Here is a 102,853-nt window from a genome sequence, read left to right as displayed (position 1 = left end):
CCATACATTGGAGTGCTCGGCCTCTGAATCATTAACATTTCAAAACTCTATTGTGAAATCTTTAATGATTTGAAGTCTCATTGCTCATCTCCTATATGCACTTCCTTTGTAGTCTATACTATCATCAAAGCCTTTCATAATGCCTCAGAGAGCACACACTGCGCGGGCTCGTGTGGGGGCGCGCATGGAGGCGGTCTGATTTGTCAAGCTGCCGAAAACAAAAGAGGCAGTCGGAAATGAGCAATCTCTGCCCAAACGTAAAAGATTCACGAAACATAACCAAGGATTTTAAAAAAGCTGTGGGTAAAGATTGTATGAAAATGTGCTTTTTTGTTTGAACAATTTCATACAATCATATCATTTGTAATGGGCACATTTTAGTTAAAAATATAGTAATTGGCAGGTAAAACAAGGAAATGCTAGTCCTACACTAACATGGAATTTTAAGATGTTTGTTTTGAGAGAAAGAAAACAGTAAGCTCCACTATAAAGATAGTAAAAGTATTCTAAAACTGTGATTATCGTTATAACAACTGAGGAGCAATATATTTCTAATGTTGTGGGACAGTAAAGTTAATAAAGTTAATCTTGGTCTCGATCTTGTCAGTTAATGCTGGCCAAATAAGCCTTCCAGTCATGATGCTGGCCTGCATGCAAAATAGACCCACCTCAGATCTTTACTTTAGTGCTAGACCTCTGGCTACCTTTCCCCTTGTCGGGCATAGATGAACTCTGAAGCTAACTGGAAAAATGTATTAATGTTTTTTTGGTTGATGCCCATCTCCTTTTCTTGTCCTGTCTCAGTAAGCACGTGTTTTGTTCAGGTTCTGGCATGGCTGTATAGACTAAAAGCAAATGACCACAGTTAAGTTCATGGCAGTGATATTGAAGATAAAAAGCTCACACCATTTTAAAAAAGAGGGTTTGCAATTTTTAAGACTATATTTTCAGGGCATATAAAAATGAAACATGTATTTTTTTTGCTGTTTTATGAGTAATTTTGACTATTTTTGTTCAAATTAAACTTTATAAACATCCCTTTCACAAAGATGGACCTTTTTTTTTGGATGATTTTCAATAAGATTTCTGTGCTTAGCTCACTGAAGTAAGAAGTCACTAAAATTTGAGTTTAAAAATGTAAATATTGTGGTCATAAATTCTGATTGTTTTCTTTGTGATACCTTGATAAATTTGAATAACTTTGTGATGAATAGCGCCCTGAAAATTGTCCGTATTTGGCATGAATAGAATAAAATAAATAAACAAAAAATGCGGTCCTAAAACTGCCCATTTCTGAAGCGGTGTATTTGACCAATAATTAATCAGTTCTGCCTATTTTATTGTCTTGAAATTTATCTTAAACTATCAAGCAAACTAAGAGAAACTTTGGCTAAAACGTATTTGATTTGCGGTTATTTACGTTTTGGCTTTTATTTTGTCAGCTCTGACCGGAAGCTCTGCATGTATCTTCCGTTAATTTAGCGGTCGGTTTGGCTCATTCTCTCCAGCAGCAGTCAGAGCAGCGGACGTAGCTCAGCGGACAGTCAGTGAGCCGGATTACGGACTAAATTGTGGACATTATATCACATTTTTCCTCCCTCCGAGCTCCCATCCTGCTTTTAAAGGTCAGCTATCTTTATTCTTCTCTAAAAATCAACCCTAGCGTTTTAATAACCCGCTAATTACATTATGTTTAGAGGAAGGGGGCGGCGGTGGTGGTAGGGGAATAGAGGGGGGCATCCATTCTGTCTTTTGTGCTGGAGCAGAATCACCAGTGGTCAGTGTGGAAGCTTGGTACTGGATAGTCTTGTTACCGTGTGAAGAGTTTAGTTAAGCATCACCCCCGTCTATCTGCATCAGGATACCGAGGCTATCTGTATGTTTAACCCCCGCTGAGAGCTGGTAAACTGGGGAATCCAGGGTGGAGAGTGCTCGGGGTGCTCGTGGTACCGAGATAAGAGAACATCTCCTAGAACCACGTCTGAAAACATGACATTTTAAACCCACCTCAACCGTGTGTTAATGCTTAAAACTAATGCAGTTAAAGGGCTTAACCTCTACAGTTTCTTTCCTACACTAACAACACCAACAAAAACTTAAAATTCTAACTTTTCTTGATTATTTGTAACCTTCTCTGAGTTTACCTAGATGAAGTTTTGATACTCAAAACAACCAGCACATACCTGAAAACTTAAATCACATCACATAGACTATGTTACAACAATGAATGATGCATGACACTGGATGTACTAAAAATATAATGAGATAAAGAACACTCATTCTACAAAATAAAAGCCCACCAATGGCACTTAGATATATAGATAGATACTAAACACTGCATTTAAAGTGAAGCTCTGATTTTTTTTCCCCATTCGAATATATTATGTTCCCATTCATATAATGCCACCTTTCTGACCTTTATGAACCACTATTAATCTGGATGGAATATAGAGTTACTGCAATTCATCTGCTCTTTACTACAGCTCACCTTGTGCATATTACCTTGGAGCAAATTTATAGTAATAATCTAAAAGCATTGAGTCTAAGTGTATTGCTAGAAAGCATGGAGTAATATGCCGCCTGGATACTGACACTGAGACACTGCTGGGTTTTTAAGGTGCAACCGAAGTAAAAGGTGTCCCAAAGAATCAATGAGGACGAAACTGAATTTGCTGCAATTAACTGCAGCTTAAAATCCCCTGAGGTTGCCATGGTGCCTGAATTTGAACTTTGGTATGGTATTAGTGAAAATCAGATGATGTCAATACTACAGCAATATGAATAGAAGTCCAAGACGCCAAATATTGGCTATTTTATTGCTTTAAATTGCAAAAAATGCAGGGAAACTCCAGAGCATAAAACCTTTTGTGAAACGTAGACAGTGTGCAGGAGTTTGCCTACAATTTTTAATGAATTCTTTGCTGCCTTAAGTTACAAACCTGTATCAGGCTGGTTACATGCTACACCAGTGGTTCCCAGCTGTTCAAACCTCAGGACCAGTTTGGACTTTACACAGTACAAAACATGTAATGAAACAAAGAGATCCTACAAAATAAGCACATTTTAAAGAGTATCATAGACATTTGGGCACCTCTGGCTTTGTGACCCACTTTTGGGTCTAGACTGACCAGCCTTAGGCTCCCAGCTGGTGTAGCTTCGTGAGCCACACCACCTCTAAATGATAACACACAACCCAAATGAAAATTTTCAGCTACTCTGATTTTTTAATATAAAATTGTGCCATTTGGACCTTAGAATAATCAAAACATCATTATGTCAAGATCATAAAATACTTCAGTAGAAAAGCTGTTTTTATTTTGATGGCTTCATGCTTTCATGCCAGCACTTAGCTGTGTCAGCATTTTAGTTCCCTTCTTGTCCCCAGTGTAAGAAAAACAAATTAAATGTGATCAATTCCTGCTTTTGTTTTTGCCACGTGTAAATAAATAGCCATGCAAAGTTACATTTTACACATCTACCTCTTCTCTTTTTATTGTGTTATAGCTACCGCAACTGACAGTTCAGTCAGCCTTATAAATCCACTGCATCTCACACAATGCGTCTCTCAGCCACAGACAACAGATTATTTACTACAGGTGATAAGACTGTGACTAGAAGCATTAATTCTGATCTACTGATTGCAGATTGTTTTATAATTATCACCCAATAATGTTCAATGGGGCATCTCTATTTCATGCCATTATTTATAGGATCCCCTAAATGATTTCAAATGGTGTTAGGTAACCTGTGTGATGATATCAAACAGGAACAAAATAGATTTAGCACAAAAAGTAAGTAAGTTGGTGTTTGATGATTTGTTTTTGTTGTAACAATGCATCGTGGCAATAAATCTTACGCCTTTGGGAAGCCTGTTTATTTCCCTTTTAAATGGTGCCATATTTGTGAGGGACATGCCTTTAGGGGATGAGCAGCAGAGCTGAGTATGTGAGTTGTACCCATTCACCTTCTCTGCCAATGCCAAACAGCTTGTTCTGCCATTGACTCTTGTTGGTGGATTGGATGATTGAAGTCTGAAGGGATAAAACTTGGCAATTTAACAGTTTATTCATTTAACAAACAGGAGCCTCAGTGGGGTGTGGAAGAACCATACACAGCCACAACAGCCTGGCATCTCCTCCTCACACTGCTGTGGGATGGCATCCCATTCTTCATCCAGAATTTGTGGCAAGTCAGTCAACGTGGTTGTGATGCTCTAATCTCACAAGTGTTCAGTGGGGTTGAGGTCAGGACTGCTGGCCATTCCATCCTCTCCTCTCCCAAATTCTGCAGGTAGTCTCTGATAAACCCTGCTCTGTGGGGTCGAGCATTGTCATCTTACACTGTAAACCCGGATTTTGTTTCTAATTAAACTTTTTCGCAATCATTAATTATTCTTTCATGTTGTGTAAAAAACATTGACATTACTAAATCAAGTCGTCTGTAGTATTCAGCTGAAAGATGCAATGCAATGATCATGTTAAGCTGAGATAACTTAGTATGTTTAGTTCTTTAAGAGGGGGAGGGGCTATTTCAAATTTTCAAAAACCATGGGTGAGACTGTCAGTGCATCTGTTGGCACCGGCAGGCAATGCTTCCACCATGACAGTCCACACGTAGTGAAGCCAGTGCTTTGCCTTACCATGTCTCCACCCCACAGGGGAGGGAGTAATCAGTGAATTAGATTTTGGGAGTGATCCAGATCACCGTCTGGATCCAGGAATGTTTTTAAAGGATTCTTCACTATTGGGAGATAGGGCTAATGGCGGAAGTCTGCACTGTCTGAGTGCTTTTCTAGTTTCATATATTTTTATGTAAGTTAAACTTTGCATTGTTATTTCATACAATTTAGACTTCATTTATGTGAACTAATGATTTTTAGTAAAGACTACTAATATACGCTTAATATACCTACTGCATAAAATTAAGGTTCTATGTTAATACATCTTGACCTCTTTAGTATCAGCTTGTGTAAAAACTAAAGTGGTTTAAGGCAATCAGTTTACTCGTGCTTATTAGTAATGTCAACTAAATCGGGTTTAGAGTATAGAGGATAGAGCTCAGTCCCAGACTTTAGAGATAAAAGATTTCCACTGGTTGGAGAATCTCTAGATATCTCTCTGCATTGAGATTGCCTCCAATGATGACAAGCCTCATTTTTCCAGTGAGGGAGATGCTGCCCCACACCGTCACACTGCCTCCACCAAAAGGTGTTACTCTATTGGTGCAGAAATCATATCTCTGACATCCCTGGTATACAGGACTTGGCCTTCAGTTTGGAAATGGTTATTTGGAGGGCTCACTCCAAATAAAGCTGCAACTTAGTTTGGCGGAACACCGACTTAAAGATGCCCTATCGTTGGCCATATCCAGATCAGTCTAACGTGGCATGCTGATTCTTGGAGCAGACACCTACTGACCACTGTAGCAGGACTCAAACTCCCAGGTGCTCACAATTAGATGCCAATCAGGCACCTGATTGTCAACACCTAGAGATACCAAAACTGAAAACAAGAGTCAATAGCAACAGCGGAATAAGCTGTTTGGCATTAGCAAAGAAGATTTAGAAAATTTTTCATGGGCGCAACCCACATACTCAGCTCTGCTGCTCATCCCACAAATGCATGTTCTTTACAAATGTTGCACCATTTAAAAGGGTAATAGACAGGCTTTCAAATGGTATAAATACTGGCAGATGATACTGGCATAGTCTGAAAAACTACCAGTTTCTGCAATAGCCTAAACTGTTGGTATGGGTATCAGCCCTTATTTCTACAATTGGTGCCTCTCTATGTGATACAAGAGGAGTACAGAGGAAAATATACATTGTCCAATTGTTTATTAATCATAGTAGACAATCTTACTTGGTTAAAGTTAATAAAAAAACTTTAACGGTTGGAAGATATACAGAGTTTGCGTGTTTTCAGGCCTGAGGAGAGGGAGAGAAAAAAAGCTGGTGAGTAAATGATCTAAATGTGGCTCCTTCTGATGTGGTATTTACGACCAGTCCATCCTGTTTTCAGCTGGGCAAAGCCTGAGAGAGCAGCTTAGGCACTTTAAGAAAACACTCATCTTTCAAAGTCTTGATTTTCCACGAGACCATTAAATCGATTTATTGCACTTGAATAAAGTGAAAAGTAAACTAAACTGTGGAGACTTGTTTGGTAATAAAGCATGCCTCATGTTGTCAAACCTGTGATATAAATCTGACACGTTTCAGAGGAAAGGATGTACTGTGACTCTGTATTCTCCCTAGGGTGTGATTTACTGCCGGCTTTCTCAATAACAGACGGTTTGTAAAGACTCGGCTGTGTTGATAGTTCTGGTCGAGCTGTTTTGACAGTTTCACACCTGAAGGGAGGAAAACACATCAGCCCAATCTCCTGGATCTCCTGCTTTGTCTGCAACTTTTACTGTTGGTGTCATTTTCACCATGATAACAGCCTCCCATAAAGACAGCGCAGTGAAGTATGTGCATGTTTGAGTCTTTGAAATGATGCTCTCTTTGTATCATCCTCACCTTTATAATCCCTCACCACTAAATGCAGTTAATCAGATCAGCATCTGATAGTCTGCGTGCATCGAGCTATTTGTCAAATGTCAAGGGCTGAGTCAGTGTGCCAAATCTGCCTCCGTGTTTATTGAACAATCTGTCCGTACTTCTGTCCAATCTGACGCTCGTTGCATCCTGCAGCTAAAAATGCCTGCACATTTACTCAACTGTATCATACATTTTTCATGGAGGAGCTGGGAATGTAAATAGAGGCATTCACCTTGAGCTGCACACACAGACGGAGCAGTAGATGGAGGGATTGGATTTAGTGAACATGACCTTGTGGGTGTCTTTTCATTATTGAGACTGGAGGCTTCAGACCTGCAGACGTTCTACTCTGCTGAGCCTGAGGATGTGAGCTAAAAGATCTGAGCTCTGTTTTAACCCTTTTTTTATCCCTTTGGCTTTAAATAAAGAGAACTGTGGGACAGTATAACTGCTGGTAATTTGAATTTTTAACTGTAGGAAACCAGTAGCTTTTTTGTAGAAATGTGATGTTGAATTGCACATTCTTAAAGCCATTTTTGAAAGGTTTTAAAGGTTTCCCCTTTTAATAGATCATAATTTTACTCTGTCTTTTGTCAATCATAGACATAGAGGACTTCTCAACATTATTACAGTTACTGGCTCTCTAAATTGTCCAATCTTACACTTGTTACTTACAGAAACAGCATATCTGCCACCTTCGAATGGGAGTAAACCATCAGCTCAGGCACTCTCTTATGTGCCCCACTCTGATATCTCTTCATTAGTGCATGTATTCTTGACCTTTATGCTCAAGCATGTCCAGTTAACAGTATCATCTCCTTCCTCTTTTTTTTCTTCAAGATGATTATTATTACAGTGCCATAGTGAGAAATCTTCAGTAGCTAGGTGGTAAAACAAATATAATGGTCACTAAGAATGGTTGAGTTGATTTCCACTAGGGATGCACCGATCATTTGCTGTCGATACTGATCATCTATCAGTGGGATCAGCTGACACTGACACTCGTTGCATTTTGTGTTTTCATATATCAGCTGATTTAGTGGTTGGACTGAAAGTATATTGTTGCCAGCGCGGGTGCAATGTGTGCAGGCTTAGTCACATTGTAGGATGGATGATGTTCTTCAAGTGACCTGAAATATGTCATGCTGTCACTTTTTCGTGTTTTGATGCAAACCAAAACCACAAGTTTTCTTGTTTTATGACTCAATAACAGTATAACTCTGCTAGTCAGAGAATTCAGTACTGTGCAGGGAGTCCATGTGACCCTTGCATGTAAAAAGACTATAAATGACACTGCTATAGTGACAGATATACCAGCATTATGCTCAAGGAAGCCACCCGGCGTGAAGAATCTTAAAGTCAGGCATACACAGTGAGATTACAAGCCGCTTCTACGACAGCAGGGCTGTACAGTGCGACATATATATCGCAAATGCTGCAAGGAAATTGGTCTGTGCTAAGAGGTTGTCACTCCTCATCGCACAGGTGCTATGACAAAGTGAGAGAGGTGTGTGCATGCCAGGCACACAGATAAGACTTTAGGTTTTACTTGTTGCCACAAAAACTTCATTCCACTTTGATATGAGATTTGAAATTCATGCCCAGTCCATTTATTTTATATTTCTGGCACATTTTAAGTTAAAGCCGAATGTTATTTCCTCTTGTTGTGTGTAATCCTATGTGTCTGGGATACGAGCGGCCACGCTCCACAGCTGATACGATGGTGAGAAAGTGACCCGCAGCAGCTCATACAGACGGGGCAGACTCAGGGCCGTGTCTTTACCCTACCAATAAGCATAAAGTTTATTCAGTGTGGGGCTGTATTGATCTACTCCTCCATGCTCCTGTCACTCTCCCTCATCTCTCCATCACACACTGCTGTCTGTCTGCCTGTGTCATATCGGACCTGTATTCTTAATTCAATGTCTTGTTACCAAAACAGCAGCAGCTACGATAGTAGTGAAGAGAAAATGCATTGTTTTATACATTAACCTTTAATCAGATGTCAGCGCAGACCGAGCACTCTGTCCTCTCACTGACAGCCAACTCACTGTGACAGTTCATGCGTGATTGGAGAGGTCGAGGAGAACGGAGATGTAAGCTAGCAGATATTCGTTTTTAACATAGTCTAGCCTACGTGCCTTAAACTTGAATTTAAGCAGCGCTCCTCTTATACATGATGTCCACATTTTGCAGAGTGTTATTTGTTTTAATTTCCAATTAACTCCAATAGTTCTGATGTTATGATTACACTGTGTTAGAGAGAAAAAAATGTCTGTTCATTTACATTAGCTTTATAAAAATCAAACCCAGTGTGATAGTACAATATGGACCAAACTCTAACAGTGTTAAATGAATTTCTAATACACTGGATACAATTTTCACAGCTAAAGAGAGTACATTTCTACTATCAGCAGCACCTCCTCTTAGGATGGAAACTCAAAACCTGAATACATAAAAATCACTGATCTGTATTTTTTCACAACCTGAGAATCAAGAACCTTTAAGCTTATCAACCTTATCTAGGTTTTGTGATCTAACATTATTTAATCTCAGCACTGCTGTAAAACATATATCAGTTCTTACAGGGGCGAACATTACCTCAAAGCCCATCAGCTTTGTGCATTAAAGTTAACTAAGAATTTGGTACCATTATCTTTTGGCTTGGAGAAAAGACTGTGGCTGTGCTGGGAGTTGCATGCAATCATATTACTGGCTTGAGCTGCTAAAGGACAAGATATTAGTCCCTGTTAAAGTCTGTGGTGAGATCAGCAGAATAAAAGTTGATTAGTGGACTTAAGGTGACAGATATTATGATGTGTTTAAGGTTAGCTCAGTAAAAATTACTTTAAGGTGAATGTAGATAAAATGTTTTGATGTGTTCAAATGGAAACACTGACTACAAAGGGTTGCCCACCATGTTGCTTGTTAATGCAGCAGCCACATACACAGTTAATGGCACAGACGAGAGAGTGACTGACCCGAAGCAGACAAACTGACAGTATTTACTCTCTCTCTACTCTCTGTTCTCTCTGGTTTGGGTCAGAACTATCATCGGATCACTGGTCCAACTACTGTCGTAAAATTACACTGATTTGATTCCTTTTATAATGTTGTTTGATGAGAATTGTTGATGCATATGAATAAAGGCAAAGCCGAGACATTCGGTCTCTGAAACAGCTGTCGTCCTTCTGATTTACATAATGCATAGTACGATTATAAATATTCATATTGAGATGGGAACCAGAGGATGAGGTGGATCATGCTCAGCATAGTGAACAATTTAGTATTCTATGACTGCAAAAAAGAAAATGCAGGAAGAGGCACAGAGATCAAAAGACTTTCTATGTGTCTTTTCATTTCGTCCTTACAGTATGTTTAGACAGTTTATTTCATATCATCTTGCACATTTTTAAAAATAAAAGTAGTTCAGTTAGGACCACTTTGTCAAGAAACCCACATGATTTGCAGCTATAAATATTTCTTTATCAGTAGTTATTAATAAGCACTTATGCTGTTACTTATGTTTGGTGGTGTTGCTGTTCTGGGTTTCCACAATGGCAAGCAGAACAGCACACGTTCCAGCTCTTCCTATGCTGATATTGTCCTAAGGCAGGGAAAGCAGCAGCAGCTAAAAACCCAGAGCAGAGCAAGCATCAGTGACAACACAATGACACTGATTAAGTCAGAAGCAGAATGAAGGAGGAGCTGGGGTGGAGGAGGAATGCAAGAGAGCCCATCCACAAGCTGTGAAAGCATTAAGAAGGAACAGCACATGTCCCTGCTCTTCCTGTGCTGATCAGAAAAGCCTATGGCAGGGAGAGAAGCAGCAAACCCAGAGCAGGCATCAATGACGACAGGATTACATTGATTAAGTCAGAAACAGAATGAAGGAGGAGCTGGGGTGGAGGAGGGCTGCAAGAGCAGCTTGTAGGGAGTGCAACAGGGTGTAGCCAGGCATAGCAGTTTAAATAAGGCAGCCTGAGTGCCATTAGCAATAGCATGCTTAGAGCATATCAGCAGGCTGTCAGCTGTAATAGCATACACATCTGATGTTCTGATTGCGTCTTTGTCACACCAAAATGCACACGCACAGACAGCTTCGTTCATACCTTCGCCTTCAGTTGCGATTTTTCAGTGTAAACTTTTTATTTAAGCTTTCCAATATACTTTTAGAAAAGTGTTTAAGTGTCTTAACTGTGTGTAAAAAATATATCATAGCCTGATTCTCCAGAATCTCAAAGGAGTGATTTTTGTACTCTTCCCTCAGCATTATAAATCCAGTCTCTAAAACCCTTCAGACTGCCAGCTCCTTGGTTCACCTTCCCATAGAGTGTATGTGTAGTTTGTACAGTGTATATACATCTGTATTCACTGTGAGCAGAGCAGTTATCCTCCTAAGCCTGCAGAGTCAACGTCTGCACCAATTACACGCTTTATACGTTCAACAATCTTCCTCCAGAATCAGCTTAGCCTCGAGCGCTCCCATAAACAAAGCATAATGTGGCTCCATGCGTTTAACACAACATGTGATGCTTCAATGATTAGCCCTAATGTGAAAACTGCCTGCTCCTTCTCTGAGGTGGATTTAATACCATTGTTGGCCTGACAAACCAAACGCAGGGAGCTTGGGAAAAGGTGAATCAATTTTAGCACTATTTTCTGATTTTATTCACAGAAGAAACACAGAATAGTCCAGAAAATGGGCACCAGTTTGATTCCTTTTTTATCAATGTAGCTATTTAACTTCATTATTTATGAATAGAAAACAAATCAATCCAAGGAACAGAGAGGGATCAGCTGCTATTTTCTGATTGTTTCACAGCAGTTGTGCTCTTAATAACGTGGAAACAACACATCTTCAACTCAACATGAAGATACAGGATGTTTTTGTTGATGCAGTGAGTGTCTCTGCTCTGCCTTCCATCACAGCATCTACTCCTGCTGTCTGTTTTATTAACAGGCTAGCAAATAAGTTTTATTAAGTCCATTTATCATTAAGTTCATATACACGTTAGTGTCTGTTAAAGACAGAGAGAGAGTAGAGGAGAGAGATGGCAATGTCTCCTGGTTATTAGAAGTCCCTGTGTGGATTTTGTTTACTTGTTATTTCAGTAAATATACACTGCATGCTGTCTGGTTTGATCATAAATAACACAGCACCGGCTGGAACAAGCGATCCTGTTACTATTTTTTTTTTATGAAGAAACATTATCTGTAGTTATCATGTAGGCTATTTAATTTTTGATACACATTGATTTGGTGTAATAAATGCAGAGTAAACACCATAGAGGTTTTTCTTTATTGTAGAGGATAACAGAAAAGGTAAAGTTTAAAGTTCTTTCACTTTTAAACAGTTAAATTCAGATCCTCGGAGATCCAAAAAAATGAAGATATTCAATTCATAATACACTTAAAATGTCACCGTCTATCATCTCTCTTGCTATTGCTTTCCATTCTTTTCATAGAATATTCTGTATCATAATCTGACTTGGATTTGTAAGATTGACTTTAGCTTACCTCTGCACAAAACGGCACCACAGTTTCTGTGGTGAACGGATGAGTTAAGATTACACAGCATTAGTTACACTTGGTAAGTAGCTGCCTGAAGCTGTTGTCAACAGCTCATGTATTTACACATAAAGAATAAATTGCTGTTTATGACCTCCTAATCAGAAGTTGTGAGAAACTTTACGTTTACAGCATCATTCAGTAGGGATGGGACCGATCCCATCCGATATCGGTATTGGGTCCAATATGGATGTAATTAAAAGATTGGATATCTGACTAACGGCGCCGATCCAAGTGACTGATCCAAATCCATCCTACAGTTTGCGGTAGACCATGAATGCACCGCAGTCTAACACAAGACAGTCTGTGTGTAACTGAGCTAGTATTAGTTAGGGATGTTCTTAGCCATATAATTACCTACTCGATTAAACGTAAATCTATATTTAGAATAGTCAGAATGAGTCTAAAGATGAGAGAACACAAAGAGTGGGTGTGACGTTAGCCTGATAATACTCTCTACAGCATGGCTAGCACTGAAAGCTAGCGCTGCCTGCCTTTGCTCCTCTTTGCAGATTAGTATCGTGCTTTGATATTTGGCCCCTTTTACTTCGGGTGAGTGGTCATACATGAGCTTAACCCTCGACAGCCCACGTACCACTTTATTTCCATTTACTACTTTGGAAAACTGTTATATCGCGGTCTTCCTACTAGATGCTAACAGCTTAGCCACCGCCGAGCTTCTGATTGTTTACATCCTGTGAAGGGTCAGAGAGGAAGGCTGTGGCCATTAACTGAAGCTACAGCGGTCTCTAGTGGCGGGAGGTTCATTAAAGAGCATTATAGACAGGGATTTCAAGCCTGTGATCATAAAAAATGATATTTATTTTTTAGTAGTAGTTCAAATAAATTTGTTTGGAATACATTTAAATTGAATTCATTTTTGTTTGTTTTTTTTATTGCTTTTTAATAAGAGGAGCTGGGTGGCTTACTACAGCCTGATGTAACCTCACACATTATTAGGGGTGTGACGATTCATCGATGTATATCGATATATCGATTGGTTGATTGATGATCGAGAAATATTGTATCATTGTCCAAAATATCGATATTGTATCATATTGGGATGAAACTGGTGATTTACACCCCTACACATTTGTGTGTGTCTATGAAGATTGGTGTTTCGAAAGTGTTTTACCTTGTTTATTGCAGCTCATGTCCCACTCGAGGCTCTCTGGTGTTTGAAGAAACCAGTATGTTTGCTTTTAGCCCTGTGGCTGTTATAAAAACTACGATCCATGTTAGCCGTCTGAGTAGAAACTTGTTTTGGTTGAGTGAGGCATGCGCTGCATCATGCAGTTTTACAACTGCTGCCATCTGCTGGCTATTTTGTTTACTACACCATGGGGAAGATGTATTTTAAAACTGCCGTCAGAGCATTTATGGCCATGTCAGTTCTGTAAAATCTGTATTGGTATGTGTATTGGTGTATTGTAATGTATGTATTGGCAAGGTGCGTGTGATGATACATTACCATATCAACTTTTATGAGCACAGGTCTATTTTAAACAGTAATTGTACTGCGATCATAGAAATACTGCACATTGAAGCTGCAAGATAAATAACAGGCACATCAGTGTCATGAGTGGACCGTACATTAACAAGCACCGGGAAGAGATGCTGCTTACAGGAGTTATCCACCCACCTAGAATCCCCTTGTGTAACTGAGCATCCACTGGAGAGTCATGCTGGTGACAGCAGCAGCATTGGCTGTAACCCAAACGTACATGCAGGGAACGCATACACTCTGCCTGCACAGTGCTGATGATGATTTCAGATGGACTAAAAAGTGATTTAGTCATAGAAACAAAACAGTTTTGGCTTAAATCCAACAACATGGCAATGGCGGCCTGACATGCTTCAGGTCACGTGACAAACATTGCCATCGCTTTTGAAAAATGATAGCTCTTTCAGCCCTAGCTGTATGTGACATTGATCCCTTCCATGCAAGGCAAATCAGTCAGTTAACCCATGGGAAAAATCTCTTTTTTATAACAATTTATGTAGAATTTTTCTGTAGATAGCTGCAGCATGCAGGTCCACCTATAGCTATAACTTATTAACTTTTCATTGGTTCCTAACTGTTGCTCTTCACTTCCTGCCCCCCATCTGGCATTCTGGCATCGCCAGATTGCGCGACTAAAAACAGCCTATAGAACTGGAAAGACAAATTCACATGCCATCTAATTAATCTTACCCTGTGACCATGGTTTAGATTAAATCTCATTATACTACACTGGGCATTAGTTGTGGAGATTTGAGAAAGCACTCCTTTGTTAAAGTTAATTAGTTAAAGTGGATCTGTCAGTGTGTTACAGTAAGTGTATATAACATCTTGTATGTATATGTGTTTGTGCAGCATCAGCATGTCCAGTGAGGTGCAGCCGAGGCCGGACGACAGCCCCAACACCAGCGGGGGCAGCTCGGATGCCGAGCAGAGGGAGGCGCCTCCACCAGAGCAACCGGGCCCCGAGCAGCGGGATCAGACCCAGCCTAAGAAGAAGGAGGCCAAGATCTCCAGCAAGACGGCGGCCAAGCTCTCCACCAGCGCCAAGAGGTAGATCAGCTTTTACTTTGTGTCCTGATGGAGCTGCTCAAGGACTCATCTATTATTCACTCACTGAGTGGATTTATTTCTCCATCTTTGGTGCTACTCTCTCACTGCTGAGTGGTGTTGTGGATTTTTAGGGGCTCATCAGTCAGTCAAAGCAGAGCAGCCTGAAATGATTAGGTGATAAATGGTTACTTAAGCAGCATAAAAATAACAATTTGGCTCTGATAAATCATTACTGTCATTAATCGTGACAAAACACTGATCATTCTGCTTCACAAATGTGACAACATGCTGCTTTTATCTGTTTTCTCTCAGTGGTATTAAATACTTTTAGGTTTCACACGCTTACTTCCGGGTTTTTGAATTATAGAGTACCTTTTTACTTATGGCAGTTAATCAATTTGATGAAAAATATTAGCAGAAATAATCAATAATGAAAATATTCTTTAATTACTTTGCTAATGAGGTTTGATTTTTCTGTGGGTGGAGCTATTTTCTTTGTTTAATCAGCCACTGACTTGTGTTTACGCCTAAAACTCAAGCACTTTCTGTGCGCTAGGTCTGTTTTCTTCAGACACCTGTGGTATTAAGTCACGACGAGGAGGTGTTCTACTTTGTTAATTGCATGTGTAGGTGTCAAATCTTAGCACTAAATCATCAACAATTTAGGGTTGGAAAAAGCCTAAAGTATGGATTTTGACTGCACAATATGCACTTAAAATGTAATCCCTGACTGCTCTGTCTGAATCACAAAACAAACCATCCTTTATGTTACTGTTGAGTATGCCTATTGAGTTTGAAGGTTGGTGCAATTTGCTTTTTTTTTTAAATCTGATTGTGAAGAGGAGCTTTTATACTCCTCACTCTCTGCTGTGAGACAATATTTAGCAAAGGGAGGCAGTTATTTTTCTTTTTCTATTTTAATGTGGAGCCCAGACTGGAATACACAAATACTTTGGCAACATTTGGTACCAAAACGATGCCAGAGTATTTGTGCTTTTTAGACAGTATGTAGGAGGTTGCCTAAAAATTATATCACGGTATTTTTCTGGCCCTTTACAATGCAAAATTAAAGAGATGACGCATTTAAATGCATATTCATGTGTCCTAAAAATATTACTTTCCCAAATCATTCAGCCCTATTCAGCATTATTTGAGTTAGTGTTAGATGTAAGGCTGGTATGGTAAGGAGAGTGAGGCTAAGTTATCAGCTAGCTTTGCCGGCCTTCATTTCTCTTTGCAGATTAATATAGTGGTTAATGTGATGCTTATCACTCTGATTGAGTAGTTCTATGTAAGTACAACCCTCAACAAGCTACATACATGCTTCATTTCCATTTTGTAGTTCAAATATTGCCACTGGTACAACGACATGCTGACTGATAAGCTTCTTATGTTTAGTTTTGGCAGGAAGCAGCCATTAACTGAAGCTACAGCAGCCGCTAGTGGCAGGAGGCTTCATTACAGAGCCAAAAGAGTATTTTACCAGGATTTTAGGCCTGTGTTTAATAAAAAATGGTAGATAATTAGTTCAACTGACTCATATCTTGCGCCAGCTGATTTGATCTTCAAATTTAAATTTTTAGCCCGCTAATCATGCACATGCCTTGCAAAGGTAATTGTTGGTCTTTGTAACCAACCACAGAAGAGCTTTAAAAGTTTGTACTTTTACTGCTTAATACGTCTTCTGTTTACCTGAAAAAGAACGCACATTTCTGAGAGAAAATATTGAAATCAAAGTGTTTTACACATTAAGAAAGTTTGCTCAAACAGCATTTTCAAGGATGACTCATTAAAAGTTAAGGAAAGTTTCTTCTTTCAAGTGTATTTGTCACCATTTCCATGAAGGGTCAGGCGTCAACTCACTAGGTACTGAGACAATCCCATTCAGCCATGACCTCTCTCATCCAATCATCATCCTGCTGCTGTCAGATTTTAAAAGTAACCTCTGCCACCTCTGTTTCATCTCATTGATGAACCTCGGCAAAGGTTTAGCTCAGGAATTGCCATGTGGGGGCCGGGTGTGATATTGACTCTCTGTGACATCAGATTTTGTGTTTTCAGACAGAGATGGAGTAAAAACAAAGGACTTTGTCTCTTGATTTCATAATTGTGAGACACAAGATACTCCAGATACCCAAATACACCTGTGAAAAACTGACAAAGTCTGGGGTTTTTTCCTAATAAGTACCCTTTAAAGCATCATTTGTCAGGAAAGAACAAGCGCCCTTCTCTTCCTACATTTTGACGGAAGTTAATATTATCACGCAGGACTAAACATCATAGATAGGACTACTTTAGTAAAAAGCCTCTCTGTTTGCTCTTGAAAATAATCTGCTCTGAGTGTTTGTTGAGAAAAAAAAGTCTGAAATGATGCGCTGACACTCTGACTTGAACCACCCAGATAGTTTGATAAAAACACAGCAGTGGCCTCTTATCAGCAAAAATGGGTGCACCATTAAAATAAGGACCTTGAGGGTTATTTCTTTATGGGAAGGTTGACAGGCTCGGCGTTATGTAGCTGCTCTCGGTGCTGGTTCCTGTAATAAATCATCAGTCTCTGCACACACACAAGCCAGAGCTGCTTTCCATCATAAAATCTCGACCGGGATGATATTGACTTATTAGCATTTGTGTAGGCATGCAGAATGTAATAGTTTAGTGTCTCATAGGATTATCAAATGCAACAAGCTGTGGAGCATTACAGAAAGCAAGTGTTTGGTTAAAGAGGCCGTGCACGAGCGAGAGGAACGCAGAGAATAATCAGAGCTGTTTCCCTTTGGATTCCCTTTTCCTTGTGCATCGCTCTGCTCTCTCTAGCTTCAGCAGACAGAAATGTGCCACCTCAGGAAATACTGCAGATAAAATTACACAGCACGCACTCCGGCTGAGGATGACTCCAAAACCGTGGAGATTGTATTACAGGCTCCTTTGCAAATATGTCTGTTTTTTTCCTGCTTCCCCAAGTGAGTCTTGTGCAGTCATTTCCCCACAGAGGAGAGTTAAAAGGAAAATCCTCCTTGGATAATCCTACCGTGTTATGATTCATCAACCTGTGATGTACTCTTCGTTTCAGGAGCTCTTTTATGGCAATGGAGTGTTGTAAAAGGCATCTTTGTGCCTACAGTTTTTTAGCCAGCCTCATATTTAGCTGCTGATTCCTTTTGAATTTCCCAGAGTGCTCACAAAGCTCTCATAAGGGAGGAGAAGCAGTTTATGTTTTAAAGTTTGTTTTTATTTTATATAAAAGGAGGCTGATATCTCAAACACAATGGAACATAATGCACTATCAGTTTTCTGCTCATTCAGTAGAAGCTTAGTGCCAGTGATGTGAGCTAACTTTTACAATTTGGTTGTTAAAAGTAGCAACACAGACAACAAATTCATGGAGAGAAATTTGCATAAATTCTTTGGAATCAAACTGAAGAAGTTGTATTTTCTTGGTTTGGTTTTCTAGAGCAGTAGTTCTCCAGTGATCAAATCCTAGATCCCACCATCTCCTTAACGTGTAGGCACAACCCAAATTAGAGAAAATGCAGCTGGGACACCTAACAAGCTGCAGCCGTGACCGGCCATGAGTGATGGCAGCTGAGCTGGAACTTAAGTGGGTGTGGTAAAAGTTTTACTCCAGCAGAATTTACTCTTGTGTTTTTACTCCAACTCTGGCAGTGGCTGGTAATAAATACACTCAAAAAAGAGTACATTTTATTACTCTTGAGAAAAACATTTTTTACTCTGGAAAAATTACTCCCCAGATTTTCCTGTGTACTCTGTATCACAGCAGAGTGGAGGTAAACAAACATGTTAGTGGTGTAAAGATGAACCAATCTGAATCGGTTAACCAATCTGTTTGTCAGAGATGGGAGTTCAGAGTTTATGTTCAGTGTAACATTAATGGGTCAATGAACCAGCTTTAACATTAAAGATCGGTTTACTGAGGTTCTACTGCTTGTTGTATAAACAACTAAACAATTTCCTGAGAAAAAGGGGTGAAAAGCTGTTAAAGAAGCACTGCTAACCCATTAGCCCATGACTAATTTACCTCCATTTATTTGTATAGCATGCAGGTACACCAAGTCATGAGGTAAAAGGCTAGTGGTGCCTTTTTAACAGGTTTTCTGGCTCATTTTGTCATAAACATGCATTTAAAGGAAAGGGTGATGTACTATTTAGTAAATACACTTTCTAGGGTGCTGGTTAGATTGCTAAAATAAACTCAGTTCTAGACAAAAAGTGACAGGATGTGATAGATGTAAATAGGGTTAAAGGTAGGGGTCAGTCAATTATCGGTCTGGTTGATTATTGAGGTGATATTTGGCAGATTATCGTAATCGGCGTTTTATTTGACAGATTATCGCTAAAAATTAATGAATCAGTCAAAAAGTGTGCAAATTTGGCTCAAATCCATGGTGTGGCTTTATTTGTGTTGTATGAATAACATAACCTGTTTGGCTAGATGTCGCATGAATACCAGCCAATCAGTACGCCTGGGTGCCACCAACACAGTGAGCAAATGGCATCACTTCCTGTCTTCATGCTACTACTGTGTTGCTCTGTACAGTTTCTCATGCTAATGGAGTTATGGTTGATTTGTTGAGTTTCCTTCATTTTGGATCATGCAGGGGTTCTTTTTTTTCCACACTAAGTAATTTTTTTGTGCCATAATAAATACATATTGGTTAAAAAAAACAGTATCAGCCGACCCTTGTTTAAAAGAGACTAAACTATGTTAACCATGAGAGCCATGGAGATGATGGTCGTCACTGAAGACTTAGTTTAGATGCCCATAATGCCCAAAAAGGATATTAATGCAAGATTTAAACATCCCCTAACTGTTCGTGTGATCTGACTTGCTGGAGTAGATTTACTCCCTACTGGCCCCCAGAAAAGATGCAAGTTTGGGTCGCTGATGTGTCTGGCTTCACTGTCAAAACCAGAGGTTATGTGTGAACTAAGCATGACAAATGAAGGTGTTGGAGGATGGAGTGCCAAAAATTTGCTGCATCTTTTTTCTCCGAAACCATCTGTTAATTAATTTTGCCAGTAATATTGTAGCTGGTGAAGCAGGTGTAATATTAGGGATCGTTGAAGAGCTTCAAACCACACAGTTTCTGAACAAATTCATTTAAATTCAGAGGCACATCAAATACTCAGAGATTTCTCTCCAGTGAAGAGAAATCAGCTGTTTGAGCATGTTTGACTCCAGATGCTTCAAATGTTTGATTTCATGCTTCCTTCAAGCATGAAGCGATGAAGTGTAATTTACTGTGGCCTCACATGGCTTTGCACTGTTAGTAGTGCACTTCTATTTATTACCACGTCAATGCTGAAAGAATAAATCATGTCAACATCGACTGCTTGTCATCCTGCTCTCTCTCCTGCAATAGCAGATTATTTTTATGTCCTTGATAACAAACAGCAGAGAGAACAGGCTGCATGATCAATAAGAGTGCCACTTATTGCTTTATCTCTTTTTTCAGTCTGGTATAACCCTGAATATTTTGAGTGTTAGAGCAATGAGTCAGTTTAACAAGACTGAGCAGAACAGCATAAAGACAAATGGATGAAAAAATGGAGAGTATTAATACAGAGAACGGCGTGTTTTTAACTCTTTACCTCAGGGACTATTTAACATCTGTTCTCAGGCTTGTTCTCAGCTCGGCACAGTGTGACAAATGTTCGGTTTTTCCTTATTCTCCTTTACTGACATCAGGACGTGCACAAAATATAGTTTATTTCTAGCTTTGGAGGGTTTCTGATGGAGACAGCTCTGCCTCAGTGATTTAAATCCTTCATTCACTCATGTAGTTGTTACTTGTAGGCCCCGCATAGGTTCTTTCTGTTGGTAAGTAGTGATTGGGTTTCTGTCTGCAGGTTGTAAGATATATAAAAATCCTCACTTATTTAATGCAGATGGTAAAGACTGAGCTCATGTAGACTGAAAACATAAATGCCTCGGTAACCATGGGAAAATATAGTGCACCCTCAATCCCAAAAAGTATGGACAGGGCAGCTAAAGGCTGGAAAAGTAAGTGGTGCTATTGAAAAACAGCTGGAGGAGCATTTTGCTACTAATGAGGTTAATTTGCAACAAGTCAGTAGCATGACTGGGTATTAAAGGAGTATTTAAGAAAGGCGGAGTCTCTCAAGAGCAAAGCTGGGCAGAGGTTCACCAGTCTGTAACAGGGCTTTTTCACTATTACTATTGGCCGTGCCAATCCAAACCAATTGATTTACTCTTCCATCAACAGCTTATTAACCCTGGCAACACTGAGCTTCACCCAGAATGGCCCTGCCCTAGAGTAGGGCCAGAGCGCGAGCGGCCCACCTCCAAATGTGCAGCAGTGACGTCACAGCAACTTGCCATCATTCAGGGACGCCTCGTGTTTAGTAGCAACCACTGCACCAAACTTTGAAATACCTGCTGGACTACCAATAGAAGAAGAAACTTTGAAGAAGACACAATGGCCAACTCTTGAAGAAAACAGTGCCTACTGAAGCCCAGCTATTAAACGGCATCATCTCAAAATGCTGCATTATCATCTGTAGACACACCCTCAAATAGGTAGTTTGTTTGTTATAGAAAAGCAAATCCCATGTGTGCTGCTGTGCAGAGTCAACCCAGTAGAGCCAAGCTGCACAATGTAATTGAAAAGCCCTATAACACAAAAAAATTGTGGAACAATTTCAGAAAAATGTTCCTCAACATAACATTGTGAAGACTTTAAATATCCCACGATCTACAGTTCATAATATCATACAAAGATTAAGAGAATCCAGAGAAATCTCTGTACCCAAGGGACAACAGTTTGCCATGCCATGCATAAGTTCAAGTTAAAGCTGTGTCATGCAAAGAAGAAGCCATATGTAAACATGATCCCGAAAACCGCAGTCTTCTCTGGGCCAAAGCTCATTTAAAATGGACTGAGGCAAAATGAAAACTGTTTGGTGTTTAGATTTACCAAAGTTTTTTTTAGAAACTATGGCCACTGTGTTCTGTGAACTAAAGAGGAGAGGGACCAGCCAGCTTTTCATCAGCGGACAGTTCAAAAAGCCTGCATCTCTGAGGGTATGAGGTTGTAGTAGTGCCTGTGGCATCGGCAGCTCACACATCTGGAAAGTCACTATCAATGTTGTAATGTGTATAAAGGTTTTAGAGCAACATATGCTGCCATCCAGATGTCTCTTTCAGGGAATGACTTGCATATTTCAGCAAGGAAATGCTATAATTGTTTTAATTACATTTTACATAGCGCCCCAGCTTTTTTGGAATTTAGCTTGTAAATTGTTTGACAGCCCTAATATATATAAAACTTCAGATGATGCATCCGTACTGTTTAAATGAATCAGAAAATCATAAGAATATCATCCTGATATTGATAACTGTGGTATTTGAGGTCACTGTAATCATGATCTGAAACTTTAATAGAAATGTATCTCCTATGAAAAGCAAAATGCATGGATGAGTAACAACTGTATTCATAGCTTACTTAGTGAAACATCCTGGTACTGAATCCTCACAGGCATATCTCTGTCACTGTTATGTAATGAATTCTTAACCATGTAGAAATCTGACCTCTCCAGTCTCTTCATTAAGCCCTTTTGAAGTGCTCGGCTTGGACATGCCTCCAACTGCCTCCAGTAAGCATGAGGGGTGAGACAGAGCCGTCATCAGCAGGAAAATTAATTAACCCTCGTAGATCAGATATGATCCCTTTATCCGTCATGCCCTATTGACATCAATAACAATTCATGCTCGTCTACTTTTAAAAAATGGCAAATATTCCGCAGTGCATCATGGTGCTGATCTTGCGTGACAGCAGTGATTCCTGCTTCCAGTCACATCGCTCAGAGGCTCATTAGAAAATCAATGATGCATTCAGTGTGTACTCTTAGATTGATTTCACAGGCTGGATTTATGTAACTGTGTGTGATTGTAACACAGATCTCCGTCTCATTTCAGGATCCAGAAGGAGCTAGCAGAGATAACCTTGGACCCGCCGCCAAATTGCAGGTAGGAGCCTGTTGATTGTGTGTTTTTAAAGGGCAATTCGAGGCTTTTTGTGTCTATGTGAGTGTATTTGAGCCTATTTGAGCAGCATGAACGGCTCAGTGAGTCACATGAATAGCATAGGTGGATTATTGTGTGTATTTTCACCTCTGTTTGCTCATGCTGAGGTGTAATGAATGGACCTTGTAAGCAGTCTGAATCAGGCTCTTAAAGAATAAATAAATAAATATCTGTGCCATTGACCCGATTGGCAGTGTTTTTACATTAGCATCAGTGTAGCAGCAGTGCTGTGTTTGCTCACACTCCCTGAGGCTGGTAAAGGCACTCTGCTGCGGCTCCACTGGCTTGCATGGTTTATTTTCCTACCGATTGAGAGCGCGGGGAAAGACCGAGGTGCTGCATGCTCCTGCCAATCAAGATCTGAGTAAGAGCTTTCATTGTGCGCGGTTTGCATTGAGTCAGCGTTTGCTGTTCTTCTTAAACTGATGTCTTTTGGGATAAGCATCGGAGGGCGAGGGGAAGGCTGTGCAGGCAGCAGGTCACTGCAGTCCAGGCATTTCCTGTAGGCCTGAGAAAGCATGGAAACTCACTGATGTGTGCACGCTCTCGGGCCTGAACGCTGACAAATGTTGGCCGAGGATCGGATTAGTCACTCCAAAGTTTTTTGTCAGAAGGCCTGAAAAATGGGTACACCGATCCATTGGTTTCATTCTGTGCACCAGCGAATCTTTTTCTTTGGGAGGTTTCACATTAAGGGCCAGGCTCGGATCCAAGTACTCTTGAGCCCAAAGTCCAGTTCCATTTGGTTAGTTTGAACTCAAGGGTACCGCACCTTCGGCACAGGGCCTGAATCACTGGTCAGTGGTCTTGGGAACAGTTCATGTGGACTCTGGTAGAATACACATGAGATGTGAACGCAGCTGGGCCAGAGTTCAGGTTACTTGTCTGCAAGTAGAGTTATGAAAGCAGTTTTAAACATCTCCTGTCTCTTCACAAACCATTGTATCCACACAGCAGAGACATATTTTATCCTTCAAGCTGCACAGTAGATGTAGAAGTAGATGAAGTAGCAGGTTGGACTCTATTGTCCACACAGAGCATAAACACATTTCACAATTGAGTGGTTGCCATTGTTGTCTCCACTTCTTTCTTTGTCTTGGCTTTCTTTGTCTTTTCAAACCAACTACGAATATACTGCTACCAACAATATTAAGCTGTGTAACTACACAAGCATGCTCAGGCATGCTGTAATTAGGCATAATAATAGCATGCAAAAACATGCTGATGATAATGATAATAATAAAGATAAATATATATATATATATTATCACTTGAAATAAATTATAAATAATCACAAAATTGTGTCTTCTTCACCTGAAAAAAATATAAGAAGTTGTAATCTGTGTCTTGAGATTCTTTGCAAAGATGCCCTCCTCAGCAGCCCATTTAAGGTAGATGTCACCAGCATGTGCCTCACTGAAGTCATACTCAACACTGCTACTCCCAGCTTGTACCCATTGTTTGTGTGCTAGTGTTGATATGACTTTGTAAGTCCAAATATAGTGAAAATAGACTCTTAAAGTGTGTGACAAACACGCCTAGAAAGTTTTTCCTTCCCTTGAGCTCTAAGGAAAACACTGACTGTCTCTATAGTAGAGATGAAACAGTTACCGGTAACCATGATTAACATGATGAACCTTTCCTACGGTTATCATAACATTCATACTTTGATTTTCATGATAACCATTAGCGATAACCCTGCTTTAATATCACAGTTGATAATGATGAGATGGCACGCTACATAGTTTTGTTAGACAGATGAATTGGATATAAACGTCCACATATCAACAGAAGAGCTGTAAAACACATCAGAGAGAAGGAGGCACTCCTGGGTCTCCTCTCCTGCCTGCCTGCATCACTCACTGTGACTGTAAGAGTGCAGAGACACAGACAAGACAAGTAGCCTAAAAAGCACGTAAGCCGCAAGTTAATCAATTAATAAGTTTAAAACACTTCTACATTATGAATCAAATAAAACTAAAATGCAGTAGTCTACCTTCAACTGATAGCTTGAGGAAAAAACCCCAAAGAAACTGTGTAGGAGTTGTGTACACTCACTGGTATTAGCTGCTCCTTCCCTGCTCAAAAAATCCACCGAAAGCACTCCCAAACTCTGGAGTAGCTCATGTTAGTTAAAAATATCAATCCAATGTTGAAATCAGCACTAAGATCGGCAGTTAACTATCTGGCTTAACAAGCCCATGACAGTTATAATATGATGCATTCAAGGACGGTAGGGTTACATGATTGTCACAGAAAATGACAAAATATATAAATCATGATGTGTTTACATGTGACATCAGAAATATGTAAATTCAGTTTTTTTAAGATTTATTTTTGGCCTTTTTGCCTTTATTTGATAGGACAGTGGATAGAGTCGGAAACAGGGGAGAGAGCAGGGAGAGACATGCAGGAAATAGTGCCACGGGCCGGATTCGAACCCGGGTCGTCTGCGTATATGGCATGCGCCTTAACCACTCGACTACCAGCGCGCCTGTAAATTCAGTTTTAGGTGATTAAATTAAATGAATCCAGTTGTGAGAATGAGAAATGTGTTTGCCTTTTCTGCTATGTAAAAAAGACATAACAGATGGAATCATGGCCTCTCAAGTTTTTGATTAAAAATCTACTCATATCAAACACTTCTGCTAAAAACGGATTGTTGCTGGTCTTTCCACCAAACAACAGATTTGAAGAATTAATACTTGTGGTGTTGATAAAGACTCAGACTGATCAGGAGCTTTGGATTGGAAATATGTCTTGTTCATGTGTTTTTATTGGTAACTGTGGTACTTTTCTGTCAAACTTGAAAAAAAAAAAATGTTGTTTAAGGCAAGTATCAAAATACTATCAAATTACCAAACACTGACAACTTTATTAAGAAAGTATTTTTGTGAATGCACATTTTGTAAGCTTTTAACATTTACTTTTGGTATTTTTACAAACAAAATGTGTAGTCTGTGTATAGACAGAAAGTAGATGGCTAAAATCAGGGCAGGGTTTGTTAAAAAAAAAAAAAGAAATATTAGCATTTTAGAGATTTTTGTCAGGACACAAAGTTAACCCATTAAAGCCTGAAAACACAAATTATATCCAGAAAATTCTCATTTTTTGGAACTGAAATGTTTATTTCACTTTCTACTGAAATAAAAAAAAAAGTCAAAATTTCCATCAAATTTAACATTTATTTTTTGTATCTCATTTGATACATTAGGTGTTTTTGGTAACTGATAATCCACTTGAGGGCATTTTTATCATTTATCAGGATGTATTCAAAAGTTTTTTAAATGAATTTATTGATCATATTGATTAGATAGAGGTATCATAAAACTATGTATCAACTATAATACAACAGGTTTTAAGGGGTTAAAGCGGTAGGTATGGTCCCCCTAATGATACTAATATCAAAAGAAGGGAGGGAGGACCCATTAGGCATGGATTAGGGATGTGTATGGAATTTGTTACTTTTATTGGTACCAACCGAATTCCATCGGTACTCCGGAGTACCGATTCACATAAAATCAAATGGTACCATGTTTCGGTACTTAAAAGCATCACTGTGACTGCAAGAGAGTGGAAGAGTAGTCGATTTTCCATGCTGGACACAAACGCAGCATTGCATGCACGAGAGTAATGACATCGGTAGCAGCCAACTGAATCAACAAAATAAGCATAGCTGATAGGAAGCAGTTGAAGGTAGCACTCCACTTTCAAAATGTGACACAGATTACGCTGCAATATTTGTGACATGAAGTTCAAGGTTTACCTCGGCAAAACTTCTCATCTGAGGACACAGTGTGATGATTGATGATTCAGATTGGCTCCCGCTGTTTCCTGCTCATTCGCCCCCCTCCCTCTCTTTCTCTCTCACACTGAATCCTCACTTTTAACACAGTGATTTGTCTGTTTATCATATGGATATCAACCATGGAAATAAAGTAGATAAAGGGATACGTTTGTTCGCTCAGTCACCTAACAGACACTGGATTAAGGCAGGGTACGGATTGCCTAATGTGAGTGCATCTTAAAAGTTGCTCTCCATCTCTCCAATTTGGCACAGCTGGTGCCGTATCGCTCTGTCAGGATGGATTCAGAGTGATTTTGAAGGAGTGACAGAGCCACAGGCTGGTCTTCACTGCTTATTTTCATCGCAGAATGAAACAATTTGCCACATTCTGTTGCAGTAAATACAAATAGAACGTAACGGTGTGCATGAATCGGGTGTATGACGTTTTTTCATATTAAGGCTCGGTTATGCTTCTGTGTGGACGGGCACGTGATTGATGGATGAGTGAGAAGCAGACTCTGCTCTTACCGGAGAAAGATGACATCTTAGTTCTGTTGGAAAAAGAACTGCATGGGGAAAAAAGATGTGCAGTACACGTAGTTCATGGTAGAGGAAGTAGTTTGTTTACTTTCATTCGTAATACTCTAATTGGTAAAATTTTATACCTTTATTTATTTATTTATTTTGACTCCATACTTTATTGTTCATTTTTTAAAAACTTATTCTCCCTCCATGGACCCCAACACACATTTTTCCAAGAGGTGAAATTAGAGGAATAGGAGGTATTGGGGTCAGTTTTTAATTTGTGCAATATGAAGAAAAAACACTTGGTAGTTATAGTAGTTTAGGTTTTCTATGTTGGAGTAATTTGTAAAAACACTTTTGATGTTCCATCACAAACAGTATTTGATGTTGTTTTGATATATTTTTTTTATTTGATAATGTTTTCATATTGAGAAATAAATATCTAAAATTTCAGAATTTTTGAGGTTATATAACATTAATAACATAACATAACATATAATATATTATTCACACAAAAAAGTACTGAAAATGGGTACCGTTGTGTTCCAGTACCAGTTCACAGGTAACAGGAATCAGTACCGTACCTGTTCAAATGTGAAAGGTGCCCATCCATAGCATGGATATGGTGTGAAACCATTGTGCCTAATATGAATGGGCCTTAAACTTCAACCCAAAAATCCTTATTTTTATTTTTTTAACATGTCTCAGGGTCTGAATTAGTGATGTGCATGATGAGCACAATGATGAACTGATAGCGCTAATGGCATAGACAGCACAGTGTAGCACTATTTTGATCTACAAAATTGGGTTGAAGTTACAATGTGAATTTGAGTTGTCGCATCACACCCCTTCTGATTATGTATTTTTTATGTAAATGGCAGGGCATTTCTAGTGCTTGGACATTTGTGTAGCATGTACAGACTAAGCTTCACCTATGCTTTCCTCTAAGTAGGTCTAAGAACTATCAAAAGGCAACTGCATATACACAGGAGACATGACCTGACTCCCAAGATTGCCTGTCTCATTTATTCCTATTTCAGATATACCTCACATCCATCTGGACAACACAGAAGAGACATTGCTTGTGAAGGACAAAACCTTTAAAAACAAACTCTAAGGGCGATTGGACAAACATTCAGAACAGGCCAATCAGAACGACAGAAAATACCACATGCTGTGGTCACGTCATTACATGATTCTTCACTGTCAGTGGAGCCAGGTCAGGAAAAGAGCTAAAACAAGACATGACGAGCTTTCAGTGTGGTTCTTTGCTCTTCTTTTAATAAACAAATGCTGCATCCATGCTGATCTCTTCACTGGCTGCCATTGTTTCCAGGCTTGCGGTCGCTTAAACACCAAACCTGTACCCTCCCCCTCTGTTGCCTCAAATGATGCTGATTGGTCCGGTCTCTCTTTGACGGGGAACAAGCATATCAGCTTGAAGCTGTGTGAGAAGGATCTGCCTGATGGCTGACGTAAAATATGGACAATCCATCTGCTTTGCAAGATTAAGGAGACAGTACAATACTGATCAAGTTTCTGTTCTTCCTTCCTGCTTAACAAATGGGATCCAGTGTTATCATAAATTTCTCTGACTGATCACATGAAAAGGAATCAGTGAATTTCACAGCTTCATTTTTTTGTTAGACTGTTAGAGTAAATTTTCTCCAGTGAACATCATCTCTGTGTAGCGTTATGAATTCTTTTCTCCTCCATTATCTCTTTGACAAATGCCTCATGTCTTACTATGATTGAACATTAGCAGAGGTGTTAAAAAGCCATTTCCCCTTTGAAAAGTTTGCATTGTGCAGACAGCTACATAACTGAAGGTTGAGCCTTCCACCTGTCATAACAGAGCAATTTGTCAGCAGGCTGCCTGCTGTTTAAATTCACCGCCACAGAGTCTTTGAGCCGGGGAGAAATGACAGAAAAGAACCTGTTTTTATGAAGGTACTATCTGTCACAGTCGCAGTCTGTTCGTCGGATCTCAGAGACAAGGCTAATCTGTCTGAAGCAGGCCATTATGTTCGCTGACAAAGGGCCAAACAGCAGAGGGGGAAAAAGAAATTTCATGGCAAGACGTTTTCTGAGGAAAATGACATTCTGGTGCAAAAGAGAGGATTCCTTGAAGAAAGGAGCCCTCGTGACGAATGGATAGAGCTCGGCTGCCGTCAGGAGTCCTCAGCCATGAGTGAAAAATTAGGCTCAGGCTGCTTCAGCGTATTTCAGCGTTAGGCTGAGAGGAGAAATGAGCCATTGGAGTCCCAGCGCTACTTGAAATGTAGATTTTCTGTATTCATGTGCCCCCCCCTTGGGTATTCGCCGCACTCTAACAGCTACAGATCTTCCAAAAAAAGGCTGTCACATCCCCAGTGTTTGATTGAGCCTGCACGTTTCACCACAACAATCCCAATTCAGCCTGCTCTTTTGTGACACAACCAAAGAACCACTGCACGTTGTGAGCTACTGAGATAAATTCACTTACTGTACCTCCTAGGGATGAGAAACAGATTGAGTTTTAATAACTATTGATTTTCAAATGAGATATGGGGTAAGACAATATTGTTCATGACAGTACAATTTATGTTGATATTGACTGAAAATTATTGTCTACAGTAAGAGCCACCAGCAGTAATGTGCTTATTGAGCACAAGATAATCTGTTTGAAATGTTCAGTTTAAAGGGGGATCTTTATTTTGTTAGTTTTATTTAATCTAGGAGCATTTATATAAAGAAAAATCAAATAATAGGGGATGCTTGTTTGACACCATGGCAACAAAAGTAGAGGTCTCAGATAGCCAGTATGGGTCATTTATGTCTTTAATTGACTAGAAATTGAAGGTAAGCTCCTACAGATTGTTGTAATTGCACAAATATTGTGGCAACAATTGGAAAAAAGGGTGAACCTGGCCTCCCAGTGAGGCCACAGGCAAACTGTTTTCACTTACCCAGACGAGCCTTGAGCAGGCCCCTGACTCTGGTGTCATGCCTGGTCCAGTAGTGGCTAGTTGGGAGGCTGACATGCTGCTACCGATAGGGATGGCAATTGAGGCCCATATAAAGATAAAGATATATATCCTGTGTCGCTATTCAGCTAAAATATGTTGAGAAATGATTTTTGGTCTGTGTCTCCCAGCCCTAGCACATCCTCCCACACACATCCAGTGTATTTGAACAAAAGGCTACGTGTCTCCCAGCCCCTTTCTTCACCTGCTAATTGATCTGACAGTGTTAAATAGGCTGTGTTCTCTCAAAGACATCAGATGTGAAGGGTTATGAACGGACGCTGTGATGCAGCTCATTACCCCACAGGATTCAGATTCTCTTTTTTTTTTTTTTTTTTTTTTCCACTCTGCCAGAATAAAGCGTGGCTCACGATCACAGCCGCTCCTGCAAACATCTTCTCTGGCTCCATTTCTGCAGAAATAGACACGGCGATGCTCTGATTCCTCCAGGGAGAGGAAATAATAAAACACCTTTAACTTTTACGCCTTGTTTCAGAGATCACATGGCTTCTTTTAAGGACTTAGCAGGGCTCTTTTTTTTTTCTTTTGGAGCCATTTGAGGAAAATTTTCATCATTCTTTTTAATCATCTTTGTCACCCTGCCAGAAAGTAATTAATTGAATGTGACAAGCGCTCTAGAAGGGTATGTAAATAGCCCCCACACCAGACACGTTATATTAGCTCGCTGCTTCGTCTGCCTCCCTGCCTGTGTGTGTGTGTGTTTTTTCAATAATTACCATATCCTTTCATGATAGTCCTGGCAGCGTTTTGATAAGAATCCCCCATCGGCTGAGAGGAAACAATGAGTGGATTCCAGGGGGGAATTGGCCATGCTTGCTCTCTCCCTCCTTACTATCATCTATGCGCTCTCTCCTGCTCTCTCTCCTTCTTAATCCCAGCACTTACAAAGGCTTATAACTTTCTGCTGAAGATCTTTATAAATGAAAGCATTAAATCAGGAGAATACATGGCTGCAGAGAGGTTTTGAATGACAGAAATGTGAATTCATTCATGACTATCAGGTTATAGATATGATTGACTCTAACACATCTCAGATTTCATCGTCTGCAGTGATATGCTGCTTCCTTTTCTCAAAGGAGGAAGACGACGCTGAGCTCCACTGTGAAGATTGACATCCAGCTCTCCGGTAAAAAGAGGATAGGAACAATTTAATTTTGTAAAAAATTAGAGATCAACCAATTGTGAAAATTAGGGGAGAGATGTCGATGCTTAAATAACAGTTTAGCTAATATTTTTCAAGCACATCTTGTGGTGAAACTCTCTCTCAATGCCAGCATTTTCTCTCATATTTTGAGTTTGTCAAACAGGTGACTTCTTCTCCCCTGTAAAAAAATATATCTCTTCATTGTTTCAGCAGTTATCCCTCGTGTTGCCTGAGGATCAAAACTGACAGAAAAAATCTGAAACACCATCAGACCCCTCTGACTGGTTAGATATCTCACAATGGCATAAAACAGGGATGTCAAACTTAATCACAGCATGGGCCAAATTCTGAATTTGGGTCTATCCTGAGGGCCGGACAGGGTCCGTATTTAACCGTAAAACTGTCAACCTCATTTTCACCAGCAATGAATTATGGGGGAAAAACCTTAGCACTGATGATAAATGATTTTGAGATTCAGAAAAGTCAAAATGATAAATCTAAAGGCTAAAAATCTGAGATAAAAATTCTAATTTATTGTCTCAAAAGGTCAAAACATGGTATTTAAAGAAAAAAAAAGTTTTTAAAGGGCAAATACATGAGATAGAAAGTTGAAATCATGATGAACAGTCAAAATATGAGATAAATTCAAAATCATTAGTTTAAAATGTCAAAGTGTGAGAAAAAAAATTAAATTCTGAGTTTTAAAGGTCAAAACATTGAAATTTAAAGTTGAGGATCTAAAAAGTCAAATTATGAGTTAAACGTCAAAGTAATGAGCTAAAAATGTCAAAATATAAGAAAAAAAATCAAAATTATGTGTGTGAAAGGTCAAAATGCTACTAAAAAAATTAAAATTGAGGATCTTAAATATTAAAAATAAGACAAAAAGTCAAAATTGTGAATTGAAAAGGTCAATGTTTAAGATTAGAAGTAAAAATCATAACTTTGAGTCATAACTATGAGATGCAAAATTAAGAATATGAAATGAAAACAGAAATGTATTTTCCCACATTCCTGACCTTTTATCTAATTATTCTAAATTTTTTCTTTTTATAATTTTTATGACTTTAAAAGGATATTTTAAATCATCAAGGTTAACTTTACATTTTTAAACTGGAGAAAATCTGCACACCTCAAACCAGTGGGCCAGCCATAATAAAAATATGATATGATCTGGTGGGCCAGATATAACTGTACCACAGGCCAGATTTGCCCCCTGGGCCTTGAGTTTGACACCCCTGGCATAAAACATGGCAGTGAGCAGTTCTTGTTTCATCTTCTTTGAATCTTTTTAACATCAGTTTTTTAATCACTATATTCCAGTATTTACGGCTGCATCATTGTGCAGAGGTCAGTGTTGTTTCAGACCAAAGAAATGCTGGTTAGGTCAACTGGTGACTCTAAATTGCCCGTTGCTGTGAGTGAGTACTTGTTCGTGTCTGTACTTTGCCTCTCCTTGAATGACACCTAGGATTGATTTAACCCCCTTTGTCCCTGAGTGGGACAAGCAGATAATGGATGGATATTTCTGTAAATATTATTCCAAAAGTCACATCTGGTCATGTCAACACATGAGAAGGAACCATTGATTTCCTGGTGTGAGTTCAGCCAGTGAAAAGAACTGTTTTTAGATATTTCCAGGCCTAATAGAGAGATTTTGTTTTACAAAAGGCAGAAAACTAGTTTTTGTGTATTGGTGTATTCATACAGCGCTCTCAGCTGTAGACCTCTTCATGTTTATGAAAATGTTTGATGAGTCATCTCTCACTAGCTGTTACAGCTCTGAAAACCATCAAAGTTATACTCCAGAGTTTTACATCATAATCAGCAAAGTTTTCTTGCTAGACTAAATTAAACATGCCAGTGATGAATGATAGAAGGAGCATTACTTTGACTTTTATTTCAGAAGGATTTTTTACTGATTGAAGGATGAAAAATTAGAGGAGGGTGCTGCGCTCTCATGAGCTGTGAAGCCTGTCAGCTCCTTTGCTGCCATAATAAACCAAAAGATATGAGCTTCACTACAGAGCGAAAGCGAGGTTAACAACATGTACCGAAATCTTTAATCCCCAGCAGTGACGCCTCATCAAGATTTCATTTTAGGCTCAGGGGTTGTGAGAGGATTGATTGTGGCCGCTACTCCATATTAGGGCCTCAGTGAAAACTGAGCAACAAGACTCAGTCGGTGAAAAAAGGAGCCAATCTCGAATCACTAAAAGCTGCAGTTCTTCAAGAGTCCACTTGAGGCGGTTTGCAGAAGGACAAGAGGTCCCGTATAGATTGGTTTTAAAATGACATTCCATGGTAGTAGCCGATACAAAACAAGTGTGTTTTTAAATCTGGTTACTGTAACTATAGTTTAACCCTTTATGAAACATCACATCAACATTTGTGCACTTTTGCAAGTTCTCATGAAATCAGTGCATCTGCTTCATAAACACCAACTCATGCAGCTGCACAGTGTTAGGATTGCTTCTGCATGATTACTGGTGTAATGTCCAGACAAAAGGCAGATCTGTGAGCAGCTGTGATCAGAGTTGATGCTGCATTCACTGTCCTCTGTGTGTCCAGTGCACAGCTGAGGCAGAAGGCAGCGTTCACTTTCATTACACGCTTCTGCAGCTCAGCATGTTTTTTACATCCATACTGAACATGATCTTCTCCTGCATGTTTTTGAGCTTAGATGTCTTCATGTTTGTACCTACGTTTTCCGCCTGAAGGCCAGAGAATTGCAGTTTGTCAAAAGAATATTGGAGGAAACATTTAATGAGTAAATAATTAAGTTCTTACTATGCAACTAGCAAGTACACCTGCCAACGTTTGGTGTAACAGTGCTTGTCTTTGTGCCTTAGTCCCTCTGCTCTTGAATACTGGTGTAGTATGCGGTAAAGTGAAGTGTTTCAGCATGCAGTTTCATGTCAGCAGTCTGGCCCTGCAGCGTCCCAGCGAGCTGTGATAGCTGTAGCTGTGGTCCTGTCAGATAAAAGGGAGGAGGTCCAGTTTGTTATCAGGAAACATCCCGCGGTGAAACAGCCAGCTTGTGGGTGCAGCAGCTGCTCAGCCAACAACTCACTGCTATGACTAAAAGATGCATTTGTTCATAAACAATCGCGCTGAGAGCTTAGAGGATGCCGACTGAACTGTGATGTGCTTATGGCTGACATATACTTTACTCTTTGGTGATGAAGTTCAGAGTTGGTGTTTTCATACGAACTCTGCTGACTGCTTAGAAATACTTCAAGTACAAATACAGACCTGACACTTTTTTAGACCACAATGAGACCATTCTTTAAAGTTTTCTGTGAAATTTAGAGATTGCTTATTTTCCTTTGCTAAGCTAATATCTGTTGATATCAATATCATGCAGATAATATCGTGCATCCCTCGCACTGCCAGTCTTCGGTCTTTTTTGCAGATTAACATTCACATTTCTGCACTGAGTGTAGTCACTGAGTGCTTTGATGATATATGTGACTACTAACCTAACACAGCATTTGGAAAACCATTTTCTAGATTAAAGTACAGTGCAAAAAAGAATTATTCACCCCCTTGGATGTTTTACCTTTTCATTAATTTTATAAATCAATCACAGAGATTGTAATTTGGCTTTTTTGACAAAAAAACCCTCTGTCATGTCAAAGTGAAAAAAGATTCCAACAAAGTAATGTCAATTAAATAGAATATGTAAGATAAAATACGGAGATCACCTGAATGCAGCGAATATGTATTGGGTGATGGTAGCATAAAGACACCTCTGTCTGGAAGGCCCAGTCACTGTTTGATCAGTATTCCTGGCTACCATGACACCATTAAGACAAAATAACACTCAAAGCAACTTAGAGAAAAGGTTATTGGAAAGTATAAGTCAGGGGATGGAAACCAAAAAAATCAAATGCACTGAACATCCCCCTGAGTACAGTTAAATCCATCATCAAGAAATGGACTGAATACAGCACACGTGTAAATCTGCCTAGATCAGGCCATCCTCAAGAACTGAGTGGCCGTTCAAGAAGGAGACTAGTCAGAGAGGCCACCAAGACACTTAGACTGTTGAAGAAAACACATCTTAAATCTTGACTAGAGTTCACCAAAAGGCATGTGGGAGACTCCATGGTCTAGTGAAAGAAAGTTCTTTGGTCTGATGAGACCAAAATGATGCTTTTTGGCCATCAGACAAGACATCTAACACTGCACATCACCACAAACACACTGTGAAGAGTGATGGTGGCAGCATCATGCTGTGGGGATGCTTCTCTGCAGCCAGCCCTAGAAGGCGTCTAAAGATAAAGGGTAAAATAAATGCAGCTAAATATAGGAAAATCCAGGAGTACTATCTTATTCAGTCTGAACTATGGCTTGAAAGAGGATTTTTTTCTAGGAAGACAATGACCTGAAACATACAGTGAAAGCGACACAGAAATGGTTTAAAGACAGCAAGGTGAATGATCTGGAGTGGCCGAGTCAAAGCTCAGACGTCAATCCAGTAATTTTTGGCTGGACTTGAAAACAGGCTGTTTTAACATAAATAAATATGACTAAAGTTGAGAAGACAGCAGGCTGTGTACAGCTACATTATCAAGCGAGGGTGCGGAACATTTGATGGAAATAAAACAAACTTTCCAAACTACTTAAGAACTGTGAAGATATGATATCTGTATAGTGTCAGAGAGTACTCAAATCTAAGCACTTGTACTTAGTCTGATAAAAAGTGGTCACAGCAGAATTAAGATGAAGTGTTATTCTGATTGTTGTCTGCTGATATTAGTAAAGCTTCTGTCACACTAACATCAGCTTGTATATATCAGCAAATATCTCTCTACAGCACCACTGTCTGAGCGTGGTAGCAGCTCAAGGTTACAGCCTGGAAGACGTCTTCACTGTCACTGCCAAGGACACTGAACCTGCTTGTCTTCCTCCTCTCCTCTGTGTGTTTGTGTGTAATAATAGAAAGCAGCGATGCTGTCAGTGCTGTTTGAAAGCTCACAGTTGACTGAGTGTGTGTTTCTCGATCGCTGCTGTCAAAGAAACGATGTGATGATTTATTCATGTCACTGTTTATTTTTAGTTGAGGGGCTCCCAATACAAAGATCTCACACTCCTGTACATTCACACTTCGGCTGGTTTTCCATAGATTATTATGGATAAAGAAAATCTTCAAGATATAGCTCACAACAATATCAACTCTACTTGTAGCTTCATAAAGATGGTTTAAGAGAAGCCCTCAAAGAAATATCTGAAGGACTTAAAACATTTTTAAATGTAAGATTAGATTATGTAATATCATCTGGAGCATTTAATGCAGTATGAAGGCAGCTGAGGGCCAATTTGATCTCCTTTCAATAAAGAAGATAGAAAAGCAGTCTGCACAGAGTGATCCGTCAGATGACTCCAGCTGTGATGATGCTGAGACGTGGGAATAATCCTTGGGTGAAAGAGTCTTTAAAGATGTTTTTTTCTACATGCACAGATTGTTATGAAAAGAAAAATTACATCTAAAACAGGACACTGAGCTGAGTCTAACAGAGAGAAAGAGGGCAAGAGAGGCTCGCCCATCTGCTGTAGAGAGGAAAAAGAGGAGGTCCTGAAAGATTTCTGCAGACCCCCTACAGGGAGACACAGCTATGGAAATGCTAACTATTCCTCATCTTTTTGGCCAGCCCCGATCTCCTACTGACTCACTGTGAAAGCATTTATTTATTTTTAATCTGCCTTTGCAGCTCTTTATTCCATGAATGCAGTGATTATGTTCAGTCAGTTTTATTTTTCCAAGTGACTTTTTAAAAACTTCCTTTTTAGTCTTTGAGGTGAAAGTGAAACGGAGCTAGAGGTGAACCACCTGTGAAAATTATGACCAGTACTGATGCCAGTGCAGAAGCCTTTTCATCACTTTTTCTTGTGTAAGACCCCTAGTCTAGCAACATACTTTCTCACACTTTACCTTGAAAACAGATCAGAATTTGTCCATTTGTTCTGCCCTGGAGAAAACCTCTTATTTGATTTAGCAGCTAGCTATACCAGATGCCAACATAAAATTGACCAAACACAACTGCTAGACTCTGGCAGCTGCTGTCTGGTCATTCCACATTATTTGGCCGATGTTAAACCGATGCATCTGTTCATCCTTGTTTTAAACCATACCTTTGTTTTTATATAGCTGAGTATCTAAATGAGTTGTATGAACAAGAAGTAAGTGAATTGCTCCCATGGATTGCTTGAGTTAGCAGTGGGTAAAGAATAAAATCCCTGCAGGTAAATGACAAGATCAAAAGTATATTGTCTTCTTTAAGTGCTTGTTTTTGCCACTGATTTGTTAATACAGTGCTTTAACAGTAATCTATATTCCAGGTAATTCTTACATGAACGTACCTCAACGTGCACTAAAAACAGTTTGATATCCAATGGCTTTTATTTTACAGATCACCAGGTTTCTCCAGCTGCAAGTAGAGGCTGAGTCAAGTGGAGCTGAGAGATGAGCAGGGAAGTAGACAGTCTGCTAGTTGTTTTATGTTTGAGTGTGTGGCGCCCTAAACAGTTGCCTTTATCTGATGGTACATTTGCACAATTAGCACAATATTTAAGGCTGATATATGATTGATACTGCTGATGTGTATGGCTGATATATTCAGCTTTAAATATCGGCAGAAACTTTTATATCTGGCAAGCTGACATCATGCAGATAATATCATATATCTTTACATACAGAGGTGGTCTTATCAAAAAGCCAAATTATATTGACCATGATTGATTTATAAAATCAATTAAAGGGGCCAGCATAAAAACCAGCAGCTATATAGACACAGTCTCTGACCAAGTAGGGTCTGAGTTTAAAATAGCGTCCTTTAATGGAGTATAGATTGCTTATTCATCACTGCTGCAGGGAGTTACATATATGTTTTAAAGAGTACATACACATCCTGCTGCGTTTGCATGAAACACTCATGTTTTCTGCACATACTGTGCCATCATAAAACAGCCATGAATGTGCCGTTTGTGCAGGTGACCCGAGCAGCTGTTCTGAATATCACTGCAGTCTGTGATCAAACGCAAAGACCACATCCTTGTTGGAAGGAGAGGACTCTTCACAGCAGTTTCTTTGTGGCTCTTCAACCACAGTGAAATCCCCCGTACTCCCTTTTCCTGAGATTTAGTTTAAAGAATCATAAGAAATGTAGATTAATTGACTGTGCTGAGAGAGGATCCACATATTGACTTTTTGCTGTAACTGATTCTACATCACTTTCTCCTCACCTCTCGCTGTCCTCCCTCATTTCCTCCCTCGTCTCGTCTGTAGTTAGCTCCAGCTGACTAAGCCTGTCTCTGCAGCCTGTCTCTATGTGTCAATGAGGTCATCATCAGTGTGCGTGTATCAGCCATGCTCATGGTGCCTCTGTGTTGGATGAATGATTAGCCTCTCATTAGATATGCTGTCCTGTTAGGAGAGGAAGAGCCGCAGTCAGCGCCGCTCTGTCTCTCTATTACACACATTCAAACAGAGTCTGCAATCACTCACACACATAAACGAGCCACTTCCTCTCCTGCACCTAAAGAGGAAACTTCTCCATTCATGTCGGATTCACAGAAACACACTTTCACTTCCTTAGTGTCACCCACTAAGACCAGGTTGACACAGACAGCCTTGAAAAGTATTTTATCAGAGTTTAATGCAGCCATGTGGATGTTTTCCATGTAGTGCAGCTTCATTACCACAGTCTGAAAACTCATTTGTCATTTCATTGAAGTGATAAGGATGGATTTTTCATTACCAGCAGTTTGTTTTTATCTGAGGCATGTGCTGCATCATGCAGTTCAGTGTCTACTGCTATTTGTTGGCTTTTTTGTTAACTCCACTATAGTGGATGTGCACTTTTAAACTGCTGTCACAGCTGTTAAGGTCATCTAGACTCCGTAACATTTGTATTAATGCACAAATCAGCAAGCACGTAACAATGTATTGCCTTTTCATTTTTGAGTGCAGGCCTTGTCTAAAGTGGCAGAGGGCGGAGTCTGATGATCCAGGGGAAGACCTATCTATATCCTTGGCAGAGGTCACTGAAAAGTCAGAAAGCTCCCCAATGGCAAGACAACAGGTGTAGATGAGATCCACCCTGAGATGATGAAGGCTTTGGACGTTGTTGGGCTGTCTTGGCTGACACACCTTTCAATGTCACATGGAGGTCTGGGACGGTTCCTCTGGAGTGGAAAGCCTGGGTGGTGGTTCCCATTCATTCTGGAGGGTTTGCCCAAATTATCAGGGTGTCACACTACTCAGCCTGCCAGGGAAAGTTTACTCCAGGGTGGAACAATTGCCAAACGTTGGATTCATGAGGAACAATGCAGATACCATCCTGGTCTTAGAACAGCGGACCAGCCCTTTACCCTTTCAGAGCTTCTTGATGGATCATGGGGGTTTGCTCATCTAGTCTACACGTGTTTTGTGGTCTTGTAGAAGGGGGATCATGGTGGGGCTACTATGAGAATATGGTGCTGTCGCAGCAAGCCATCAGGTCTCTGTATAACCAGATTCAGAGTTGTGTCCATATTCTGTGCACCAAGTTGGACAAATTTACAGTGTGTGTGGCCTCCACCAGGGCTGCCCCTTATCTCAGATTCTGTTTGTGATTGTTATCAACAGGATCTCGAGGCGCAGTTTGCAGCTGAGTGCGAAGTGGTTAGGAGGGTTAGCACCTCTAAGTCCGAGGCCTTGGTTCTGCTGGAAAACAGTAGATTGCTCTCCCTGGGGTCGGAGTGACTCTCTGCCTCAGGTGACAGAGTTCAAATATCTTGGGAGCATGAAGGTAAAGCTTTCGATTTACCGGTCAATCTACCTCCAAGTCTTCACCTATAGTTCACCTATAGCCACTGCTCCTTCACATCTAAAGGAGCCAGTTGAGGTGGCTGGTCTTCTCAGGATACCTCCTGCGCACCTTACTTTGGAGGTCTTCTGGGCAGGCCCAAATGGGAGAAGACCTTGGGGAAGACCCATAATGTGCTAGAGGGATTATTTACCCTGTCTGGTCTGGGAATGTCTTGGGATCCCCAAGAAGGAGTTGAGAATTGTCACTGAGGAGAGGGATGTCTGCGTTGACCGTTCAGTCTCTTGCCACTGCGATCCAACCCTGGATAAGCAGAAGGCGATGGAGGGTTGGAGAGCTGTGATGATAACTCTCCCACTGAAAAACGAGGAAGTTCTTTAAGTGCTAGATTCAGAAGTTCATCAAAAGTTACTCTAGCAGAAGGAAATGTTGCTTTTGTTTGCTCCTATTTTCAGCATGAAATTAATCACATTTGGTGCTCAAATTCATATGTGGGGCAGCAGGAAGGTGCATGTGGAAAGGAGAACAAAAATACATTTCTGTGTGTTAATTTTAAGTCGTAGAAAGTCTTCAAATAAATCCCGGGAAAGTCCTGGCAATCACTACTGATATATAAACAAATAGAAAGAAAGAAATCAGAAACGTTGCTGTAAATGTTGGAGTAATTTGTGGTTTGAGGTCACAGCTGCTGCAGTTGAAGTTGTTCAGGTGCATCAGTGAAAGCATGAACGAGTGTTTCAGTATAATCATGAGGGAGGAAGCTGCTGCAGAACAGGGCTCAGATGAACGTCACTGTTTAGCTAAACAGTTTTAAAAAAATATCTAAACCCCCAGAGGCCTAAAATGATCACATCTGAGCCACCCAAACATAAGAAAGAGAGTTCATACGAGTACTAGGGCTGGGCAATGCAGTCCAAAAGTCAAATCTTAGCTGAATGGTGATACATAATATATACACTAAATGGACAAAAGAATTCAGACACCTGACCATTACTCCCACATGACATTGTATTGAAATGTAGTCTGATGTGGAGGTTGCCCCTCTTTGCAGCTGTAACAGCCTCCACTCTTCATGAAAGGTTGAGTAGAGGCAAATGATGTTATGATATGAAACTACAATTTCATCTGGTGTTATGATTAATATGCCCAGTTGTTTAGTTTTGTTAGAGGTCAGTGGTTTATTCTAGTTATTTTCATTGGTTGTAATGTGTACAGCACATAACTTACACACAATCAAATGTAGAGAAAAGTTTTAATGTATAAAAAGTTCTAAAAGGGTTTGAAAATGTTTTTATCTGAATATTAAACTCACATTCAGTCACCCACATGACATAGAAACAGCAGCAGATCAGGATGATGATGCTGTTTTTTCCTTATAGAAAGGTGCTGACGTTCGCGCTCTGTAAATCATCACAGTTAGTGTGAGCTCCTCAGTGATAGGCACAAGACTCTTGGGATGCTTTTCTGAGCATAACACCTGCACCCGGTTACACAAATGAATAATGGAATCAAACTGACTGCTTGTGGCTGTGTTTTTTCATGTTCCATTCTTTCATCCGAACATAAACATCAAAAACGTCAAAAACCAAGAAAAAACAAATCATTGCTTGTTTATTTGATGTAGTCTCTGAAATGAAAATGAGAAAACAAACCTCTTTATCATTATTTGATTTGGTTTTAGAAACAAATACATGAAAACAAGCCATTCTTAAAAACGTGATAAATTGCAGAGTCCCATCAGCTCCTCTGCCTCCTCAGCGGAGGTGCATCTATGTCATGTGTCTGTGGGTTTAGTGTGTGGCTAGCAGCAGCGTCGCTGTCATCACTGAGATAAAGCAGACAGCTGACACAGTCCTGGGCTTCTCTTTATCTGCTCCTGTTGTTACAGCTTAACTCGACCATCCAGCAGTGAGGGAGAGAGGCGGGGTGAAGGTGAGACTCCAGTCATCACACTTCCTCCAGGCTGACACGGTCACAGAAACACGCAGCCTCAGGAATGCCCTGCAGACACTCTGTGCTGCTCTAAGATGAACATGTGCGCTGCCTTTTAGGTTTTTGTTGGTGTTTATGTGACATTGAAATGTGCTGCATGTTGGGATGGGGACCGCTCAGAGGTCCAAGTCCTCATCGATTTAGTATGGCGGATAAAGTAGATGACAATACATTTTTAACAGAGCTGGTTAAAGCCTCAAACAAGTGTTAAGTTTAAAAATTTGTAATTCAGTTCATTATGCCTTTTTTATATTAATGGTAGATCAGATGAACTTTGCATCCAAACGTTGTTTAAGTTTCCTGGTAAACTAATTATTTTTGATACATTATTTGAAGATATTGTGATATATATGTATATTTTTTACATTGGCCTAATAGACATTTGAGCCGACCTTAGACGCATCTTAACATAACTTTTTGTCATCTTATTTAGTTGGAAGAAATCATGCGGAAGAAAAGTCACCAAGAAAAAGCCTTTTATGAAGTCTGCCAAAGGGCAAAAGGGTAAAAAAAAGCTTCCTGTGTGACAACTTTCAAGCTGCTTCTGTGAAGCTGTATCGCTCTCTTAGTGCCACTTGTTTTCAAAGAAAGGAGTTTGCACATTTACTAGCCAACAGCTGAGCATTCAAGTACATGGCATGTAGCAAAGTAATCATTTAATCTTGATTATCGTGTTTTCATGACCAGAAATGAAACTAGATTAAAGCACCAACAGAAATCTCAAATGAAAAAAACTTTAATTTTCCACATCAACAGCTGCCTCACAGTCCCTCGGCAAATCATACTGCAAAGCAAATCACTCCCTCTCTAGTCAGTCAGTGCAGTTCCTGTGCATATCTGAAGTGCCACTCTGCCCCTCTGTTTTTAGAGTGAGCCGCTGCCAAACCGTGTCAATCCACATTGAGCAGAACGATCCAAACAGACGTAAAATTGTGTAGTCAGACCTATTTCAAAGTGCAACACAATGCACAAACTCCTGATCATAGATCATACATTATGTCTCATCCTACAGCATGAGCAGAAGGTCATCGGGAGGTCAGTGGGTCACACAACTAAAATAGCACATTTGACAAGGAAAAACTAACTTTTGAGGTAAAAAGCCACATAATTTTACATGAAAACACACATCTTTTAAGCAAACATTAACCTTTTTAACTTTATTTACTCACCCATGGCTAAAGCAGTAAAGTCATGGAGTCACATTCAAATCAATCAACCCCCAAAGGCTAAATAATCTACTGTAAACATACTATTTCTGCATGAGCTCACAGTTCCCCACTGATCTCTACCCTGTTGTGTCAAGCTACTCAGCCCTGTAGACACGCTTCCAGTGCGAGAGGTCGCTCACCTTCAGTCAAGGTAAAACCGCTCGCACGCGCAAAAAAAAAACATGTGGTTCGATTTGGATTTGAATATAAAACTTTCATTTAATGTAAAATTTAACTCAACTTAAATCAAAAGGAGTAACAATGTTGTTGAATTTTGTTTCTGCAGACTTTGCACCCTTTCTCAGGGCATTTTATTTTACGGGGCTTCCTAAAGAAAATATTCCAAAGTAGGGCTGGGCGATATAATCTAAAATGGATATCCCGATATATTTTTGCTTTATCCTGATACACTATATATATCGCGATATTTTGAAATGGCCTTTCAGCAGCTGTATTTAATTCGGCCCCAAATAACACTAGTTTGGTAAATAAAATAGACTGTTCTGTTGGATTTTTAATAAATTTCTATGCAGAAAGTAAAAATCAATATAAAGTCAAATGTAGCAGTTTTATTTTGAAAAGGACTTTACTCAATCTTTTACTAATAAATCAAAAACACATAAATCTTGAAGTACTCTGTCTTTTACAGTGTATGGAAAGTCCTGAAATGTTTTCTGTGTTATGTTTACTATTGCTGTTCATAAAATTATTATTTCCCTCATTAAGGGTGAAGCAAACCTACACAAAACTCACCAATCCTGCATGCAGCAAGAGGCCAAAACCCTGCAGTCTAGTCCACCATTCAGGCCAAAACCCTGCAGTCTAGCCCAACATTCAGGCTGATTATATTAGTCCATTATCTGTGCTGATGAACGCTGGACCAGTTTCTGACAAGTTCATGACATGAGAGCGTCTTTAGACCTTATTCAATAAACTCTCCTGTGTGATCATGGGGGGGAAACAGCTCGTCTAGAGGCGGGAACATTTTAACTACTTGTCGGTGTTTTGAGCTGTTAGGCTGAGGTTAGTCTCTGTTGTTGTGGAGAAGTGGATCACATTTGTCTGCTGCTGGGCCGTCTTCTCTCTAAAATTTACGACTATGGCAGGGAGTTTTTTAGCAAAATGTTCACACCCAGGCAAATCTTGTATTCTGGGTTAAGTGTCTTTATGAGATTTTTTAAATCCTGGCTTTTCAACAACACTGGGCTCATGTCGTTCATGACGTGTTGTGTTACTGCCGCCGTTATCTTGGAGTCCTCTTGTGTAGATTTTAACGAATACCGCGTGAGTTAGACCTCCTCCTTTTCAGAGTTGAAATACTGCTCAACGCTGCAGATCCAGTGCTGTTTCTCATTGTCTGTCTTAAAAGGCATCTAACTAGCTGCTAACTGGCCACGCTGCTCTGCTTACCTTCCTCTCCCTTGCTTCTCTCGCCGCTGATACAAAAACCCACATGTGCAGGAGTTTTCTGGATGGGCAGAGGAGAGAAAGACAGGTCTCTGCTGTGAGAAATGCATTCAGGGACAATGGGAGAAGCGAAACTCCAGCAAGAAATGCACGCTGGCGGCTCAAAACTTCCACGTAATTTATACTTGGATATTCGCGGCGGTCCGCCACAAATAAATGAATGTATGGGAAAATGTCCATACAGAAAAGGAAGTCTTGCCTGGAAGTTGTATAATGCAAACTGCTGGCTTCATGGGAAATAAAGGGTATATAAAATTATGATAGAGAATGATTGCCAAGAGGTCCAGGCACTGCACAAGCAGTACATTGTCTTTGACATGTTGTCCATAAAAAAAATCCAAAGAAAGCATTTGTCTTTTCAGGAACTATTTTTAAACAGAGATACACAGAGTTAAAGGCTCTGAGGGTTTCACCAAAATTGATTCAAACTGCAGAAGGAAGAGGAGATTGGAGATAAAAAGGACATGAAAGAGAGAATTAACATTGTGGTTTTGTATTTAGGCTCAGTGTTCCTCTAAAGTCTCCTTCAGTGGCTCGTTCTTGGACTCCAACCATGAATCTGTATTCTTTAACTGGTTCAGAGTCTGCTGGTCTGCTCCCATGGAGCTCCCGCGGCTCCCTCTTGCTCCTCTCTGTTTATTTTCCATTCCTCATACTCAGCCAATGCCTCTCTAAACTGCAGTGCTGCTGAATCAATAGCGCAGTGAGAGCCAGGCTACACCCACAGGCTCTACTGAAGCATATACTTCACAGCCGCCTTTAAAATCAGCCCAGAGTGTGTTTCAGCCAGCAGACAACGCCGCGGCAGGCGTGGGAATGATGTATTTTTCATCACTGGGGGATTGTGCTCCAAATCTTTCCTCTCAGGCTGCTCTGATCCTGCTCCGCTGCCGATCTGAGAGGTATCTGAAGCTCTTATCGTCAACCACCAAAGAGTTTTTTTTATTCACTCAGTCGCCTCGGCTGTCCTCGCCGCACACACGTCTGCCCTTGATAAGATTAATTAAGTGCTCAGTGCAAAGAGAATCTGAGTTTTAGGGTAGTTAGACTGCGGCAGTCGGGCTGTAGGTCACCTGTACACCAGATGCAGCACAATGGAGCCTGTGGGAGCCATTCACGCCCCTGGCCTTCTTGTCCTGATACCAGCCAGTGCCCTAGCAAAGCCCCGAGCTGCCGTTAATCACAGAGCGAGGATCATCAGAGTCCACAAGGGGAAACGACTGAATCCCCAAACCCCGCCTGATCGTCCTCCACACAGTAAATCTCGGGTTAATTGTCTCCATGCATGCCTCAGTTGGTTTTCCAGCTGATGTGGCTGTTGAATTCTTAATGTGCCCTTTTGTGCTCCGCTTTCAACAGTTATCACCTTCAAGCCTCAGATCTTAATAGGGGGTGTTTCCACGTTTATTTCTACAGCTCTTCTGCAGGGAAAATGCTGTTTTAAGGCTGAGCTAATGGATCAGTGTAAATCATCTGCAGGTGGATCCTTCCTGAGTCTCCGCTGTGCTGAGAGGACATGTAACCTGACTTCCTGCAGGGGTGAGGGGGGTAAGCACCTGCCCGAGGCCGAGGGCTCATGTGTGAGTAAACAGTGAAATCTTGGCATGAGGACAAATGGCTCTAATGCAGAGCGAGTTCTACGGAGAGGTTTCATTACTGCTTTGGCACAGAGTTTTACACAGACAGCCAGGCCTGAGCCCCCGGCCTCAGCTTCATATACCCAACTTCCTGCCAAAGCTTTGGTTTGACTCAGGTGATGAATCCCCTGTAGCTGTACCCCAAGGAAGGTGGCAGAGCATGACACCAGAGTTTAATGTCCAAATTATAATACAGAGTTTCCACTGCAGGAAGTTTCCACAAGAACTAAAACCCCTTGGAGGAATGTAGAGCTTTGCCATTATAGAGGCTCTATGTGGGAGAGTGAGGCAGTGTTGTCACAATTTAACATCTTTTGACATTTTTTGACACCATGTGTTTCAAAAGATACAACCACTGTAGTTTCAGTGTATAACTGTATCGAAAGGTGTGGGAGCTTTTGAAAAAGTTTGGATGTTTTGGTCAGATTTTAAACAAAAGCTGCTGCAAGAGAAGAAAAGTGCACTGTCTGAAATGTACAAATGCACGGGCAACTTTGTGGTCAGGAATGTTGCTGATGTACAGTATAGTATATTCAATTTAGAGACATCAGGCCTATACTAGGGATGTACAATATCTGCATGACATTGGTGTCTGCAGACTTAGGTCAAAAGTTGATTTTGATATCAGCAGATCCGAACATTTCTCCCGGTACAGTATTTAGGCTATATGTTGTTTGCAGTCACGTTATCCTGAATCCCCTCTGGGGGTCTTTAAATGGGGAACCAGTCTAATGTAGGTTAATATGTTCTGATTAAGTGTGCTCACATGGCTAGTTAGTGATTGACAAGTCAAATAGCCAATCAATTTAAGGATTTTGGGGAGGCCAATCAGATTCCAGGGGGAATTGGTTGGCCATGGCAACCACTGGCCCTGAAATGCTATTGGTGCTGCTATTTGCTTAATCACATAGGACATTATAAATCAAGATATTGTTATAATTTTGGTTGCAGCAGTGCAGAGCAAGCATAAATGACAACAGAATGACATTGACTAAGGTGTTGTTGCCACAGAGATGAAATTGATATTTTTCAGTTTGGTTTTGAAAACGTTTTCCATAAACACGGGATTGTTTCAGGAAACACCCGCTTAAGCATGAATCCAATGAAAACGCCGTAGTATATATGCCAAGCCTGTAAGTGGCACTGTAATGCTACCAAGAAAATTCACAAAAAAGAGAGAAAAAGATTACAGAGCATGCGTATAAAGTAAGACCCGCACATGCAACTTGAGTAGGCTATGCTATGTATGACGTAATCGTTTCAAGAAAGATGCGGTTGGCTGTCCACACGGAGACAAAACAATAGGCGAATACAGATTTGTTGACTCTGGGACCCAGTTTCATAAAGTAGCGCTTACAGCCTCCCAAAATGCAGTTTCCATGTGGATGAAATGCCAATGACAAAAAAAATTAAGCTCGGTGTGGACAGGGCCTAAGTCAGATGTCGCATAATCGAGGAGCTGGGGTGAAGGAGTGTGCAAAAGCAGCCTGCCAAAGGAGCAGCAAAGGAAAGGCATGCCAAAGCCATTTAAACATGGTGGCATAAAGTTAATACGAAGCTTAGACTGAATCAGCTGGCAGCCAGCTGATGAGGGCTTGAGATCAGCTGATCTCAATGAAATGGCACCATTTCCACTGTCATCACTATTATAACATCTTAACACAGGAGCTTGTTTCATACTCAGGTAGCTTGAGGTAAGTCTACCTTGGATTGTTTTGAAGGGCTAATAATCAGCCCTGTCTGTGATGTTTTATGGTATTATTTGGAATTTCAGGGTTAGGTATACCACAGCTGAAACTCTGGGGTTCAGTCAGTCTTTGCTACTTTTCAGTACTATCACCATCAGAATGATGGAAATAATGTTCTTTAAAACACTGGTGTTGTAAAATTGTCCCTCTGTGTTTTTTTAAAGCTCAGGACAGACTTTATATACCTTCATGGAATGCTGTGAGAGAGCAGAGGATGAAGGACACAGTGAATTCTAGATAGACTGAATGTTTCTGGCTGTGAGTGATTGCAGTCTATGGAGCCCATCTCAATAGAGGAGTGACGTAAAATCAATGAGCAGAGTGCAACCTAATCAATGCTGCCATGATGAGTGCAGGGAGGGCGCTGAGCGATTGTTTTATTTGGTTAGCTTGCGAGGTCACCCTTTGTTTCCTCTCTGATGCCCTCCGTCTTCAGCGCCGTGTTGATTATACTAATGTAACCGTATTTATCCAGCCTGCGTCTTTTTGGCTGTTTTCCTCCCTCCTTTAATTCTGTCTCAGCAGAGAACGTGTTCATTTTCTGTGAGAGCGGCCTGCCATCAGCTCTGCATAGAGAGAACGAGACATTCACTTAGACCGGGGAGCTGAGTCGGCAGGTCTCTGTGACCTTGGTGTATGTGTGTATCAGTGAGTGTGCGTCTCTGGAGGACTGTGTAATAGCAGGGCCAGGGCTTGTAGAGAGGCCAGAGGAAGAGACTGATATATTATTGAAACGTTATTTGACTTGGTCCCCAGCCTTCAGATAATAATAGCTACACTTTCCTTGAAGTGGTGCTTACAGTCCGTCAGACATTATTCTACAGCAGCGAGAGCAAGGCGAACACGGAGATTAATGAAATCAGAGGACAGAAGAAAGCAAAGAAACTTTAAAACGCAGGGGTCGGTAGTACAGCTGGAATACTTTGTGAAGTGTCTGAGGTCACTTTGACACAGATTTAGTTTAAAAGTTCTTTAACTTTTTCCTAAAAATCCTCTTCAAACTTTTAGCACCCTTCTGATTTCCACACTTCATAGACAGATTACTCTGACGGGGCTGTCCTCTGAATTTTAAAGAGGATGTTTTATGCTCTCGACAGCTCAATGTTTTTATTCTGGGATTCAACCAGAGTATTTTAGCGTGATTCAAAGATCACAAAGTCAGTTTAAAACTGATGTATCTTTGTGCAGCCCCTCTCTGAAAGAAGTCGTTTTCACTCAGACTTAAAACCTCTGTGAACTTGAAACTTAAAGAGAAGTCATCAATGGGCCAAAGTGGTTGTTAGATGTCTGTATTAGGGTTAGGGGCTATACCACTGGTTCAAAAACCGATATCAGATCTTGGAGGAACAAAATCTCAAAAGACATCAGCGTTGTGCATCAAATTAAACCACAATGCAATTTTGACTGTCAACAGCTTCTGCTGGTAGTAGGACTTATAACACTGACTTTAGCTGCTTCAGGACAGTTATGCTCATCTGCTCAGATTATCTTTGTAAAGTGTTCCCAATTGTTGTAATTTTGATGAAGATTAAAGCCTACAAGTGTCTTATTTTCTATGCTAAATGTCTGTTTGATATCACCATCTGCAGAGTCCATATGTTCTCTGCTTGTTATAAAATTCAGGCTACAGGTGATGCTGCTGCTGTCACAGATACACCAGCATGAGTGAGCGTTCAAACCAAAGATTTGCAATGCAGTTAGACTGTTATAGATTGTCTGCAGACATTGTACCTTGAATCAAGCCAGCTGATAAAGTTGTCATACAGTTCCATTTGTCAAAGTATCATCAGCTGGTACCTGGTTGTTGCAAGCAGATAAAAAAGTAAATGGGAAACGGAAATATCCTTTTGATAGGCTATAAAATAAATCAAATAGCGTATTAGTAAGTAGAAGTAGCTATATATCCATATCCTTGATTTAATTTGTTTCCCACAGTCCTAGGTTATGCTCTGACTTTTGTCATAGGAGACATAACTGTGCCTATGTTTCGCCAAGCTCTCAACAGCTTATCAGTACAAACACTACTTTTTTGGTTTCTTTGCTTTCAAAATGAAAGCCTTACATCTGATATATTTTACAAAGTGTAGAAGATTCAATATTAAATGGATGCAGTGTGGACAACAAGTATGCTATATGAAACACGCTGTTATCATCAGCACCAGTGAACCATGTTAAGTATTTTGAGTAGACCACAAAATAAAGCTGTTTACTTGATGGGAAGTTGTAACAGTAACTTCCCTGATGATCAGAAGGTCACAGAGTGATTCTAAACAAAAGGGAACCAAAGTAGGAGTGTAGCTCTCCCTACAGAGTTACTGAGCTCATACTGTGGTTTAGGTCACAACAGTGTTTTTTCTTGTTTTCCTGACTTAAAATAAACCATTAAATCATCAGTTCATGACACCAACCATTATCCAGGAGGTATGCTAAACATGGGCATAGCACAGAGGAGGAAAAAAGGGGATTTGCATGTTTAAGTGTTATACACTATGTAGATAAAGGTATTTGGCTACACTTGTTAATTATTGAATTCTTGAATTCAGGTGTTTCAATTGCCCACCATCTGACCACCATCAGTACTGTTTTAGCAGTTACAATGCAAGCATTGTGTTGTGGTAAAAACATGAGGAAAAACTCATGGGAATGGGTGGTGATACGGTAATACTGCATACCAGAGAATTAAAAAATAGCCCCAGTAGGGCTTTGATTACTGTCATAAGAGCAAGATAAGAACAATGAAGGAGAAAAAAAAATCAGTGAAAGGATGAATGAGGAAAAAAACGCAGGGTTAGAGAGAAGGATGAGGATGATGGAGGAGGAGAAAGCAGGGACAGAGAGAGAGAGGAGGCTTATGCACACACAAACTAATGTGATATGTTATGATATGAAATATGGCTCAATAATAGAGGTAAATTGCAGTTTAAAATGGGAAGAAATTGGTTTACATTATTTGCTTGGCTGGCTTGCTGGCTATTGGGAGCCCTGTATGATTATCTTTCTAGTTGCCCCAAAATCCCTAGCTACACCACTGATGCTTTGCTTTTATTTTCATTTAAACTGACAATTTTTCTCATTTCCACTATGGAACTGACATGCTGGTCAGAGACACTTTTCATACCTACTAAAACACAAATATCCTCAGCGCCAGATAATCTACTAAAATCAGAGCACCTGTAGAGCTAACACTTTGATTCATTCAGTGTGATTAATAAATGCTTAAATCAGATATCTGATGATTCTTTTGTTCACTCCTCACCTCATTCTGATTGACATCTTTCACACCGCATCTTTATGAGTGAAATCATACTGGAAAAAGCAGCAGAGTTGATTTGAGCCACAGTGAACAGGTTTGATGTGAAAGCACTCACAGTGTCAGCTCTCTGACTGCCTGTCTATCCTGCACACTCCAGCCGTCAATCACCTCGACGTGTTGACACACGTACATTATGCCACCAGCTGTCAGAAGTTTCTGCAGCTTCTCCAGCAACCTGGAACGAACAAAATAGACCATCAGGTCTATATTAACACTGTGAAATCAGATTTTATGGGTGGTTTATTTTTACTAGTCTACATTACGCAGCTAAAACATTACTCAGGATATAATGTTCTATCATGATGTGGTAAGAGGGGAGTGTTTTTATCAGACTGATCGTACTGATCAGGCTCACAGACACGGTTATACACTGGACAGAAGTGTCCATGTGTGAGACTTCATGTATCAGCTCGTCCTACAGCACAAAACTCTGCCTTAGTGTCAGAGCTGGTTTTGTCTGAAGATAAAGAACAGGCTGTGTTTATGTTCCCCCCTCGACTCCAGCAGAATTATTTAAAGTTTAAGCTCTCACCTCGAGCGTCGTCTCCACACTCTCAGCCTTTATTACTTGTAGCACGAAGCCTGAAAGGTGGAAGCAGAGCTGAATGAATTCTAAACACAGGCTTCACCTCGGTGCTCGGCTCACTGATGTGATGCTGGATTTAGTTCCCTGTCAACACAATACTACCTCTGCACGGCTAATCTCCATCGGCCCGGCAGTGTGAAGCTTCATGGCCTCAGTTTTTAAGAACGGGATCAAAGAAGTTTTACTGCAGACATTTTACAGAAGATGAAAGAGTTTGTGTTAGATAAAAGACTGAAGAAACATCACACTGGAACCGTCTGATTTTATGTGGACCACAGCTGAGACCACGAGCAGCCACCGGATACTCTCTTTTTCTCTCTGGGCTCACTTTCTCAATGCACTTCTTTTGAAGATTTCCCCAGAAGCAGAGTCAGCAAAAGTTTCTACAGAAGACACTTTTAACAAATCAAAGAGGTGCTGTCTTTAGAAATTTTAGTTTTGTCTGGTTCTGTAAAACTCAGACTTCTGTTATACTTTCAGTGGATAAAGCCCCCATAAAAAGTATTCAACCCTTGGATGTTTTATACTTTTATCGGCTTCAATGTCAAAGTGAAACAGATTTCTACAAAGTAATTTAAATGAAAAAAAAAATCTAATGAAAAATAAGTGACTGCATAAATATTGATCCCCTTAAACTCGGTATTAAGTAGATGCACCTTTGGCTGCAATCACAACTCTGGGTCTGTGTGGATAGGTCTTAATCAGGTCTGCACATCTGGTTATTGCAATTTTATTCAATTCTTCTATGCGAAACTCCACATGGTCTGGGATCAGGCATGAACAGCCCTTTTCAAGTCCAACCATAAATTCTCTATTAGATTGAGGACATTCACCTTGCTGTCCTTAAACTCTTTCTGTGAAGCTTTCGCTGAATCTTCTCCCAAGCTGTAGTTCTCTTGCAGACTGAATAAGATTGTCCTCCAGGTTTTTCTCACATTTTGCCACATTCATTCTCCCCTCTTTACAAACCTTCCAGGGTCGGCTGCTGAGAAGCATCCCCACAGTATGATGCTGCCATCACCATGCTTCACAGTGGGGATGGTGTAGTGTCCTGTGCCATATTCCTCCCATTTCTTGATGATGGATTTAGCTGAAGTCCGGGTGATGTTTAGTGCCTTGGAATTTTTTGTATCCATACCCTGACTTATATAGTTTTAAAAACATTTTTCTCTGAGCTTTTTGGAGTGTTCCTTTGTTTTCATGGTGTAGTGGTAGCCAGGAATACTGATTAACCAGTGTGTGTATCTCACATGCAGAGCACTTTAAGAATAGAGAGCTCACCTATTTTTAAAGCAAGCAGCCTGATTCCTCAGTCAGCATGGACAGAACAATGACCTGTATGTTTTGCTTTGTATTATTGGTTTTGATAAATGCCACACAAATAAACTTTATTATTAGTTTGAACTAAAACACGAGTACCAAAGCCAGAAAGACAACAAGGACAAAGAATGTCCCTGAAAAGAACAGGCTTTCTCAGAAATGATGGCTCAGATGTTATCTCTCTCTCTGTTTATTTTCCATCCAAATACAGATAAAAGCCTGACTGACTAATTTGACAATAAAGAAAGGTTCTGCAATCTTGTCATCATCGTGTCTCTTTAGCTGAATCAAATGATTCTGGCATACTGCCTCTCTAATGAGTCATATGCATAATATGTCTGCATTTTTAGGAAATTGAAGTGATGTGAAACCGAGCAGCGTCATTGTGTTTTGTGATGTAGAACATATGGTTAGGTAGCTATATGGTTTCCAAACATCTAAAATGGTTGTATGCTTTTCCTTTTATATGGAGAAATGTGTGTAACGGTGCAAAAATGCTGCATGTAATTGTGCATAAATTGAACAATTGTGCAGTACAGCTTATCATAAAACAGCAGTGATTGTATCATGTAAAACACGTGGTCTGGAACCTCACAAGAGTCTGTATTTTTGCCCCTGTTGTCATCTGAAAACTGCTAAAGCCAAAAGAATCATAAGATATAAATCACTCATCACTGTATTTTAAACAGTGCATAAAGAGGGATTTACATCCTGTTAATGCATTATTAGGTATTCTGATACCAGGTAGTCATCTTTAATGGCTTGTGTTGACATACCTCAAAGCGAACTGGAGATGCTTTAATATCTGACAGCTCAGACTGCATACAGAGCCGGTCTGGTATGCCCTCATCTGGATTGGATCAATTGTGGAGGCAGTGCACATAGTCAAACATCTTAGCCAGCTTCATCAACTGTCGTGATCTGTAGTACATAAAAAGCATGGCTGTCTTTATGTGCATCCAGCCTCACTTGGAGTGATTGGAATTGACCCATTGCTAACTAAATTCTCCACTTTTTAAGAAATTACACCTTTTTTTTCCCCCTTGGTCTGTCAGCTTGAGAAAAGCAAAAAATTCAGCACCCTACTCAAAACATTTGGAGTATCAGCTGTAAGATTTGCAGGTTTGGCACACTAGCCTCTGCTGAGAGCTTGACAGGCTTCCCATGCATGGTTAGGATTGGACACAGACCTTTTTAGGGAGGTGCTTGGGCAGTGTTAATTTTGACAGCTGTTTTTAATTTTAGTCTTAGTCTTAATCTTTAGATAAAATGTATTTTAGTTTTAGTCACATTTTAGTCTTTTCTACCCTTTATAGTTTTAGTCGAGTTTTGGTAAACGAAAACTGAAAAAAATTTTAGTCAAGTTTTAGTCAACGAAATTAACACTGCCCTTAGGGAAGGGTCAATTAGAACTCTTTTTAACACATTCAGATTATTTGTCTCAGCTCAGTGATAAAAGACAGCATTTATGCTTCCAAATAGCTCTACCTTTGGTACCAGTTTGCCCTTTTTTAATCTTAGTTTAAACAGCAAAAAGATGGGGAATAAAAGGACACCATCTCCTTTTATGAACCAATCGTTCATAAAAGGAGAACCGGCTCCTCCACACAACGTATCTCGACTCCCTCATAACTTGTCATCTGGAATTGTCATCTCAACCTAACTATTATACCACAGGATTTATTTGCCAACTAGTATATCCATGACGCTTAAAGGCATGCTTATGACAATATGAGGGAGGAAAGCTGTTAAAGAGGAACCGCCAGCCTCTTAGCTCATGGCTAATTGGTCCCCATTCCTTCTTATCCTTCTTAAATGATGCATGGGCCATTGTTTGCAAGTGAGTTCTGATATCCAGACACCACCAAAGACATACTGAAGTAGAATCACTTGGATCTGACTGCCCAAAACGTATCATAAATACAAAATTTTTATAAAGAGACGCTGTTCCAAATTGCTTCTTCACAATATAACTCCTTCACAGCTTGTAAAAGTCAACAGGCAAAGACATGATATTTGGGTTTCAATAAAGATGATTTCTTTTTTTTTCTTTTACAAAGGGGTTGAGTATTACATCGATCTGGTGAAGCATTCAAAGTCAATAAGGTTTATAAGGATTTAGATTTTTAGAATTAAGATTTAGATTTTTTTGACAAATATATCAAAGCAAAGGTTCAAAGTTTTAATATTAAAGGTTGTAATTCTATCTTGCCACACTTTAAAGAAAAGTCTCCATTAAAGGCTGAAATCAGGGATTTTTCACAAGTATTTATGACCTGTGCTGAATTTTTTTGTCACACCTCTCTTCCTTTCTTTGTCTCATTTCCCCTTTGCTCTCCACTTTCATATTTCTCTCTCTCTCTGTGTTTTTTATAAGCTTTAGGTCTGTGCAGTCAGTGGAGGAGGGTTAATGAATTACCATTTCTGGACTGTAATGGGAGCCATTTATGGATACAGCTGCAGTAAAGGTTATCATAAACACATTTGCCTCCCTTTAGTGGCTGAATGTGTGAGAAGATGAGGCAGAAATGACTCACATCCAACCTTATCATTTGCTTAAATTATAACTGTGGATGCAGCGTTATAGCCTGCATGGGAATCGTTTTCTGGTAGTTATAGAGGAAACACTGGAAATCATTCATGAAGTCAGTGCTGTGATTTCATGTTTTATAGCAAAACTCTATACAGTAAAAATATTTATGAGGTTCAAACAGCCTCAGATATGGTCCGGTGTGGCGTTTCTATCATGGTTTGATTTGCATTTTTTCTCTTATTGTTTCTTCCTTTTTAGAGATGCTCCTGTTGATCATCCTTATTGGCCGGTTTTTATCAAGAGAATATGAGATCAGTAATTGGGAATTCATGCTCCTATTCACCTATGACCAAACTAGTCCCCTGTCGCTAGTACTCCTGCTGAGAGAAGCTCTCTTTCAGTACATTTAAATCCATAGGAAAGGTTTTATTTGGACTGATGTTAAACCATTATGTAGCATCACCTCTTCTTTAAAAAATAGTCTTTCAATGTCTACAAAGTTTTGGGAGAAGAATGTTGCCCCATTCTTGTCTGATGTAGGATTCCAGCTATGTCTTCTTTGCCAGAATTTTTGTTTTATGATGCACCAAATGTTTTTTATTGTTAAAAGTCTGGACTGCAGGCAGGCCAGTTCAGCACCTCTTCACCTCTTCTTCAGCATACAGTTGTCTTGTGAAAATTTTCTGAGAATAACTGTGTATTCTGTGCCATAAAATCGATCTGATCTGTTGCTACTATGACTTGTTTTTTTAACTGTTGCCCTGACAAGAAGTAACTTTTAATGGCACTTTCTGAAAGGATATTTTGACATCATGCTGTTGTGATTGATGTCGATTAGCATTGTCTTGCTGAAATATGCAAGGCCTTCCCTGACAGAGACGTTGTCTAAATGGGAGCAAATGTTGCTTTAAAACCTCTATATACTTTTCAGACGCTTTTTCAGATATGTAAGCTGCCCATACCATTGGCACTAATGCGACCCCATATCATCAGAGATGCAGGCTTTTGAATCATCTCTCCGTACCTCTCCTCTTTAGTCCTCAGGACACAGCATCCATAGTTTTCAAAAAGTATTAAAAATTTTGATTCATCTGGCCACAGAACAGTTTTCCACTTTGCCTCAGCCCATTTTAAACGGGCTTTGGCCCAGAGCAGATGGCAGCATTTGTGGATGGCACGGTGAACTCTGCTGACACACAATGATCTTTAAAAGTGTTCCTGAGCCCATGCAGTGATTTCCAGTACAGAATCATATCTGTGCCACCTGAGGGCCCAGGGATCATGAGCATCCAATACTGACCTTCCTCTATATCTCTTGTACACAGAGATTTCTCCAGATTCTTTGACTCTTTGGATATTTTGTAACATAGATGATGGAGTATTTGAAGACATTTTTCTGAAATTGGTCCACAATTTTAGACACAGTTTTTCATAGATTGGTTAACCTCTGCGTATCTTTACTCCTGAGAGACTCTGCCTTTCTAAAATGCTCTTTGAAAACCCAGGCATGTTACTGACCCATTGCTAATTAGCCTAAGTAGTTGCAAAATGCTCCTCAGCTATTTTCATTTGTACCTCTTACTTTTCCAGCGTTTTGTTGCCCTGTCCCAACTTTTTTGAAATGTGATTGAATTTTCTCATCTGTTGTGTTGTGTTCTTCCTTCCATTGTGTTATATTACCTCTGAAACCAACTTTGGAATCATTGACCTGTAGTTTGTGCCACACTTCTCTTGTATGAAACGACCTGTAATTGGGTTGATGTATTTGCATCCGCCCAAAATTGGTCTGGGGCATGTCTCAAGGGGAGCAGAGTGGAGTGACACTTCTGAAGATAGACCAGAGTGTATGCAACAGTTTCCTCAGGAGATCATTTTGTGTGCAGATTGCTGCTCAGACAGAGTATGTGGAATTTGAGGGTTATTCTGATCTGAGAAATTAAATTCAGTACGATTTCAGTCGGACGGATGCAACGGAAAGATATAAAACAGAATGTTTTCCTCATGTTTCAGTCATTTTTGTCTGCTTTTAAATGTCCCTGTGCAAACACAGAGCTAATCTGAGGTAATTATGCAGCAATGCTGTAAACTAGCCCATGATTCAGACCTGAGCAATCAAACTACAGGTGTGAAATCGCCCCAAAAGACCTTCACAGATAAATTTTACCATTGAAACCAAGGAAGCATTAATTGAGTCTCTTGGGAATTAAAACATTTCTGCCTAATCTCAGCAAGTTTCTCAGCAGGACGCAGGTACTGATGGACATTCAGCAGCCAGCTCGTTTTATTAAAGTCTAATCTCTAGGGGCAGTTCTTTGGCGGTTAGCAGGATTTTAAAGCCTAATTAGCAAACACTAACCAGCATCAACACGTCAGTTCTTTTAATGAAGGGCAGACTCAAGGTCTCTGGAAATGAGCCACGGCAAAAAGGCTCCTGGAAGAAGAGAAGGGCTTAAATCCCCTTGAGATAAAAGCTCTTTTGATTCCTTTGTTGCTTCAACTAAAAGGGCTAAGTGTTGGCTTGTGCAGGCCTTTGTCCCTCGCCGCTTCACATCCACAAAGCTCAAGTTCAGCGGGAGCAAAGGTGATGAGTGAAGGCAACAGGAGGGCTGACCGGAGCGAGGTCAACCCTGGCGTAACTCTTAACACCCTGTAACCCTTTGAATCAGCACTAAACCAATTACACCTCTTCATTGTCTTCAACACGCTGCCTGGCAACATCACATCCCTGCTGTGATTCTGTGGATGTGAGTGTGTCGCTGGAGGAATTTCCATGGAAACAACAACAGGCAGACACAACACCGTGCTGCTCCACTCACCTGACAACAGTTTGTTTAATGGATGAAACATAAAGGCCAATAAAAGAGCAGATTCATCTCACGTTATGGCTCATAACCTCCAGAACGGTCCTTCAGGGACAAATCTACAAACATGAAGCTATTGAATTAGAAGAGAAGATCATATGAAGGGAATCAGGACACAGATTAGTTCCTAAATGTCAGTGACAGCTCATGGGCAGCCATCGGATCTAATACACTCCCTGTATGCTCATTTTAATGACGCCTCAAATCAGAAGTGAAATCTGCATCGATATAAAGAAATGAAGGAGGTGATTCAGGCAGCGTGAAGGGCTGTGATGGTGAACGCTGACAGAGCAGTCATGGGAAAAGCTAATTATTCCCAACTGCCTCACATCTCGTCTTTATCAAACACACTGATAGATCTTTTACAGGTGCAGCGTTACTAGTTTACCGTTATTTGGGACAACATAAAGCTTAACTAGATTTTTATTAAGGTTATGAAGGAGTATCAGGGGAAAGCGTGTTTATCTTGTAACCTTGTAAAGACATGTTGATCATGTTTGATTCACAGTGCTGATACAATGCTTAATACTACTGCCGACTTAATTAACCTACATTTTCATACCACAGTATGATTAAATCCAGTCAGAAAAAAATAAAGATGTTAAGGCTGGTTCAGACTGCACAAACCCGGCCAGATTTTGACATGACTGTGTTGTTGTCATCTACAAATGCCAGACCTTAATATGAACGTCCGGGACATTTGTAATGTGACAATAGATACATCTCAAGGAGTTTATTTCACAATAGTGAAAATAATAGTGAGTTTACTGGCAGAGGGATAGAGGCACTGCAAAAGAGGAGGACAAAAGGTAGTTAGTTAAGGCAGATAGTCACTGAAAAGTCACTGGCAAAAATTAGGGATGTTACAGTACCATTTTTCCTTCCAGATACAAATCTGATACCAAGGTGTTGGGCATCAGCCGATATCGAACACTGATCTGATACCAGTGTGAACTTTCTGGACTGACTGTGCAGACTAGTAAATTATTTTAGACCTATTATTGACTCAGAACATGGCTCAGCAAATAGAAATGTTAATGTGCAGCATCTCTGTGACCCTAAGTTGTTTTTCTGCTGATTATTGAGTTTCACTGCTAAATATTAAAATAACAATAATACAGGGGGCTGTCTCACAGGCTCTCTCTATCTCTCTCTTTTATGCTGTATTCAGGCAGCATGACGTGATTTAGGGTGTACTCACACTAGGCCATCCGTACCGTGCCGTATTCTAACTGTGCTGAAGCCCATTTGACCCCCCTCCCCTGTCCCCCCTTTGGCCCGCACTCACACTGCTCAACACATTCAGGCCTGGGCACGGATCCGCCACGCGCCGACATCATTACACAAAGCAACCACAGTTGACGACTCAGTATGCATAAGTGTTGTTTTTTAAGCTGTAAAATAGTTACAGATTTATACGATATCTGATCTGACACCAAAATTATTTCCCCTGACCTGGAATCAGCTACATTAACTATACAGAGCCCAGTGAGGGGAGAGAGAAAAAGGGGTTAATAGTGGAGAATTATCGCTCACAGCATAAAATCTGGAGCCTGATCAGAGTTCCAAGCACTTCTGCTGAATGAAACCTGGACTTTTTAACTCGTATGAGCCCCTACAGTCATTCCTCTGCGTGTCCTTATACTATCTGAATCCCCTTGGCATTCCTTTACGCGCCACGAACTGTGCCTTTACTCAGGGTAATCCTGGATGCCTGATGCACCAAACAAGCTCTTATGTGTCCAAAGCAGGATTAAATGTTCAGTTACCATGACGAGAGCAATTTTAACCATCTGATGAGAGCTGGAGGTGAAAACGCCTCAGGATTAATAAACGATGCTCCGTTTAAACGTCAGCGATCAAGATCCCACTTTCACTTCTTGGTGACATGAAATAGAATTAGAGGCAAGTTATTTCAGTGGATGATAGTTTGGCATTATAATTTTTTAATAAGAGAGGTTAAATCAGCCATGTGATTAACCCCGGCACACACTTGTCCATGTATTTGGCACTTTCCTTTACACACGGAGGATGAAAGGTGTTATCCTGTGAGCTGCTGTTTGTGACTAATACAAGGGAAGAAGCTTTATTTTACAAATCAAAAATCCTCTCACAGTCGTTGAAGCCTGACTTTGCCAGAAACTGGTCTGAAGTGTGGACTGGACTGGGATCCTGCTGTCTCTAGCATGCAGCTGCTGCCTGGTGGGCTCTCTGAGGCGGGTCCTCTTGTTGTTACTTCACACTACGTCACATTCCCGCGCTTATGTTCCTTCATTTGCATCTGTGCAGTGCCTAGCCCCTCCTCGTTTATCCCTGCTGGGGCCGTGAAGCGTGCCGCGCTGAAGCACGGAACGATTGCACTCACACTGGCCAAACGTACCAGACTTTAGGCTGAAACGGGCCCAGGCACGGTACGGATGGCCTAGTGTGAGTACACCCTAAGAAACAGCCTGCAACTGGCTGACAGGCCCTCACAATGGGAAAACAATATGGCTGTTAGCATTAAGTTAGCATTCGAGCTATAGTAATTCAATTAAAATGGATTAAAAGACGTTTGATATCTGGTTTACTGGTGTGGATTTAATCATTAAAGTCCCCAAAAGTCACAGAGTTCCAGGCTCGCTAAAAATGCTGCCTGCAGAATTCAAAGGCATCAGTAGTGTCAATGGGAGCGCTCAACGGCTAGCTTCAAGAGGAAACCCAAGTAAGAGGTTGTGATTTATGGTTCGAAAGATATTTAACTTTTGATAAACTGTGTCACTGCAGGACTGGAAGGCATTTTAATGAGCACATTCAGAGAAAAACTGCCACACAGCCACCATTCTTTGCTGCTGCAGTGGGCCCTTTGGCTCTCCCTCGGTGCTCTAAAACTGTAGCATGTACATGCAGTGCTTTCCGTCAGCGAAGAAGAATTGATTTCCAGTTTATAGCGTTAACATTTAGCATGGCTAAACTTAGCAAAATATAAAGCTAAACCAAATGGTATTGGATTGATGCATGAACTTGTGTACTCGCCAGTACCAATACCTGCATTTAAGCAGTATTGAACATATTTCTGATACTGGTATCAGAATCCTAACAAAAAGAACTAGGTTCAGGGCGCCGAACCTAGGCCTAGTGGTTTAAGGCATGCCCCAAATACCTGTTTGGCCCAAAAGAAGATTTTTCTTATTATTGCAATAAACATAGACATATGAAATGTGTTTTTCAAATGCTCAAATTGCAATAACATTGAAATTGGGATTTTTTTCAGTCTTAGTTAAAAAAAACCTTCCCTAAACAACACTTGTTTTTCAACTTAGCTTGCAGCCCCATGTGTCCACAATTTTCCTTAAAAACAATAAGAAAACTCTTACATTCAATCTAAGTCTCCTCATTCAGTGTTTAGTTCAAATTTGTGAGTCCGTTTTCTTAGAGAGGTGGAGATCTTATGGAAAATTTAACTCCGGGCGAAGCCTCTTCGATATCTTAACACCAAAAGTTAATTTTTAAAATTCTAAGTTAGAGTAAGCCCAAGTTTGAAGCAATGAGATTTATTTCAAAGAATGCTCCTTTATTAAAAGGTGAGGTATTGTCAAAGCGTGTGTCTTTGGGGAGAGTTTAGAGTTGAAATGAATCTTTTTTAGGAAACAAAGTAAACAGTTTAAATAAATAAGTCCAAATGGATGTGCCAAAGTGTAAAAACCTTCCTCCTCTGATAGATTCTGTCTCTCTGTCTCTGTATTTACCTGTTTGAAGCAGATTTATGTTGCGGCCTCTCTCCACTCCCCGGTGAGTCACTGACATTTACGCTGTGCCCTTGAGCGTAGAAACACAACCGAGGAGCTTCTACAGTAATAACAGCATGTGTATGATGGTGAGGAGTAAAAGCATCAAAAACACACTTTTAGCAAACACACAGAGCACTGTTTCTGTCTTTAAACCCTCAAAAGGATAGGATGATTTGAATGTCTTGTTTCAGACTCTTTACAGTTGAAAACTGACTGCTTTGAGAACTACATCTATCGCTGGAAACACAAAAAGCAACAAAAGAATGTTTGCAGAAATGCAGCAAACCTCGTAATCCATGATAACCCCCCAGCTTTACGCTGTTGTTGAATATGTGTCGACAGTAATGGACAGTCGCAGCTCCTCTCCGTCACTCAGCCTCATTAGCTGAATTGATTAGCTAACGAATCATTGATACAGCCTCAGGGAAGAATGATAAATGATGCTACTCAGAGGTCACAGAGTCGCTGCTGAAGTGTTGAAACCAGCGCTGGAGACAGCTCAAAGTGTCCTTTAAGGAATCTCTACTGTCATGGATTTGCTGTGTTCTCTTTCCTCCCGGTCAAGGCTCTGTTTTGTGTTTGTCGGCCTGAGGAGAGAGGATGATGATCAGAACATGAGATGATGAAGCTCAGTACACTTGCTCATCAGTTTGTCCTTTAGCTGCTGTGTTTGAGCACCTTGTTTGAACAGCAAACAGTCGTGTTTGTCGCCCCCCTCCTCACTCTAAATGTGAGTTTGTATGGTACAGGAATGCTGCTCAGCTGGTCTCGACAGGGAGCAGAGATTTTAAAAGATATATTTTTTTTTAATTGTGGATTCATAGAGTTGCTGACTGTACCAAAGTCTGTGTGTTCAGATGTATAGGAGAACTAGACCTCTAGACCAAACCAGAGCCAAGAGGAATCGCTTAACAGTCCCTTCATGAAATTTAAGAGCACAAATTCATATTTTGGGTCCCTCCAGGTCCCTGTGTAACCAAAGTGAGAGTTGTATTCCCATCCTAGGCACGAAGTTGGAAACGCTCCCTGTCACTGTTGAACTTGACCAGGGCTGCCCCTTATCCCTGATTCTGTTTGCAATTTTCATGGACAGGATCTCGAGGCACAGCTGGGGAGAGGAAGGTTTTTAGGTGGGTGACCTCAGAATTTCATCTCTGCTTTTCCCAGATGATGTGATTCTGTTTGCTTCTTCATGCGCTGGGGCGGTTTGTAACTAAGTGCAAAGCAGTCGGATGATAATCTGGCAAACCACTCATACACAGCGTTTGGGAAAGGGCAGCCTTTGAAAAGGAGGGTGATTGGATGAATATTCTGTCACATCTTTACAGGCCAATCAGAGCAACAAAACACGTGACGTAGCTGCTATCGAGCTGCTCCTCTACCGAAGGAGTAAACTCCATATAGAACATCAAATGGCGAACAATGGCAACTGTAGACATGTCAGTACATGATTTTGTCGTTTTTGAAAAGAAAACAACTCACTGCTGTTCTTTGTTCTTCTTTTAACAAAGAAATATCAAGTTCTGAGAAAACTGGCACTTTAGCAGCATCCACACTAATGTCTTCCGCTATTATTGCACCAGCCTCTTGTTGCTACATGCTTACATCATGACTCTGCTGCGCCCGAAAGTACTGCCCCTGGTGGCTGATTGGTCCTGTCACTTTCTAACCGGGCCCAAATGGTTCAGACGGGAGCTTTGCATGATGGATTTGCCAGTGAGAAACACAGAAATGGGCAAATCCAGCTGCTTTGCAAGGTTAGTCTGATGAGAGTCAGCACCTCCAAGTCTGCTGGAAAGCTGTGAATTGCGCCCACTGGGTGTGGAGGATGTCTTAACCCCAAGTGAAGGAGTTCGAGTATCTCTGGGTCTTGTTCACAGGTGAGGGTAGAGTGGACTGTGAGATGGGAAGGTGGACTGGTGCAGCATCGGCAGTATTGCAGGCATTGAGGTAAAGAGGGAGCAGATCCAGAAGTCAAAGCTCTCAATTTTACAATTACAATTTTACCTCCACCTAAACATGCTTGTTGTGCTCCATCCCCCTCCGTGCCACTGCATGGTTTCACTGTGTGCTTATGAAGTGTAGCAGGCTAGCGGGCTCATCCAAAGGTCTTTTACAGATAAGATAATGCTAACCTTTCTGTTTCCAGACTATTCATGGAGCCCCGTGTTGTCAGGAAAAGTCTGTAGAGTAAAGTGAATAAGCAACAGAGTGAGTGGTATGGCGCTGTCCTTGAGCGTGACACTGAGCCTTCAGATGCTGTAAAACACTCTGTGTCTGAATGTGCAGTGGAGTTTCTGTGAAAGAGCACCACACTTCTCTTATAAATAAACATTTGTAAAGCTGTCTGACATATTTTCCATGCTGGGTTATTCTGCTGTTTGGAGATTATGGCTACAATTTCAGCTACAATCAACCAACACTCCCTTAGTTTCAACATTCATCACAGTTTGCATGGATATCAGCATTAGCTGAGCTCTTCTCTGAAGGTTGAATCACGACTGTTACAGCCCTCTGTAGCTACCAGTAAAAGTTCCTGTTTTTATTTTGCGTATGCCCTGATGGAGTAAAAATAGTTTCCTGAAGAGCTACAGGAGAAATGGGTAAGACGGTCTGAGATGGAAGGGTCGGGGAAGGCGTTGATGGCACTGCAGTCGATGGTGAGAAATAGATGATATTGAATTTCAAAAGCAGTCCAAGAATAAAAACCTACGCTTGAATTTCTGGAAGAGATGTGCTATGAAAGAGTGAAACAGTGAATGCACAGTTTCCTCCAACAATTTGGTGATGCAGAAGCTTTAAAAAGACCAGAATGTCACTGCAGTTTTATTATATAAAAAGTAAAACTATTGTCTTTTTACCTTTTGCACAACCATTCATTTATCTGTCTCCTGAATCTGTTAAATCTTGGGCTAATTTGAAAAGTGGTCAAACGTATTGCACCATTACGTGCATTTTAAAATAGCACATTCTGTCGTCCTTCCATATGTATTTAGTAACAAAATTTCTCCCAATCACATGCACATTCCCTCGCTTATGATTTCAAAATGTAATCAATCCCATTGGATAATTCTTCTTGGAAATGAGCTCAATCTTAAATGGAGCTCTTGTCAATCATGGTCTACAAAAACATCCCTGGTATAAGGGGAAAAAGTTTGTAAGATATTGTGTTCAACCTGGATGAATGCAATTCTTTGTAAGGTTGAGAAATACCACAGCTGGTTCAAAACAGCCAGTTGAGACAGAGCTATGTTCACCATTGTGTAGCATCCCCTCTTCTTTTAAAAATAGTCTGTCGAGAGGTGCAGGTGCTGGAGTTTTGGGAGAGAAATGTTGTCCCATTCTTGTCTGATGTAGTATCCTATCTGCTCAGTCCCAGTTCTTTTTTGCCAGATTTTTCTTCTCATGATGCATCGAATGTTTGCTATGGTGAAAGCTCTGGACTGCAGATGCAACCCCATACCATCAGAGATGCAGACCTTTGAAGTGTGCACTGATAACAAGCTGGATAATTTCTCTCCTCTTGATCGCTGAACACAGCATCCATGGTCTTTCTTCTGTCCCTACTTTTTTGAGAAGTGTTGCTGCCATCAAATTCAAAATGGGCTAATATTTTCATAGATTGACTCAGTTTTAACATCTGATATATTTATGTTCTATTGTGAATAAAATATGGGTTTATGAGACATGAAAATCATTACATTCTGTTTTTATTTACATTTTACACAGTGCCCCAAGTTTTTTGAATTGAGCTTGTAATAAACAGGTTTGCATCTACTGTTGGGGGTATGTTATCAGGTGTTTTATTTTACAGTGCTTTGTTTCATGAAGTATTCACAGCTAAAGGAGACAGCCTTCTCTTAATTGTAGAGCTCCTCCAGTGGGAGTGCTGCAGGCTCTGTATTAACGCCTTCAGTGTGGAAATGGACACCATGGGAAATAGCCGGGCCCTTCATCATCATTCCAGCCTTCATTAGAAGCAGCCCTTTTTTCCTATTCTTCATACTTGGATCATAAAAGTCACTCCACTGAGGAGTATCTTGGACATGTGTGTTCTCCATCATCATCCTCATCACTCTGACAGGTTCAGGCAGGTGATAAAAATATCGATTCCTCTCTGCTGGATCCCGTCCTCCAGTCGGAGCGAGCTGTACCAGGCAGCATGAACAGAACAAAGAGGCGGTGCTGGCAGACTTTAAACATTTCCAGATGCTGCAGACTGAACTGTGGGAACTCTGTGGAGAGAAAAACCAGTGATTGGTGAGGCTGAAGAGGCCTGGAGAGCAATTTCAAATGTCTACTTTGCAATAACATTTGACTAATAGCTCAGTTTGCATGGCCAACACTGGTAGTTTGAGGGTTGGGCTAACCAACAGTTTCTTTTACCTGCTGTATTTCATCAACATAAACCAGATGTAAAGCTGACTTGGCAGATTGTCTCACTGGGAACATGATGAAGAAAGCACAAGATTTCTGAATGTGCTCTTGATGCCTTAAGCCATACAAAAAATACTGACCCAAAGAAATACATAACGTGTTACTTAACCCCCCCAAAAGTTAGTTGAACATTGTCTGATTTGTAATATTTGAGGTTTGCAAAAGCTTTTGATACTTAAAAAGAGTTTGTTTTATAAAGCTTTTTTGCATATGCATTACTGTATGTAGCAAGCCAGCTACTAGTTTCAATCCTGGTATCAGATATTGATCCAGTCCTGACTCAGATAACTAGACCAGCTATCTCTAGGCCAATCTATGGGACTGATCCTTGAGTTAGTGTCGAATAGGGATGTACCATATTGGATTTTAATCCATATCCGAAATGCCAGTATCTCTAAATATATTCTACCAATATCAATAAATAAATATTATATTTCTGCATACAACCAGTGTTTACAGAAGCTGTAACAGTTGGAAATAACGACAGAAAATGTCATATCTGCTGATATGATATTGTGCATCCCTGCAGTGAGGTTGTCAAAATTGTAATACTTTTTCAATACCATGTTTTAAATGAAACAATACCTTGTATCTTTATGTTTGATAGTACAAAAAGCATCAACATTATTTTAAAAATAAACAAGCCCCATAGAAAACAAGTAGAATCTTAAGTCCTTTGCACACCGGATATTTTTATGTGCTTTATTTTCAATTAATCCATACTTTTCAAACCTGTAGTCAGTGCAAGCTTTCACACCAGCAAGTAGGCTGTTATTTTTTTAGACTATGGTTGATTTTTCCAAATTCTTAATTCTAAGCAGCACACATCTGACCAATCAAAAACACTTGTTGTCTATGGTAGAAGAGTTCTGAAGTGACATAACAGAGGAGCAACAACTTCCTCCACTTCATAGCATTAATCAAGTTTCATTTTTACCCTCTACCTCAACAAGCCTTCCAGGGCCTGCTGCCAACAAGTATCCCCCCAGCATGATGCTGCCACCACTGTGCTTCACAATGGGGATGGTGTGTTCGTGGTGATGTGCAGTGTTTGGTGTCTGGTCTGATGGCTAAAAGGCACTATTTTGGTCTCATCAGACCAAAGAGCTTTCTTCCACTTGACCATGGAGTCCCTCACATGCCTTTTGGTGAACTCTTGTTGAGATTTAATGAGTTTTCTTCAACAGCAGCTTTCTCTTTGCCACTCTCCCATAAAGCTTTGACTTGTGAACAACCCAGGCAGTAATTGTTGTGGACAGTCCCTCCCATCCAAGCTGCTAAAGTTTATAACTCCTTTAGAGCAGTCATAGGTATCTCGGTGGCCTCTCTCACTAGTCTCCTTCACTCAGTTTGTGAGGATGGCCTGATCTAGGCAGACTTGCACATGTGCCATATTCCCTCTATTCCTTGATCATGTTTTTAACTGAACTCAGCACCTTGGACATTTTTTTAATTCATTCTCTGACTCGCACTTCAGTTTTTTTTGTCTTCATGGTGTAATGGTAGCCAGGAATACTGATTAACCGGTGACTGGACTTTATACTACAATCATTTGAGATACATTCACTGCACTCAGGTGATCCCCATTTAACTAATTGTGAGACTACTAGCACCAATTGGCTTGGCCTCTGTTGAATTAGGTCAGTCAACATATTTTTGTTTAATCAACACTTCCAAAAAACACAAAATCTTTTTACCATCTTATCCACCGATTAAAGGCATTGAAGTAAAATAAATTGATTAATCTTTTAAAAAAACATGAAAAACACAAGAAAAAACAACCCCAAGTGGGGTGCCAAGGAGTCATTATTAATATTTATTTATTTATTTATTTTTACCTTTGGTATGGAGTGCTGTGATGATATTGTTTGCATTTTACTAGCAGTTTGACTTCATAATTCTATAATCATGAGGACCCTTACAGTCCCCATGGAAATGGTTTTAAGCATGTGGGTTTGGTCACATGGTATAAGAGTGGCTGGAGCTGTGATAATGATTGAAGATCAAAATCTTCACCAGAACGGGGTCAGACCTTATCTCTCAACCATCAACATCTGACACACAAACATAGATTTCTGCGTCGTGTCACATCAGGCCGCCTCCTCATGCTGAGCTGAGCGATTTACTGTTCCCTCTCGTTCCCCATCGGCCCCGGCAAGTGATCACTCTCCGGACTATTTTTATCCAAGCAGGAGAACATGCTGGCATCTTTTCCTCCAGCCCGCTCCCTTAATTCCTCTCTGTGTCCAAACACACGCTGACAAGAAATCGGCCTGCAGAGGCCTGGTGCTTTACAACAGGCTGCTGTTTCACATGAACGGCTCCACTCAGGCTCTCATCTTACATTTATGTGCCTCACTCCTTCTCCTTCTCGCTCTCCGCCTTTCTCTATGTGGGTAAATGATGAAAGTAAAAGTAATACAAGGAACCGACAGGGGCATCTGGCTTAATTCCAACAGAAAATGGAATTGGATTACTGCCTCTCTCCGTGCAGCTGTGTACGTGTTTGTGTAGCGAGAATAAAGGCAACAATGGAGCTCGGCAGCAGCCAGCTGCCCAGCGGTGAATCGCTGATGAAGAGAGAGGAAACAGAGCTGCTGCTGCTGCTGCTCAACACCTTCCTGTTTATGTGTGTGGAGCATGCAGGGCGGTGTGAGTTTCATGCTTGCCTTCACATCCCAGACAGATCAGTCATCCACATGACATTGATCATCATTTTTCACGGCCTACACGAGCAGTCTTTGTTACATAGCATAATCTTCTAATGGATAAGAGGCTGAAGCAGCAGCTCTGTGCGGCTGATTGAACATCTGATAATCTCTCATTTTATTTATTCTCTCCCCCGCTGCTGCTCACAGAATTCACTCACCATTAGAGCAGTTTTCCTCCCCAAACGCCTCACCTTAGATAAAATTTCTTCCTCTTTTTCTCTCACAGTGCCGGCCCTAAAGGAGATAACATCTATGAGTGGAGGTCGACCATCCTGGGCCCTCCGGGCTCCGTGTATGAAGGAGGAGTCTTCTTCCTGGACATCGCCTTCACACCAGACTACCCCTTTAAACCACCCAAGGTGAGTGAGTGAGTGAGCGAGCGATGCCCTGCAGCTCCACAGCAGAGCCCCCCCTCCTCACCCGCTCCTTCACCCACAGCTCTGAACAATGTTACTATTGTCCCAGCAGGCTGTCAGCTTTTCACCGCTCCACAACAATGACTTGTTTAAGGCTCATTCACCTCCAGCACGCTGACAGAATAACAGCTGACAGCAGCTCTGAGGCTGCTCTGAAGATGAATTATTGACCCACTCTTCATATTTTGGGGGTTACATAAAGTCAGTGTGTCTAAATGACTGTAAAAAAAGTCAATTAGTTGTGTTAGTCCAACCAAAGTGGACTTTCAAAACAGTAAATGGAGGTGTGTTCATATTAAAAATGACAAATATCATTACCTACAATTCTGAATCAATTTAAAATGCAGAAAATGTAATAGTTCAAAAGATACTTCTTTTCATCCTAAGTGTATTTTTAACAGCAAACATTGAGAACTGCTGCTGCTGTTTTCCATGCATTGTCTCTACCTTCTCTGGTGCACAGGTACGGCTGTGCTTGCTTCTTACAGCATCTGCGATGTTAGCATTAGCACCACTAGCTCTGAGTGTCAGTACTTGCTGTGTCTGACATACACTGTCTATGAAGCTGAAAATTACTCAGTCTGTCTTGTTTTCAATAAAAAAAAGTGTTAGGACTCACTGCAGATTCCACAATCTCTAGGAAGCCTGACTCGATATATATATTAATTGTGCCAAAAGAAAGTAATGTAGCCTAGAAAGAAAGACAGACAGACTGATAGATACTTAATCTATGCTGATGGAAGTTCAAGGTGTCCAGTAGCTACTTACAGACACATCCCCGCTCTCCCCATATTTACCAAAGCAAAATTTACACAAATATCTACACAAGAGTATACAATTTAATCAAAAAGCAAAGACAGGGTAGGATGCCGACAGATTTACATGAGATAGATAAGATAATTTAAGATAATTAATGCAAATATGCATATGAGGGGAGGCCATTTAAGGCGATTTGTTGTTGCATTTTACCGCAAACAACAACTACAATACAAAATGCAATGCATCTTTTATTAAGAAGCTGATGTTAATCCATGGTCTGCTGCACTGTTAAGCAGCATTTTGGTATCACGTTTCAAGTTTACTAACTTACATTTTCTTTGAACCTAGTTTAGTGAATATATGGATTCATCAAATCACAGTCTCACTCAAATTTAAACAAGAAATGACAGCAGAAACATGCAGGTTTGAACACTTAATGATTATATTAAATAATGAGGGGTCAGCCAATGTTAGGAAAGTCTGAACCAAAGGACTTCAGATTGAAAACAGATGACATCTGGTGCCATTTTGCCTTACCTGCTGCAATTTTGCTACTGTAACTTTACACCACAAGTTTGAAGCCTACCTGACCTTGAGAGCATCTTTGTACTTCACACACACTCTTTTCTTGTGAAAAATCGCTGTAAGCTCAACAGTGAAGCTAACAAAAGTATGTTTCTTTAGTTGCAGTGAATGGTTTGAGCAGAGAAGGTGAAATCTGAGCAGAGCTCAGAGAAATATTGAGCGTAGCAGCCTGAAACAGCTTTGAGCGGTGGAGCAGAGGGAACAAACCACTCTGAGCAAAAAGAGGATATTCTCACATCTCCTCTCTGCTCTGCTGAGGATGTAAGATTGATACAACATTATACAGTTAATAGTTATGCCCCCGTTCATCAGTCAGTCAACTAAATCTGAGCCTAAGTGTTCACCAAGGATCATTAATGAGACACTTTAATCTATTATTGCTGCTGCCTGTCTCAAGATAAGCCAATAGACTATAATAAGTTAAGAAGAAGTGAAGCTAATGCAGAAGAAGTCTAAAACAAGCATGTCTCTGATGGCATGCAGGGGGTGACGCCACTGTTTGAAAAAGAAGTTGTATTACAAGAAAATGCCAGACATGTTTCGTGTTTTTGAAGCTTAATTTTATAAACTTAGAGATGTTTTCATGACTGAAATTGGCCTTGTGGTTCATAACACAGTGGCCCATCACAACAAACCTAAAATGAAGATTTCAATATCACTTTACAAGGACTTAAACACATTTTATGTCACCGCGGTGTTAAATAGTGATAATACTTATAGTGTGTGGAAGAATAAAGCAGGTCTTGAAATAAGTATGGCTTTATAACAGTAAGGGAATGTTTTTATAAACAAAAAATCTTTCTGAGTTTATAGCTTTCACGTAACATCACATACCTTCTGAACTGCCCACTGGCGGGCAAGAAAGACTTCCTACTGCTGTACACTATGGAGAAGTTCATGGTCTCTGTTGCCACCTACGTGTTTTAACAAGTTTTGAATTATTTTTAAATGAAAGAAAATTGTTGTTGTATGCACTAACTGTTGAGTAGAAAAGCCAACCTGCATTGACAGCACTGTGGAAGCAGGTCATTATCTCTTGAGTAGGGCTGCACGATTTAGGAAAATGATGTAATTGTGATTTTTCTCCCCAGCATTGCAATTGCGATTTGATATGTAGTTATTTCTTTAGATCCTTATATTATGTTTTTTACCAACAAACACAAGCAATAAAACATTCTATATTATGACCAACACAATAATAGATAAAACGAGAACTGAACAATTTCAAAAAATATCTAATGGTGATGATTTTGACTAGTATTGCAAATTGGATAGAAATTGAGGTATTGAAGGGAGTTATCATTTTAATGTCATTCTCCTATTTCATAAGAAAACGTTTAAAAAAGTAGGAGTTTTTTAGACTATTCTAAAAAAATTGCCTGCGGATGATTGCATATCTAATGCATAACATCTCTATTGCAAAACAAAGTTCTAAAATGGTATTTTTTTCATAAATTTCAGGTTAAAGAAATATTGCACCTTCTGCGATTTTTAAAATGGCAGCAGGCCGTATTGCGATTTAATCTAATTTCCCATCAATTGCCCAGCCCTACTCTTGAGTCAGAATTGCTTATTTTTAGTGTTTATTGTTGTTGTCTCATTAGAAATCTGCAGACTGTAACAGCTGATCAGTGCCAAGGTAAACACTTTTGACTTGATTAAAAACGTACTTGTCTAATTAATAGCTCAGTTTTTCTGAAGTTGTCAGGTGATGTGAGCGTGCTTTTTTAAGAGACAGAGAATTAAAAAGACCAGGGCTGCTGCAGCTCGACATAGTGGTCAACAGTAGCTGCTACTGTTCTGTTTTTGCCCTCTAGGCCACTGATATCTATAAATATATCCTGTTTTAGAAAACACTCATTCATAGTATATTATGAGAGGTGATTAAATACTCATTGTGTGCTCTAGCGAGTGAGAAATGTGTTTATTGTAGGGTTGAGTCAAAATAAACTACTTGACTGTGTGTTCATTGTGATGAAGGAAAATGTCAGCCAGTGCAGCAGTGCCTTTTGTTGATGTATTTTTAAAGGACAACAATGGAGCTCTATGACACAAAGGAGGAAGATATAACAGTCTTTGATACTGACATAATGCACGCCAGAAGAAAACATTCATTGTTGTTTTTTAGGAAAAAAAGGAAGAAAATTCCAGAGTATGACACGACTTTTCCTGCAGCTGATTCTTGTTTTTGTGTCTCCTCCTGTCATACATTCAGCTGCTCCTGGCTCTCCTCCAGTCAGGCTGTGGCTTTGTGGGTGAATGTGTGTGTTTGTGTGTGTACTGCTGATGCAAGTGTGTGTCAGTATTCACACAGTAGACAGGCTGACAGCGGTTGCCACCTCCCTCCCTCCTTTCCTTCTTCCCTCTGAGTTTCTGATTTGTCCCCGGGGTTTTGGTTTCAGGTCTTCAAATACTCACAGGCTCACTTCTATCGACTATTTACAGACACATGTTGTTAAAATAAACAGATAGAGTAAACTGGGGTATATTTTAGGATGTCCATATTTATTCTGTTTAAAAGCGAACCATTCAGAGGTCACAGGCCAGCCTTGGATTGAGCTCAAAATGTGAAAGAGATTTGTAAAGGCAGCAGGAAAAGTTCTCACAATAAGATAGATTTTTTTAATTTAGATATCTCTGCACACATACATAAATTCTGCCAATTTATTTGTGCAGTTAAAGCTGGGATTCCATTGCCAAAAGATGGAAAAGACACAAAAATAACAGCCCCACACTGTCCTGCTTTTTTGGCACCCTTCTCTTGGGGGTACCAAGGGGCACGTATCCAACCCTAAACTGTGGTGCTAGACTTACTGTAGTCCATGGATTTGTTCACCGATTCTTCTCCTTTTTCATGCAATTAAGTTACGAATGGACACATACAAAGTGTACCATGCTTTACAGCTTTACTTCCTCATTTTGCATTCTTTTAAAGGAAGTGGTAATATACTATTTAGGAAATAAACCTTATGAACCTTGGTTCAATTTAAAAATAATAAATGAGCACAACCTAGAATTATGAACTGAGGACTTTGTTGCTTTTTTCCCCTTTGAACCAAACCAAACCAAACTGTGACCACAAAACGGAGGTACAAACCAACCTTTGACCTCTGTGAACCATTACAACCCTACCTCACGGTACCCATCTGCTACACAGTGCAGTAGATGGGTACAGCAGCTCCACGTAAGTTATCAAGTTTAATGGGTTAAAAAATAATTGCCGGCTCAATTGTACACTATCTTAAAAGTTGTAAAGCATTTTATTTTTTACCCAGAAAGCCTCTGTGTTTGGCACTATTTTCCAATGCAAGCTTCATCTACCAGCTAAATGTTGTTCCACATCAGCATATCTGAACAGCTGTTTCAGTGTGCAGGCTTTGACAGAGACATCAACGATATCCCTTTCATCTATAATAGAGATTTATGACTGTAATCGGACCTACAATTCGTCAGTTTAAATGTTGTGAGAACTTTGTTTCAATTTTGGATATCAAATCTCCTTTCTGGTGTGAAACGTGACTCTTAAAGTTAAACAATCTCCTCCTCACCCTCCTGATAGTCCTCACTGAGGGAAAACTGAGCCCGTCTAAACTCTTGGCATCCAGAAGTCTTATGTTTTTCCAGTCTGGCTGTGAATTGTGCCACCCAGCAGCTCACCGGCTCTCAGCCACCAAGCTGACAGCTGCAGCTGCTCAGATCGCTGCCTCATCGCTAATGTTAGGATGATGAGGACGGTGCTGATTGTCTCAGATAGAGGGTTCAGGATGGCAAGGATGACGGTCAAACACGATATAGTCTAATCTGAATCTGATCTGAATCTGAGATATGAAGCTTTTATTAATAATATTTCCTCTATCAAAGTTTATTACATCCTGGATTTCAGCTGAACTCTTTAGCATATTTGCCTTCCTTTGCATTACATCCTTCTCATTTTTCATCTTTGTTAAATTGGCCATCTTATTTGTCTTAAAAGTTAAGCTCAGATTAACATATGATCAGTTTCTTTTTTTCCTTTCTTTCATTGCTCATGTTGTTCATCTGTTTACTTGTGAAAATTGTATGTTATCTGCAGAAGTGGAAAAATTACACAACTATTTTACTCAAGTAAAAGTGTAGTTAATCTGGTTAAAAAAAATAAAGTACAGCTCTATAAATCTAAAAAAGTAAAAAGTGTCATATTTGAAGTTTACTTTGCTACTAAGGAATCCTATTATGTTATGATATGATCTTGTGTTAAAGGCAAGAACAAGAGAGCAGATATCAATAGTGTTTATATTGGTCCACCATATACTATATATAGTTAAACTATGCTCATGAAAGTTGTAAGTATTTTACAGTACAGAGCTGCAGTAACTCCTGAAAATCAAAGCAAAGAGTCTACCTAATAGGTCAATGCATACTGATGAAGAATACACACTATGTGTCCTTTAAGAACATATAAAGTCACAGGTGGGAAATCTAACTCAACAGATAACTTCACTCATGGTGCAAATGTGTGTCACATCATAAAACAATCCACCAGAAACGTGAGCAAAAGAACCCCAGCAGGGATCACTATACAGCAGCCAACACAGCCAAACACAACTAAAAACTCTGCCCAAGGGCATGGTTGGCAACCGCCCACACACCAGCCCAGATTTGAAATGGAAATGGGTGGAGCTTGGATCAATTAACTCTTCTCAGAGTTGAACTGACACTGCTGGATCAGCTCCATCAAATGACAGTGAAGACCGTTTCACTTACAAAGGACTTTGACAGTTAAAATCAACTCTAAATGTTTAACCCTGAGAAATCAACCCTCTAGTTTTTGCTGCTTAGAGATGTGATGTGGAATCAATCCCTAGGCATGTGCTACTGTATAGTCAACAGAAGTGGAAAAAGTACAAGAGTATTGTACTCAAGTAAAAGTACAGTTACTCTGATTAAAGCTGACTTAACTCTTGTGCCCTCCTCAGGCATTTTTGGGCATTCTTCTCAAGGTTTTTTTTTTTTTAATTTGTGATTATTTTGTCAATTTTACAGCTTGTGGCATGATTTTTTACAGGAACTTTTCTTTCTAGTTAAATTTTTGAAATCCAACATGTTTTACTCTTAAATGTCATTCATACTCTCGATGAATTTTGTACCCTCTGGACACCTTCGAGGCAAAAATGTACATGTACAAAAAACTGTTATTAAATCACCATACATCAATATTTTTTTCTACTTTTTTTTCATAAATCTCTTTAACAACTTCAGACTTGCTCAAAACTACCAAACATTAAATAATTTTCAAGATTTTAACCCTTTAAATGCATGTTTGATTATTTGAAATATTTTATTTTTTACTACAAAAAAAACACAAAAAGTGAATTATTTTCCATAAAATTAATAGTGGAAAGAAGGGGCTTTGGTGCTGATGAGAGTCTTGGATGGGTCAAAGATTAGACTTGAACCTGGATACTGTGCGTACATTGGGCACGCCTTCGACCACTTGGCCATCTGCACCCCTCACTTGTGTTCTTAAGGTGATGAATGCCAGGTGTTTGTAATTTGGAAACACACATTTCTCCTAAGGATTGAGAAACAGCCCTTTAATGTCCATATAAGAGCATGGAACTGCAGGGCAGTGTGCAAACACAGAGGAGACACAGGAGAAAGAGGAGAAAAAGCAAGGTATTAGTAACATCCTAATTTAAAATAAACCGTTAAAACAATCACAGTAGTTTGAAATATTTCATTGGTTCTGAAGAGGAGGAAAATTTAATTACGTATATATATATATATATATATATATATATATATATATAAATTATCATATGCTACACACACATCAGTTGGATTAAATCACTGGTTCTGACAGTGCTTTTATCAGATAACATGCATCGTACTGTAATAACAAATGGATGGAGTCCAGATGACTTTTAAAAAATTGCTTAATTGGGTGGGGAGGAGCTTTTCTTCTTTTTTTTTGAAATGATTACTATTGGATTTAAACCTGACGCTTTTAAATGATGGAGCATCATTTGTTCCAGCTAATGAACACATACCTGTATGTGAAGATAGGTTGTTATTGTTTTAAATGTATAATGATAAAACTCCTACACATGTGCAAAATTGATATTCCTAATTTAACATTTTGTCTCAAGATGTGATGTGATGTAGGCTAAAGCCCAATCTAAACTTGCACATACTCTGGTGTGTTGTAACTCAAGTTATATAAGTGTTAAACTGCTTTTTCTTCCCTCTTGTCTCATTAACTGTCTGTTCCTCACTCCAAAATTTCTTCTTATGTGAAACAGTCACTGCTTCCTCCTCTCATTCCTCACTGGTATTACTCAGAACAACAAACAGAACACATTCAATAACCTGAAATAAAGAGCATCAATGAGGTGATGGATGGTGATTAGATGAGTCTGTCCTCTTCTGTTCTTACACCTCCGCTCAGATGGGTTAGCGTTGGCATGCTAGCCCTGGCAGATGATGAAAAAGATCCTTGGCCAGTCTGTGTGGTCTCATTAACTGGCAGTAATCCTATCACAGCTGATGCTAATAGATTATGATGCCGCCTCTGCTTGACAAAGGTCTAATCCTGCATCCCCTCTGTATGATGGATTCATTCCTCCGCCTTGAAAAATAACCTCTGTATCATCGTTTTAGATCCTGACAGCTCTTAGTCTGATCAGGAATTGAGTTCACTTGAGTTCTGACAGAAACCGATGTATTTTTCACGTCTGTGTGTTCAGGTGACGTTTCGTACCAGGATCTACCACTGTAACATCAACAGTCAGGGAGTGATCTGTCTGGACATCCTGAAGGACAACTGGAGTCCTGCCCTCACCATCTCCAAGGTCTTGCTGTCCATCTGCTCCCTGCTCACTGACTGCAACCCTGGTGAGAGCTACACCACACTATACATAGACACTACAAACACGCACTTCTCTGTCATTTTGTCCTCCAATTTTAGCCATGATAGCCTGCTGACACGTCTAGTGTCTGTGGATAATTTTCACAGAAGTGTGTCACTTCATGGTCTGGGCTTGAGCAGCTGATGGACAGGTTATAGAGAGATAAACACTGCTGATATCTTCTCAAATATGTCTCCTTACATTGTTTGTCTCCTATTGTGAATAATATGTGGGTTTATGAGATTCACAAATCATTGGGTTCTGTTTACATTTTACTCAGTGCCTTGATTTTTAGGGAATTGGGGTTGTAATTGATGTTGCCTGCAAGCTGCAATCACCGCTAAAATGTTTGTTTTTTTCTGTATCATTGTATAATATCAATGCAAATTTCCTCAAATATTGTGATATAATTTCATGGCTGTGTTGCCCAGCCCTAGTGTGCCAGGATGGTTGCATGAATGTCAGTCAGTTCAGAAATGTGACAAAAATACTCATCAGCAGAAAGATCAATCATTTTTAAAAAGCACCCTTTTTCTGCCTATATTGCCTTAGGATAGATTATTTCAGATGCTTTTAGTACCTCATATGAAGCATACCGAGACCACTATGTATAGTATCTCAGTGTCGTAGTACTGGAAGAAATCATTTCCTTATAAATCCCTCTCCTTATAAAGCTGTGGTGTTACAGTGAGCCTGAGCATTCCTGCTCCCTTCATTGCAGTCAAATCAATATTTTACCAGGCCTGTCAGGATAAACAAGAGCCTGTAAACAGCTGACAGCAGTCGACCAGGAGACATTTTTAAAGCTAACTGGATCCATTATGGTTCAGTTTACCAGCACGGTGAAAGACTGAGAGGAGAGGGAATTCAATTTGTCTTTTATATGACCTGTAAAATCAGCTGTTTTCAGTTCGATATGTCTGCGGCTGTGTTAATTTTCACAGCTATTTTAGATTTAGTGTAAGTACAACATTTACTGCTGATACTGGCCTATATTGACAGCCAATATAGGCCAATATTACAGCTGATACTTAGGGCTTATAAAGGCCAATATTTTCAGCCCAAATGGGCCAATATTTATGGGTGATATAGGTCAATATATTTATAGCTGTTATAGGCTGATATTTACAGCTGATAAGAGTTCAATGTTTACAGCTAATACAGGCTGATATCTAAAGATGATTTGTGCCACTATTTACAGCCTGTTCATACCGATATTACCAGTTGATATTGGCGAATATTGATGGTCAATATAGGCCAGTATTTACAGCCAATACTAGACAATATTAACAGTCAATACAGGCAGACATTTATAGCCAATGTAGGCTGAGATTTACAGCACATATTGGAAAATTTTTCCTTCTATTTGCCTATATTTACAACCAGTGTAGGCTGATATGTACAGCTGATATAGATGATATCTACAGCTGATATGGGCTGATATTCCTGCTAATACCTGTCCATATTAACAGCTGATTTTGGTGGACATTGATGGCGAACGTAGGCCAATATTCACAGCCCATGTAGGCTGATATTTGCAGCCATTATAGGCTGATATTTACATCTGATATAGTCCAATATCTACAGCTTATACATGCTGATATTTGCAGTTGATATTGACGGATATTATTGGCAAACATAGGCTAATGTTTACAGATAATATAGGCAGTTGGTAACACCTGATATAGGCAGATATTTACAGGAAATATACAACAATATTTACTGCTATTGGCCATTTTCTACAGCCAATATAGGCTGATGTTTAATGGTGATACTGCTTGGTATTTACAAGAAAATGTATAGACCAAAATTTACTGCTTATACAGGCCAATATTCAGAGAAAACATAGGCCAATATTTACAGCTGATATAGATCAATATTTACAACCAATAAAGGGTAGTATTTAACCCTGATCTAGGCTGAAATTTACAGCTGATATATAACGATATTTACAACTGATATAACTTGATATTTACAGCTGATATTAGTGGATATTGATAGCCAGCATAGGCTGATATTAATAGCCATTATAGGCTGATACTTACGGTCATGGATGACAGTATTGGCATCCCAATACTGGCATGTTGCCTTCTTGCAGCAGCAATTTTGAGATCTCTCCATAGGTGTTTAATGGGATTTAGATCAGGACTCATTGCTGGCCACTTCAGAACTCTCCAGTGCTTGGTCCCCAACCATTTCTTGGTACTTTTTGATGTATGTTTCGGGTCATTGTCCTGCTGGAACACCCATGACCTCTGACGCAGACCCAGCTTTCTGACACTAGGCCCTACATTGCGGCCCAAAATCTTTTGATAGTCCCCAGATTTCATGATTCCTTGCACACAGTCAAGGCACTCAGTGCCAGACGCAGCAAAACAACCCCAAAACATCCTTGAACCTCCACCATGTTTGACTGTAGGTACTGTGTTCTTTTCTTTGTAGGGCTCATTCCATTTTCTGTAAATGATAGAATGACATGCTTTTCCAAAAAGCTCTACCTTAGTCTCATCTGTCCACAAAATGTCCTCCCAGAAGGATTGTGGCTTACTCAGGTACATTTTTGCAAACTCCAGTCTGGCTTTTTTATGTCTGTTTGTCAGCAGTGGGGTTCTCCTCGGTCTCCTGCCATAGCACTTCATCTCATTCGGATGACAACGTATGGTCCGAGCTGACACTTTTGCACCCTGAGTCTGCAGGACAGCCTGAATTTGTGTGGAAGTTGACTGAGGATGTTTATCCACCATGCCAACTATCCTGCGTCGCATTCTTTTGTCAGTTTTCCTCTTCTGTCCACGTCCAGGGAGATTAGCCACTCTTCCATGGGTTATAAACTTCTTGATTATGTTACTCACAAAGGACAAAGGAATTTCAAGATCTCTGAAGATGGTCTTGTAACCTTGAGATTGTTCATATTTTTCCACAATTTTGCCCCTTAAGTCCTCAGACAAATCTGGGCTCTTCTTTCTCTTCTCTATGCTTGGTGTGACACACACAAGCACACAACACAAAGGTTGAGTCAACTTTTATACATTCTAACTGGCTTCAGGTATGATTTTTATATTGCCAGCACCTGTTTCTTGCCACAGGTGAGTTTCAATGAGCATCACATGCTTGAAATAAAATGATTTGCCAACAGTTTTAAAAGGGTGCCAATATTTTTTTCCGGCCCATTTTTGGAATTTTGTGTAAAATTATGACAATTTTGTCTTTTTTCCTCTGTTTTTTTGTGTTGTTCCAATGCACATAAATGAAATAAACATGTGTATACCAAAAACATTTGTGATGGCAACAATTTCAGGGAGAAGTGGTGTATTTTTTGGAAAAATTCCAGGTGTATCAATACTTTCGTCCATGACTGTATTGATAATTTATGCCAATATTGGCAGAAATATTTTTATCTGCCAATATCCATAATCAACTTTTAATGCTCAAAAGTGCTAAATGTCATGCTGATAATGTTGTGCATCCCTAATATTAATATGTTATCCAAACATTATTTCCTTGAAAATATGAAAATACTGACATGCCTTGAATGTTGTCTCACCTTATCCCATTTGACATATTACATGCACAGAATAATATTTAACATTTCATATGCACAGTAGAGAAATACCATGAAATTTGAATGTCCAACATTCCAGCATTCATGTTTTAGTCTCATTTTAGTCTTCTTGATGAAAACCAAACTTACTTTTTGTCACACAGATTAATCTGTGTTGCTGTGGTGTTAAATTGAGTGCGCAGAGGCAGTTAAAATGATGACAGTGTCCGAAATTAGGCGGAGAAAGATGTGAGAAATGTGGCAGAGGGAGACAAGGTTGGGACTTGAAAGGGCAGGAGGATGACAGGTGATTTCAGAGCTGGAAAGTGGGAGAATGAGATGGAAACAGAAGAAAGCGCGCTAGTGATGATGGTGAAGTCCTGTGATGATAGCTTGTGGCCTCTCTGCGGGGATCACTCTTTGATAAACCTCACAGCGGATATTCTCCCTCCGTGGGCGAAAAAAAGAGAGAAAAGCCTCTTGTCGTCTTCTCGTCCTCTACGTTTTCAGATTAAACGAGCCGATTCCTTTAAAGTGTGACACAAAAGAGACTTGATTGACACCCCCATCGCTGCCAAAAAATAAATAAAAAAAGAAACACCACCCCTCCTGTCTTTAACCCACGCACTTTCTGCCTCTTGCCTCATCAAAATCAGCCCGCCTGCTCCACTTCTCTCCACTTGGTTAAATTTTTTTAGCCTCAAGAGCTGAATGTGGGTCTGAAATACCCTAAAAATATCCCTCCACCTCCCTCCGTCTGAAGTTGTTCCTTCCCATGCAGGCAGAGATCATCGGCATGTGGCTCATTAAAGCGAGGGAGGACGGTGGAATGACAGTTAATCAACCCTCCCTGAGGCTGCCATCCCCCGCCATCACGCCCTGCACATTCTCCCACAGGCACATTTCTACCCAAGGCGTCCCGGTGGCTCATCGAGGCCGAGTCACATTCCTTGTCAGAGCAGGCTCAAATCTACCCAGGGTCTCTGTCTGGTGTCAACACTTTTTCCTCCCTGTCTTCTCCCGTGAAATGTCTAAAAAGTTATCTTAAATTTTTAACAAAGCCAGAGGGATTCCTGCTGTTGCTGCTGTCTGCTCTGTCTCGTGGCTGATCTGTGCAGATATCCGACCAGTCTTTTATAATAAAAGTGGCGGCTTTTCTCCCTCTTTAGCTTCAGGGGTTGTCGGTTTGTCAAACCTGTAACAACACAAACCTCAGCATTCCTGAAAGGACAGCTTTGCTATCTGGGTTGATATCAGAATTTGGGAGACAAAACCAGTTTGAGTTCATGGTCTGCTTGCTGTGATTAGTTTGAGAGGTTTAAAACAAGTAAAAAAAATAAAAGCTTAGATTGTCTTAAAATTTCTCTAAATAACTCAGCATAATCTGTTTATGTAATCATGTATCATTAGTCCAACAGCTCACACATTTGTCTCCTGATGGCCTGGATTTTTGACAGATTACAAAACTCTACATCTTAAATCCATCTTGATGCAATCATCTGTGTTATGCTTTGTGTCATCCCACAGGCAGCTCTTATTTACTCTTAGGCCCATTTCAGACTGACTGTGTTGGTTTTGCTGCAGTGCGTGTCCGATCTGGCACAGCTTTGATTCCAGGTAAATCTGTGCTACGTTAGCTGCGTCTCCCTGCTGTCACAGCCTGTGTTTATCTTCCCTGTGACATATTCTACCAGTGTGGAAAAAGGAGGCTTCACTAATAGTTAAAGTTTAGAGAATATGGCTCTCTATTTATCCTTTTTCTTTCTTTTTTGGCCAAAAGACATGCTATTCTTTAGATTCTCGACATGTGAGGCATGCTGGCTTGTTAACATGAAAACCAAAATGAAAATCGCTGGAAAGATGCATGCCTCACAGGCCTAGTCTAAAACAACACTTAAAACTCAAAACAAAAATGCATCTCAGTTTCTGTACAACCAATGTATTGTGGTCCAGTTTTGGAGGTTTAAATATTAGCAAAGTAAAAAGGGTGTTGCAGCTAGAACTAGCAAGAAAAAGACATGCAATAGTAATGCACCGATCCACCAGTTTTAGCTCCAGCCCAGAGCAACTTGAGACTATAAATCACAAGAACATGAGGGAACTACACGCTCACATGGGAATTGTGAGATCACTCAATAATGAGTCCAACATGAAAGTAGGATACAAACAGAAGGTTAATTTGTCTTCCTGATGTCGATTTGCCATTTATTTTTGTGCTGTTCTGTTTTTTTGTTTCTATTAAGGGTATATGAGAAAATTGAATGTTTTATTTTTTCTAGAGAGGAAAAATAAAATCCCGTGGTTTTCTAGCTCTACCTTGTTTGACCTCTGATAGCACTGGTTGAGATGTAACTCTGATAGACTGTGAGGAGTTCATACTTGCCCTGTGTTTTGAAGTTGACCAGGTGCTTTGTGCATTCCTGTTTGGGTTGATTTACTCTACAGTGCCTTTAAGAAGTATTCCCCTTTGGATTTTTTTACCCTTTTTATTGAATTATTGTGGGCACACAACACAAAGGTTGAGTCAACTTTTATACATTCTAACTGGCTTCAGGTGTGATTTCAATATTGCCAGCACCTGTTATTGCCACAGGTGAGTTTAAATGAGCATCACATGCTTGAAATAAAATGATTTGCTCACAGTTTTAAAAGGGTGCCAACAATTTTGTCTGGCCCATTTTTTGAGTTTTGTGTAAAATTATGACAATTTTTGCTTTTTCTTCTGCTTTTTTTGTTGTTCCAATGCACATAAATGAAATAAACATGTGTATACCAAAAACATTTGTGATGGCAACAATTTCTGGGAGAAATGGCGTATTTTCTGGAAAAATTCAAGGGGTGCCAATACTTTAGTCCATGACTGTATTTGCTGTTCGCAGTGGTGGTAAAGGAGCATCAGATTTTGCTGTAAAAGCCAGAATAAGCTTAATAGCTTCTGCAGCACAAACACACCCCCGTAATCTGCCATTGTTGTTTTGTTTTTTCAATATGCACATGCGGGTAAGTGGTCAACGCTATGTGTGATGTAGCCTGATCATTTCAAGAAAGATGTGGTTGGCTGTCCACACGGAGACAAACCGGTAAGCGTTTACAGATTTGTCAACTCTGGGACCCGAGTTCAAAAAACTTTTGCGTATACTCCTGAATTCGTCTCCGGTTGGACAGGGCCTCAGTAGAAATCTTGAGCAGAGCGGAGTGGTTTCTCTGGCACATGCTAGAGATTAACCAGAGTGAATGCTATGAGATTGATCACAAGAAGGAGAGCATTTTCCATGTGGATCTTTGCACAGACAGAGTATGTGCAATTCAAGGGTTAGCCCTTTGCACTGTTTGCCAAAATAACAGCTTGGTAAAGGTGAAGCACATAGCTTTTACATCCATAAATGTTCTCATACAGGTCGACTGGCTACCTGAGTACAGCTGGGTAGTGTTGGAAAATGCAGACTATTTAACCAGAGTCAAACAATTGTTAAATTCTAGATTATGGCAAAGAGTTACTTGGCTCTTCCTGATGACTTTCATGGTGTTGACTCACAAAGATCTCACTATGCATGCTGCCAAGTCTTGGTTTGAGGGTTGCTTACATGTCAGGTAGTCAGTTTTGGAAATGTACAGAGGGTTCACAGTTATGTTCAACAATACACCACACACGTTGTCTGAGCAGTGTGATATGTGATCAAAGCCTCACTGAAGCTGCTAATCCGACCTTTCTAAACCTTAATCCACCAAGGGCTATCTTAGTTTTACACAAATTGGTCAAACATAGGAATCGTGACACGGAGCAGCCTTTGACGTGATGATTCAGGAAATCTTTCACAAGCTGTCATATCACAAATGAGACGCTTCTAGCTGCAGGCCCTGACACTATGATATGTGAGGATCCATTCATCCAGAAATCTGAGTATAAGCCTGTAAAAACCGCCATCATTGAAACCCTGTCAGGGATTAGAGCCCAGGCTGTTTGTGCTGCTCGCTCAGCCGAGCTCATCGCAGCGCTCCGTCAGCAGGCCAAGCCCCCACCGGAGCCGATCTGAGGCTGGGCAGAGCGTTGTCTCTCTGTCACCTCACTGAGAAATTGACCAGCAGGACAGCAAGCCGAGCATCGGCCCGATCAATGGAGGAGCCGGTGGGGATTCATAACGGCGGCTGTTTACTGACCGGATGTATGTGTATCAACAGACAGGACAGATGCTGCTGCTGCTGCTGCTGCTGCTGCTGCTGCTGCTGCTGCTGGACTGGCTATGATCACCTGTGATTTACAACAAGAAAGCACATTTTACCCAGCTGTCGATAAAAGCGTTGGCGGCTCTGTCCGTCACACGCTACAAGCTTCAGTCTGCAGGATGAGCTCTATTTGTTTGACGTACGGCTTTCCTCTGCTTTTTCACGGGTTGCAATAAAATTCCCATGCATGCTGATGAGCAGAGGTGTTCGTCTGCGGGTTTGTGCCCCATTTTAGACTCTGATGCTCTGTGACGAGTAATTGGATGTCAAACAGTGTGACTGAGACTGTGTAAACATGCTCTGTGTCCTTATAAATAAAATATGGCTGTCACGGATGTGTTTGTCTAAGGCTATTGCTAAAATCACATTTCACTTCTCAGGAAATCTGACGTTTACGTTTAAGCACACACAGGAATGATCCAGTGTTTCTAAACCCGACTATTTCCTTTGAATGTCACCGTTCTAGTCTATGACAATTAGTCGCAGTAATAAAGGTAATAACTTCTCTCCACATGTTGTCACAAAAATCAAGAGAAAACTGCCCTTAAAGGGCAACTTTTTGAGCTTGTTCATGCCTGAATATATCTCAAGCTGAAGTACATGCTTTAGGAATTAGAAGAGAGCAAAAATGACATGCAACATTTGAAGCTAACAAATCTGATTTCTTCTTCTTATATTTCAGCCGACCCCCTGGTTGGAAGCATCGCCACACAGTACCTGACCAACAGAGCCGAGCACGACAGGATAGCCAAACAGTGGACCAAACGCTACGCCACATAGACCTGCACGCCCTCTCTGGACCCTTCAACCTGCCTATCCCACACAAACACCTCCTAAATCTATGGAAGCACACCCGCTCCTGTCATCGACCCTGCCCCCGTCTCTGCCCGCCCCCTGAGAAACGAACTGTTATTTGTTCCATGCTGACTTGAAAAGCTTCTTTTTTATACAAAGAGTCTATTGGGATTGTATTTTCCAATACACTGAATGTTGATATGGTCATGAAAAGCTTTAATACTGTTCTTGTTCTTGTCGATTGTTGTTGTTCTTATTGTTGTTGCATTGTTTATAACATCGTCGCCACCCTTGTCGTATTACTCCTGTTTCAAGTGATGGTGTCATGTGAAGACGCTTTGACTGAGTGAGTGCGTTTGTTGTTTTCAGCTCATGGTGGACTTTAGTGCATGGCATCAGGACATGTGTTCCTGCAGTGGACATGTAGTCATGGTATTATTTCAGGCATGGAGTGAGCCCATCACCATGTATCATGATGATAGCGGTAGTTTGCTGTACATTTAAAGCCTTGTGAGAAGACATACTCATTGAATACTCGATTAAACACTGGCTGTAATGTGACCCACTCTGTCTCTGTTTCTTTAATATGATTCTGTGTATGTTTGGTGTTGGAATGAGTGTGATTTTAATGTGGAGGCTCATCGCTCTGACCACTTCCTGTTAGAAATGACAGTTCACTACCAAGAGGAGACAGATAAGGAGGTGAAAGAGGTCTTACGTGATGTCATATTCATTCTCACGTAGAGTTGAAAAAAAGGAAGTTTACACATACTAGAAAAATATCTTATTCAGCATTTCAGTACACGGCAGAAATTCAAATCACAGCCAATGTTTTGATTTTAAAAAAAATCTTATTACAAATGCAAGCCATATTCAAGACAGCTACACTAAATAAATAACTAACTAAAGGTCCATGTCCAAAGCTGTGGCACTTCTCACAAGTGCTTATCAGAATCAGCTTTATTGGATAGGTATGCTTATGCAAAAAGGGATTTGACTGCAGTTAGCTTTGTTCTTTATGTACAGGAATTAAACACTGAATGCAAAAAAACTGGAAAAGGATTAAAAATTAAGATTTAAAAATATGTAAAACCTATTGTGAGGTAGTTTTTTCTAGTTTAGTCTTGTGCATTGATGTTATGGTTGCAAGATGTGCGAAGGGTGCAAGAATACTGACAAAACATGGTGAGAAATTCAAGATATGCAAAGATTAAGGTCATGCCACATCATCTCAATCAGAAGTCAGTCCACAACTTTGACTAGGTTGTTCCAAAATCTTTGTTTTTTCTTTCTAAGCCAGCTTCTAAAAAGTTCAACTTTTGTCTCATCAGTCCAGAGAATATTTTCTCAAAAGTCTTAGAGATCATAAAGATATTTTGTCAAATGTGAGACCAGCAATGGTTTTGACCTTGGAACTCTCCCGTGGATGCCATTTTTTACCCAGTCAATTTTTTTATAGTTGAATCATGAACACTGACCTTAGCTGAGTCAAGTGAAGCCTGCAGGTCTTTAAATGTTGTTCTGGGTTCGTTTGTGGCCTCAGGTCTGGGTGAGGCTAGTAAAACTAAACTCAGCTTTCAAAAAAATGTGGTCAGTCACAGTTCTTTCATGATTTAATAAGGGGGTTATTACTTTTTCATATAGTGCCAGGAAGGTTTGTATGGCTTTTTCCCTCAATAATTGAGATCATCATTTAAAAACTAAATTTTGCATTTACTTTTGTCAAATATTAAGAAAATGCCTGATGATCTGAATCATTAGTGTGTCAAATATGCAAAAAAATACAAAATTAGAAAAGGGGCACTGCATAAATCTGCATTGAAGCTATGTCATACTTTCCATTCCCTCTGTTGTCTCTTCTTTATAATGATCAATATTTAGCAGCTCCCACTCAGCAACATAATATCTTTGGTTTCAGTTTCAATGGTTTTATGAACACAAAAAGGCAGGAAATGTGGTGGCAGCACCAGGGACTGGCATAAAAATGTTCTGGAGCACTGCAGAGCTAAGAGGACACATCAATGCACACATGTGTAGTGCTCATAATGGCCACAGCCAGTGTAAACCCACATACTTAAGTGAAGTCAACTCAGTATCTGATTCCCCAGAATGGATTTTAATACCAAATGTAAACAGGGTCTTTGAAGCTGGACGCTCCTTTGTTTTCCTTCCTGATCCCTGTGTTCAGCCCCCCCACTGTCCTCACATAGAGGTCTAATGGAGGTGAATGAGGAGGCTTTGTTTTGTCCTGCTGCGCTGCTAAACGTGGCCTCAGGCTTTGAGAACAGCAGGACTTTATCTCTCTACATCCTGTTCTGATGTTCTCTAATGGCTTTGAGATTTTATAGAGTGTAAAGAAAACATTTCCTGCATCATCACTCCTCACGTCTCAGCCTGTAGACAATAAACAGGACGGCTCTGTCCCCTCATGCTGCTTAATCCTAACTCTGCTCTTCCTCTCTGCACAACACAAAGGAAGAAACCATGGAAGTGAACGTTTTCTGCTCTAATGGTTGGAGTTTGATGCTGCTGGTAGCTAAAGATGCCGTTGAAAAAAACACCCACATTGTGTGAAAAAAATCATGCTGCTTTTCCTGGGTCATAACTCAGACAGGTCTGGCATATTTCTTTGTTCTTACTGATTTATGTTTAAATTTTATCCTCAGGATCATTGAGCCGCATCGGCACTTAAAATAAACCAAGTTCTGAGGAAATGTGTTTTAAAATGCTCTAGAAAATGTTAAACTTAAACTGGGCTCAAGCCAATTTTAATTTATGAGGCAATTTCCAGACTAATATTCATTCTTATGTCAACCAGTCAGAATGATTTCACCATACTGAAGTTGAGCTTTGATTAGTTGCATGTCAAACAGTGAAAACATGGAGAAACCTTACAGCTCTGTGAGTTTCCTATATATATTCTATACTGTACTTTTGGCACAAATGGAGTGCACATGTCTCCAACTCGTGATTCACATCAAGCAGAGGACAACATTTGTGTTATGCTAGCACTGATGCCATTCAATATGCAGGTCCCAGCCTAGTACAGAGGCTGTGGAGCAGCTCAGATCGCCTAGTTTAGTTTGGGTCTGATTGTATACAGGTGCAAAAATATTATAATAACATCAAAGTTCATTTTTTCTGTGATTTACTTCAGAAAGTTACATTTCCAAAAATCCTAGATTCGTCTCATGAAAAGTGAAATATTTCAAGACTTTCTTCATGAAGGCCAAGTCATGACTACTTGTGAAGAAAATCCTGGGATACTCTATACGGACAAAAGTATTTGGCCACACCCGTTCTTATTGAATTCAGGCGTTTAAATCAGACCTGATGCCACAGGTGTTTAAAATCAAGCACCTAGCCATGCAGTCTCTATTTGCAAACATTTATGATACAAAATGGGTGAAGAGCTTGGTGACATCAAGTGTGGTACTGTGGTAGATTACGCCTTCACAGTTAGCCGGTTTGGGAAATTTCATCCCTGCTTGATATTCCAGTCAACTGTGATATTATCAGAAAGTGGAAGCGTTTAGGAACAACAGCAACGAAGTAACCAATGGTCAGCTGATTCCATTGCTGACGAGTTCTGAACTTCCACTGGCTTTAATGTAAGCACTAAAACTGTGGCGCGATCTTCACTGAATGGATTTCCATGGCCGAGCAGCTGCATGCTTGTCACACATCAAGTCCAATGCCAAGTGTCAGATGGAGAGGTGTAAAGCACACTGACACTGGACTGTGCAGCAGTGGAAATGTGTTCTGTGGAGTGACGAATCACGCTTCTCTGTTTTGCGGTCAGTCTGGGTTTCGCGGATGCTGGAAGAATGTTACCTGCCTGACTGCATTGTGCCAGCTGTGAAGTTTGGTGGAGGAGGGATAATGGTGTGGGGCTGTTTTCTGGGGTTTGGCCCCTTATCTCCAGTCAAGGCCAATCTTAATGCTCCAGCATACAAAGATATTTCAGACAATGCTATGCTTCCAACTTTGTGGCAACAGTTTGGGGAAGGCCATTTTCTATTCCATGAGTTTGGTGTGGAAGAACTTGAATGGCCCACACAGAGCCCTGACCTCAACCCCATCGAGCACCTTTGGGGTGAACTGGAGGGGAGATTGTGAGTCAGGCCTTCTCGCCCAACATCAGTGCCTGATCTCATAAATGCTCTACTGAATGAATGGGCACAAACTCCCACAGAAATACTCCAAAAATCTTGTAGAAAACCTTCCTAGAAGAATGAAGGTTGTTATAGCTGCAAAAGGGGAACCAACTCTATATTTAGGAACATGTATTTGAGAACAATTTCATTACAGCCCCTGTTATGTAATGATAGGGTGGTCGAATACTTCTGTTCTTATAGTGTAGCTGGAAACTGCAAACAAGTTTAAAACCGCTCTGCTCAGTTTAATCTGTTAAAAACAATCAGACTGGGTTATCAGGGTGGTTTTCGGTGAGCATTTTTGCCATCAATTAATCATATCAATTAATTTTATCTTATCTTAAAAATATATGAACCCATCCAGAAAAGAAAAAAATGCAAATTCTTTAACTTTTTTTCTACGTATGTGAGAATAAATGTAATATCTACGCACATATATTTTCTTGCATGAACATAATTCCACAATTTTACACATGCAGGGTATTAGTTATTAGGGGTATTAATTATATAGTATTAGTCATTTACTTAGGTCAATTAACATAAAAACACAAAGAAAAAAAGATTTCTTTGCAGTAATAAAATAAACTTACAGTGATTTTGTTGATAATGAGCACCAGAGTGATTAATCTTGTACGATCAAGTTCAAACAGGGATTTCTTCTGCAAACTTGACATTAGTTAATGATTTATGTGCACCGTCATGGAGAAGTGTGCCTGGTTAAGAAACACCACACAAGCAGTGACTTCTCCTTGATTCTGCTTCATCAGTTCATACTCTACGCAGGGATTCCTGCGTTTCCCAGAACGCCTCATGACAGCCAAAAGAAACTGATTGTGTGTTAAAAACTAGTTGATGGGAGAAAAAAATGTGTGTGTTTGTGTGTTTAAAGCAGCCGCAGTTTGTGTGAAAACAAAACCCATGTTTGAACAGAGTCACACTTGTTGATGTTTCTCTTCACAGCAGACGTGTTCGCCTCGCTCCGAGCTGCACACTAAGCTTTTTGTGGTTTTTAAGGCTCTGACTGCATTGCAAAACCAGCAAAGTGGAGCAACAGTGGCAGAGTTAATTATGGTTGACACATCACGAGGGGGAGGGGGGAGTCTCTCTCTCCGTTCGGCCTCCCCCTTTAAATGCAGTGGGAGGAAAAGCAGAAGTCACTGATGCATGGAGAGTGATGTAAGATTTGCAATGAAAGGTAAGTGATCAATAGATGTGATAACACCAGAGTCAGACTGTAAATAAAAATATGGATGCTCTACATTATCATGTCTACTGTACATGTATGAGTTAGGGCAGTCTTTAGAAGTCTTTACACATGAAAATATGAGTAAAGTCCCAGGACCTTTCACTTCCAGATCGGGACAACAATACCCCTCCTCCAGTCGGTAGGGATGATGCTTGCTTTCCATATGGAGCAGATGAGAGCATGCAGTGCTGTAAAGCATTCAAAGCATATGTTCTTCTGTAAAGAAATTGTTCCTACATATATTATCAGAAGGAATGCTGTCAGTATTATTCAATCCAAGCCTTCATTCCATCAAGACAACAGTAAGTGATCCTCAAAACTAAGTTTTTGACGAATACTCTCTACACTTCACAAAGCAGCCACTCGAAGATAACGGAGGCAAGCCCTGAGAAGAAAATCAATTGTCCACTGTTGCACTTAACATTGGTGTGGGAAAATGTAGATTTTGAAGTGTGCAGTGTGCCATACTCCTGCTGCAGGTTGGAGTATTCATCTCAAAGTTGCCAGTGTCTCATGTAAAGTTCATCATATTCCCTGTCAGGGACTGGATTATCCTCTTGAGCTTTAATTTAGAAAAAAGAACAGTTAGCAGCAGCAGAGGCATGCTCAAGCTCATATAAATCTTTCAACTGTATGAAAAAAATATTTTCTTACCAGGACTCTCAATGGTGTCAGCTTCAGAAGGAGCAGCTTCATTTGGTGAGGTGTTGATCATATCATCCCTTCTTCTTTTCCTGTGATGTCTGAAGCAGAAACAGAGAGCGATTATATATAATCAGATCAGATCTTTTAAGCCAGTGTGTACATTATGACTGTATTACTGAAGTTTAACACATGAGCAGCTGTTTCTGGGATATGACTTACATTAATTGTAATTCTCATTAATCTACACTTAGTAGGGCTGAACGATTTTGGGAAAATAATCTCATTGCGATTTTTTTCCCAATATTGCAATTGCGATTTGATATGTGATTATGCCCTAACTTCAAATATTTGTTAAAAAGGGCTGAACAATCCTTTAGAAGTGTCTAATTCTGATGATTTTGACCCGTATTGTAAATTGGATAGGTATTATTGCACTGAAGGGTTTTTGTCATTCTTATATCTAAAAGAAAAAAGTACTAAAATGAAGAAGGTGGGATTTTTGGAGACTATTTTTAAAATATGATACCAGAATGATTGCATGGTATGTCATGCATAACATCTCTGCTGCAAAAAAATAAAAAATAAATAAAAGTTTGGAACTGGTATTTTGACAGAAATTACAGTTCAAAGAAATATTGCACCTTTTGGGATTTGAAATTTGCAGCTGGCCATACTGCGATTTAATTTTTTTTTTTTTTCGATTAATTGCCCAGCCCTAACACTTAGTGCCCCATAATGACAAAGTGACAACTGAATTTTAGACATTTTTGCAAATGCATTAAAAATAAAAAAAACTCTGAAATATCACATATACATAAGTATTCAGACCCTTTGCAAAATACTTAAAATGTAGCTGAGATGTTTCTACACCTTGACTGGAACCCACCTGTGGTAAATTAACTGATTGGACATGTTTTGGAGTGGCACACGCCTCTCTAGGCCTCACAGCTGACAATGATACTAGAGCAAAAACAAAGCCATGACCAATCAATTTAATTTAGCCCAGGTGGATGATGTGGAACTTTAAAAGTGTTATTGCACTTATTGATGCTTAGAAAATCCAAAATGGATGCAAGTGTCTCACTGAGTTTGTTTTCAGTATTGTCAATAAACCATTCAGGCCTCAGGGCTGACATTCCCTACATAGCCATAGTTGGCTTTCTATTTGACCTGTGCACATCTGTAGTGAACGTGATCGTTGTTGACACAGTTAATCTAGTATGTGCAGGCTCTCTGTGTCTCCAAGGCAGGGTCAGTTCTTTGTTTTAACAGTTCCGACTGCACACTGGAAATAAAGAAAGCTCTAGTCTTTCTGTTTCCTCCATATTTTCACCCCAGAGCATAGGTGAGACATTTATTGTTTTTTTGTGCTGCATTAAGTCCATTAGTTGTGTTTTGTTTGTTCTGCTCATCATGTCTGCTGTGGTTGCATGGTGAAATCTGGTGGTTGTTATCCAACCAGCCCTATGGGTGTGCCATTCCTCTGACTTTGCTGTGTCACAAATTCCAGTTTCTGACAATGCTGAGGTTGTAGTTTAGTTTTTAGTCTGTGACATGTGACAACCCTCACCTGAATTTCCTGTGTAGAGATGAGACAGTCAAAGTCTAGAGGATCCTCTGTCTGTCTCAGATGATGCACTATTATCCAGACTTCTCAGCACAGCAGCATCTGGTTCCAAAACCTCCATTTCCCTGATATCTTCATCTGTTATCTCTGATGACAAAGCAGCACCATTATTACATTTTGTAGTGTATACATTATAACCCAAGCCTAATAATTCAGTCATTAGTCATTATCCTTCAAACCAAATACAGAAAGTCAGGTGGGATTTTCTTGGTCAATAAAAACAGCTGAACATGAATTCAGCATTTTGATGCTTTGACAACTGAAACAGAAGCAGTGCCATCTTTAAGATGTAACAGAAAACAACATGCCTGTCTGATCAAAGTCTGCACTATAAGCAAGTTATTTAAACATATTTTAACTGAAGTCTTTATGTAGATGCAAAAATGATAGCATTCTCATCTAAAAGCAAGTATTTAAGCTTAAAGGGGTCCGATTTCTTTTCTGGGTAATTTGTTGCAGCTTCTGGAAAGACTGATTGTGCTGGATTAGTAGGATAAGGTCATGTGATGTGTTTTTGAAAAAACAGTATCACTGCTTCGCCAAGAGGCCCCAGAAAAGATTTTTTGGGCTAAGACCCTGACCCTGACCCCCTAAAGAATGAACTGTTCCTTTAAAGGTGCAGTGTGTATAAAACTCAGTATCAACAACATCTACAATCAAACAGTCAATCCTAGTTTGCAGTGCTCATTTCTCTGGTGGAAACTGGCAACCAGTGGAATTTTACAAAAGGGGATCTAAGTTAACTTGGACAATCAGCTGACAGAAAAGCTTTGTTTCAGCAGATAGGCTCTGTTTGAATGAAACAATACGGAGCCTACAAAACATTTTTCTCCCTCTTGGATTTCTTTTCCCTTTTATTGATTTTATAAATGAATCATGGTTTGGCTTCTCTAACATGAAAAAGAAAAGAAAAAAAAATCTTGAATGTCAATGTGAAAACAGATTTCTACAAAGTCATTTCACCCAAATAAAGCATGTTAGGGAAAATAAGCGACTGCATAAATATATTGAAAATACATATACAAATATTTGAGTGTTATAGTTGCACAAGGGTTTTGGTGGGCCCCAGAAGATTTTTTTTTCCAAATTGGGCCACAGCATACTGAAGTTTGGGGAAGGGTGGTTTAAACTGTGTTAATAGATCATTGTGAATTCATTACCATTAACTTGTTTATCTTTTTTGTGGACAAATATCTAAATAATTAAAGGAATACACACCACCAGGGAGGTCATGCAAGCAAAAATTCTGGGGGGGGTCTAAGTTAGAATGGGTGTCTAGAGCAAGGGTGTCGAAACTCAGAAAAATATTTTGTATTTTTATTTCATATTTTCAATTTTTCATCTCACAATTATGGCTTAAACTTATTATTTTGACCTTTTTTCTCATATTTTGCCCTTTTAAATTAATAATTTTGACTTTTTATCTCTTATTTTGACCTTTACAGTTCACAATTTTACATTTTAAGTCATATTTTGACCTTTTCAAAACATTATTTCGAATTTTATCTCAAATTTTGACCATTTCACTTCCAACTTTTACTTTAAATCCCATATTTTGACTTTTATTTGACAATTTTAAAACCCCATATTTTTCTTGTATGATACAATCAGCATGAGTTTTTTTTTTTTTACCTCTGCTAGGCACATTATTTTACTTGTGCCATGAACAAATATATAAATACATGTTAAATGCAGGTCCTACCGGAAGTAAAAAATGTGGGTCCTCTTCTTGTATGTAAAAAAGATTTGTGTCAAGTTAGACAAAAAGGAGTATATAAGAGTAAGGGGTATTTATTTATCATGCTTAAAATATCCTACCTCCTGGGTTTTCAATCCTTTACACCTGGTGCTTTTGAAAGTCTGAAGACATTTTACTGATCTTGACCAAGCTGTAACTATCTTATAGCTACAGTTTTCCTCTGATTTAGTGTAGATACATTACCTGCTCGTCCTTTGTCCTATGATTCACCCAGCATTGACCTCGCTTTATCAGTGTTTAACAGGAAGATACTTTCAACCAAGTTATTAACTATCAAGGCAGAGGAATAAACCAATCGAATTAATGGTTAGCACATGTATCTGGCCAGTGCATAATGATGTATAACTCATTAAATTTCATATTTACTCTTTTAAAAACAAAACTTGATGCTCTACAGTCTCCTCTATAACTTCACTCACACACGGTACCTGTTGTCAGCATCTCTGAAAGACCGTAAGCTGAGCTTGTGCAGCAACTTTTGGATCAAACCAAATACAGGGAGGGAACGGCTTGTGTTTAAAGTATAATTATGGCATTAGATGGGAAACACGCCCAAATTCAGTTGTTTAAGGTCTACACATGACCATGAGAACAAAGGCATTTTAAAGCTTTAAGAGAGTGCCTTGGAGTTTTCTTCCTGTTATCAACTTTATGAATCCCTTCTCCAAAGAGCACCTCAAACAAACTTTTATTGAGTCCTAGAAGCACTCCTTCCTATTGTTTATTGTTACTCGTCATTGTTACATGGTACACAGAATGTAAAAAAATCTAATAATATTAAGGTATTAAAATCTAATGTCTCAAATATCAGACACCCCCCACCCTCCTGCCCCCACCAGTTTTAATGGGCAAGATGCTCCCAACATACAAAACCTCAGCTCTATCAGCTTATGACAGCAAAAATACATTACATCCGAAGTTCATAATCCATTTGACTGTGTGTAATTAAGGACGTGAGTTTCAAGGCTGGTGTTCTGTCAGACTTTGCTTCCTTGTCAGATTTTGCTACCTATCGACTACCATATCTATGGACTACCCTATGGACTACCCTAACCCTAACCCTTATGGGCGTGACGCTGATGGCGTAGGGCGCATGCGCAGAACCACAAAGTAGCAATTTTTGATTAGTAGCAAAAATGACAGAACACCAGTGATGGGAAGTTCCGCTCTTTTCAGAGAGCCAGCTCTTTTGACTCCTGAACGGCTCTTTATTTAGGATCTTTTGTAGCCCTATATTTTACCTTAACTTTGCAAAAAATAATGGTTAGTGTGTTGAAAACCCTTTTGCATTCAGTTTTTTTATGAGCAGCCTTATAATTGCCTAATTTTGTGCATTTATTCTGTTAGAAAACCATTCTTAGGTTTAGCATTTAAATTCCACTGGTTAGAGTTAGAATTAATGCTGAGCGGATGTAGACGCGTGTTTGCACATGCACAGTACAAATTTGGCTTCCGGGACGGATCTGGTAGCAATAGCCCCCTCTCTGTTTTCACATAATGGTATAATCCTTTATCCTCACAAGTGATTGACCGCATGGCCGCCATGCTGGCCAATCAAAACAAAGTTCTAACCAGAGCTTGGGCTGAGCACTATGAGAGTTAAGCAGCGAAAGGAAAAAAACTGGGATCTGGCTCTTCTGATTCACTACAAAGCATCAGCTCTCAGAGCCGCAGCTTTTGCTCATGACCCATCACTACAGAACATCCGGCTTGTGACTACATTACAAGGGCAAGATAATACCGACTTCACATGGAGAAGCAGTACAGTAAAGAGATACTTTTTGGACGTTTTCGTGTCCATGCAATAAGCATATGATCAAAAAATCATTTGCTAGCTAGCAAACCGGTTGTGCATAAATAATACCCTACCATGCAGATGCAGTTCGCTGACAGGACATAATTTTTAGTCTTGTTAGATGTATCTGGCTTAGAAGGACTTCTGACTTCAAAACACAAATACATGGTCTACATCATGGTACCTCGTGTTTTCTACATGACCACAGATAACGTACTCATGCTCATCAAGTGACTAGTAAGCTCGGTTTCTCGATCAAATCTGTTTGTATATCCAACCACTGTCTATTTTGGCCATTTCCTCCATCCACTCACTGATGTTGTACGAATCTGGAAGCAGTTTTCTATCAGTCAGTGTTTAAAATTCCAGCTTTTGTAGGTAATCCTCTCTATAGATATAAATAGAAGACATTTTACGTTTTATCAAGCACGGCATGAACAATATGAACAGGTCAGAGGTCCTTCAGGATCTGAAGAACCAGAGACAGGCATAACTGTGTCAGTAGAACAGCTGCAGCAGTGTTTGGGTGACATGGGTACTGCAGTCACCGAGACTTTGGCTGAGGTGATGGGAGTCAAAGGTGAAATCTCTATCCCCAACACTGAGCAGGTGACGGAGCTTATGTTGGAAGAGGTATGTGAAAAGCTGTCAGAGCTCTCTAAAAGCGAGGGAAGTAGTGATGGCTGTGCAGAGAACAAGGGATGTATGGTGTTTACAAAAAAATTAAGAATTTGGCCAAACACATTTGGAAAATTCTCAGATGTGTGACAAATGAATCGACCAGGCCTGTGTTTTTTGTTTGCCGTTATGTTCGGGAGTCAGTCTTGAACATGGTGTCAAAATTAAAGCGCAAGTTCAAGTGCTGCCAAACAAAGAAGGATCAATCTTTGACCCATAGCCTCATTGATAGTGTTGATGGCCTGGTGCAAAAGATTATCCCCGAGGGTGAAGAAGACCAGGAAGCAGGGATTACTACAGAGTGTTCAGAGCCATTAGTCTGCCTGTATGAGAACATTGCCAGCAACATTTCCAGTGGCCAGCACAGTGGTGTTGCCAAGGAGCTGAGTGATATTGTATACAATCACCTGAAATCATCTGCAGAAGAAGCTGATGAGTTCACTCATATCTGCATAAGGGCAGAGGTTGAGCCTGAAGTGGACTCTTTTATGGAGCAGATGAGGACCTGGCTGAAAAAGGAGACACTACGATTTTTAAAAGGACAATGTTAGCAAAGTGATGAGGGAGGTTGAAGAAGTTGTAGCCTCTCTTCCAGTCACCTTGGACGCAGGCCTCCAAGAGTCAGAAGCAAACACGTTTGTAGTAGAGACTGAAGAAAAAAATGCTTCTGTGAAGCCAGATGAAGATGTGTATGAGGAGGAAAATGCTACATTTAAAACATTTCCAGCCAAGATTGTTGGTGCTGGTGGTGATACCTATCCTTGTGATGCCAGCTATTGGGATTTTACTTCAACCACCTATGATGAAATTGAAGAAACTCAGGAAACTACTAAAACTGATGATGTGGTGTACGCAACTGTGAAAAATAATGATGGCTGTGTTGACAGGGATGATGAAGGTGATGCTGATATTGTTGATGATGATGATGGGTCACCTATAACTGCAACTGACTGTCAAGGAGTTGATAATCCTGAGTGTTGCGATGAAGCCTCAGCAGTGGTGATGTTGGATGAAATATCTTGCAAAATAATTGTTCATGAGCTAGTGGCCACAGTTATGAAAGATGTTCACATTGATCAGTCCCATTCTATCATAAAAATCACCGAAAACAATTTAAAAGACATGCTTTTTGAATGGGTAAAAGCATCAGGCACTGAAATTGATTTAAGACACAAGAGTGTTATTAAGACATGCAAAAAGGTGCTCAAGGACCCGAGAGACGAATACGGTGGGATGCTTTGGAGGAAGATGCTGTTACAGTCTCCATCAGTCAATGAGTTTGTGGTGGCGACTCTGAAGAAGCACCTGGCACCCAAAGAAATCAGCCTCATCAGGAAGTTCATCAACTTCATCACAGGAAGATAAAAATCTGCAACAGACTCAGGGTGGGTGGATGGGACAGACCTTTCTTATAGCCGACATTTTGTGTAGCTAGGTGTCTTTTGGCTCTTGGCTCACACAGTGTAAGCTGTGAGGAGGGTCTTCTGGGCCCGTCGTAAGACCTCCAGGATATTCTTTTGCCTTTTAGCACAGAGAGTATAACCAGGATATGAAGGCAGACTTCAGGCCCCAACAAGGCTACATAGGAGTTACATGTGAACTCTTGCACGGACTTAAGTGTGGTGTGGGTTTTCTTCGTGTGCTTCGGTTCCCCTGAATAGAAATAAAAATTAAATTAAAACGACACAATATCTGGTCTGAAATTCTTATTATTTTTAGAATATATGGCACCTATAAAAAGTATTTACCCCCTTGGATGTTTTACCATTTTATTGATTTTATCAATCAACTATGGTCAATAAAAAGTGGCTTTTTAACAAAACAATTCTAAAAAAAAAACAAAAAAAACACAACTCTTTAATGTCAAAGTAAAAACAGATTTCTACAAAGCATCGTCAATTTACTAAAAATATCTAAAGTATAATAATTAACTGCATGAATATTGACTTCCTTTAAGGTGGCCAACCTACAGTGCTCTGAAAAAAGTATTTGCCTCTTTTCTGATTCCTGATATTTTTGCATATTTATCACACTTAAATGTTTCGGATCATCAAATGAATTTAAATATCTCACAAAGACAGCCCAAGTAGATACAAAATGCAGTTTCTAAATGATGATTTTGTTTGTTAAGGGAAAAAATCCAAACTTATCTGGCCCTATGTGAAAAAGAAATTGCCCCCCTGAACCTAATAACTGGTTGTGCCCCCCTTGTGAGCAATAACTGAAATCAAGTGTTTGCGATAACTGGTGATGAGTCTATCACATCACTGTGGAGGAATTTTGGCCCACTTTTCTTTGCAGAATTGTTTTAACTCAGCCATATTGGAGAGTTTTTGAATTTGAACTGCTCATTCAAGGTCACACCACAGCATCTCAATTGAATTTAAGTCTGGACTTTGACTTGGCCTTAATACCACGGTCAACCTTAATATTGTTTTTTTAGCCACTCAGAGGTGGAGTTGCTGGTATGTTTGGGGAATCAGGAATCAGAAAGGGGCCAAATATTTTTCACAGCACTGTATTTCAGAGGTCTAGTTGGTGATTAGTGACCCTGTAATAAAACAGAGGATGAATTATTTAACTGAGTTAAATGAATGTGTCTTAAGTGGTTGTTCTATAATGACACCTGTGTCTTGAAGGTCCAGTCACTGGTTAATCAGTATTCCTGGCAACCACTACACTATAAAGACAAAAGAACACTCCAAGTTGGGGCACAGGTGGCCTAGTAGTTTAAGGTGGGCACCATTTACACAGTTGGACCGGGTTTGAATCCAGCCTTTGGCACTTTCGTGTATGTCTCTCCACAGCTCTCTGATCCCTGTGTCCGATTCTGTCCACTGTCCTCCACTATCAATAAAGGCATAAAAAGCCCAAAATTCATCTTGAAAAAATGACCCTCCAAGCAACTCAGAGAAAAGGTTATTGAAAAGTATAAATCAGGGGTTGGATTAAAAAAAAAAAAATCCAAGGCATTAAACATCCTCTGAAGTTCAGCAATCAACAAGAAATAGAAGGAATATGACACATGCAAATCTGAAGAAAATAACTATGTCACTGTTATTCAAATAGCTTATATGTCTAAGACAATGTATATTTTTCTTGTTTAATAATGGTCTCTGAAAATCTTCAACTTGCCAATGTTTTCATTGTGGATAGCTGAACTCCATTCGTTTGACTTTTAAACTTTATTATTTACCCTATATCGTTCTTTGATAGAATTAGACTGACTCTGTTTAAAGACAAAACAGATGAATGCTGATGACAATGTCAGGACGTCTGTCTGCTGCTGGACCAACACTTCCGGCGAGAGGCGGCACGCGCCCAGCGGCGGTGTCAAGTTGTCGTGAATAATCGCGATAATCCTGTTAATGAAGATGAGCGAACTCTACAAAATAAAAGCACCAAATCTCGATCGACACTGATTATTGTCTGGTACACGTCAGCCCGTGGACGGAGAAGTGAAGTAAACTCAAATGGGTAATGGGAGGACTTCAAATGACCGTTAGCCTCTCATGTTGGTAAGTACATAACACGGCAAAAAACACAGCACAAAATAACAGCTAATACAGCAAACGAGAATCAGTTTCACAACAAAAGCTCCAAAATGACCACAAATACACCCAAAGCCAACCACAACGATACATCAAACAATTCAAAATGTGTTCAAGGATAGCTGATGAACACACAAAACCCCACATGCACAGAAAGTTGTCATACGTGGAAAGTGAAATATAAGATTAAATATTTATAATGATTTTTTATTATGATATTGTACATACTGAAACACTGTAATAAAACACAGAAGGAATTATTTAACTATTTATTTTACAAAGATACACAAGGGAATTGAACTTGATAGGGCACTTAAGGCATTTTCCATGACTTGGCATATTCCCTAGAGTGCACTTTATGAGTCACAATGAAAGCTCATCTTGGCAGAGAAGATGTTTAAGCACATCCAACTGGCCTCAGTGTGATTGTATTCACTGAGAGCTCCTCCATTCACAATAACAGCCCTGGCAGCCCATCAGCTCAGGAGAAGCGCATACAACCTAATTTTGTCCGGTTGCTCTGATTGGCCTGTCATGAGTGTGACAGACAGACTGTTCCTCCAATCAGCTTCTGATATT

General features: G+C 40.0%; 1 protein-coding gene across 1 annotated transcript; it reads left to right on the top strand.

Moving 5' to 3' along the window:
- The first annotated feature begins 1,507 nt into the window (after positions 1–1,507).
- On the top strand, positions 1,508–87,377 carry LOC121524495 (ubiquitin-conjugating enzyme E2 E2-like). The gene is made up of 6 exons (XM_041809915.1): positions 1,508–1,625; positions 14,466–14,663; positions 22,624–22,674; positions 69,836–69,968; positions 78,095–78,242; positions 86,704–87,377. Exons 2-6 carry the CDS (start codon positions 14,473–14,475, stop codon positions 86,799–86,801), a joined length of 621 nt encoding a protein of 206 aa, XP_041665849.1. The 5' UTR covers positions 1,508–1,625; positions 14,466–14,472; the 3' UTR covers positions 86,802–87,377.
- Positions 87,378–102,853: the final 15,476 nt, after the last annotated feature.

This window comes from Cheilinus undulatus, linkage group 16, assembly GCF_018320785.1.
Source record: "Cheilinus undulatus linkage group 16, ASM1832078v1, whole genome shotgun sequence".
NCBI lineage: Eukaryota > Metazoa > Chordata > Actinopteri > Labriformes > Labridae > Cheilinus > Cheilinus undulatus.
The sequence above is the reverse complement of the archived record's forward strand: the minus strand, read 5'-3'. Positions and strand labels throughout refer to the sequence as shown.

Excerpts from the sequence above, each read along its gene's own strand:
- LOC121524495 (XM_041809915.1), top strand. The coding sequence starts at position 14,473 with ATGTCCAGTGAGGTGCAGCCGAGGCCGGACGACAGCCCCAACACCAGC. Across the intron at positions 22,675-69,835 it reads GACCCGCCGCCAAATTGCAG|TGCCGGCCCTAAAGGAGATA; the intron begins GTAGGAGCCTGT and ends TTTCTCTCACAG. Across the intron at positions 78,243-86,703 it reads GCTCACTGACTGCAACCCTG|CCGACCCCCTGGTTGGAAGC; the intron begins GTGAGAGCTACA and ends CTTATATTTCAG.